The sequence below is a fragment of the Ursus americanus genome, chromosome 30 (genome assembly GCF_024610735.1).
Source record: "Ursus americanus isolate L20-20 chromosome 30, mUrsAme1.1.p, whole genome shotgun sequence".
Classification (NCBI taxonomy): domain Eukaryota; kingdom Metazoa; phylum Chordata; class Mammalia; order Carnivora; family Ursidae; genus Ursus; species Ursus americanus.
This window is the reverse complement of record NC_142156.1, coordinates 866,365-988,260: the sequence shown is the minus strand read 5'-3', so window position 1 is coordinate 988,260 and position 121,896 is coordinate 866,365. Positions and strand designations below refer to the sequence as shown.

General features: G+C 44.5%; 1 protein-coding gene across 1 annotated transcript; it reads left to right on the top strand.

Annotated features, from left to right (window-relative positions):
• The first annotated feature begins 2,195 nt into the window (after nucleotides 1–2,195).
• On the top strand, nucleotides 2,196–86,726 carry LOC148107425 (small G protein signaling modulator 1-like). The gene is given in 17 exon segments (XM_087857153.1): nucleotides 2,196–2,466; nucleotides 2,564–2,782; nucleotides 29,651–29,885; nucleotides 56,549–56,616; nucleotides 57,691–57,854; nucleotides 58,245–58,374; nucleotides 62,159–62,297; nucleotides 64,664–64,728; nucleotides 66,649–66,794; nucleotides 70,356–70,484; nucleotides 74,363–74,545; nucleotides 76,031–76,099; nucleotides 77,450–77,459; nucleotides 77,462–78,036; nucleotides 79,982–80,106; nucleotides 82,030–82,112; nucleotides 86,548–86,726. Coding segments are annotated over 17 exon segments (2,790 nt in total).
• The last annotated feature ends 35,170 nt before the right edge of the window (nucleotides 86,727–121,896 follow it).

The following is a 121,896-nucleotide window of genomic DNA, read 5'->3' as shown; positions in this document are numbered from 1 at the left end:
TGACTAACATGACATAATAAAAAATTATTATTAAAGAAAAAGACAGATGGGGCGCCTGGGTGGCACAGCAGTTAAGCATCTGCCTTCGGCTCAGGGCGTGATCCCGGGGTTCTGGGATCGAGCCCCACATCAGGCTCCTCCGCTGGGAGCCTGCTTCTTCCTCTCCCACTCCCCCTGCTTGTGTTCCCTCTCTCGCTGGCTGTCTATCTCTGTCAAATAAATAAATAAAATCTTTAAAAATAAATAAAAAATAAATAAATAATTTTTAAAAAGACAGAAATAACAAACCTTACCTAGGATGTGAAGGAAAGGGATCCCTGGCGCACTGTTGCTGGGTACCTAAGTAGGTGCACACGCTGTGGAAAACAGTATGCAGGCTCCGCAAACAAAAGAAAAATTAAAAAGAGAACTACCCCACCATACAGTAACTTCTCTTCTTAGCTTTTAGCCAAAGAAAATGAAAATACCTATTTGAAATATATTTAGACCTGCATTTTCATTGCAACAGTATTGTTTAGTAATATAACATATAAAGCATAATATTTAAATAAACAACATATACAACATCTATAATGCAAAGTATAATACAAGACTGTATATACATAACGTAACATAGAGGAGCCAAGAGAGAAGGATAACCTACAAGTCCATGTCCGTGGAGAAATGGTTCCATAACGAAGATTTGTTGTGCCCTTGCCACCGCAAGTGCCCTCCCCGACTCCACTGCCCTGGCTGCTCTTGACACCCGGACACTCACCGACCTCTCCCTCCCCCCCATCCTCACCGCCAATGCTGCCCACCATGCCAACCCACTTGATGTCACTGGTGCATGGAAGGGCCTGCGCTGCTGCCTCCACGGCCCTTGAGGTCACTGATGCACCACCACCGCCAGAAACGCCAGGGACCTCACTGCCAGCGTCCTGGCTGCTAGAAATGCCAGGGACCTCATCACCAGAGCTGTGGCTGCCACCGCCGCAGAACTCCCTGCCCACACCACCACTCCCATAGACAGGATGCCACTCCCGCCCTTACCGCTGAGGTTGCCCCGGAACACACCATTTTCGCCCATGCCAGGGCTGCCATTGAGGCTGCATCCATCCACTCCACTGCCCTGGCAGAACTAACAACCCTGACCTCTGATGTCGTCCACACGGCCTACGCCACCCACAACATTGCCGCCCCTGATGTCACTGACACACCGCTGCCAGCAATGCCAGGGACCTCACCACCATCGCCACCACGCCGCCCTTGCCACCGCAGAACTCACCGCCCTCGCCACGCTGCGTTCCCCAACCTCACCACCCTTTCCAACGCAGCCCATCTCCCTGCCACCCGAGCCGCAGCCCTTGCTGCTGTGGCCACCGCTGAACATTCCACCCATGCCCTCTTCCATCTTCGCCTACGACCATACCACTGCTGCCCTTGCCACCCGGTGACAACTCATATCCCTCGCCCTCACCGCCGCCTGGGACTCAGAGCCCTAACCAAGCACGCCATCCTCTTCCCCGCCAGGAAACCCACGACATCACGGCCCTTGACCTCACTGCGTACCTACAATGCACGCGCCGCTGCCACCGGGGCCCCTGACCTCACTGACGCGCCGCCACCGCCGGCAACACCACGGACATCCACACCCGCGACACCATCACCACCCTCACTGCCACTCGCATCGCAGCCCATGCCGCCTGGGAACTCACCATCGCCCTTGCTGCCACTGCCTCCACCGCCGCCGCCTCCAGCGCTGAAGCCGAATCTGTTGACGCCGCCCTGGCCTCCAGTGATGCTGCCTTCAATGCCAGAGTCCGGGCACCACTGATGTCAGAGGGAGGCGCCGCCGACGCTGGGGCTGCCTCCAGCACCGAGGCGTCCTCAGTCAACGCCCCTCCAGGAACACCACCACTGGCGCCGCCTCCAGCACGGCCTGCACGGCCTCCAACGCCTCCAGCAACGCCGCTGCTCCCGCTGACTCCCTTGAGGCCGAGGACGCCTTCAGCGCCACCGCTGCTGACTTCATCAACGCTGCTGAAGCCTCCAGCGCCGCCATCTGCATCCACGCCGGAGTCCCTGCCGCACTAAAGTGAGGAGGGCCGTCCAGCGCGCGGGGCTTCCACGGGTGCCCTTCGGCCTCCTGCGCACCGGGCCCCGCCTCCAGAAGGAGCGCGGTCCCAGAAGCCTTTGGCAGGGGCGCCGCATGCATGATTGCTCCTGCCGCCTCCAGTGAGGCGGGCGCTGCCTGCAAGAAAGGCACTGCTGCGGACGCCACCTCCAGCAAGGGGACCGCTGCCGCCGTCTCTGGCAGGGGTGCCGCTTCCGTGGACGCCCGCCGCCTCCTCCAGCTTGAGGCCCCGGGAGCGGCGGGCGCCGCCTGCGTCGTCTCTTGCAGGCCTGCAGTGCGCCGGTCGCGCTGGTGGTGCCTCCAGCAGGGCGCCGCGTCTGTGCACGTCCCTGCTTCCTTCACTGCTGCCGGTACCGCCTCCAGCAAGTCATCACCGCCTCCTGGAAGGGCGCTGCTTCTGTGTGGGCTTCGGCCACCTCCAGCTCGGTGGGTGCCGCCTCCTGGAAGGGCACCGATGCCGGCGCCTCCGGTTGAGGCGCGGCTTCCGTGAACCCCGTGCGGCCTTCACCGCGCCTGGTGCTGCCTCCAACAAGGGCGCCGCCGCCAGTGCTTCCCGCAGGGGCGCCGCTTCCCGTGGTCGCCCTTGCGGCCTCCAGCGCAGCGGGCCCCGCTTTCAAGGGTCACCCTTGCGGCCTCCAGCCTGGCGGGCGTTGCTTTTGTTGGAAGGTTGGATAGGCAAGTATTAACGAACATATTTTTTCAGACACTCCTCTTTACAAATTCTTTCTCCCCTTTCACATTCAGAGAAATTGGAGTGATGACAGAAGGAAACAAAACATTATGCAGTGTATAGAATAAATGATGGGTGGATGGATGAATGGATGATTTAATCTGGTTGTTTAAAATTATACACAAGTATTATGAATTCTTTCTTAAATGACTCAATTCTGTATATCTCCATTCAAAATACATAATATATAAAGACATATTTTCCATAATTTATTTATAACTATATATATGTAGATATATTTCATTCATATTAATGGCTTTCCATTATATACCATGTCAAATTTGAAGAGAAATTAAAATAAGATGGTTTTAACTCCTTATATAAATTATAAAGAAAATAATGATAATTTATATTAATATAAAAAAGCAGAACTGTATCTTGGAATTTAAAAATATCTTAAATATACATATTTGTAGTTTATGATTATTTACATTTTTTAAGCTATTGAGGGTGAATGGTTTAAGCAATAACCTTATTATATATTTTACCAGAATGTCACAGTATTGGATTAGACCGAGCACATTTCCTCTGAAATACAATAAATACTGAACAGTACTTTGCAAAATGAATAAATGGGCAAGTGCATGCTAACTCTACCTTTAGACAGTATTTTAGGCTAGTCCTCCAAGATAAATTAGATGAACTGTTTACAAGTGTATCATTAAGTAATCATATAAATGGGCTAGTGATTCATGCCTTTTAAACTGCATGGATAACTGCTAATTGAATCAGATATCAAACATGCAGTGAATGTTATGATAGATGAGCTAACCAGTTTGACATACAAACAATTAAACCAACAGCCACGTCATAACTATGTAATTATCTGTGTTCATAGCTATGTATTTATATGGTTTACAAAATGTTCACATCTATTATACCACTCTTTACAATTAGGAACCCAAAGTTAAGCAATTACGACTTGGGCTATTTCAGATACATAAGAATTAGCAGAATCAGAATTAGGAATTTAGGTTTGTGTCTTTAAATCTAATGCCCTTTTTACTACACGATAAATGATTAAATATAGTTATAGACATAGATAATAAAACCACACACGCATAAATATACAAACAGATATATATCAATATACTTACAGACACTATGATGATACTAAATTTGCCATATTTAAAATCATAATAATAAAAATTTTAAGTAAGTGTCAACACTACTATTTTCTACATTTTGCTTTTTACCTACGAAGTAATCTGGGTGGTCTGCTCTGAGAAATTTCCTAAGTTTTGGGTTGTCGGAATATAGTGCTAACAGCAAAGAGGAAACGACAAGTACAAGGAAAGTTAGAAAAAAAGTCATACTCTGCTTACAATGAAGGAAAATAGAAGAAACTGTGACAGCTGATCTCACACATTTTAAGAACATTCATGTGAAGAAAAGGAATTTGTTCTGTTATGGGATTGTGGCATCGAAATAAACAGACTTCGTGGAATACCATCGTTTTTGCCCGAGGAAAGGTTCATCTAGAGTTTCCGACATGGACGTGCTCCGGCCATGTAAGCAGATGCTGACGCCCTAAGGAAAGTTGAGTCTTCATTCCTGCACTCACGCTTGATGCACGTGCCGGCGCTGTACTTCGTTCTCTGTAGAGATTTGGACCAAGTGGGAAGATTTGATTTCTCAGATGAATTAATTTCCTAGGACAGCCTGTTCCCTGAAAATCTGAGAAGTCGTGTTGCAGACAGTGAGTTCGGAATGCGGAAGACTTGTCAGGGGTTACAGCTGTGAACGTTAAAGGGAGGAAACGTGATTCAGTTGGGGGAGTTACTAGACCAGGATGCTGCTCCGGCAGTGTCTACCAGCTCAGTGAGAAGCCCTGGAGCAAAGACTGCCCTTTTTAGAAGTATCTCATGTTGGACGAAAATGACTATGTCCCTGAATGACTTTCTCACGCCTTCTCCGGAAGTGGCACCATCACCTTCTTTAGCTCTTCTGCTGGATCTGTCCTGAAAAAAGCATGATGTTGGCTAGAGAGCTGAAGCAAACCCTGAAGGAGCTAGCAGTGAGCTGGCAGCGATCAGCTAGCCATTTTCTTCTGAGTTGGACGGATTTCCTCTCTTGAAGGGGTCCTGAGAGCATATCTGTATCCCTGCCACACCCTACCCTAACCTGCTTCTATGAAAACCTACTTTGCAGAAACTAGCAGTTACACAGGATAAAAAACTTGGAGTCATTACTCTCTCTTCTCTTTAATAACCCCTGTGTGATCTATCAGTCTTGTTGCTTCTCCTTTCAGACACTGTCCACGTCCCTGCCTCCATACCTGCTGCCCCAGTTCAACCCATCATAATCTTTTTTCTTGGATTACTGTGATAGTTTCCTCACTAGTCTTACTGATTTTAAGCTTGCCTCTGTAGTCTATTCTCTGCACAGTATATTATATCTCCTTTGTGTTCTCAAATCTTGCTGTCCATATCCTTGGGTCCTATCATATCTTTCATTTACTCAGACTCTCCAGTGATTACCCTTCTTACTCTTGAGAAGAAAACCACATTATCTAGTCCTCTCATTGTTATTATTAATCTTTATTCTGACCTCTAATTCTCTACTTACTCTGTTCCAACCTTAGTATTCCTTAAATATGCTAGGCACCTTTTAGCCTCAGGGCCTTGAACTTGCTATTCCCACTCCTTTCATACATATTCAGGTCTTTGATAAAGTGTCATCTTTTCAGAAAGACTTTCCCTGACAACTCTATTAAAAGTGCAATTCAAACCATAACTCCAGGTTGAAAGATGGCACTGCCATTTCTCCATCTATTATTTTTTTTCATAACACTTAACAACAAGTGTCAATTACTGTATCTCCAGGACCTAGACAGATTTTGGCATTTGTTATGTTTTCGAATGAGTATTTGTCGAATGTGCGAACTCTCAAAAACTATCATTTTCCTACCTTCACTCCGTGATGGTAATAGGAACTGTGTATTTGCACATTTTGTGTGGTTATCAGTGAGAGACTCGGTTGGGCCTGATCCAAAAATAACCAGAAGATTATTAGGAACAAGACAACAACATAAAAAGAGATCCATGATGGGGCGCCTGGGTAGCTCAGTCAGTTGAACCTCTGACTCTCAATTTCAGCTCAGGTCATGATCTCAGGGTTGTAAGATGGAGCCCGACATCAGGCTCTGCCCTGGGTGTGGAGCCTACTTGGAATTCTTTCTCTCCCGGTCCCCCTGCTCTTCCCCCTTTCCCCCTCGCTCACACAGGCACTCACTCTCTCTCTCTCTCTCTCAAACATAAATAAGCAAGTAAATAACAAAAGAGATCCATGACATAAGAAATGTAACGCCAAGTAACGTTAAATGCTTACTCTGTGACTGGCACATGCAAATTATGAATAATTAATTATTTAATTTGTCCTTAAATAGGTATTAATATCATCTGGTCTACTGATAGAAACAGGTTTAGAGAAGTAAAGTACTTAACCAAGTCTCTGTTTATATGGAGAAGTAAAGATTATCTTCCCCATCCCTTTATCATTTCTACTGCATTCTGAGAATTAAGTACAATAACCATTTGTCAGGAATCATGCAATAACTTCCTAAATTTCACCAAAAAAATTCTGCATTTCCTAGTCTTTTATGGACCTCCCTCAAATGCACATTATTTTTTTTATCCCAACCTTGATTTAAATATATAACTCAGTCTTTAGCATAGATTTGTAACTCTGTAAACTCAGATTTTTCACAAAGTAGCATTTACTCATTCATTGACAGTTCTGCCTATCCACCCACAATTGATTCAGTCACGCATCCGTTCACTTATTAGATTTTTCTTTAACTGTGCAATCTCCTGATGGTTTATTTGAAGATCACAAAGACAAAGTTTATACCTTCATGGGAATTAAATATATATAAGCATTTTGTATAAGCTAAGTGACACCGGTATTAAAAATAAGATTTTCTGTCAGTGGGTGCAGACATCATGAGGCTCTAATTTAGTTTGGAGATTAAAGCATTCACATAAACCCCACATACACCAAGATGAAATAACAACATCTTAAGAATGTGGTCTTGATGGAGCCAAGTGAAGAATAGCTCAGGACTGTTCCAACCCAAAGGAATTGCCAAAGTCAAAAAATGGGGGCATATGTGAAGAAATGAATTATGCTTAGCTGAGCTTTCTAAGCTAAGTGTATCTTATCTTGAGAGAAATTGGAATCCGTGAAAGTATTTTATTTATTTATTTATTTTAAAAAGATTTTATTTATTTATTTGACATGGAGACAGCCAGTGAGAGAGAGACAAGCAGGGGGAGTGGGAGAGGAAGAAGCAGGCTCCTAGCAGAGGAGCCTGATGTGGGGCTCGATCCCATAACGCCAGGATCACGCCCTGAGCCGAAGGCAGACGCTTAACGACTCCGCCACCCAGGCGCCCCCCGTGAAAGTATTTTAACTGAAAGACTGAAGTTGCCAGAACTGTATAATTGAGGAATTACTCTTACAATAATAGGGAAAAAGGATTGAAAGCGAGCATCTGCTGATACCTGGTTTCCCATGCCCTAATAGTTGAATGAAACTATTTTCACTAAATTTAACAATGACTGCCTGTTGCTAAATATTGTTTATATATGTCTTATACCTTCATCTTGTTTGACGTCCCATTATCACTTAGTACTTACATAGTAATAGAAAGTAAGCAGCAGGACAGAAAGGTTAAAAACTCAGATGAGATACAGAATGAAAAATAGAAAAGACCCTAAATGGGGCATACTGGGATAGACTCAGAACCCAATTAGCAAGACTTATCTTTAATGCAAGTAGGAATGTGAGTGTCATGGGGGAAAACAGCTTGAAAAATGTAGACTTGATTTGAATTTGGTCATTTTGGAGAATGGCATTGGAAGTTGATTACTGAACCATATGTAGATAAACCTAATGGGATTACTGGGCCATAAATTATACGGACACAAATCTTGGCTTTCATGCCTTTGTCTCCTATAGATCTCAGCTAACAGGTGCAAGAACAAATTCCTGACCCTTGGAGTCCATATCCTATTCTGGTTTTGACAGGCGCAAAGGAGGGAAGAAAAGGTAAGAGTTTGGGATGCGGGCAGCAGGGTGACTGAATTTGGGCCCCGACTTCTAGTAAAGTGAAGAGAGGTTAATTAGAGTTAAATGAATAATTATTAAATAAGTGTTGTTCTGAGTTGCCATGTACAATGAAGTAAAGGTGATATTTCGTCAATTATGTAAGTTTCAAATTTTTCTCTGAAAGCAAGGTTACTTAAATAAATTGCTGGACTTGTCCGGACCAAGCATGTGCTTAACCCATGTTATTCCAGAATTTTTCAGGCCTCATAAGCTGCATTTAAGTTGTTTTTGTTGAGCTACCAGAATGTTAAAAAAAAAAAAAGTGTTCCAATATCTCTAGTTTTAGAGCTTCACCGCAACTATTGGTTTATAAGAACCTTTTTAATCTATAAATGAAAATTGCTTAACCTTTAATGGCATTTGAATATAAATCAAAAGAAAACAAGCATATATGTACAACATGAGATATAAAGGCAAACTATAAAGATAAGGTATTTTCAATAATTAAAAATCATTATTCGTAGAGCTTATATTCTTGTGAGATTTTCAGATCCACATAAAGTATCTTTAAGCATGTCATTTTTTTTTAAAGATTTTATTTATTTATTCGACAGAGATAGAGACAGCCAGCGAGAGAGGGAACACAAGCAGGGGGAGTGGGAGAGGAAGAAGCAGGCTCCCAGCGGAGGAGCCTGATGTGGGGCTCGATCCCAGAACGCCGGGATCATGCCCTGAGCCGAAGGCAGACGCTTAACCGCTGTGTCACCCAGGCGCCCCTAAGCATGTCATTTTTAAAGAATTTTGGTATAAACTAAGAAATAATGCAAATGTAGCTAAGCTGTTCCTTAAGCAAATATAACCAATTCTTAGAGTGTGCTCTCAAAAATTTTAAGGTCTTTTAATGACAAAGAAGTGAGAAATTCAAATATCATAACTGCTTCGTTGTAAGTTTGCCTCCATGTTATAAATTTGTCTTCTCCACCCACTCCAAACTTCACACCTCATTTCACACAACCCTATATACTTGGAAGAGCATTCTGATTAATGTTTACTCTTTTCCCTCTGTCTGAAATCATTTTTTTTTCTCTTTCTTAAGCCCATCTGTTTTGTGGCAAACCCACCTGCTTCAATTGCTCCTTTGTCTTTTTCATTTTTCTTAGCACCGTCTATGGTTGCTGATAAAACCTCTCTTCGTGAGAATTGCGAACTCATTGAGTTAGAATTTGAATGTGCTTGACCTGTTTTCTTTCCTACACATTTCTGTATGAAAGCTAGGTACTGGGGCGCCTGGGTAGCGCAGTGGTTAAGCATCTGCCTTCGGCTCAGGACGTGATCCCAGCGTTCTGGGTTCAAGCCCCACATCAGGCTCCTCCACCAGGAGCCTGCTTCTTCCTCTCCCACTCCCCCTGCTTGTGTTCCCTCTCTCTCTGGCTGTCTCTCTCTGTCAAATAAATAAATAAAATCTTAAAAAAAAAAGCAAGCCAGGTACTCATAAATAATATTAGGAGTAATAATATAATTAAAAATACTAAACAAAAGATTTATCCTCTCAAATCAGTAAAGATGCATAAAATTCTGAGATGTACATTTCTGATTTATAGTTAAGTGCTGAAAAATATTTGAAGACATAGCACTGAAATATATTAAGTACTGCTTTTATATAGCTCACTAAAGGATAGGATAAAATTTCCACTTTCCTGTAACAACAACTTTAAAAGTATTTGAGAGTATAATTTCAAAAATCATATTTACGGTGTATGTTGCTGACATATATTTTATGCTATAAATGCCAGAGTATTGAATTACAGTATTTCCACCTTGTTTAATGCATGCTTTTTCTGTTAAAATTATGAAACATTGATCATTTTGAAGACTGTCCTTTTTTTTCTCTCAACATCATAGATAGGTTTGTTTTTTCTAAGATTTTATTTATTAGAGAGAGAAAGAGAGAGAGCGCAGGGGGAGGGGCAGAGGGGAAAGGAGAGGGAGAGAATCTCAAGCAAACTCTGTGCTGAGATCATGACCTGAGCCAAAACCAAGAGTCAGATACTTAACTGACTGAGCCACCCAGGCGCCCCTCTCAACATCATTTATACATTATTTTTTCCATAAAAAGCCAAAACAAAAAAAGGTTTGACGAGTACAGCTTCAACTTTTCAAAGACTAAGTCAGAATGTTTTTATTCGGAAGTACAGCTGGATTCATATATGACATAAATTTGCATAATAACTAAGCAAAGGCAAAACAGGGTTTATAAACCACTTTTTTGTTTGTTAAATAAATAAATAAATAAATAAATAAATAAATAAATAAATAAATAAAAATTTCCCTCAACATCATTTATAAAAATTTTTATAAAATTTTTAAAAAGTAGTTCTACCTCGGGGGCGCCTGGGTGGCACAGCGGTTAAGCGTCTGCCTTCAGCTCAGGGCGTGATCCCGGCGTTATGGGATCGAGCCCCACATCAGGCTCCTCCACCATGAGCCTGCTTCTTCCTCTCCCACTCCCCCTGCTTGTGTTCCCTCTCTTGCTGGCTGTCTCTATCTCTGTCGAATAAATAAATAAAATCTTTTAAAAAAAAAAAGTAGTTCTACCTTCCTGAACACATAAACACACCACACCCACATTCTATTGAATACCAAAAAGAACGGTGTCCTAGGTTTTATTTTTAAGATATTAGTAAAATTACCAGGGCCATTGATTGTTGAGACCTACCACTTTAGAAGACTGACGGTTCTCAATAATGACTTTGTGATTGATTATAGGGTTGCAGTTCCATTTAAGAGTGATTGTCATACTGTCTTGTCAGTTTGTGTTTCTTATATAGTAGAAGTCTCGTGGATCCTCTGCAATTTCTGTCTCTTAACCGTCAGGAGAAATATGGTTTTGGTTTTGTTTTGTTATTCCCATACAACTGTGTTCTCAGCGTGACCAGATAGAAAACACGTATTAATGCACAAGAAACATCACATATAGGGCGCCTGGGTGGCACAGCGGTTAAGCGTCTGCCTTCGGCTCAGGGCGTGATCCCAGCGATCTGGGATCGAGCCCCACATCAGGCTCTTCTGCTATGAGCCTGTTTCTTTCTCTTCCACTCCCCCTGCTGTGTTCCCTCTCTCGCTGGCTGTCTCCATCTCTGTTGAATAAATAAAAAAAAAAAAAGAAAGAAAGAAACATCACATATAGATAACTTCACATCTTTTTCATAGCAGCCTGTCAAAAGGGAGACTTGATGACAAGATCCATTCCACACAGATGTTATTTTTTCTATCCCCTGTGTTCAAATGGACTTTCGGGCTTCTATGACGGCGTTTATTCTATTTGTGTATTAGGGCTCTATGTGCATTGATCCCCATTTTAAAGTATATTTAAAGAACTTGCAGGTAAGGGATAATTTTATTTTTCATCTTTGCATATGCTGTAATACCGAACAAAAACTTTTTGCGCATCAATGCATATTTATTGAAGTAACTACTTAAGAATACATTAAGCATTCAGTTTTTTTTTAAACCTACCATGTGGATTTAAGAATTTAATTGTATTATATTTTATATTAAAGTGTTTTTTTCATATAGCAGTTGTAATAGTATGTATGGAACCTGTTGTTGTAACTCATTGCCTGGGTTCAAATGTTAGAATTCTTCAGTATAAGTGTGTTCTTCGAAGACAGGAAACTACTATTCACCTAGAATGTGAACAACAGGAAAATTGCAATGGCCATGTATTTTACTTAAGGTTCTGTGAGCCATTTGAAGTAGAAGCATACCAATAGAATGAATAGACCTGTAGTGAACACAGCCAAGAATCAAAGAAAAACAGGGGCGCCGGGGTGGCGCAGTCCGATTAAGTGATCGACTCTTAATTTCAGCTCAGGCCTTGATCTCTGGGTCCTGAACTCAAGCCCTGCATTGTGCTCCGCACTGGGCCCGGAGCCTACTTAAAAACAAAACGAAACATAAATATGAAACTAAAAATACCAAAGGACATAGGACCACAGAATTAGAGGAGCAAATTTACATAAGATTATGCATATAGTTCTCACTTAATAAATTGTCAACATCACAAACAGAATTCACTGGGAAAATGTAAATGACCAAAACTGAGCCAAGAAATAGACAACCTCAGGCGGCCAAACAGCAGAGAAGACATCGAAAATGTCGTCAAAATACTACGTCTAAGAAACGTGGCAGGCCTAGCCATAAAGGCGAATGCTTTTTGTATATTCCAAGAAGAGATCCGTTGAGGATGTAATATAAACTCTTCCATAGGAAAAGATGGCATGCTTGCTGGCTTATCGTATGAAACAACATAACCCTGGCAGAAAAACCTGTTAAAATGTGGGAGGAAAAAAAATATACATTGATATTTGTGCAAATATAATACAAATACAGCTATAAATAGAGATTCGGAATGAAATATTAGTGCATCTCTTCAAGGATTCAGTATGGATAAGCCATCGTGGGTGGATAGACAAAAGGCATTTGGTTAAAATTAGCATTCGCTCGCAATCCAAACTCTTAGTAAACTAAGAATAAGACATTCATCCTCAACTTGATGAGGAGCGTGTCCTGGAAACTGGCACACGGCATCACACTTCAGCGCTGTCACGTATTCCCATTCGCCAGAAATAAGAAGTGAGGTCCGGTAACACCGTGGTTAGAGCAGTATTCAGGGTTGCTCTATCCAATGCAAGGAAATGCGAGACATGCATTTGAGACCAAATTGTTATTGTGTGCTGATTATATAACTGGCTAACAGAATCAACAACGAATACTTTCAAACAATCAGAATTTTATCATATATTTATTTTTTTTAAGAAAATACATTTTTATTAGATTCTTTTTCTTATAAGTTTTCTTTTTTTTGGTGTATTTTTTTATAATAATATTTTTTATTATATTGTGTTAGTCACCATACAGTACATCCCTGGTTTTTGATGTAAAGTTCCATGATTCATTAGTTGCATATAACACCCAGTGCACCATGCAATACGTGCCCTCCTTACTACCCACCACCAGTCTATCCCATTCCCCCACCTCCCTCCCCTCTGAAGCCCTCAGTTTGTTTCCCAGAGTCCATAATCTCTCATGCTTCACTCCTCCTTCTGATTACTCCCACTTTCTTTATCCCTTTCTTCTCCTACCGATCTTCCTACTTCTTATGTTCCATAGATGAGAGAAACCATATGATAATTGTCTTTCTCTGCTTGACTTATTTCACTTAGCATTATCTCCTCCAGTGCCATCCATGTTGCAGCAAATGTTGAGAACTCGTTCTTTCTGATAGCTGAGTAATATTCCATTGTATATATGGACCACATCTTCTTTTTTTTTTTTTAAGATTTTATTTATTTATTTGACAGAGATAGAGACTGCCAGCGAGAGAGGGAACACAAGCAGGGGGAGTGGGAGAGGAAGAAGCAGGCTCATATCAGAAGCCTGATGTGGGGCTCGATCTCATAATGCCAGGATCACGCCCTGAGCCAAAGGCAGACGCTTAACTGCTGTGCCACCCAGGCGCCCCATTGCCACCCAGGCGCCCCATGGACCACATCTTCTTAATCCAGTCATCTGTTGAAGGGCATCTTGGCTCCTTCCACGATTTAGCTATTGTGGACACTGCTGCTATGAACATTGGGGTGCATATGGCTCTTCTCTTCACTACGTCTGTATCTTTGGGGTAGATACCCAGTAGTGCAATGGCTGGATCATAGGGTAGCTCAATTTTTAACTTTTTAAGGGACCTCCACACTGTTTTCCAGAGTGGCTGTACCAACTTGCATTCCCACCAACAATGTAGGAGGGATCCCCTTTCTCCACATCCTCTCCAACAATTGTTGTTTCCTGCCTTGTCTATTTTTGCCATTCTAACTGGCGTAAGGTGGTATCTTAGTGTGGTTTTGATTTGAATTTACCTGGTGGCTAATGATTTTGAACATTTTTTCATGTGTCTGTTAGCCATTTGTATGTCTTCATTGGAAAAGTGTCTGTTCATATCTTCTGCCCATTTTATGATTTATTTATTTGTTTCTTGTGTATTGAGTTTGAGAAGTTCTTTGTAGATCTTGGATACCAGTTTTTTATCTGTAGTGTCATTTGCAAATATATTCTCCCTCTTTTCCCTTGTTTTGATGTACATGTATGGGGACTCCATAGGCAAAACAAAACAAAACAAAACAAAAAACCCAAAACAAAACCCACTGAGGCTCTTTCACCAAATTTACTACCATATGGTATGTGTGATATTTCAGTTTCTGCAAAGTTGGGTTAAACTTGACCCATCTTCAAACACAGAAGAGAATTTAGCTTCAAAATTATTTCACCTGTCACGGAGAAGTTTAAACAGGTCACGCCGGTTGCTATTATTTTGTCAGTAGCGTGCTCTCTTGGGTAGAATGGGCCTTTCAGTGGGTTGTAGGATGTCATTCTGAATTCTGCAAGTCTGGTGGCTGCTGCTCCCCTAAGAGGCATTAGCGGGACCCTCAGAGTTCACCTCCCAAGCTGACAGCCGTGCCCCTGTTGTCGATCTCTGCTAACACCACCCTTTTTGCTCAGACCACAGAACTATGGCAGCAAACAAGACTTTGGGGTGTGGTTGCACAAATACATTTTGCACTGAGCCTGTGTTTGCCTACAGTTGGCTCTGAGGGAGCCTCTTACCCTTAGGGACTGAGTTAACTCTTAGAGAATCTCTAAACCCTGTGATGCGAAGGAGCCCTGAGCCATGTTACAGTTCAAGCCTGAGGCACCAAAGAAGGTCCAACCTGTAGCTTCTAGGCCAGCCTAGAGAATGACCTGAACTTAGTTGCAATGACAACAGCATAGGAAATAAAATTCATGAAGGTATTTGTGAGAGCAACACAAATTGAATTGGAAAATATAATTATAGGGGCGCCTGGGTGGCTCAGTCAGTTAAGCGTCCCACTCTTGGTATTGGCTCAGATCATGATCTTGTGGGATCGGGCCCTGAGTTGGGCTCACGCTCAGTGGGGAGTCTGCTTGAGATTCTTTCCCTCTATGCCCCCCCTGCCCTGCGTGCTCACTCTATTGCTTGCTCGCTCCTTCTCTCTCTCTCTAAAATAAATAAATAAATCTTTTAAAATTTTTTAAAAATTTAAAAATTAAAAAGAAGAAAAAAAACACATGTAATTATAATCATTGCTGAATTAACCATGAGCATATCCACCAAGCAACTGAGGGATGATTTCAGAACCATTGGTAGTTTTCCTGCTATGCTCAGTCTTTTCTTCAAACACTCCTTCTAATAAACATATCCTATGGTATCCTAGAAAAAGGGGCTTGAAACTTTCTTGGGATGAACGATGTTCACACATGTGAAATATTTGTTTCAATGCCCATAATAGAACAATACAGTTAAGTTTGGGGAATGAATTAGAAAGAGGGCAAAACTTCAAAATAAATTTTAAAATTTCATGAAATCAGCTCATGGCAATTTGTGTCTGCGTTTTAAAATAGAGATAATTTACTGTGCTACTGAAAATAGCCTATGAAATTATAAGGGGATAACAAAAATTAAAAGATCAAGGGGGAAATGTTGCTATTCCTGGAGAAGAAAGCTGAAAAGGAATGCTGTTTAAAAAAAAAAAAAAAATTGTCAGGGGCAAGGTCATGCTCCATAGCTATGGTACTAGCGCCACCCACTGTTCTAAGTATAAATTGCAGCTATGCCAGAGCCTATTCGTTCTGAATTTTCAGAATTCTTTTAAAACCTGCCCTTTCATGGCAGAAACAGGTGTGTTTTTGTTTTTGTTGTTTTGTATAATAATTTTTTATTATATTATGTTAGTCACCATACAGTACATCCCTAGTTTTCGATGTAAAGTTCCATGATTCATTACTTGCGTATAACACCCAGTGCACCATGCAATACGTGCCCTCCGTAATACCCATCACCGGCCTATCCCAATCCCTCACCCCCCTCCCCTCTGAAGCCCTCAGTTTGCTTCCCAGAGTCCATAGTCTCTCATGGTTCATTTCCCGTTCTGTTTACCCCCCCTTTCTTCTTCCCTTTCTTCTCTTACCGATCTTCCTACTTCTGTTCCATAAATGAGTGAAACCATATGAATATTGTCTTTCTCTGCTTGACTTATTTCGCTTAGCATTAGAAACTGGTGTTTTGTGTTGCTTTCACTATTTCCACTTACCTAAATCTTATTAAGGATTACTGTGCTAAGAGCTTTACATAGATCTTTGTACTTACTTGTCATAACCTTATCAGGCTGGTAGTATTTTTATCCCCATTGGATAGATGAACAGAACAGAACTTAAGAGTCCCTAAATAACTTAGCCAAGGTCCCATAGGTGGTGACGGACAGAGCCAGGGGTAGAACTTTCTGATCAGCAATCAACCTCAAGGCTGCTGTTCTGCCTTTGTCTGCTTTATGGCTATGTCTTGGTATCTCTCCTGTAGGAGATCTTCCAGAATGTATGTTTCCATCACTTCAGCCTTCGCTTATCATCTTTAGAAGAACTCACACAGAGGAACGAATTATTATAAAACACTATTAGGGCAAAAAAGAGCATCTGCAGGATATTTTGGGTGGTCCTTCCTATTTTAATTAAAAAAAAAACACGGGTATCGAGTTTCAGGCCTTTATGTGCCTTTGTACTAATTTGTGTGTCTGACAGTGATAACTTGTATTTGGATATTTTCAGATTACCGTAAGTGAGAGATAGGAAGATGGGTCAGATTTTCCCTGAAAGGCACCCCCTCTAAGACTAAGGATTCCACCACCAATGTATTTCTATCAGGGGGACAAGAATGGCTTATTGGTGCTTACTTTGTATAGAAGGCTTGTTATCAAACCTTCACTGGCTGTCATATGGAGATGCTAAAAACTCTTAGTACTATCTTCCAATGAATCCCCGGGTTGTGCTAAATGTAATGGTATTTTGTGTCCAAGGTTTGAAAACACAAAACGGAGAGAGGAGGAAGCAAATGGAAAAGTATAGACTGGATGAAGTCCAGGAGGGCAGAGGGCAAAAGTAGAGGGAGACACGGACAGGGTCGCAAATCCAACTGGAGGAGAGAAGCAAAATCAGGGAAGTGTACCCAGGAGCCAGGTCCTAGGAAAAGCAGAAGTTGGAGATCCAGTGTCAGCACGCAGCCACGAGCTGCACAAACGCCGAGTGATGTGGAGTTGAGACCAGTTGGAAGCCCACAGTGGGGACTCCATGACAGTGTGTTGGTTGTTAGGAGGACAGCTTTCAAATCAAGAGAGTCAACACCAGATGCTATTAGAGTCCCTTCAATTCAACGGCATAAATATTTATCCAGTGCCTTTGGAATGAAAAGCACTGTGGTAGTTGTGCACTGTGAGTAGTCAAAAAATCTGCCTCAACAGACCTCTTCCCCTGTTCTCTCTGCAGATTAGCACAGGTAGTATTTAACGCCATCTAGCGGTAAAGACCGGTAAAGCTCAATGGCTGAGTTCCAATCTGATTAAGCATGGTGAGCCCGAAAGCTACAGTTTTGTTACCTAGTTACAGCCTAGATTGGCATCTCCAAGCTGTGTAATGATTCCCGAGCCAGCATCCTACTTCTAGCCTGGAGAACCCTACTTCTTACGTGTGTGTATTAGTTGTAATTTTTTTTCTCTTTTTAAAAATTGTGGTTAAAAAACACATAACATTAAGTTTATTATCTGAATCATTTTTAAGTGTACAGCTCAGTTGCCTGAAGTATATTTACATTGTTGTGCAACAGATCTCTAGAACTTCCTCATCTTACAGAACTGAAACTCTGTACCCATTAAAACAAATTCCTCCTCCCTCCTCTCTCCAGCGCTTGGTCACCACCTTCCTATTTATTGATTACTTTAGAGACGTCATATGAGTTGAATCACACAGTATTTTTCCTTTTGTAACTGGCTTAGCATAATGTTCTCAAGGTTCCTCCAAGTCTTAGCATGTGACAGAATTTTTTTTCTTTTTTTTTTTTTTAAGGCTGCATAATATGTGCTTGTATATACCACATTTTCTTTATCCGTTCATCCATTGATCACATCTCTTGGCTGTTGTGAATGCTGCAATGGGCCTGGTGCTTATTTTTTAAAAACCCAAACTACCCCACCTAGAGGTTTAGCAGTCTACGGAGTGTTGATGGAAACAGAGGCAGAAAGGTGATGGGTTGCAGGCTAAGTGTCTCAGGAAGCAGAGCATGTAGCAGAATTGTTGGCTGCCATGCCTCACCGCCTGTACCTTTCACTTAGAAGAAAGTGTAACTGTTGGTATGACCCCTTGGGTTTACAGAAAGACAAACTTGCAACAAAGGGCTGGAACTTCTCTTCAGTGACTCATGCCGGTCACATAGCTCAGATCTCTAGTGTCCTTGTATGTCCCCCAGAGATTTCATGGGAGTCATCCTCATCTGCTTCCGACATGGACACATGTGTGCTTTGTCCAATTCCACAAAGGAAGGCATGCTAGAGGGGAAGAAAGAACACGGATTCTGAACTCTGGCCTCTGAGGATACTCGTTTTAGTCCATTGTTTTTAAACTTGGGAAAATCATTTAAATTCTTCGAATTTCAGCCTTCTCATTTATCAAATGAGGATGATAATGCAGACTACAAATTTTTGGTGAGGATTTAATGAGAGTAATTGTCAATTCTAAAAAAAAAGCCCAAGGAGGGTGAGCTAATTTAGGGGTTATCAACAGCTGCTACCACCACTGGGTCCAAGGGACAGAGGGAAATGATATAGATTATATCATTGTTCCCATTTATTCACTACGCTCCCAGGTTTGTATGTCTTGCCTCATGGATATGTGACTTGCTTGGCTAAGAAAGTGTGAGCAGAAGTGATAGACACTTACAAACAGCTGGCATCACAGTCTTTCTGACAGCTGGGCAGCTTGATAAGTAGGCAGCACTGGGCTTGGAGTCAGGACATCTGTATTAAATTCCTGGCTCGGCCACTTACCACCTAATAGATCTTGGGTCAATCACTGGGCTTCACCTGAAGGCAATTTCTTCACTGGGGAAGTGGGCTCTGTGATGGTTTTATACTGATCTGTCAGTGTCCTTTTATCCTGCTACCATATACCTTGGCTCAACCATACAACAACGGTCCCTTAAAGGAGGAATTCTTGTCCCTAGATTGAGTACTTTATTTTCCCTGTTCTTTGACTAAACATTGTCTTTGTCCTGGTACTTATGCACCAAGCAGGGTTTTTTTGTTTGTTTGTTTGTTTTCTGCTAAGAATGACTATTTCTTCTATCAACCAAAGCACTGCAAAGTCGACTCATTCCAATTTTTAATAGAACGATTCCATTGGCTGGGAAAAAGAGTGTCAGTTTCAGGAATGATTTGGCAGGTGCAGGAAAAACCTCAGCACTCTAGGGCCTCAGACAGATGCAGATCCTTTCAAGTGGCGCTGAGTGTTGTGATAAAGCAGTTTTCAAAAAGGAGCTGTAATGCAATCTTTTAGTCCCCCACCTCCCCCCAACTACACTTCCAAACTCCCAATTGGGCTTGTCACCTGCCCTGCCACCACCTTCTTTTCCTCCTTTTCATTGGAAGAAAGATTGTATTTCACTTGAGTTACTCCAACCAGATTTCCTGGACTGGCTACCAAGGACATCTCTGGTGGTTTTAAATCCTGCACACAGTTGTGATAAAAGTGAAGGGATAAGGGTGAAGAGTGCCATTTTAGGTGATCACCAGTAAGTCTGAGAGTTGTGGTGCTCTCCAAATCACTATATCAACATTCATTAACGATGTGCTTACAAGTCATCCTGCTAGGTACTTCTGAAGTGTAAAGTCCCAGCACTGGGGAAAACAGTCACCCCAAAGAATGGTAGAGAGAAGATGGGATGAAGGAAGGGAGGTCTCTTGCCTACCTGGCTGAGACAGAGCTATGCCCATCTTTCCTAGGCACTGTCCTGGGATCTCTTACCAATCCTACCTGACGGCCACACTGATTTCTCAATAAAAGGCCACGAGTGGGGCCATCACCCTCTCACAGGGCCTAGATTGCTCAGAGATATCCATATGCACAGGTGTCAGCTTGATCCCTAGGCCAACCTCCCTGGGCAGCACCACGGTGGGTGGGATGGCAGAAAGTTCTTCAGGTTGAAAGTCTTTCAAAACAGATTATCATGTCTGATAATCCCGTGTTTGGGTTTCCATGACAATGGATCTTCCTGCAGTTTTTCCAGCCTGGTTAAAACTTTTAAAATGAATACATGCAAAATCAAAATATGGCCTTGCCTGCCTTCACCAAGAAAGAGGGTGGGATTTCATCCCACTTCCCACCTTTCCTCCACCAACAGGCTTACATCTGTTTGTTTCTATTTCTTTAAATTTTTTTTTAAAGTAGTAAAAGTAATACACACGGAGTGTGTTCGTTTCCTGTTACTATTGTGCAAATGACCACGAACTGAGTGGCTTGAGGCAACACAAACTTACTATCTTCGGGTTCTGCAGGTCAGAAGTGCAAAATGAATCTCAGGGGCTAAAATCTAGGTGTCAGCAAACCTGTATTCCTTTTGGAGACTGTAAGGGAGAATCCTTTTTGCTATGTTTTCCAGCTTCTAGAAGGCTCCTCGGCTCCTGGCTGCTTCCTCCTCAAGATCTGTCGCTTAATCACATCTGCGAAGTCCCTTGTGCCATGTACATACAGTACCATAGTCCCAGGTTCCAAGGATGAGGAAATAGACATCCTTGGGGATCACGTTGTGTCTACCACACTTATTAAAAAGATAATAAGTAGTATAGAGAACATAAAATAAAAAGTCAAATCGTGCCCCAAGTAATTTTTAATTGCGTCTGTGTACATCCCTGAAACTGTACCTCTTGGAGGAAAAAATTCCAAGCATCAAGGCCAATGGAATCCCCCCACTCACCCCAGCAACTACTCAAAATTGGCTCACGTTTTAATTTGCCTCATAGAGACCTGTGACCTCCTTGGATAGAGGCCCTTCTGGCAAATTACAGGAGAAATCAAAACACAACTCCCAGGGCTAGAGCCCTCTGGGCACTTGAAGTGTGGGCCATGCCCAGTTAACAAGGACAGACATTAGCAGTCAGGCCATTTCTAACTGGAGTTTGTCTCCACAAAGAACATAAGCGAATTTACTTCTCCTAAAAGACTTTTTGCCTCTGTGGTATGAATGGTTCTGAGAAACGAACCCTGAGGCCTAATTTTATGGGAGGGAAGGGCTTGTTTAAATAAGAACATTCTGCCACAGTAACATGACTAAGAAACTATGTAAGTAGAAAGCCCTGGGGCGCCCTCCCCCGATGCAGCAGAGCCCGGTGATCTGGGCAAAGTGTGTAGACAGATCTTGTTATCTTGAAAGTGAGCTCGGGAATATTGCCCAAATAGGAGGCGAAACCATCTTGGGCTGAAGCCATACCCTGAGATTGCAGAGTATTACTTTAGAATGTTGACTGCATTTTAACGTGAAAAGTTTGTTAAGCTATCATTAATGGGCTTGGCAATCACAGATTTGCTTGATTCAAAGAATGGCTTTCGAACGATCCCAATTTAAAATCTTGTAATCCCAATGAACAATCCCTAAAACGTGGAGTTACTCGTACTGTGGCACGAACAATCCGAGGCTGAATGTAGGTTCTCTCAAGAGAATAAAAAGGCTGACGTTCAAAAAACATGAATTCTGAAACCAAGGACAGTTACAGACAGCAAACAGCGGTCTCAATTTTAGTGAGCTAATGAATGTGAAAGCATTTCAGAATATTACTTATCTGTGTGTCCAAACGAGATGAGAACAGGGTATTGAAGAGATATCTGCACTCCCATGTTCACTGCAGCATTATTCACAATGGTCGAGATATGGAAATATCCTATCAACGGATGAATGGGAAAAGGAAATGTGGTGTATTTATGCACAGTGTGATATTATTCAGCGTGGAAATAGAAGGAAATCCTCCCATTTGCAAGAACATGGATGGATCTTGAGGGTATTAGGCTGAGTGAAATAAATCAGACAGAAAAAGACCAATACTGTACGATCTTATGTATATGTGGAATCTAAAAAAAAAAAGTCGAACTTATAGAAATAGAGAGGAAATTGGTGGTTACCAGGGCCTGGGGGGAGGGGGAAAAGTTGGTCAAAGGGCACAGACTTCCAGTTATAAAGTAGATAGGTTCTGGAAATCCAATGTACAGCATGGTGATTATAGCTAACAATACTGTATTATGGGGCGCCTGCGTGGCACAGCGGTTAAGCATCTGCCTTCGGCTCAGGGCGTGATCCCGGCGTTATGGGATCGAGCCCCACATCAGGCTCCTCCGCTAGGAGCCTGCTTCTTCCTCTCCCACTCCCCCTGCTTGTGTTCCCTCTCTCGCTGGCTGGCTCTATCTCTGTCAAATAAATAAATAAAATCTTTAAAAAAAAAACAATACTGTATTATGTCCTTGAAACTTCCTAAGAGTAAATCTTAAATGTTTTTACCACACACACAAAGTGGTAGAAGTGACAGAAGGGGACCTTACTGTGGTCCTTATCTCACAATATAGAAGTGTATCAAAATCTTTAAAAAAAAAAAAAGGGGGGCGCCTGGGTGGCACAGCGGTTAAGCGTCTGCCTTCGGCTCAGGGCGTGATCCCGGCGATCTAGGATCGAGCCCCACATCAGGCTCCTCCGCTAGGAGCCTGCTTCTTCCTCTCCCACTCCCCCTGCTTGTGTTCCCTCTCTCGCTGACTGTCTCTATCTCTGTCGAATAAATAAATAAATAATCTTTAAAAAAAAAAAAAAGAAGTGTATCAAGTCATCCCATCGCACACCTTAACCACATGCAATTCGATATGTCATTATATTTCAGCAAAACTGAAAAAAAAAAAAAAAAGAACTCCTATCGGTCTCTGGTTCTACACTTTCAACACCCTCCTTTCCCTGCCAAGTCTCCCTTCTAGTATTTCTGGAAAAGCCCAGAGGGTGTAACTCAGAATTCACACCCATCTGCCCACGTTGCTTTCTTTTCTTCTGCTCTGACCTTTGCCAGGTGATATCATCAGTAGCTACCTGGCCGTGCAAACGTTTTCACAGAGGTTGTCACATCTCCTTCTGGCACCGTGATCTGAGATACTCAGGAGAATGCCCCCTCCACTCATTTCCCCCTCAGCTTTACTGAGATATAATTAACATATAACATTGTGTAAGTTTAAGGTGTATAACATGTTGATTTGATACCTTCATATATTGCAAAATAATTACCCCCGCGGCTATGGCTAACACCTTGATCACATCACGTAATTACCATATGCTTTCCTGTATAGTTCAGGTGAGAACATTTCAGATCTACTCTCTTAGCAGCTTTTAAGTATATAATACAGTATCATTAGCTATAATCACCGTACTGTACATTAGATCCTCAGAACTCATTCATCTTTGACCTGGAAGTTTGTGCCCTTTGACCAGCATCCCCTCACTTCTCTCAACCCCCAGACCTGGCAACCACCATTATACTCTCTATGAATTTGGCTTTTTTTAGACTTCACCGTTAAGTGAGATCATACAGTATTTATCTTTCTCTGTTTGACTTATTTCACTTAGCATACTGCCCTCGAGGTCCATCCATGTGCTATCACACATGCCTGTCTTTCTCATGACTGAACAGTAATCTGTTGTATGTACACACCACATCTTCTTTATCCATTCATCTTTGGATGGACACTTAGCTGTTTCCATATCTTGGCTGTTGTGAACAATGGTGTGATAAATGTTCCTCCCCCGTCCACCTGTAGATGTCTACTTGTTCAGCGGGTAGCAAAGCAGTTGCTTGTATGCTGTCTTACAGAGGTTTAGTTATGTTTATTTATAGTTCCTGTCATCCAGAATAGAGTTCAGAGGGCTAGGCCAGGAGACAATTCCCCCAAACATACTGTTTTCAGAAGTGCCCCAACCTCTAAGGTAACTTGTATTACTTGGAGTCCTTCTCTTCACTCAAACTCATACAGCGGACTTCTGGTGGAAAGTTCCTATACTGATGTCTCCCTTGTCACCCTGACCCTTCTCCTGGTGGCACCCTCAGCCTTTCCGCTCACTTCAAAATGTGGTAGTAATGGTTTTGAGCAGGAATTGGCCAACTATGGCCCCCGGGCCAACAACAACACACAACCTGTTTTTGTACAAGCTTCAAGTTAAGAATGTTTTCTACATTTTTAAAGGATTGAAAAAGTAAAAAACAAAGATTATTTCATGACACATGAAAATCATATGAGATTCAAATTTCACGTCTACAAATAAAGTTTTATTGGAAAACGGCCCCATTCATTTGTTCACGTATTGTCTATGGGTATTTTCCTGTTCTAATTACAGAGTGGAGTGGTTGCAACAGAGACCAGATGGCCTGAAAATCTAAAATATATATATGGGCCCCTTATAGCAACGGTTCACTGACTCCTGGTTCAGAGCATGGACCCTGGAGCCAGTCTGCTCAGGGTTTGAATTTCGTTCTGACACTAACTTATGATGTGGGCAATATCTTAGCATGTTCTGGGCCATGCTTTCCACATTTGTAAGGGGGGAGGATGAAAATAGTTTGATTTATCTCATTAGCTTGTGTGAGGATTAAACAAGTTGATTTAGAATAGTGCCAGGCACAGGCCGTGAATATTAATTATTATTGTTACACTACAGCTGGTAACCATGGAAAATCTATCTGGTGTTAAATAAAAATTCTAGATCGAATGTGTGTTTCTTAACTGACCATGAAGTAATAGGAAGACAAATCTGCTGACTATGACAGTCACTTAAACAATATAGTCACAGTGTCACTGTTACCAAGCGGCTGCAGAATGAAACTTCACTCTTGTCCCAAATAAAGGTCAAATTTAGGCATTTAATTTCCTGGTTTCCTACAGCATCCAGGAATCTCAGCAACCAAGTGGTTTTCTTTTGTTTATTTTATTTTGAAGAAGGTTGAATAAAACTTTCCATTTTTTAATGGTCCTCTATAGTAATTTTTCCATGTAAAATATAATTTTATATAGTTGTATTATGGCATATACAATTTAATTATTTTTTACTTAAGCTTACATTATAATTTTTTCACATTGCTTCTTAGTTCCCACCATCTCTTGTTTTAAAGAGTTTAAGGAAGACAGATTTTCAAGTTCATATAGGAACTTTTCAAGATACATCTATAAGCAAAGTTTTGAAAACTCAGGTGGTTTTCATTGCTTCTCACCTACGTATTGATCCAATTTTCATCAGACTGATGACTTTGAATTGCTCATGTCATTGGTTTCTCCCAAAGGTGATCTTGGAGCATATTTCGATATTTGCAGCAACGAGCATTCGTTTTAGAGGGTTTTTTTTTTTTTTTAGATTTTATTTATTTATTCGACAGAGATAGAGACAGCCAGCGAGAGAGGGAACACAAGCAGGGGGAGTGGGAGAGGAAGAAGCAGACTCCTAGCGGAGGAGCCTGATGTGGGGCTCGATCCCACAACGCCGGGATCACGCCCTGAGCCGAAGGCAGATGCTTAACCGCTGTGCCACCCAGGCGTCCCAGCAACGAGCATTCTAGAAACAAACTAAAGGCTTTTTGCTGTATTCATGAAGAGGGTTCCCAAGCATAAATCTTGCAGCGATGGGGATGAGGATATGACTGGCATTAGAACACCGACCATCATTTCTCACTCAGCAGAGAAACAGGACCTACAAAGCCACATGGCAGAGGCAAGAACAGACCCAAAGATGCTTACCAGACAAATCATTTGGGGGGCAAAGAGTAGATAGTGAGTTTGTAGGGTACAATTTTTAAAAAAATTGCTCCTAGGGGTGTGGAGGTCAGTTCCTTCGTCCCATTTGGCTCACAGGTCCCAAATAACCATGCATCGCCCTGCACCTGACCTACATACAACCACCTTGTCCTAAAGCATTTGCCCTTGAAAGACCTTAAAGTGGTGGTTAGAGCCAATTACGTTTTTCCTCTATTTTGGGGGGGGTGCATTCTAGCAGCTACATTCACTCATATGTAGGCTCAAAGAATGAGCCTCTTCTACCTAGAAAAAAAAAGAGACGCTTTTTAAGCAGAATCCATAACTTCCCTCAGAGAAGCAATCAAGTCAGCGCAAAATAAACCTGGTAATCAATGGAGGAAGTGAAGCTCTTGCCAGTTACCCTCACATGCATCTATTCTCTTAGGCATTGTAAGGGATAGCCACAATTTTCATGTCAAACTAGCCTCCAAATTCATGTATCCTCATTTCTTTCTCCAAGGCACCTTCAAGCAGAGTGTGCTGGTGCATAAATATGTTTGTATTTGTGTAGATTTTGGAGTCTGAATATCTCTGGTTGTGAGGTATGCTTACTGTTTCTTCTGAAAAGATATCAGAGGAAAGAGCAAGTGGTATTTCTGGGAATCCTGCTCTTATTCCACCCACCCATCTAGTTGACTCCCTAATTCTCAGCCTCATTTTAATAAAAGACATTGAGTAGCTCTGCGTTTATGATTTAAATGGACTTTCAAATTGGGATTTAACCATCTGATATAACAAAGTGGGCGGACTTCAGTCTTCAGAGGGAAAAGAATAAACATACCGAAAGCTGTAATTAAAATTTTGCCTTTGCCTCCAACCCTCTTCATGCAACTATTGTCAAACTTGAAATATCCAGTGCCCAAATTCCAACCTCAGGTTTTACAAAAAGTGGTAGGGGGTGGCAGCTGAAAACATTCCAGAAAAGGCAGCTGAAATGATTTTGGTAGAAATCCAGATCCGCCGGATGAGCATGAACACGCTGACGTGTATTAAATTCAGAATGTACCGGAGGTTAGAGACCATTGGTCAATTTCCTTGAACAGAGGGGGTTAAAATAACTTTGTGAAGCCCGCATTCTAGAACGCAAATGCTTCAGCTCCTAACGGTCCACGTGGAGGCATCACCGAGGAAGGTATGACCAAGTAGGCCCTAAAGAAATAAGAAAGAAAAACTTCAATACAGAACAATTGGGTATATTTACCAGTTACTCAAGCCCCCAACCTTAGAGTCATCCTTGACCCATCTTGTCTCTCACACCCAGGGATGAGATCCAAGGTCTCTGGGGCCTGAAGCATATATAGTAAAGATCTTAAGAAAAGACACACACACACACACACACACACACACACACACACACACACGCGGGTTTTTTTTTTCTTTGCAAACTTTCCAGAAACATAAGCTAATGAAAGTGTCCAGAAGCCTCACAGTAAATTCCCCTCTGTGCACACTGCGCTCCTGTTGGTTCTGCCTTCAGTATATGTAAGAATCCAGCCTCTTTTCCATCTCTCCCCTACCATCCTGGACCCAACTACTTTCATTTCTTGCTTGAACTACTGAAATATTACTATGTCTTCCCTTGGGCCTTTGTAGTCTGTTCGTCCCACAGGCAAGCAAATTAGATTGTGTCCTCGGTTGGCTTAAAACCCTCCAACTTCGTCTTCTGTTGTACTCTGTAAGTCCTTACAGTGCCTTTCAGGGTGCCACTCTATCTGGCCACCCTGTGCCTCTTGGACCAAGTTTGCTCCTCACTCACCTCTTACCGACCAGGATTCCTTGCAGTTTTGGGAACCTGCTAAACATGCCTCCAGGCTTCTGCATTTGTCATTCCTGTTATCCAGAATACTTTCCCCTGGAATCCGTACTTCTGTCTGGTCTTACACTTCAATGTCACCTTCGCAGACCACCCAGTATAAAACAGCAGCAGCCTGTCCCCCCAGACATCCTCTCTTCCCTGCTTTGCATTTGTCTCTACATGCTCAGTGTCATGTGGCATATCTTTGTTTGTTTTACTCTCCTCTTCCAGACTGCAGGCTCTATGACGGTAGGGATTTTACTGTATTCACTGCTGCGATCCATTCTTACAACAGTGCCTAACGTTTGTGGAAAGAAGAGATTATCTAGCCTGGGTCATTAGGTTAATCATGATGTCATTGGCAGGGAAAGAAAAAATATATTCAGGGAGATGGTGGAATGCCTTCATGCCTTCTGGATGTTAAGTCTAAAGTGACAGATTCTTAAATTATCACTATATGCTGTAAATAAATACCTATTTTTGATGGAGAAGAAAGTGAGTGCTAGGAGTAACCCGCCTAGAACAGGACCTTTTTTTTTTTTTACATTTTTTATTTTATTTTTTAAAATATTTTTTTATTATGTTAGTCACCATACAGTACATCCCTGGTTTTTGATGTAACGTTCGATGATTCATTAGTTGCGTATAACACCCAGTGCACCATGCAATACATGCCCTCCTTACTACCCATAACCAGCCTATCCCATTCTCCCACCCCCCTCCCCTCTGAAGCCCGCAGTTTGTTTCTCAGAAGTTGTGGTCCATACACACGTAGTAAAAGGGAGTGAAACTTGACTGGAGAATTCGTGCATTGTAACTTTAGTAACTTTTGTAAAACCAGATATGAAATTAAAAAAAAAAAAGCATGAGAGACTATGGACTCTGAGAAACCTTTTTTTTTTTTAATTTCATATCTGGTTTTACAAAAGTTACTAAAGTTACAGTGCACGAATTCTCCAATCAAGTTTCACTCCCTTTTACTACGTGTTTATCTTTCATGTTCCAAATAGGCAAGGAAAATTTCACAGACTGCAAGGACAAAACAATTTCTTTCAAGAGGTATTTTCTCAAACCGTGAACACAAATCGGCTGGTCATTTACTCTGAGATTTTACTTCTGTGGGTCAGGTAGCAAAACGTTCCTCCCCTTCACTCCTCAACTGGGGGTCTCTAATCCCATCTTCATTTCCCAGGTCTCTCCAGGAAGAAGTGAGTTCCAGGAGGGGTTTCAGAGGGCTCCAACAAGAGCCTTCTGCAGTTCAAAGGAGCAGTCCCTGGATTTGGCTGTTGGTCAAAGGATGCAATCAGTGAAGGAGAGAAGACTGGACGTGCCCTGTCCCCGTCTCCGCCTCCGCGGGGATGCTCTTTAGGCTGCTGGTCTCTTGGAAAAGGGGGGTCTTGGGGCGAACTTTCCCCTGGAGCATAAGGGTGTGCATTTCTCCAGCTGGGGAGGAGTCCCGGTGTTTGGGGGGTACAGGATGTCCAAGTTAAGGCTCTCTAAAGAATTTTTCCCAACGGATCTCCCCCAGGAAACTGACACTTCTGAGGAGCTTTTCTCCCTCGCATCAGGTCTCTATTTACCCGAAGAGTAAATGAGCCTGTTTTGAAAGCTATAAAAGGTGGCGCGGGGGGATCACGTCTGCCCTGGAGTCCGGCTTCCGGCTCTCTCAGTGTCAGTTAAAGCTCCAGGGGGTGAACGCAGTTGTCAACTGCTCATTCATTCAACAAATATTTATTGAGCGCCCGCTGAGTGCCAGGCACTGGGGGTGCCCGGGCCCCAGTAGCAACTTAAGAATTTATACTCGTTCCCCCAGAGGCGCGGCGCACAGTGGGAGCGACCCCGCACTCCTCGCCCACCCGCAGCTCCCCTGGGTGTGTCCCGCGCCTCCAGCGCTGCCCTCCCGACGCCCCCCGGGATCCAACCTCGAGGGTTTAACCCGGGGGAGGAAGGCGGGGGGGGGGGGGGCGGCGCCAAACACTCAAAGGAAAAAAACCTGAGCCCAGTCGGCCCTGGGAAACCGCTCCCGGGAAGCACGCGAGGCGAACCCAGGAGAGCGCAGCGCCCCGGGGCGGGCGGGAGAGGCCGGCGCCCGCGGGTCGGGGCGGGGAGGCGGCCCCGGCGGGAGGAGGGCGCGGCCCGCGGCAGGGGCTGGGGCCGCGCCGCAGGGAGGGGCGCGCGACGGCGGGGCTGCCCGGCCCAGCAGGTGACCGCGGGCCGGGGCGGAGCAGGAGCAAATCCGCGCGCGCGGCGCGGCGGGGAGACGGCTCGCGGGGTCGGCGAAGTTTGCCGGAACACGGCGGAGGAGCCCGAGCCGTGCAGGAGCGCGGCACGGCGGCTGCCGGGGACGCAGGAGCTGTAGCCGCCGCAGCCGCCGCTGCGGGGCGACGTCGCCGCCATGGCCAGCTGGATCCCGACCAAGAGGCAGAAGTACGGGGTTGGTGAGTGCTCGCCCCACCCCGCCCGCGCCCTGCTGCCGCGAAGTTCGCGGGAGCGGCCCTGCCTTGGGCAAAGTTGGGTGGCGGACGCCGGGCCGCTGGGTACCCGCGCTGCCCGGCACCGGTTTCGGCTCCCGCTGCCCTCGCGGGCTCAAGCAGAGCTCAACTCCCGCAGCGGCAGTTCCCGGTTGGGGACGTCCCTCCGGGTTTGGGGAATCCGAGTGCACTCGGGCTCCGGGACTGGTAATTGGGCTCCAGAACCCAGAGCTCCAGCGCTTTGCATGGTGGGAACGTCAAAAGATGAGCGCTCGCTTGCTATTCATTCATTTGGGGCACCGGGCCTGGGTGCTCGCCTTTCTCCTCCCCATCCTTGGGGTTTCATTGAGTAGTTGTAATCGGCCGCCGTCGGCGGATTGCGGGTTGCCGCTCGCGGACCCGGGGCTTTCTGCCTTCCCTCTTCCTGGGTTCTCTCTGATGTCCCAAAGTGAGGGTTTGGCGGGAGAAAGCCGCCCGCCCCCCTTTCCTCCCAGGGACTGGGACCCTGCTAACAGTTATAAACTGAATGGGAAACTGAAGTCGTGGGGTGGAGGTGATGGAAGAGACATGAAGTGTGTGACCAGGCAACGGGGGTGGTTGCGCTGGGGGCTGATTGTGCAAACACCCTCGTCGCTAACGGAGCGTGTATGAGACGGTGTAAGACTGCCTTCCGAGCCCCGAGTTTCGTCGTGGGATAACATGAGGATTTTTTTTTTTAAAGATTTTATTTATTTATTTGACAGAGATAGAGACAGCCACCGAGAGAGGGAACACAAGCAGGGGGAGTGGGAGAGGAAGAAGCAGGCTCCTAGCGGAGGAGCCTGATGTGGGGCTCGATCCCATAACACCGGGATCACGCCCTGAGCCGAAGGCAGACGCTTAACCGCTGTGCCACCCAGGCGCCCCAACATGAGGATATTTTGTTAAGAAAACTGTGACAGGTCCTGGCCAGGCCCTTGGCATTCCTAGCAGCCCTCCTGGAAGAACCCCCACCACCCGCGGAGGGATTGTTGTTGTGTTGTTTTGCATCGGAAACACTGGATGTGCCTGGTTTTGACCCGGGTGAAAAACCATGGCCCTTGCACCTTTTAACCAGGAGCGAGGTTGCAGAGGTCTCCTGGAAAGACTGCCTTAAGTCCGGCGATTACAAGGGCAAGTAGACTTCCTGGCGGTTCCCTAGAATAAACAACAGTTGTGTGTGTTGAGAATTTTATCACTTCCTCTCAGGTTCATTCACTGGGCCCATTTGTAATTTAATCTTTTACTTTCGTCCCTTTCCTGCCCCCATTTTCCCTCCGAGCTTCAGTTAGGAGTGGTCCCTGAACCTCTTCCGTGCTTCTGCGTTTTCTGTCAGTGGAGTTCTTTCAGAGATACTCTTAACATCCTCTGGGTGCTTTTTACCTCTGTAACCGCGAGTCAGTTAAACCAACAACCAGACCCTTTTACATTTACTATAGTATTCTTGATTGTGACCCTTTATGTATGTATGTATCTGTGTATATAATAATATATATTGTATATACATAATTCCTTGTTTTCCCTCTGCTCCAAAAAGCTTGTTTCCTCTTAAATTTTATTTAGAATCCTTGCACTCTCCTGTGGCTACAACTCAGAAATGAGTAGGCGTTTCTTCTGCCTCAGACTACCTGGTCCTGGGGCTTCAGGCAGGTGCCAGCACTAGCCAGTAGTTATGGAAGTGAAATGGTCTAAGATAGAGGGAATCCATTTCTTTATTTTTGAGCATTTCAGAGTACTACTAAATTAAAGCATATTTAGCAATGCCTAATCATTAATTACTACTTACAAAGTTTAATTTTATCAGTTTTAATTTTAACAGGATCCAAAACTATTATGACTTTTGTGTAGTTAATGCAAGCATACCCCCAATATGGTTTTAATTGCCATAGTCATAGGAGCAAGTATGACATGTTTTCTTTTTAATATACTTTTTTTTTTTCTATTCTGGGGTCAGGTTCCCCCGTTATTTATCATCAGTCGAGAAAGGTATTTGAATTACATTTCCAGGGCATAGGTGGTAGCAAAATGGCCCCAGGATGTAATTTGGCACACTTATTTTACTAGACACAATAGATTCTGATTAATCTTGGCTTGACAAAAGGACCCACTGTTAGGACAGATTAGCTGAGGAGATAAATCACCATTGTTTTTTTTTTTTTTAAGATTTTATTTATTTATTCGACAGAGATAGAGACAGCCAGTGAGAGAGGGAACACAAGCAGGGGGAGTGGGAGAGGAAGAAGCAGGCTCATAGCAGAGGAGCCTGATGTGGGGCTCGATCCCAGAACGCCGGGATCACGCCCTGAGCCGAAGGCAGACGCTTAACCGCTGTGCCACCCAGGCGCCCCAACCATTGTTTATCCCTAAAACTCACTGTTGTTCCTAACACCTCCCTGCTTGGAAGCCTTCATTGGCCTACAGGGTAAAGTCTAAATTGAGCCCAATTTTCAAGGTTAAGATAATCTGGTTCAACCTATCTCCACCAACCTTATCTCTCCTGGCTTCTTTCTTGAACTCACCAGTGCCGACACTGCCCTTCCTTGCTCTTGCGCCATGTGCAATGGCGAGTCTCTCCTTTGAGACTTTGCTCTCTTGTGCCTGTCCCCTGTCCAGAGTGCCCTCCCACTTCTCCATCCCCCCAATCCGGCCTTTTCCTCAGGGCTCAAATCCATTGCCATTACTTCCCCAGATTTGGTATGAACCAGACCTTCCCAAACCTTTACGCCTGTCCTCACAGTCACTACATTGTGCCATCCTTTGTTACTTACCCTTTTATCCTTGGGTTCACTGAATCAGGTTATGGTTCTGTATTCCTGTCACAGTACTAGGCATAGAGCGTGTCTTCAGTAACCGCTTGTCCTTGGTGTTGAGGTGACATTCTAAAGCCCTAACCTAATTTCTGTGATGATTTAATGCAGTTCCTCTCCCACCCCCCCAACCCTCCATTCACCACCATTTGAGTTTTATTTTGTTTAGTTAAGTGCAGAAAGTGAGAGCCTTCACTCTGTCTTCATGTTTGCAAGTAAAAAGAGACAGACAGAGAGAGAGAGAGAGAGAGAGAGAGAGATGTGCTGTTGAGAAAATAAGGAAGCATAGAGTAGAAAGACTCACTTAAACAGAATTAGGAAAATTGGCTTGTTGGACTTTTGGGAGGATAGTAATCACTTACGAGTGTCTGTTGGTCAGATTGCGTTTCTGGGTGAAGGAAGCCATATGGTAGCCATTTTGAAGCATTTCAATGACTCACAGCTACTCTGTGTGAGGGTAGGGCTTTGATCTCAATTTGAATTTTGCTAAGTGAAGCTAGCAGTCTCTACTCATATTATCTTGGTGCCACTATTGGTTGCTCCTGACGTAGCCCAGATTTTTCTATGGGGACTGAGATGCAATCTGTCTGGGCTTTCTTGGTTATTAAACATAGCTGTGTTGGCTCAATCTCTAGCATTTAGAAGGGCCTAAATGACCCATGTGTGTTTTCTGTGTTATCAAGGGAGAGAAGCAGTAGATTTGCTTCTTTAAAGTTCTAGTCCATTCATATCCCAGTGTGAAGTGCTCCCTGCCAAGTGCTTAGAATAAAGTGCTCTTCCTATAGCCATGGAAAATTCCCTTTCCTCCTTCCTTTTTCTTTTTTCTTTCTTTCTTTCTTTCTTTCTTTCTTTCTTTCTTTCTTTCTTTCTTTCTTTCTTTCTTTCTTTCTTTCTTTTTCTTTCTTTCTTTCTTTCTTTCTTTCTTCTTTACTTTCTCTCTTTCTCTCACTCTTTCTTTCTTTCTTGATTTTTTTCTGTTTGAGGATATGAGGGTACAATCACTTTTATTTAGATTTAAAGCAAATGTTAGTGGTATATATCCAGGTTACTCTTCTGATGATTGGAAACATTTATGTTTAAGTCTGCACCCAAACAAGCTATTTATATCAATAACAGCCCCAGACTATGTTGATGGTTGATTTTTTTTTTTTGCAAAATAGTTCATTATTGCTTATTTGTGATCTCTACTGTTATAATGTGATAAAAGATAGTGTGGGAGAATCTTTGCTTTCTGTTTGATTCTGCTAGGCCCCATTAATCTGAATGCATTTAGCTTGGTAGAGTAGATTCTCGAATGCTGGTGTAAAAATTGAAAGCAGACCCTTGTAGCTCTTTGTTAATGCATTCAGGTGTGCTGTGGGTTCCCGTCCAGCTCTTGGGGGGAGGATCTCAGAATAATCTCTAGTATTACTAGTCCAGTTTCCCTTTAAAGAGAAGAACTTAGTGTCTAAAGAGGTAAAGTGAATTGCTTAACACAAGGTAATCTTTTGACTACATGAACTCCCTTGGTCATCTGGTTAAGCCAGTGGATCCCTTCCTTAGAATAATGATTTTAAATACACAAAGTCAACTCTGAAGGATTGAAAATGAAACCCAGTTGTATTGAAATACAGCTGTCAAGATATTTTTCAAAATTTGTGATATTGTAATATACGTGCTTATCTGTGCACTAGATACCAAGATCTCCTGGCAGGTCTAATAACTACCGTACTTTTGAATTAGTGATGAGCATGTATGATTTTCTTAAGATATCTGCAGTAACTGTGAAATGATATGAAAATACCTATGATTTCAGTTTGGTACAAGTGGGGGGTCTATTGCCTGTTGTCATAATTAAGGTACATGCTGAGGGTTAGAAAATAGAGATGTATTTTTTTCCCTTTTCAAGTCCATGGATCTCTGAATTTGAGCACAGACTAAAAATCCTTGGCTGAAGATCACACGGCAGATTAATTACTGAACCAGAGTAAGCAGCAGTAGTAAGTAACCCTTGTTGATCAGCTGTCTACAGAGGCAGGGTGCTGCTAGATATTGTACAGCTGATGAAGAAGTCTTTGCCCTAATGTGTTCTTGTTCTAATAACATCGAGGCTAAGAACAAAGGGCAGAGAGAAGTAATATTTATTATGAATTTACTTTGTTTTACAAAACCCTTTAATTCAGTATGTTCCAGGTACATGTGGGGGTTGTGGAGACATTTTCAGTGAGCCCATGAGATTGAAAACTTTTTTGGCTATGATGCTAAGATGTTATCGGCCTGTTTCACTCTACCCTCTCTTGAGTATATGGTTTCCCAGAGCCTGCATGAAGTGTGATATCACAGCAGATTGAACGCCGAAGTCGATGGGAGAACCCAGTTGCCTTTCATGAAGGTAGACATTAAAGAGATTTACGAAGATGCAAAGCAGTGCCTCTCCTAAGTGGTTTTGTTTGGAGAAGTGTTTTTTTTTTTAATGATTTTTTATTAGATTATGTTAGTCACCATACAGTACATCCCCGGTTTCCGATGTAAGGCTCGATGATTCATTAGTTGTGTATAACACCCAGTGCTCCATGCAATACGTGCCCTCCTTACTACCCATCACCGGTCTATCCCATTCCCCCACCCCCCTCCCCTCTGAGGTCCTCAGTTTGTTTCTCATAGTCCATAGTCTCTCATGCTTCATTCCCCCTTGTGATTACCCCCCCTTTCTTTATCCCTTTCTTCCCCTACCGATCATCCTAGTTCTTATGTTCCATAGATGAGAGAAATCATATGATAGTTGTCTTTCTCTGCTTGACTTATTTCACTTAGCATTATTGGAGAAGTGTTTTTATTTGGAAAAATACATATTCACAAAAAACATGCATTGGGTTTATTATGATTATTTTATTATTTATTTAAATTTTTAAAAACTTTTATTATTTGAGAAAGAGTGTGCAAGAAGGGGGAGGAGCAGAGGGAGAAGAACGAGCAGACTCCACCCTGAGCATGGAGCCCAAGGTGGGGCCTGATCACAGGACCCGGAGATCATACCCTGAGCTGAAATCAAGAGTCGGTCACTCAACCAACTGAGCCACCCAGGTGCCCCATGATTATTTTATTTTTAAGATTTTATTTATTTATTTGAGAGAAAGAGAGCACAAGTGGAGGAGGAGGGGGGGAGGGGGGAGGGGGAGGCAGAAGCAGACTCCCTGCTGAGCAGGGAGCCCCCTATGAGGCTCCATCCCAGGACGCCAAGATCTTGACCTGAGCCAAAGTCAGCTGCTTAACTGACTGAGCCACCCAGGCGCCCCTATTATGATTATTTTAAATTAGTTAAGTAAAAAAGTATAAAATGTCTCGGTTTTACTTTCTAATATGGTAAATAGTGACAGATGGAACCCAGATAAACAAAATCTCTTTGAGAGTCTCGTAACTTTTAAGAGTATAAAGGGGTTCCAAGACCAAAAAGTTTCAGCTTTGCTTCTCTACCTGCTATTTCATTAAATTGAGATAATGCTGTAGTTCTCATCTATCGTCCCCTTTCCCAGATAAGACAACTGAGGCTCACAGAGGGTACGTTTTTCATCTATGGCTGTATAATCTTACTCTCAAGCCAAAACTCTACTCCATATGTTTCCCCAGACTTTAGTTGTTCGTTGTCACCTTGATCTCTGCCGTGTCCAGGTGACCTTGTGAAGCAGCTTCATGCCTGATTCCAACCCGTTTGCCTGGTCTGTTTCCTAGTTCATCTTCTATGTTGCGACCTTTTTTTTTTTTTGTCTTTACTGAAAACAATTATTGCAAAAGAAAATCCTACATTCCTACCACTAAAGGAGAACCAGTATCACATGTCATAGGAAAGAGCAACTATAAAAATAACACCAACAAAAATAAAACAGCAGTGTACTGGAGTCTGGCTAGAATCTGGTACCTGTCAAGCCATTTCTCTATTAAAGAGCAAGGATGATGCCCAACTCCAGCGTTCTCTCTGTTGTAATGTAGATCCCTGTGATTGGTGGAAGTTAATATTCTGTAAAGTAGCTGGGAACACTGACTTAGGGAATACTGAGCCATCGCTCCTAGGCGAAATTCAAGGTCAGGTTGCTGTGAGCCTCTGGTCACATTTTCATCAACTGGTCAGTACATAACCTTATTTTATGTGTCTTCCGTGTAAGGTTTAAAGACTTTATTTATTTATTTATTTATTTATTTATTTATTTATTTATTTATAAAGATTTTATTTATTTATTTATTTATTTATTTATTTATTTATTTATTTGACGGAGAGAGAGACAGCCAGTAAGAGAGAGGGAACACAGGCAGGGGGAGTGGGAGAGGAAGCAGCAGGCTCCCAGTGGAGGAGCCTGATGTGGGGCTCGATCCCAGGGCTCTGGGGTCACGCCCTGAGCCGAAGGCAGATGCTTAACCACTGAGCCACCCAGACACCTCTTTGGCAGTCCTTCGACATTGGTTTATAGGTAGCATCCAGCATACCTCAGGAATCATGGGCTTTTATTTTTAAGTTTAAAAATGTTATATGCAAGTAATGAATCATGGAACTTTACATCAAAAACTAGGGATGTATTGTATGGTGACTAACATAATAAAAAATATTATTTTTTAAAAAAAGTAAGAGGTTAAAAAAAATGTGCTTTGGACATCAGGCGAAGAAATGACTTTGAGGCAGAGATTTGGGTAAGCAAGGGAAAGCAGAGGATGGTTGTGTTAATTTTATTTTTGCAAGTGATGTCCAGGCCGTGTGCTCCGGCAGTCGGGACTCAAACGATTGTCTGAATTACTGGCAGCCAGTTCCCAAGCAAGAGACGAAAGTGGTCTTTGTCTTTCCCAAAGCTCTGTGCCATCGCAAAGCTGCTGTTGTTCCAGTGGCTTTATAGTCATGGATCCACGTTTCCAGATTGTGCCATTTTCTCCTACTTTCCCATACCCCATTAAACTCGGGGACTGCCCATGTCAGATACAGTAGTTGGACCCCTTGGAAGCCCTCTCTCTCTAAGAATCCTAGGCATCCATTCTTTATCTTGTCAAATAACTTGAGGAAAAGAGATCGGAGCAGAGATTCATTCCCTCTTGAAGATAGCTCTTGGCTGACTCAGCCAAGGTGCGTAAGAATGCATCCTGCTGACCGGTTTGTTACATGTGTACCTGGGACAGGATGTGCCGTACTTTGTCTGTACTTTCTCTGAGCCTGGAGTGATAGGGCTCTCCCTCCCCAGACTTTCCTGCTGGAGACTGGTTATAAGTCATAAATCTGAGTTACAGAATCTGACAGCTTTGCCTTTTTGTGTGTAGAATCAAAATATTAAGGGCTAGAGTCTATACGTATCCCTTCATAGCTAACATCCTTGTATATTGGAAAAATATGCCGCAGAGGCATAAAGTGATTAACCAGAGTCATGGGTCTACTAGCAGATTTGTTTCAGCCTATTGTCTTCTGGCTGCTTCCTCTCTCTTTATAACCAGACAGAGCAAGTTTCTTTATACGCCTACTTAGGGGTCTGACAAGTAATTGAACCCCACGCAGTCCTAACGGGAAAATGTCTGTCTTCCCTGGGTTTTTTCTAGGTGGAGGTTTGTTATAAAGAAGATCCAGCTATCAAATCATCTTCTCCCCCCCCCTTATTGAAATATCATTGACATATAACATGATGGCAAGTTCACTTGTACAGTGTCAAGTGTCTAGAATGTGAAATGATCACCACGTTAAGTCTAGTTAACATCCATAAGCACACATCGTTATAAAGTTTTCCTGGTGATGGAGACCTTTTTTTTTTTTTAAGATTTATTTATTTATTTTAGAGAGAAATAGCATGAGTAGGAGGGGCAGAGGGAAAGGCAGAGGGAGAGAGAGAGTCTCAAGCCGACTCCACACTAAGCATGGAGCCCGAGGTGGCTCGATCCCGTGATCCTGAGATCACAGCCTGAGCTGAAACCAAGAGTTGCACGGGTAACCAACTGCGGCACCCAAGCGCCCCGTGATGAGGACTTTTAAAGGCTAATTTCAACTTTCAAATAGACAGTACAGTATTATTAACTGTAGTCATTAGGCTGTACACTACATCCCCAGGACTTACTTATTTTAGAATTGGACTTTTAAAGGCTAATTTCAACTTTCAAATAGACAGTACAGTATTATTAACTGTAGTCACTAGGCTGTACATTACATCCCCAGGACTTACTTATTTTAGAATTGGAAATTTGTACCTTTCGATCGCCACCCATCCCCCACCTCTGGCAGCCACCAATCTGTTCTATCTATGAGTTCCATTTTTGGGTTTTTTTTTTTTTTGCTTACAATCCACATGTAAGTGATATCAGACAATATTTGTCTTTCTCTCTCTGTCTTCTTTCACTTAGCATAATCCTGCAAATGGCAGGATTTTCTTCTTTTTTATGGGTGAATAATATTCCGGTGTGTCTGTATCACATTTTCTTTATCCATTCATCCATCAGTGGACGCTTAGCTTGTTTCCAAATCTTGGCTATTTTAAATAATGATGCATGAAACATGGAGGTGCAGCTATCTTTTCAAGTTAGTGTTCCTTTGAATAAATACCCAGAAGGGGGATTGATGGATTAGATGGTAGTTCTATTTTTAATTTTTGAGGAAACTCCATACTGTTTTCCATACTAGCTGCACTAATTTACATTCCCATCAACTGACACAAGACTTTCCTTTGCTCCATATCCTCACTAATACTTGCTTCTTGTCTTTTTAATAATAACGTTCTAAAAGATTTGCGGTGATATCTCATTGTGGTTTTGATTTGTGTTTCCCTGATGATTCGTGACATTGGACATCTTTTCATGTGTCTCTGGGGCATGTGTCTTTGGAAAAATGTCTGTTCATATCTTCTTCCCATTTCTAATTTGGATTTTTTTTTTGCTACTGAGTTTATGATTTCTTTCTATATTGGATAACTCCTTATCAGATAGGTGATTTGCAGATATTTTCTTTCATTTGGTAGGCTGCCTTTCCGTTTTGTTGACGGTTTTCTTTGCTGTTCACCTTCCCCTTTTTAAGAGTTCTGGGAAGGAAGGATGTTTTGAAGGTTTGAGCCTGCAAAGTAGAAGTCACGCTGTGGGTTCCATGGTGGTCATGTTTCAGGCCTGCTATGGGCCCAGTGGTCTTTGGTCCATGGTATTGACATAATGTCAGTCGCCCAGCACCATGGTATTGAAATAATGTCAGTCGCAAAATTAATAAGTAGTGTGACAGTCTTACAACTTTACAGGCATGTTTGAGAATGAATATTACTATGGTTTACCGAGTGTTGATGGGTGAAGGAGAGGTCATGTATCGATCATAAAGGATTATAATATTGACCTGGAAGTGAGAGAACGTTGGTCTTTTTTTAGACCTGTATTTTGAGCAAAATAGTGATGCTTTATTCAGAACACTTAAGCTAGGAGAAGTCTGAGCAAGGCTCCCTGCTGTCGTGGGGGATGCCAGTCCTCCTGCACTGTTCTGATGGGAAGGGGCAGTGGGCAGTTCGATACTGGGAGGATATGCTCCCTCATCTCAGGCCGAGAGCTACTGTGGACTTCGTATTGGAACACACTCCTCCTAGAACAGGGCTGGCGTCCGTCTACCTGGTTTCTGAGCTCTCCAGCCAGGCTTTGAGCTCCCTTATGAACAGAAGCAAATAAACAGAGAAGGCTTGCCCCCCACATCATGACAGCGTGATTCATTTTAGTTTTTCCATCTCACAGGATTGTGAGGCATAGTTTCTATGAACTTCCATGCTTGTATATCTTTTCTCAATCAGTGGGTACTCGAAGCATAGTTACACATTTATTGTCTTTGAAAAAGGAATCCAAAGGCTCAGAAAATGTTGGGAACTTTGGTATAAGCGTAATTCTAATGTGCCGTGTCTTATAAGAATACTGTATGTGCCGTATCATTGTGGTCTGAAAGATCCAATTAAAATTGGTATAACCTTGGGGCGCCTGGGTGGCACAGTGGTTGGGCGTCTGCCTTCGGCTCAGGGCGTGATCCCGGCGTTACGGGATCGAGCCCCACATCAGGCTCCTCCACTGGGAGCCTGCTTCTTCCTCTCCCACTCCCCCTGCTTGTGTTCCCTCTCTCACTGGCAGTCTCTATCTCTGTCAAATAAATAAATAAAATCTTAAAAAAAAATCTTTAAAAAAAAAATAAAATAAAATAAAATTGGTATAACCTCTATCAAATATTGATTTAAAATGCATATACCTTTTGACTTACCAATTCCACTTCTGTGAGTTTATCCTGAAGATACAGTAACACATGTGGGGAATGATATATGGACAAGTGTATTCATTAGAGCATTTTCATAAAAAAATGTGAAAATGTATGTGAGTCAGTGGGGGATGGGTTTAGTAATTTATGGCACATGCATGTAAATATCAGGCTCAGACAGACAAAGTGTCTGCTAAAGATGATACTGATGATACTGGCATTTGGTGGTTTAAGGATGATCTCTTCAAAAAATGGTGCCGGGTCAATTGGTTGTGTATATTGAAAAAATGTGCTGGACCCTTGCCTCATGCCAAAAGAATTGATCACTGGACCCCTACTTCATGCCATAAAAAATGATTCCAAAGGTCTGAAAGGTGGAGACTTTCAAAAGAGAGCACAATAGGGGTGTCTGGGTGGCTTAGTCAAGCATCTGACTCTTGATTTTGGCTCAGGTCATGATCTCAGGGTTGTGAGATTGAGCCCTGTGCCCGGCTCTGTGCTAAGCGGGGACCCTGCTTGAGATTCTTTCTCTCCCTCTGCCCCTCCCCCGCTTTCTCTCTTTCTCTAAGAATAAATAAATACATCTTAAAAAAAAAAAAAAAGCAGAGAGCATAAGAGAACATCTTGACCTTGGAATAGGCAGAGATTCTAAAAAGGGACACAAAATACACTAACTTAGGAAAAAAAAATTATACCAAGTCTATTAAAATTAAGAACTTCTGTTCACAGAAAGACACCCTTGAGAGATTAAAATGGCAACCCACAGAAGGAAGAAGACATTCCCAGTACACGTGTCTGACCAACGGATCATATTGCCAACATGTAAAGAACTAGAAATCAGTAAGAGAAAAGAATAACCCAATAGAAAAATGGGCAAAAGACTTGAATAGATTATCATAAAAGATGATAATCCAAATGTCCAGTAAACCTTTGGAAGGTGGCTGCTTTCCATTTGTCATCGTGGAGTTGTAAACACAATGGCAGCCCCACCAGAAGAGCTAAACAGAACAAACAAAACCATGGAGGGCACCTGGCTGGCTCAGTCAGTTCAGCATCTGCCTGCGGCTCAGCTCATGATCCCAGGGTCCTGAATCGAGTGCTGCGTCGGGCTTCTTGCTCAGCAGGGAGTCTACTTCTCCCTCTCCCTCTACCCTTCCCTCCTGCTGGTGCTCTCTCTCTCTCTCTCTCTGACGAATAAATAACTAAAATCTCTAAACAAAACCAAACCATGGAATCATTCCGGCTATTGGTGAGGACATATGGCTGTAGGAAGTCTCACGTGTCGTGGAAGCGTACATCGATCGGTACAACCATTTTGGAAAGCAGTTCAGTAGTTCCTAGGAAAGTTAGGCGTGGACCTCCTCTGTGCCTCAGCAGTTTCACTGTTAGGGGAATGACAAGTTTGTGCAGAATGTTCAAGTACACTAAATAAAATAGCCCCAAATTGGGAACTACACACATACCCGTTGGCAGTTGAACATATGTATCAATGATGGTGTCTCCACTCAATGAAATACCATAGGGCAGTGAGAATGAAGGATTTACATGTCCTCACAAAAATACAGTTTAATCCGACAAAAGGCTATGGGAAAGAAGGTGAACAGAAAAGGGTACCCATTGTATTATTGAATTTCTATAAATACGAATACAGGAGAAACTAATTGGTTTTTAGAAGTCAGGGTAGCGGTTACTCTAGGTGTGTGCAGGGTGAAAGGTGTGCTGGCAGTGAGGATGAGCAGAGCATTTAGGCTGTTGGTAATGTCCTTTCTTGATCAGGGTGCCGCATAGCTAGGTGATTCAGTTTATGAAAACCTAGTGCACTGTGCATGTGTGGCACGTGCATTTCCTGTATGTATATTACACCAAAAGAAGAATTTTGGAAAGGAAAAGAGTGAGGCAGCTATTTCCAAGATATATCTGAATGCAAGGGCAAGATGCAAAAAGTACCTATAGTACTAATTCTGTTAAATGAATATTTGTGCCTTACCCACTGTGTCCAGCACTGTTCAAGGCACTGAATGCAGTAGGCAGAGAAAGGTATGTGTTTGCGTGCGCTTGTAAATGCCAGACCATTTCTGAAACTGTACGTAAGAAATTGTCCCATCAGTCGTTTCTTGGAAGGGGATGGTGGATTGGGTGTCAGAAGTAGAGAGCTTTTATTGAGTACTTTTGCGTCTTTTAAAGTTTGTCTGATGTGGATTCGTTACCAATTTGAACAAATAAATAAATTGGACTTAAGGATCCTATGATTATTCATGTAATGTGTGACCTAAAGGCAGTAGCTGTTGTCACCTCTGTGTTAGGGGTCTAGCAAATGAAACAGAGTATTTTGGTGGTTTGCCCCAAATCACACAGGATGTCTTGTCTGGGTTCAGCAGTTAGGTCTTCGACCCCATCTCTCAAACTTACACTGACTCTTGCATATTCTAGCAGAAATCTAACCTTATGTGTCCCTGTGTACTTGAGGACAGTCTGTAATTTTGTATACTTTGCTTTCTATGGTTGGGTGAATTACTTATGACACACTCTGTCTCTGTTCACAATCAAAAACCAATTCCAAGATTGTTCTTCACTTAAGGGCAAAATGGAATCTTCATGTTTACACCAGTCTCATCTCTTTATAACCCTAAAACTAAAAACTCGCAGAATCACATCTCACTAATTCTAACCTATCGGCTGTCCTAAGGCCCTAGATGACTATTTTATGGCTGATAAACCATTAGTCTCTGGCTTTGACCCCTCTATCTGTTCAGAGACAGTAGGTGTGAGGTCATGGTCTTTTTTTGTTAAGGTAATGGACAGTCCCGTGGAATACATAAGACTTGGTGTCGTTGGGGCACCTGGGTGGCACAGCGGTTAAGCGTCTGCCTTCGGCTTAGGGCGTGATCCCGGCGTTATGGGATCGAGCCCCACATCAGGCTCCTCCGGTGGGAGCCTGCTTCTTCCTCTCCCACTCCCCCTGCTTGTGTTCCCTCTCTCGCTGGCTGTCTCTATTTCTGTCGAATAAATAAATAAAATCTTTAAAAAAATCTAAAAAAAAAAAAAAAAGACTTGGTCTCACATTACATAAAATATTTGGCTAACAAAACAGAACAGTTACATACGATTATTTCTTAGTCTAACAGCTTCACTAATAGGGTATGCCTTTCAAAAAAATAAGTCCTGTTCTGCATGAGTGAAGAAGAACAAGGTACAGATGTTGATTTACTCAGTGCCACATGGTAAGCCGACATGGTAACTACTTCCAGTCCTGCAGACTGTGGTTAGTGCCAGTGGCCAAACCACGCTTAAAATCAGAATTGTCAAGGCAGACGCAAGAGTGAAGTTTTGGAGGGTAGCTTCTTGTGGCTTGGAACTTTGAAGTTCAGGTCTACTAACTTTTGTTACTCTTGGCCTTTATGAAGTCATACAAGGCTCTAAGCCAAGTGAGAAGTTGGGAATATGATTAGCACACTTCCTGGTACCGCGGGCAGTATGGCGATCATTACCTGAAATTTTGCTAGGCCGGAGCCTGCCTGAGAGTACGCTGGGCTGGCAATCAGGTGCCCTTGTTTGCAGAGCAGGGTAGATTATTAAGTAGTTAATGTTGGTTAGCTCTGAACCCATCTTCAAAGGTCCAGACTAAACTCTAGTATCAAAGTGTCAAAGTTCTTATGGCTGGAAATGGCCTGGTCTTGCAAAAATTGTCATAGAAAATATGTGAATTCCCAGGGGTCTCTGGGTGAGGGGACTTCTATTCTCTGTTTCTGTGCTCTTGAAGTAGCACTCGCTCACTGGCTCAGATCAGTCTGGGATCTGAAGAGGTAAAAATAAATAATAAACTCACACATAACTGACTGACTAACATGGGTGTTTTGAGTCAGGCCAACTGGAATTTTTTTTTTTTTTAAGATTTTATTTATTCGACAGAGAGAGAGACAGCCAGTGAGAGAGGGAACACAAGCAGGGGGAGTGGGAGAGGAAGAAGCAGGCTCCTAGCGGAGGAGCCTGATGTGGGGCTCGATCCCATAACGCCGGGATCACGCCCTGAGCCGAAGGCAGACGCTTAACCGCTGTGCCACCCAGGCGCCCCAGGCCAACTGGAATTTGAATCCCTACTCACTCTGACGAACTTACTGCTCTGAGGAAGTACACGTTCTCCGAGTACCTGCTACTTTCCAGTGGCTCATGTGCTGTGAGGATTATGTAAGATACAGAATGTGTGGAAAATACATAGAGAGAGTAGGCACTTCATAAAGGCTGGCTTCCTTCCCTCTGGCTTGATAGAATGCCACACAGTCCATCCTCTCCAGCCTCGTCTCCGGTCATGGACACACAGCCATTTGTGACCAGTAGCCCGCCATTTCTGGCCCTATCACACAGACTATCATAGAATCTGAAAACAGGAGTCCCCTGAGGACAGAATCCTGAATGACTATCTTGTGGGCCTGTGAGCCTCTCCTAAAGAAGACCGATGCCTGCTTGAGTCAAAGAGTTGACTGTGTATAGAATACTGCAGAGTATTTCAGAAGAACCGTAGACACCTTGGGAGAGGCCAGTACCCAGTTCACGTTGGGTGACGTGAGGATTGCAGCTCCAGCTTTTTTTCCATTTGCGCGATAGCTTCAGGGAGGTCTTTTTGGAAGCTCACAGATTCAGAAATGGTTTGACTCTGGAAGAATTCCTTTCATGTTTGAGTTCCGATCTAAGCCAAGAGCCTTGGAAATTTTGAATCCACCTCTTTGGTATAGTTGCTATAGAAAATATAATGATCACTATGGTAAACATATCATATATTAAAATATATAGCATATTGGGGCGCCTGGGTGGCTCAGTCGTTAAGCGTCTGCCTTTGGCTCAGGGCGTGATCCTGGTGTTATGGGATCGAGCCCCGCATCAGGCTCCTCCGCTGGGAGCCTGCTTCTTCCTCTCCCAGTCCCCCTGCTTGTGTTCCCTCTCTCGCTGGCTGTCTCTCTCTGTCAAATAAATAAATAAAATCTTAAAAATATATATATAACATATTAAAAGAATGTATAAATTATCATAGTTTTGTTTTAAGAATTATTTAGTGAACTATCCAACCCTTAGCTATTTGGGAATTTTTCCATTAAAAGAACCATTTCACGTTTCACAGGTCAAAGCTACCATTTAGAGAAACATGCATTTAGCTTACAGCAAAATTCTGAAGCTCTCCTGGTGAGAAGTACTTAGATATAGACCGCAATGAAAAGAAAACTACACTCATTTTCCTTAGCCCGTAACGTGAGAGTTCAGAAGGAAAGAAGCACTTCTCACTAAGAATAAACTGTGAAATGCGTGGGAAGTTGTTGGAGGCTGTGCCAGGGGGTTTGTAAGAGGAAGTACACAGAAGTTCGCAACTATTAGTGGTTAATTCGAAGGTACTTAAATCCGCAGTGACTAAATGGCATTAATGTTACATCAACAAATTGACCTGCAAAGGTAACCATCCTCAATGTCCCTGTGATCGTGAATGATTTGTACTTAAAAGTAAGTATATGAAAGTCCTCATTATAGTTGTCATTGCTCCAGAAATAAGTTAAAAGAAGCCTTGCTTATCTTTTCCCTGCTAAGACTACTGTAACGTTCGCCAGGTCATCTCTTCAAAAGACAGCTGGCCTGATTGTTAGAGTGTTCGATTAAGAAAACTAGATACTAAGGCAACATAAGGGTTCCAGCTTGCTCAAACTCTCGGTCAAGCCTAGAAACCTAATAACTGTGGATTATATTGACCATATTTGAATCAGTTATTGAAGCTGAAAAAATCGATCAACTTCTATTTCTGGAATTCAAAACAATACTCCTAAGACTAGAAGCAATCCTTCGTAGCCACAGATTATCAATGAAGATATTTGGAATTTCCATGTTTTTGTTTAAAAATGGTCACATGTATACAGGTCCTTAGGGTTGACCCTAATGCTTTACAGCATTTCAGTTGCAGTCATCCAAGTAGAAGTGTGTGAAGAAAAATACCCCACCGTTAAGCTTACTGATACATGAAAATGTTATCTGCAAAATAAACCACAGGTGAAATGCTGTAAATATGTGTTGGAGCTCTTCAGTGAAGGAAGTGGGTTACGTTTTAAAGTTGAATGAAATAATCATAACTCATCAGTAAAATGTGTGACCCTTGATAAAATGTGTCACTTTTAGTCTAATTCAGTGTGGTGATTTCTAAGGTATTTTTGCTCATTCCTCAGTATGAAAATCCGCATCGTTGAGTTACTCATTGGGGCTCATACGTCACTTTTTCAGAACCTTATCCAAAATGTCAGTTGAATCCTCGACGTCAGTATATTCTTGAAAACCTGGCAAGTTTTACTTTTTTCTACTTTCTTTAAATTGTCATTAATGTAGTTTAATACACTTTATTAGTAAATCCAAAGAAGAAATCAAGAATAGATGTAGAAAAGAAAAGTTTTTGGTTCTTTGTGTATTTAGGAGTCTAGTTTAGTATTTGAGTGATTTATTCAATAATAATTGTTGAATGCCACTTAAAACAAAATGAAAATCATCATCTTTTACCTATAAAAAAATCCCTTACATAGATGAATTCACAAATGGAAATTGGTGGTATGCTTTCTTAAGACGAAATTGTTGGGATTTAAAATATGATATTTTTATATGATTTGATATCTCTCAAATCTGAGAAATAAAAATCCATTCTGCAGATAGTTTTAAATTTGCATTTTCAAGTTAATATTTTCAGTGGGATGTTAGACCTACCACGCGAGCAGATTTGTCCTGAGAGTATTTCCATATCTCTGCCGTGAAGTGCATCCTTAGTCTGGAACTGAATGAAGCAAAGTTGCTCACATTACCTCGAGATACAGACTCAGGGACTGCTCTCTGTTACGGGGTATTAAATGGCTCTCTCTGGTAAGCAGTGTACAGAATAATCCTGTGCAGTCTGAAAAATCCCTAGAGATGTTTACATTTAAATTGCCTGTTTTCCACTGAAAAGCAAAATAATTCCAGTGGAGAAATATTACCATTTATGTTCAGGAAAAAAGGATGGGCAGACCCGTAGCTGCAGAACTTCAGTACCAACTAAATATTTAGTAAATAAAGCAAAAGAAGAGCTGAAAATGAGTTTGAAATCCATATGTAATGTGCAGTAGGCTTACATGATATTAATTGATGGCATAAATATATACAATGTTAAACTTACTAAAAATTCACTGTGAGGGGCGCCTGGGTGGCACAGCGGTTAAGTGTCTGCCTTCGGCTCAGGGCGTGATCCCGGCGTTGTGGGATCGAGCCCCACGTCAGGCTCCTCCGCTATGAGCCTGCTTCTTCCTCTCCCACTCCCCCTGCTTGTGTTCCCTCTCTCACTGGCTGTCTCTATCTCTGTCAAATAAATAAATAAATAAATAAATAAATAAATAAATAAATAAATAAATGAAGTCTTAAAAAAAAAATTCACTGTGAGACTAGAGCAATGCTCTTAACTTCCCAGTCGTTGCTGGCAGTTTTGAACGAAAGGAAGTTTTGGTTTGGGTTTACGCCCCTTATCATCATTTAACAATAATGTCGTCTTCATCATTATTAACATACTCGTTCTCATCCTTATTTTCATTGTTAAACAAAACGTGTCACAAAGCATTGTTTTCATAACCATATGTATATTAACTCTGGTTTCACAAACGAGAAATTGGATTCTTATAGAAGAGTTTTAAATACCTTGCCTGAGGTCATGAAGTTATTTTAAACGACAGTTGGGATTTGAACCTGTGTCATCTGGTCCCATAGGTCACTTCTCACATTGCAAAAATCGTATCATAACTTTAAACATAATTTGGGAAAGAACATGTTTTCTAGGTTTCTCATATATGGGGGAGCGATTAGAAAGTGACTCAGAATACTAAATTTTCACGTAACTGGGTTACGTTGCAGATGCTATTTTAGAAGCAAAGGTTCAAAGACAAAGGTGCCTTTAAACATGGAGACACAATTAATTAGATTTTGATTGTTTGAGTGAGGTGGTACCACGGTGAAAATAGTGTTGTTACTATTAACTGTTCCCCAGTGAACCACTCCCTGTATTTATGTCTTGTGCGGTCCCCTCATACATTGACTCTACGCCTGACCTTGTGACTTTCTTTAGACAATTTAACGATTGTAAGCACCACACAAATAGAAATTTTATAAACACTTGCAAATTGTGCTGTTCTCTTGTATTATAGTTACAGTGTAAAGAAGTCCAAGCTGTCTATAGGCAGGCAGCGCGTGTAGACAGAGAGAAGTGTACAGGATTTATCTGGACTTTCTAGCCTAGCCAAACCACCATCTGAAAGCAACCTAGTAAGCTCAGTCATCTCCATATAAGCGGAATGGCCAAGATGGACTCATTCAACCCACAAAATCAGGAGAAATAATAAATCGTTGCTGTTATAAGCCATTAATTATTGGAGCAGTTTGTTACACAGCAATAGTCAATCAAAATGCAGAGAGTCTTATTAAATAACTTTGTCAAGAATCTTATTTCAGTGGAAAAGAATAATTTATATGAATGAACTGGAATCTCATCCACATATTTAGTAGGGTCTATGAATATCTTATACACATATTTAATAAGATCTGTAGCATGAATAAATATCCCATACACATATTTAGCAGGGTCTGGGACAAAATGTATAATCAAGGAATTTTGTAATTATAAGCTATTTTATTGATAGAAATGTCATTTATTGGATTCTTACTGCCACATTTTTGATGCTACAGTCAGGGAAATGATGGTTTCATTTCAAATACCTTTCATATGTATATAGTATATATGTGTATACAAACATATGTATGTATATGCACATAATATACATACATACATATGTATATACATGCATGTATATATATTATTGCCTAGAATATATGTAAAATGTGGTTTTAATCAGTTTAAGTAATAATGAATTAATATAATTAATATAAAGAAATTTATTTTTTTAAATTTTTATTCCAAATTGATGTCTGTGTTTTAATTGATTAGTTCAACTCATTTGTATTGATTATGTTGAAACTAAAATTTAATCTTGTTTTTTATTTTCAAATTACTTTTAATTTTTTCTTTTTTGCTATCCATTTTTTTATTTTATTTTTTTTATTATGTTAGTCACCATACAGTACATCCCTAGTTTTCGATGTAAAGTTCCATGATTCATTACTTGCGAACAACACCCAGTGCACCATGCAATATGTGCCCTCCTTACTACCCATCACCAGTCTATCCCATTCCCGGACCCCCCTCCCCTCTGAAGTCCTCAGTTTGCTTCCCAGAGTCCATAGTCTCTCATGGTTCATTCCCCCTTCTGTTTACCCCCCCTTTCTTCTTCCCCTTCTTTTCCTACCAATCTTCCTATTTCTTATGTTCCATAAATGAGTGAAACCATATGATAATTGTCTTTCTCTGCTTGACTTATTTCGCTTAGCATTATCGCCTCCAGTCCAATCCATATTGTAGCAAATGTTGAGAAATCGTTCTTTTTAATGGCTGAGCAATATTCCATTGTATATATGGACCACATCTTCTTAATCCAGTCATCTGTTGAAGGGCATCTTGGCTCCTTCCACGATTTAGCTATTGTGGACAATGCTGCTATGAACATTGGGGTGCTTAATGGCCCTTCTCTTCACTACGTCTGTATCTTTGGGGTAAATACCCAGTAGTGCAATGGCTGGGTCATAGGGTAGCTCAATTTTTAACTTTTTAAGGGACCTCCACACTGTTTTCCAGAGTGGCTGTACCAACTTGCATTCCCACCAACAACGTAGGAGGGATCCCCTTTCTCCACATCCTCTCCAACGATTGTTGTTTCCTGCCTTGTCAATTTTTGCCATTCCAACTGGCGGAAGGTGCTATCTCAGTGTGGTTTTGATTTGAATTTCTCTGATGGCTAATGATTTTGAACATTTTTTCATGTGTCTGTTAGCCATTTGTATGTCTTCATTGGAAAAGTGTCTGTTCATATCTTCTGCCCATTTTTTGATTTGTTTATTTGTTTCTCGTGTATTGAGTTTGAGCAGTTCTTTGTAGATCTTGGGTACCAGTCTTTTATCTGTAGTGTCATTTGCAAATATCTTCTCCCATTCCGTGGGCTGCCTCTTAGTTTTTTTGACTGTTTCCTTGGCTGTGCAGAAGCTTTTTATCTTGATGAAGCCCCACAAGTTCATTTTTTCTTTTGTTTCTCTTGCCTTTGGAGATGTATCATGAAAAATGTTGCTGTGGCCGATGTCCTACAGGTTGCTGCCTATGTTCTCCTCTAGGATTTTGATGGAATCCTGTCTCACATCGAGGTCTTTCATCCATTTGGAGTTTATCTTTTTGTATGGTGTGAGAGAGTGGTCAAGTTTCATTCTTTTGCCTGTAGCTGTCCAATTTTCCCAGCACCATTTATTGAAGAGACTGTCTTTTTTCCACTGGATGTTTTTTCCTGCTTTGTCAAAGATTAGTTGCCCAAAGAGCCGAGGGTCCATTTCTGGGTTCTCTATCCTGTTCCATTGGTCTGTGTGTCTGTTTTTGTGCCAGTACCATATTGTCTTTGTGATCACAGCTTTGTAGTACAGCTCGAAATCTGGCCTTGTGATTCCCCCAGCTTTGTTTTTCCTTTTCAACAGTTCCTTGGCGATTCTGGGCCTTTTCTGGTTCCACACAAATTTAAGGGCTGTTTGTTCCAGTTCTTTGTAAAATGTCATTGGTATTTTGATCAGGATGGCATTGAAAGTGTAGATTGTTCTGGGTAGCATAGACATTTTGACTATGTTAATTCTTCCGATCCACGAGCATGGAATGTTTTTCCATCTTTTTGTGTCTTCTTCAATGTCTTTCAAGAGTGATTTGTAGTTTCTAGAATACAGATCCTTTACTTCTCTGGTTAAGTTAATTCCGAGATAATGTATGGTTTTTGGTGCTATCGTAAGTGGAATGGATTCCCTGATTTCTCTTTCTTCAGTCTCATTGTTCGTGTATAGAAATGCAACTGGTTTCTGAGCATTGATTTTGTATCCCACCACATTACTGAATTGCTCTATAACTTCTAGTAGTTTGGGGGTGAATTCTTTGGGTTTTCCATATATAGAGTATCATGTCATCTGCGAAGAGAGACAGTTTGACTTCTTCTTTGCCGATTTGGATATCTTTGATCCCTTTTTGTTGTCTGATTGCTGTTGCAAGGACTTCTAGTACTATGTTGAATAATAGTAGCGAGAGTGGGCATCCTTGTCGTGTTCCTGATCTTAAGGGAAAGGCTTCCAGCTTTTCCCCATTGCGAATGATATTTGCTGTAGGCTTTTCATAGATGGTTTTTATGAAATTGAGGAATGTACCCTCTATCTCTACACTCTGAAGTGTTTTAATCAGGAAACGATGCTGTATTTTGTCAAATGCTTTTTCTGCATCTATTGAGAGGATTGTATGGTTCTTGACTCTTGTTGATATGATCTGTTACACTGATCGATTTGCGAATGTTGAACCACCCTTGCATCCCAGGGATGAATCCCACTTGGTCATGATGGATAATCCTTTTAATGTACTGTTGGATCCTATTAGCTAGGATCTTGTTGAGAATTTTGGCATCCATATTCATCAGGGAAATCGGTCTGTAATTCTCCTTTTTGAGGGGGTCTTTGCCTGGTTTGGGGATCAGGCAAAGTAATACTGGCCTCATAGAATGAGTTTGCTAGTTTTCCTTCTGTATCTAGTTTTTTGAAACAGCTTCAGGAGAATAGGTATTATTTCTTCTTTGAATGTTTGGTAGAATTGCCTGGGGAATCCATCAGGCCCTGGAGTCTTGTTTTTCGGGAGATTTTTGATCACTGCTTCAATCTCTTATAATTAATTGGTCTGTTTAAAAAATCAATTTCTTCCAGTTTCAGTTTTGGTAGTTTATAGGTTTCCAGGAAGGCATCCATTTCTGCCAGGTTGTTTAATTTATTGGCATAAAGCTGTTGATAAAAGTTTCTAATGATCCTTCCTATTTCATTGGTGTTAGTTGTGACCTCTCCCTTTTCATTCATAATTTTATTAATTTGGGTCCTTTCTCTATTCTTTTGAATAAGTCTTGCCAGTGGCTTATTGATCTTATTTATTCTTTCAAAGAACCAGCTTCTAATTCTGTTGATCTGAACTACTGTGCTCTTTGTTTCTAATTCATTGATCTCTGCTCTAATCTTGAACTGCTTTCTCGTGCATGGGTTAGGCCTGTTCTTCTGTTCCTGTTCCAGCTTCTTGAGGTCAGAATATAAAAACTGCATTTTAGATTTTTCTATTCTTTTGAGTGAGGCCGGGATGGCTATGTATTTCCCCCTTAAGGCTGCCTTTGCAGTGTCCCGTAGGTTTTGGACCATTGTGTTTTCATTTTTGTTATTCTCCATAAATTGTTTAAATTGATTTTTGATTTCCTGGTTTATCGAATCATTCTTGAGCAGGATGGTTCTTAGTTTCCAAGTATTTGAGTTTCTTCCAAATTTTTCCTTTTGATTGAGTTCCAATTTCAAAGCATGTGGTCTGAGAATATGCAGGGAATAATTTCAGTCTTTTGGTATCGGTTGAGACCTGTTTTGTGACCCAGTATATGGTCTATTCTGGAGAAAGTTCCATGTGCATTCGAAAAGAATGAGTATTCTTTTGTTCTGGGGTGTAGTGTTCTATATATATATATATATCTATGAGGTCCATCTGGTCTAGTATCTCATTCAAAGCCTTGTTTCTTTGTTGATTTTCTGCTTAGGTGATCTGTCTGTGAGCAGAGTGTTGAGGTCCCCTACTATTAACATATTTTTATCTATATGTCTCTTTATTCTGGTTAAGAGTTGGCTTGTGTATCTTGCTGCTCCCCTGTTGGGGGTATAGACATTTATAATTGTCATATCCACTTGTTGGATACATCCTTTCAGAATAATATAGTGTCCTACTGTGTCTCTAACTACAGTCTTTAGTAAAATCCAATCTGTCTGATCTGAGAATTGCTACCCCAGCTTTCTTTTGAGGTCCACTGGCATGAAAAATGGTTTTCCATCCCTTCACTTTCAGTCTGGATGTATCTTTAGGTTCAAAATGAGTCTCTTGTAGACAGCAAATGGATGGGTCATGTCTTTTTATCCAATCGGCAACCCTGTGGCACTTATGGGAGCATTTAGGCCATTCACATTGAGAATGATTACTGAGAAATATGATTTTAATGAGGTCATGTTGCCTGTAAAGTCTTTGTTTCTATAGATTGTAGCTTTCTGTTCTGTATCACTCTTGGGCCTTTTTACTTTTATAGAACCCCCCCTTAATATCTCCTGTAGGGCTGGTTTCATGGTTATGAAATTGGTCAGTGTCTGGCGATTCTGGAAGGTCCTTATCTGTCCATCAATTCTGAATGACAGCCTTGCTGGATAAAGGATCCTTGGCTGCATGTTTTTCTCTGAAAGAGCTTTAAAAATGCCCCCCCCAACCCTTTCTCTCATTCCAGGTCTGTGTAGACAAGTCTGACGTAATCCTGTTATTTTTGCCTTTGTATGTGAGAAATTTCTTTGCCCTGGCCGCTTTCAATACTGCATCCTTCAATCTAATAGTTACGAAATGCACTATGACATGACGGGCGTGGCGTAGGTTTGTCGTGGTTGAATTTGGGACGGGTCCTCTCTGCCTCTTGAACACGAATGCTTGAATCCTTTGCTAGATTAGGGAAGTTTTCAGCTACAATTTGTTCAAATATCTCTTCTAGACCTCTCTCTTTTTCCACCCCTTCGGGGATGCTGATGATTCTGACATTGGAACGTTTCATTGAGTCAGTAATCTCCCGTAACCTACATTCTTGAGATTGGATTTTTTTGAGCCAAGTTTCATTTTAACTTTCCCTTCTACCATCCCATCCTCCATTTCACTAATTCCTTCTTCTGCCTCATTCACCCTAGCCGTCAGAGCCTCTAGTTTAGACTGCATTTGATTCATAGCATTTTTAATTTCTGCCAGATTCGCTCTCATTTCCGCCCTTAGAGATTCTATATTCTCGTTAATATTTTCTTCAAGTCTACACATCATCTTGACCATTGTTACTCTGAACTCCATTTCTCACAATTTGGTTATATCCATAAATATCAGTTCTGTGGCAGAGGCCACAGACTCATGGTCTTTTCTTTGCTGGGGGGTATTTCTCCTTCTCGTCATTCTGATGAGGAGAGGTAGCCGGGATGCCCAGAGCCCAAATTATTGACCAGGACCCAGGCAGCGTGCTTTTGTTTTATAGGGACCTTAGGAATGTGGGCTTCTTGATTTTTCAGCCTGCCTTCTGGGGGAGGGGCCTGCCGCACTGATACTCAGGCACCCCTGTTTGGGTAGAGTTGCCCCGTCCCCTGCGAGGGGGGATGGGGATGGGCACAATGTGAGCTGGTAATTCCGGGCTTTTGTTCTCTGGCAGCTTTCCCTGATGGTTTTCTGTGCCTCTTCTGAGAGTCAGAGCAGCAGTGGCTGAATCCTAGCCTCTGTCTCAGAACAGAGAGATCACAGTCCGCTCTCCACTGAACTCTCCTGGCCACTTTACCTCTGTTTCTGTTGGTGCTGCTAAAAACCCTGAAGTGTCCCGGGTTGTGCGCCCCACAGCCACTCTCCCAGTCCTCGCTTCCAGGGCTGGCAAGTCCCTATCCTTTGTGCTTCGAACACCGCCAGCCGCCCCGGTTCCCGCGTGCGCTCCCGAGCTCTCGGTTTCAGTGTGGTCCGGGGTGCTCCGGAGCACCGGTTTTCAGTCTGGTCGCGCACGCGCACTCCCAAACTGTTGGTTTCAGCCTAGTTTGAGTGTGCACTCCAGAGCTCTGGTTTTCAGTTTGGACGCGCGCACACTCCCGAGCTCCCGGTATCAGTCCGGTTCCAGTGAGCACTCCGGGGCGTTGGTTTTCACTCTGGTCGGGCGCGTTCCCAGGCTTACGGTCTCAGTCTGCTCTCTCTCTTGCGGGTGCCAGTCCGGGAGCCCGCCCGCTCCCCCGTGCAGGTGGCTCCTGCTTCCCGGTCGGTGCCCGAGCACGGTGGCTCCCTCCCCCTTCTGTTTATCTTCCAATATCTGTGCGGGGATTCACGGCTCCCCCACTTCGTACCTCAATGCTCAGTGCTAGAGATGTTCATTTGTAGAGATCCAGATGTATCTTCCTGCGTCTCAGGCTGATTCCGTGGGTGTTTAGGCTGGTCTGGTACCTATCCAGCTCGACTCAGGGGACCGGCTGAAAAAGGGGACCCCCTACTCCTCTGCCATCTTAACTCTCTCTCCGAGCCTCATTATTTCTGCTTGGGTTGCAGGGCCATCCCTAAACCAGTCACTTGGCTGGAACAGTGGAAAATGCTGACCGGCCAGGCTGGGGTCAGATGGCCATTCCTGGAATCCTGGCATAGAGGGTGGGTGGACTCCGCCTCAGCCACATGGACTGGGGTTAAGAGAGGAGTGGTCCTTAGAAAACTGGGGTGCTGGGACCAAAGAAGGGGAGATGGATTCTGGGAAGCCTGGAATACAGATGTTGGAGACAGGTGGGTCCTAGTGAGAAGGGTGCAGGAGCCCATGGGTGTGGTTTCGTGGCCTCCTGGGCCCTTTGCCACGAATCGGTGAGCAGGCATCCTGCGGACCTAACCATCCCTCCCCTTCCAGCGTCTACTGGGACTATGCCATGACCATCTGCCTGGAGGAGATTGTGTACCTGCACTGCCATCAGCAAGGTAGGGACCATGGGGGAGCACGGGGCTGGGGTGTTCCTCCTGGCTCCCCTGCCTGGCCCCACCTCCTTAGTACCTGTGCAGCCTCAAACAAGTGACCTCTCGCTGAGCCTCAGTTTCCCCATCTGTAAAACGGAATCACAACAGCACCTACTCCTGGCGTTGTTGTGAACATCCTGTGACATATGATAAGGGCTCAGCACCAAACCCATGGTATTAGCTGCTCACGCCTATTGAGCGCTTACGATGTGCCAAGCAGGGCTCTAAACAGCTTGGCACGAGGTCACACACCCCGGGAACTCCTGAGTTTGGACTCGAAATCAGGTCTTTATCATTCCAAAGCCTGTGCTCTCAAGATCTGGGATTAATAACTAGAGTTCTCCTTTAAGGCTCAGAGAAGGCACATTCAGAACAAGCAAAAGGCCATCCTGCTGTAGAAAGCAAGTGATCCATGCCCCACCAAGGCACAAAACATGAAGCTTAGTTAGTGAGACAGATCTGGGTTCAGATCCAGGCCCTACTGTGCAGCCCTGGGCAAATTACATCGCCTCTCTGAGCCTTGGTTTCATCACTTGTAAAACACACAATAAGAGATATACCTCATAGGTCTATTTTGAGTATTCCAGTAAGACACTGCCTTTAACATGCTGTGCTATATACAGTAAGCGCTCAATACGTGCTAGCAAGTCAACTACTGCCCTGAGAAGGGATAGGTCTGCAAGCCTCCATGAAGAAATAGGTCAGGCTGATTCGTAGAGGGTGATTGAGGGTGTAGAGGGACATCACATGTTTAGGGGCATCATTTCCTTTGGGGGGTGACTTCATCGGGGCCAAACATAGTCTTCTGGATCATGTCCTCTACTTCCTGGTCAGTGACCGTGGCAGGTGGGGTGGAAGAGGCTTGGCGGGGGCTAAAAACTGGCCCTGACCTTCTGCCCAGGCCTTTCTCAGAGCCTTGGAGCAGGTCTGTGGGTCTGGTTTGACATGCCTGGGGGGATGTGTATGCCGGGAGGGCCCCATACCCATGCCTCATACTGACTTCCCGCTGGATCTCCTCTGGCTGGGTCGTGGTGGCAGTGGACAGCGGCGGGACAGTGGTGCTGGTCAGCCAGGACGGGATCCAGAGGCCGCCTTTCTGCTTCCCCAAGGGAGGGCACCTCCTGCAGTTCCTCTCGTGCCTGGAAAATGGGCTGCTCCCTCATGGGCAGCTGGACCCTCCACTCTGGTCTCAGCGGGGAAAGGTGAGTGATCACAGGGGACCCAGGGAGGCTGGGGTGGGGGTCAGCTACGGGGAGTGGTCATTCTTTATTTTTTGAAAGAGAGGTGCATGCGTGTGTGTGCAAGCAGGGTGGGGGAGGGGTGGGGGAGAGGGAGAATCCCAAGTAGGCTCCGCACCCAACCCAAGACTTGGGGCCGGATCTCACGACCCTGAGATCATGACTTGAGCCGAAATCAAGAGTCAGATGCTTAACCGACTGAGCCACCCAGGCACCCGGAGGAGTGGTCATTCTTGCCCATGGATCCTTAAGTGGCTTTGTGGGCACATACACACCCCACTGAAACCCTCAGGCTGTGCAGATTGTGGGGACAGGTGTATCCCAAGGACTGTGCAATAGGACACCTTCTTTCAGGGCAAAGTATTTCCCAAACTGCGCAAGCGAAGCCCTCAGGGTTCCGAGTCCACGTCTTCAGACAAGGAAGACGACGAGGCCACAGATTACGTGTTCAGGACCATCTGCCCCGGCATGCGGTCTGAATTCGGTAAGCTGCCCCGTCTCTGGGCCCCCTGGATCCAGATGTTAGCTGATCATGAAAATGATTCCAGGTGTTTGGAACTAGAGGACAAGTGGTTTTTTTCCCAGGGGCCTGAGCCTCACAGAGCTAACACAAGCAGTCATGTATGGTTTTCAGAATCTTTGAGAACAAGGACGTCCTTTCTGAAGAAGTGCCTACATCAGAAATGGGCAGACTCCTTCCTGTGGTCCAAATTCGGCCCCCTGCCTACTTTTGTAAATAAAGTTTTATTGGAACACAGTCCCGCCCATTCATATCCATATTGTGTGTGGCTGCTCTCACACCGCAGCAGCGGAGTGGGAGTGTTGTGACAGAGACCGTATGGTCCACAAAGCCAAAAATAGTTACTATCTGGCCCTTTATAGAAAAAGTTTGCAGATGCCTGCCTCAAGTAATAAGAGAGAAGAGTTTGGCCCTGTGGGAGGGATGAGGGGCCATAAATGGTTCTAAACCCCCTCTCAGTGTCTTCCTGCCTCTGTCTCCACCACCCGGTCTGTGTGCACAGAGGAGGCAAAGACAAGTTCTGAACCGTGCAGACAGGCTCAGAGTCAGAGGAGGGCATTTTCAGACTCCTGTGTTGCTGAGACTGTCTGTACCATCTGGCGTGGTAGGCGTGAGCCACGTGTGGCTCCCGAGCACTTGAAATGCAACGAGTTCGAAGAGAGATGTGCCTTAAGTGTAAAAGACACCCTGCATTCTGGAGACTTTGGAGCAACAATAGGAAAGAATGTAAAATATCTCATCAGCAATGTTATATTGACTCTATGTTAAAATGGTAACATTAGGGATACACTAGGTCAAACAGAATATACTGTTGAAATTGATTTCATCTGTTTCTTTCCCCCCTTTTAGTGTGGCTACTAGAAACTTCTAAAATAAGCTGGTGGCTCAGGGAAGATTCCTATTGAACAGAGCTGGCCTAGGGCGGGGTTGACACATTGGATGAATAACTGTGTGTTTGGGAGGGGGGGTCTTGTCCATTATAGGATGGCAAGCAGCATCCCTGGTCTCTACCCACTGGATAGATGCCAATAGCATCTAGCAAATTCTCAGGTTGCGACAACAAAAAATGTCGCCAGACATCGCCAAATGTCCTTGAGGGGCCAGAATTGCCCCAGTTGAGAACTGCTGGTCTGGACAGAGGATGGATGAGGTTGAGGGGGGATATCGGTCAGGAGAGTGTGAATAGGGTCTTGGGGTCTGATGCCCTGGGTCAGAATCCCAGCTGCACTATTTGTTCACTGGGTGGTCTTGGGCATGATGCTTCCATCTGTGCCTCAGTTCCCAAATCTGTAAAAGGGGATAATAATAATAATAATATTTGCTCTCAGTAAGTGATAGCTGTCGTTAGCAGAAAGAGAAAGGGGACCTCGGTCGGAAAGAGCTGTTATGCCAGTTACCACCTGCTGGGGCCGTGGATGGTTCAGTAGTGTTGCCATTCTGAGCCTCAGTTTCCACTCTGCAGAATGGGAGGAGAGATGCGTCTCCCACAGGGGCATTAAGGCTGATAAAGCAATCCCTGCACAGCAGCCGGCACACAGTAGGGCATTTTATAAACATCAGCGTTCTTTCTTCCTCAAAGCCAACACAATACATGGGAGCTGTGCAGAGCCGGGCAGGGGGGAGATCAAGCCCCGAGGAGTGGGTTCTTTGGCTGTTTCAGGGTTCTGCCCACCTCAGACATTTCATTTCACTAGTGCTTTTTGTTTTGTGTCTCAAGTTGCTCCTGACCCCCTGGGCAGCCCTGCCCCCGGCTCCGCGAGCCCCGCCAGGACGGTGGTTCCTACCAGCCGGTCCGTGCTGGTGGTGGCCAGGGGCGGTCAGTGGGCGCGAGCCAGATGGGACACCACCTTCCCCGTGTCGGGCCGGAAGCAGCAGCCCCCCAGTAATGTCTGGGCTCCTCCCATGCCTGGGGCTGGGTGCTGGCCACCTCTGCCATGCTGTCTTTTGAGTCTTGGTCCCCAGGACGAGGGAAGCCGGAGACAAATGGATGCCCTCACGCTGTCCAGCCTCCACGTGGCAGAATGCAGCTTGGAGTGTTGTGGGGTCCATAGGGAAGGGGTCCACTGGTGATGCTGGTGGAGTGTGAGATGCTGGGGCCGGGGCCAAGGCATACTGGCCACAGCTTGCTGAAGCTGATCAATGCTTCCCTCAGACTGGCGGAGAACTGGGGATGCTTTTCTAGAACATTTTACAGGGGCTCACTGGTCTTTCTTGGCCAGCTCATCAGTGAGTCAGCTTGGGGAGGAGCTTTCTGCACTAACAGTGGCTAGGGCTGGGCCCTGTCAGCTACTGAGCTCTGATGACAAGTGGCCCTGGGTCCATAACTTCCCAGCCTCGCAGCCCAAGGGAAGAGGCCAGGGATTACCAGTCATCCTTGAGGGGGCAGGGCCTGTGGGACAGATGTGCACCCTTCTCAATCTCCTAGGTCAGGACTTGGCAAACCAGGGCCCAGGGGCCGGAGCCAACCTCATTCAGTGCGACCCATGAGCTAAGAATGGTTTTTACATTTTTTTAATGATTGAAAAAAATCAAAAGAAGAGTAATATTTGTGACCTGTAAAAATACGAAACTCAGATTTCAGTGTCCATAAATAAAGTGTTATTGGAACATAGCCACGCTCACGTGTTTGCAGCTTGTGGATGGCTGTGTTTGCATGATGATGACAAAGTTGAGTGGCTATGATCGCGGCCAAATGGTTCACGAACCCTAAAAATGTTTACTGCCTGGCCCTTGACGGAAAATGTTTCCCGAGCCCTGTCCTAGAGAAAATAAAATGTTTGCACCTGTCTGGAACTGCCAGGAGGCCAGGAAGTTAGTGATAGAAATTGTAATGTGTGAGTCACCGTTGTGTCTGTCATGCGGCTCTGCAGACGGGGCGGTTTCCATGGAGCTGGCAGGGAAGGCGGTGAGGGACACTCCAAGTGCTGCATCCTGGGACCATGTGATCACAAGTCACCAGTGTCCGTGTTAGGATATCAGTCATGCTCTCTTGGTTCTCGAACGTGGCTGCTGTTATCAAAATTTTTTTGGATATACGGATTTAAGGGCTGTATCTCCAGGAGGTTTAAATTCAGTAGGTCAGGGGTAGGATACAGGCATGGCTTTTTAAGAAGCCCCCCGCCACGTGATTCTGGGTGGGGGTAACCCACCTGTTTGAGACCTGTTGATGGAAGAGCCCTATGGCTCAGGATGATGGACAGTGCAGGTGGCCTCATCAGCAGGAGCTCCATTGGGTCCCTCGTCCTTGGCACCCTGCCTCATCTGTTGAGTTAGGCTCCCTTCTGTCTCCCCGGTAGACTCTGTCTTCCAGAGAGTCTGTCTCTGGCGACTCGGGACTATGAGCCGTCCCCAGAAGCCCCCAGCAGGCTCCTCTTCCTTCTTGTCAGCCTCCTGTGAGGACGCTTGAATGACAACATGGTGAGGCTCGGCCTCCTGCTCTGGGACTGGGTCTGTCCCTCTTGTCTGTCTCTCTTCCCCCCATGCCCCACTTCTTCCTCTCTCTTCAGCTCTCATCAGCTCTGCCTGTCTGCTGAGGGCCCCAAATCTTGGTGGTGGTTTTCCCTGGATCAGGTGGGCTCACAGGTCTGGGTCAGATAATGATTGGGGTCGCTGTCTCTGACTGTCACATTCAGGGTCTTTCCCTGTCCCTGTGCTGGCCTAGGGGCAAGCTGGTTGCTTTGGGATGAGCTTTCTGTGACCCACATAGGCTTAACCGGGGCTCTTGCTCCGACCCTCCTGTCCACCACAGTCCCCCAGGACCTGATGGATGTCTCCGTGAGCAACCTACCGCCCCTTTGGCAACCCAGCCCCCAGAAATCCTCCTGCTCACCCTGTTCACAGAGTGGCCTGGCCGATGGTGGCTCGTCCAATGGCTGCAACCATGAGAGGTATGAGGGGCTTAATCTGTGGGTGGAGGGTGTGGAAGGATTTGCCAAAGATTTGTAGATACCCATGTCTTGCCCAGCACTGAATTCAGAGGAGGAACATAAGCTATGAGATCATCGAGGTCTGGGTTAAATCCTAGCCTCATGAAGTCCTAGCTTCCTTACACGTATCAGTCAGGATAACCAAGGTTATGTTGCAGTAACAAACAGTCCTGGAATCTCAATGGCTTAGTACAACAGAGGTTGATTTATCATGCGTACTGTGTGTCTCTCGTGGGTCAGCTGGGGGCTCTGCTTGCACCACATTAAAGGGCCTGGCTGATGGAACGACACCTTCTGGAATATTCCCAGTCGCAGTGACAGAGGGAAAGGTAGGTCTGGGGCTCCTGAAGGACAATGAAATGCTCCACCCTGAGAGCAGCACATACTCTTTCTGCTCACGCCTCATTGACCTCATCCACAACATTCCAGGAAGCGCAGCCCTATCATGCTCTTGGAAGGCGGAAACTAGCAATACTACTCACTGCAAACCACATGTGCCTCCATTTGCTTCTCCACCGAATGGGGATACGAATGCTTGCTTTGCATAGCTATTGTAAGGACAAATCAGATACTGGTCTAATGTGGCCAGCACGTGGTACCCAGCCCCTGGAAATGTTCAATTAAGTGACGCTTCTTATTTTATTGGATAAAGTTAGACCCCCCCAGATCATCTATCTCCTGGCCGACAGATCTCATGTGTCTTCAGGGCTGCTCAGTGCAATAATGAGACTGGTCTTGTTTCCCACCAAACCCACCTGGCCTGGCTGGGGAGAGTGGAACCCCTTTTTCCATGCCAGGCCCCTGGCCCCATGGGTGGTCCTGTCTTCAGCCATAGGAGCTTAAGGGGTGGGAGCTGGCATCACACTCTTGCAGTCGTCCAGGGCCTGCTTTCGGCACGTGGTCCACAGACCTGCAGCAGCATCCTGGGGCAGATCTCAGTCCATCTTGCCAGACCTACTGAAGCAGAATCTGCATTTCACTGGATCCTAAGATCGTGTGTGCACGTTTCAGTTTGAGAAGCTTTCCTGTAATCAGAGAGTCTCCCACGTTTGTGTGCATCAGAATCACCAGCGGGAGGTGATACTGGTTCCCAGACAACTTCCTTAGGGGCCCCGATTGAGTCGGTCTGTGCGGGGCCCAGGAATCCGCATATTGGAGAAATCCCAAGTGATTCTTGGGCTGTGGTCCAGGGGCCATTGAAAAATGCTGTTGTAACCTAGTGTCCCCTCTCGTGGCATCTGCTTCCACACCTGGAGTGACGGGGAGTTCATCACCTTTCACAAGCCAAGTCCCCTGTGGGACAGCTGTCCGTGTGGTGCTCTTCTTAGGTAAACTGAGCAAGCCTGAGCCCCACCAACTTGAGGCCATGACGAGGGTGATTTTCATGTTTAATGCCTCCATGTGTGTAACTGGAACACCTTAGCCATGCCCCTGTTCCTGTCTTGTTGAGTTTTCCTGAGTGTCCCCAGGATGTCCTGAGAAAAAAAGATGCAGATATTCCTCCACTCTGTTCTCTGTGAGAATGCAGTCCCATCAGCAGTCCTTGATTTCCCCAACAGTGCTAGGGCCTTACTCCCCTCTCCTCTTTCAGCCAAAACAGCCCCCCCCCCAAATTCCCATGCAAGGAGAAGCTCTGAGGCGTCACCTCCTTTGCAACAGCCAGACTCTGAGTCCCAGTTCGGCTCAGTTTGGTTTAGCTGGGTCACTTCAGAAGTCAGAACTCTTTCTACAAGTGACAGAAACCCACTGCAGACTGGTTCAAATACAGAAGAAAATCTCAGCAGAACTGAGGAGTCTAGAGGTGCAGTGACTTCAGGCATGGTTGGTTCCAGACGCTCAGAACACAAATGTCTCTGTTTCTTCACCTCTTGTCTCTGGCTGCCTCCGTGATGGTTTCATTCTCAGGCAGGCCCTTCCTATGCAGCGGCAGAAATGGATCCCAGCAGCCACTGCCCTACATCCCTCTGGCTTAGGAACTCGAGCAGAGAAAAGAGTGTGTATCTCCCCGTAGTTCCAACGAAAGTCCCAGGGCTCGTTCTCATTGGCTCAGGTCGGATCACATGACCACGTCTTACCCAATGCCTGTGCCTCCAGCCTGAATCCTGCACGGGGTCGAATCAGCCCCATGCAAACCACAGAGAGTTGGGGAGAAAGTGACCCCAGAGCTGATAGGTGAAGTGGACGAATGGGTAGAAACAGTAGTCCCCCCAGAGTCCCCTTGGCTGGTTGGTTTTAATCTGCCCCCTCCGGGTAACGGGCTCCACTCCTCCAGGAAACGTGGGCTCTGTGTGGTCTTTTCTAAGTGTCCCCTCTTCCTCCACCTGCAGGGCACCGCTGAAGCTCCTCTGTGACAACATGAAGTACCAGATCCTTTCCAGAGCCTTCTATGGATGTGCGTACTGGCCTTTTTTGCCACTGTGGTCTACGGGCACGTTGATCGAATGCCTGTTGTATGGCATCAGTATTGGGGGAAGGAGCCCGGCTCTGGCACGTGAACCTCGGCTCCCCTAGTTCCCGGATGTGTCTAGTTTTAGTGAAGTTAGGCAGACTTCTCGGAGCCTGAACTCCCTCCACCAGGGACTGGGCATAAGTTTTATCTCTAGTTCTTAGAGAGGGCAGCCAACGATGGGGCTCCTCGTGGCAGGGGTTTGGTTGGTCACCATCGCATCCCCAGTGCCTGCCTTAGAGGGTTTGTTCTCAGAATTAAAAGAGAAGCCTGTATAAAACCCCTAGCACCCAGCATTCCATGTCATGGGTGCTCAGCGAAAGTCCGTTCCCCTCACCTGTGGGCAGAAGCAGAAGAGTAAGGAGAAGTTAAAAATTAAAGCTTAAATACAGGTATTCTGATTATTTCCAGTTAGCATATGAGGAAGCTAAGGCACAAGGAGGCAGAGTGACTTGTCCAAGGTCACACCGCTAATGCAGGACAGAGCTGGGACTCAAACCTAGGCCTGTCTGACCTCAAAGGCTGTTTTGTTTGTTTTCCTTCACTCGCTGTGTTGATTCTTAGCACGTTTTATTTTCCCAGCCTCCCAGCCTAGATGAGGGAGATAAATCGTGTGTATTATCAGGGATTCTAGAAAAGTGTTAATATATCCTGCGTAGGCCTGGGGAATAGCAGGGCCAGCCGTGTGCCCGAGTGCCTGGAGGGGCAGGGAGAGCATGAGCTCCCAAGAGCAAGGATTTTTGCCTGTTCTGTTATCACCCATCCCCAGTGCCTAATGCAGGGCCTGGCGTGGAGCAGGCCCTGGACGAGTATTTATGGGACCCAAATGGAAGAGCTTCCTGGAGGAAGGGTTGGGGGTCAAGAGGGATCTCAAACAATGTTATCGCATTCAGTGGCTTGTCCCTGGTGGTGGTTAAGAGCCCAGGTTCTGGTGCTGTGCAGCTTGTGATCAAATCCCAACTCTGCACTTCCTAGCAGTGTGACCTGGGCAGGAGACAGAAGCAGTCTGTGCCTCGGTTTCCCCGTCTATAATGTGGAGAAGATAGGAGTACCTGTTTCATATGGTTGTATGAGAATTTAGTGAGTTAAGTATGTGAGGTACGGGCAGCTCCCTGGCACGTAGTGCGTGCTTGTGTAAGTGTTAGTCACTCCCTCCTCCTCCCCCTCCTTTCCCCTCCCCCTCCTCCTCCTCATTGCTGGTAGGGGCCTGTCCTCAGGCCCCAGAAGGGTCCTCTCTGGGCCTTGGTAAGGGAGAGTCAGAGGGCGGGGGCACAGGCAGAGCAAACACACTCTGGCATTTGCTGATTGCCTCTTGTGTACCAGGCACTGTGCCCTCCAGGTGCCCAGGGCAGAGCAAGTAAGGGGCAGCAGGTTAGTGGGAAACCCTTTAAGAGTGCAGAGCCATCTCTGAAAGCAAACTAGGTACATCTCCCAGGGCCTTCTTTATCCAGCTGCACTTTGCACAAGATTCGTCCACCTCTGCCATTCTCCTCCCTTGGGACAGATTGGAGGCACCCAGAGGCACAGCGAGCCTGTGGGGTCACTTACCACCTCCTTCCTGCCGCCCCTTCCCGGCCTCTGCCCATGGATTAAATACCTTGGCTTCTGGCAGAAATAATGTCACCCTGGCCCAGGCTAAGAAAGGTGATCGGACGTCTCCAGGCTCACCCAACTATTAAGCAGTCAGGCCAGCAAGGGATTTTGCCCCTCAGAGCCCCTTCCTCGCCTGGAAGAAAGGGATGGTGGGACTTTCTAGGTCATGAGGGTTCACTGGGATTGCGGGCGGGGCAGTGCTTTGAGATCCATGAGACAAGGCAAGGTGGGTTGGGTGGTGGATGATGGCCCTTTCCCTCCCTCCCTATCCAGGGCTTGCCTACTGCAGACACCTGTCCACCGTGAGGACCCACCTGTCAGCCCTGGTCAATCACATGATCGTGTCTCCAGACTCGCCCTGTGATGCTGGGCACGGGCTGACGGCCAGGATCTGGGAGCAGTACCTTCAGGACAGCACAGTAAGGCTTGGCCTGGCTCGGTCTGCAGTGGGGCAGACAGAGCCTGTGGGGGGACCGTCTGGTTATCTGAGCAGTAGACCCACCTGCTTGTGAGGACTTGAGGCTGTTATGACACCTTTGGGTTCTGCATACCCAACGCAAAGGCCCTTCCCTTCTTGAGAGTTCCAAGACCCACAGCCCACTTCTGCCTGTAAGGGTGAGGATCAAGGAGGATGGAAAGTACATATTCTCATCTAGAAGGAGTAAGAATGAATCCATCACCAAGCATTTATTAAGCACCAGCTGTATGCTCAGTGGTGCAAGAAGTGCTTTAAGTCCCCAGCAGGAAGGAACTTACAGCACAGTTGAACTACTTAGAGTGACGGAGGTAGTGAAGTCAGAGGAGGCAGCTGGGTGGAGGAAAGCCCGCCACGTGCCCCTCTGCCTCAGGGCCAGAGAATCCTCCCATTAGATATTTCACCCGGAGACAGATTTCTAAGATTTTCTTATCAGAAGGCAAATGTCCCCACAAGGAAGGTGTTTACGGTGGAAAAAAGCTTCACGGTCGGAGAGTTTGGGAAACAAGATGAGTCAACTTTTCTGTACCCTGCAGCACTTCCTAGAACCTTGGCTAGGCTGATACACTTGCCGGTCTCAAGAAACGGGGGTGGGTGGGATGGGGGGGGGAGCATATGGAACAATCCCTCAAATGTGTGGGGCCACAGGGACCTTTGTTGGAAAAGTGCCTCCATGGCTGGTGTGGAAGGCAGAATCGATTTCGATAGACACTAGTCTCACTGCCGCCAGCAGCAGGCTTTCAGAAGAGAGACCTGATTTCTCCACGCGGGACGAACGCGGTGGCTCAGTCCGCCGGGTGCCTTCCCACCCGGGCCCTGGGGAGGGCCTGGCTTCGCCACGCTGGGGAAAGGTGCTATCCTGTGTATTGATTTGGGAATGCTGGGGGACTCTGGGAGAAACAAACTGGTTCCCAAACCTGGACAAACAGAAGGGTTATTTGACATTTTTTTTTGGCCAAAATTAGCTGTTTTTCTGAACAACAGGAGGAATGCCTGCTTACTGGGACAACTCAAACAAGGAAGAATGCAGGTGTATAAAACAAAAATTGTTTAGTTACCTTCTTTCTGCCACAATGCGTTCGTTCTGATCGCCTGAGTTAATGAATAGTGTCAGTTATGTAGAGACCCTAATGTATATTTCTGGTGCTTATACATTCATAGATATGTCTACATAGATATGTCTGTAATTCTTATTTTTTTAAAATGAGGTGATGTTATATTTGTATTTTAAGCAACAATTTCAGTTTATATCAAAGACGTCTTTCAGGGGCGCCTGGGTGGCACAGCGGTTAAGCGTCTGCCTTCGGCTCAGGGCGTGATCCCGGTGTTCTGGGATCGAGCCCCACATCGGCTCCTCCGCTATGAGCCTGCTTCTTCCTCTCCCACTTCCCCTGCTTGTGTTCCCTCTCTCGCTGGCTGTCTCTCTCTCTCTGTCGAATAAACAAAATCTTTAAAAAAAAAAAAAGACGTCTTTCAGATCTGTAGGTGAAGTCCTAAATGCTAGCACCTTAACACCTCACAGATGAGTAGCCCATAATTTATTCAAATCTTCCCCTAATGATAGACAACGGGGCTCTTTCTCTTTTTAAAAACTATTTCAAACAGTGCTCCAGTCAACATCTTCATAAGCACATACCATTCTGCCTAGTGCTTTTATTTCAGGGGTAGATTCCTAGAAATTGATTGATACGCATTTAAAATTTAAATAGATATGCCAGCTTACTTTCTCAAAAAAGTCACAGTGTTCATAATCCCCGGGGGCCTGGGAGAGTGCACATTTCCTGAGGAATTCGAAAGATATAGACTTCTGGGCTCCACTCCAGTGTTACTGATTTAGCATCTCTGGGAGTGGAGCCCAAGAATTTATATTTTTTGGAAGTTCCCCAAACGCTTCAGTGATCCCCCCAGTTTGGAAGGTACTAGTCTAAGTACAAGTTGGTTGATCAAATAAATTAGTCAAAAATGAAAAATTTTCGTCTAACACTTTTGCAGTCCTTTCACAAATGGGCCGTATTTTTACCCTTCTTGGTTGCATTGTTGTATTAGGGTGGACTGAGCAGCAGTATAACAAATGTCCCCACTTTTTCAGTTGCTTGACATCATGGGGTATGTTTCTTGCTCCGTGAGGAGTCCTAGGTGGGCATTCCTGGTGAGTGGGCATTTGTCCTCCCTCCAGAGGTTCAGGGGCCTTTCATTCTCATGGCCCCACCATCCTCCAGGGTTAATGGGGGGATGCAGAGTCTGAAGGGAGTACACTTGCTCCTTTAAAGCCCTGGCCTGGAAATGGCTTATAGCACATCCTGCCAGATCCCATTGGCCAGCGCCTCATCACGTGGCCACACCTAACTGCAAGGGAGGCTGGGAAATGGAGTCCAGCTGTGGGCTCCAGGACCCAAGCAGGTGGCTTTTTAATGAAGCGTTTACAGCCTCGGACACAAATAGTTCTCGGATTTTAAGCAGCTTTGACAAGGCTGTCTGCAGAATACAAGTTAAAATTTCCAACAAAGACAAAAGAATGGCTGGTTTTGCCATTGTGGTTGGGTACATCTAAGACGTGCATTAAGATGTAAAATCAGTGGGATGCCTGGCTGGCTCAGTCAGTAGAGCATGTGACTCTTGATCTCAGGGTTGTGAGTTTGAGCCCCATGCTGGGCATTGAGCTTACTTTTAAAAAATGTCACATATGCTTGTAATTTTGGAATGTAAAGAGATAGGAGGAAACAGAACCCTACTACCCTTCAGAGTAGCTTTCTAGTAGTCATTGGTACTTTCCATACACACACACACACACACACACACACACACACACACACACACACACAAACATGAACAGATTGGGCCTGCTGGGTGCCCAGCATGACTAATTATAACTGCAAAGTCTTTGCCTGAAAGTGAATTTTTGAAAAGAGAGTAAATCTATTGGACAATACAGCAAACAGTTGTTAAAGTCGTCTTAGTGTGCACAGGAGTCATAGTGCATGAAGAACCAGCTGGAAATGTTCATTTGGGATTGATTTGCTTTTAAGCAATTTTCTTTGAGCTGAATCAAGGTTAATAACTTTGAACTCATGCTGCCATATCGACACAATGCACAACATCGACTAAAAATTCAGTAGAAATGTTCGTTCATTCTATACTGACCTTTTGGGATTTTTTGCAAAAAAATGGGTTCACACTAGATATGTTCCGCCTCTTGGGATTTTTTTCCACCTAATAATACACTTTGAACATCTTTTTGTGTAAGTTCTCACGGATGCGCGTCCTGCCCTTTCTCCTCCTGCCCTTTCGATGTGGTGTTCCCATGTAGGGATCCGTTGTTCCTCCGTCAGCGGGCAGTTGGGGGTTTTCCCATATGATGCCAGGATGGCTGTCCCGGTACACACAGCTTTGCTTATTCACAGCATGATCTCTAAAGGCCAGGTCTGAGAAGTAGGGCTGCCAGGTCACGGAGCCCTCCTTCTGGTTTTCTGTTGACCAACCCTTTACTTCCTGCCACCTACCACAGAGCTACGAGGAACGGGAGCTGCTACATCTCATCTCCTATGGCGGCATCCAGCCAGAGATCCGCAAGGCTGTGTGGCCCTTCCTCCAGGGCCACTACCAGTTCGGGATGACAGAGGCAGAAAGGAAGGAGGTTGGTTGCCCCTGATGGGCAGTGGGGTCTTTGGCAGCAAAAGGTGGGGCTGGGGGTGCTCTGGTTTCATGCTGGACCAAGATGGGGCAGGGGAACGTGGGGGAGCCAGGAAACCCCAGGGCGGGGCTGTCCGGTAGAAATACAATGCAAGCCACAGATGCCATTGCTTAAAATTTTATTTTGGGAGATAATTATAGATTCACATAGTTACAAGAAATAATGCAGAAGGGTCTCGCATATCCTTTATCCAATTTCTCCCAATGGTAGCATCTTACAAAACTATAATACAGTATCACAACCAGGGCATTGACGTGTGTGTGTGTGTGTGTGTGTGTGTGTGTGTGTGTGTGTGTGTGTGTACCACCCCAGTCAACATACTGAACACTTCCGGTGCTACCAGGGTCCTCGTGTTACCCTTTTTGAGCCCCACCTCCCGGCCTAACATTTGGCAACCACCAGTCTGTTCCTCCTTCCTGCAACTTTGTCATTTGGACGATGTTGTAGAAATGGGATCATGTCGTATCTAACCTTTTGGGATTGACCTTTTCACTCAGCATAATCCCCTGGCAGTCTGTCCTTTCTATGGCCAAGAGTTCCATGGTGTCCCACGGCCTGGGTGAATCACAGTTTGACTATCCATCTGTCGGCGGATAGGTGGGTTTTGTCCTGGTTTGGGCTATTACAAAGAAAGCTGCAGTGAACATTCGTGTTTTCGTGGGAGTGTAAGTCATCATTAAACGCTCAAGGGTACAATGCTGGGACGCACACTATGCATGCTTAGTTTTGGGAGAAACTGTCCAGCTTCTGCAGCGGCTGAGCTGTGTTCTCTTCCCACCCGCAATATCCAAGTGAGCCACACCTGCACCCTCCCTGGAGTTTTGGTCTCGTTGCTGTTTTTTACGTTAGTCACTCAGACAGGTGTCAAGGAGGTTTCATTGTGGTTTTAATTTGCATTTCCCAAATGGCCAGTGACAGTGAACATCTTTGCACACGCTTACTTGGCATCTGGGTATCTTTGGTGAGGTGTCTGCTCACGTCGTTTGTCCATTCTCTAGCTGAATTGTTCGGGTTTTTACTGTTGCATTCGGGAGTTCTTAATACACTCCAGATATTCCTTCTCTGTTGGATAAATGGTTTGCAAGTATTTTCTCCCAGTCTGTGTCTTGTCTTTTCATCCTCTTAATGGGGCTTTTGCAGAACAAATGTCTAAATTTTTTATGAGGTTTAGTTTACCAATTTTTCCTCATGTACATTGAGCTTTTGGTGTCGAGTCTAAGAACGTTTTGCTTAGTTAGCCCTAGATTCCGAAGATTTTCTCTTATGTTTCTTTTCTCAAAGTTTTATAGTTGCACGTGTTACACTTATGTCTGTGATCCATTTTGAGTTCCTTTGTGTATACAGGGAGTGGTTGAGGTCGGGGTTCATTGTTTGCCTTTGACGTCCAGCGGCTTCAGCCCCATTCGACAAAATGGCCATCCTTCTTGCACTGAACTGCTTTTGTGTCCCTGTCAGCAATCAGTTGGGCCCGTTAGTGTGGATTCCCGTTCCGTTGCATTGGTCTAATGCTACCCTGCTGTGAGTCGTCTCCAGCCGATAGCACACCGGGGCACCTACGTTGATCCTGAGTGTTCGGTTAATGCTTTAGTAGTCCTGTTTCAGAAAGTAGAAAGGAACAGATGCCCATAAATATTTTTACAAATGATAAGTTCACAAGAAGTTGCAAAAACTGTGACAAAGAGGTCCTGCCGTACCCAATGGAAGCATCGCCTAGAACAGTAGCTCATTATCAAAACCGGTACGTTAGCGTGGGCACCATAGAGCTCCCTTGACTACAGGCCTCACTAGGACTTCACCAGCTTCTGCAGTATCTCGTGTGTGTGCACACGCGTGTGTGTGCGTGTGTGTGTGTGTGTGTATGGGTAGGTCTGTATCATTTTATCAAGGTGAAAGTAATTTTAATAATACATTTTATTTAACCCAACATACCCAGTATATTACCATTTCAGCCTGTAGTCAATATAAAAATTATCGAGAGATTCTGCATTCTTTTATTCATACTAAGTTCTTAAAACCTGGTGGTATTAACATTCCATATCCGAGTACCACCTGTGCTATTATACATTTGTCAGTAAGTTGACTCACTATGTATATAGCTTATTTAAAAAGATATTTGGTATCCCTGCCATCAATGGAAAACTGACATGACTTGCGTAATAGAAGGAAACCATAAAAACAAATAGGATATGACAAAAGGACATAATTCAGTTCCACGCAGATGCCGTAGCCTGCCTGAGGCCAGCTCTCTCTTTGTCAGGAGGGGGTTTCTGAAGTGTGATAGGAGGTGTTCAAGACACTGTAGCACCAGACTGACCTTCCCCGTAATCTGAAAAGTTAAAGGGGAGCTGAAAATAGAAATCACACCGTGATTCTGTATGATAAGACCCCATGCCAGTGAACTGTCTGAAATCGTCTCGGAAATAGCGGGAGGCCCCTGCCACACCTCACCCCCTTGCCTGCTGGGCTCCCGGTGAACAGGAACAGCGTTCTGGTGTGCCAGGCCCTGTGCTTGGGACCGGGGACCCAGCGGTGTGTTAGACGAGGTCCTTGCCAGGTTAGTGGGGGTCGTGCAGAGTCCGATGGAGGCAAACCCAGGGTTGTAAGAGCGCATAGGAGGCACCTCTACCAGGCAGAAGGCTTACCTGCTCTCTTTCCAGGCCATGGGGGTGAGGCAGGGCCTCTAGGAACAGGGGCCAGCCAGAGCTAAGCCCAAGGGGAGACTCGTGCATAATGCAGTGTGTGTGTGTATCTGTGTGGGGAGGGGCGGGAAGGGCATGGTGGACATGGTGGCTGGCACATAAAGGACAGGAGGGTGGGGGTGACAGTGAGAGGTGGGGCTGGGGAGGAAAAAAGAGGAGGCTGCTGAGGGGTAAACTCATAGGAGGGGCCAGGCTGGGACAAGCAGGCACCGGGAAGGAGGCTGCTGGGGTCGTCCTGGTGCAGGGTCATGGAAACCTAGCCTAGAAAGGCAGTGGGAATGGGGAGGTATGCTGGGATGAATCTTCTGGAAGTCCGTGGGAGGGAGGACAGGCCTTGGGCAGGGTGGACCCTGAGTCTCTCTCTGGAAGCCCTGAATAGCTAAAGGATTCCCCACCCCTCCCAACCTGGACACGGAGCAAGCTCCCTGCCTTCTGTCTTCATGCCTGTCCACACCCTTACTTAGATCAGCCTGTCTGTCCCGACTTGTGCCCAGAGGCCGGGCTGATTCAGAGCCTCGGTTACCCAGGCCGTGTATCAGGAACAAGGCCAGCTACCCTCCCATCCGCTGACATGCCACAAGGGAAATGCTTGAAATCTGTAGTCCTCCTGTAAGTAAAGGGAGGGGTCAGTTTTGTTCATCTTTGTATCCTCGGCACCTGGCCCTGCACAGGGCACGTGGGAGGCCCTCAGTAAATGTGGGGGGGGGGGTGGACGGGTGGTGGAGTGGGTACCTGGCACATTGTAGGTGCCTCCCGAATTAGGGGTGAATGAGTGAATGAGGAAGGAGAGAAGGTAATAAGAAAGGAAAGAAACAGTCCTCTCACTTCAGTACGCCCTGGGCTTAGTATGCTCCCTGGCTCCACGGATATTTGAATGTGTGAATGAATGAATGAATGAATGAATGAATAGGAGGGAGGAAGGGAACATTGAAAGAAAGATGCAGCCTCGCGCACGTTTGTGTACCCTCAGGGCCCAGCCGGTGCCCTGCACATAGTGGGTGTCCGTTGGATGTCCATGACATCTGGGGTGTCTCTGGGGCTCAGGCTCCCAGGTCGGAGCTGGCGTCCTCGTCTGGCTTGGGCTGGCTCTCCCCAGGGCTGACCTTGTCTCTGCCCCGGCAGGTGGACGAGCAGATTCACGCGTGCTATGCGCAGACCATGGCCGAATGGCTGGGCTGTGAGGCGATCGTGCGGCAGAGGGAGCGGGAGTCCCACGCGGCTGCCTTGGCCAAATGCTCGTCAGGGGCCAGCCTGGACGGCCACCTGCACCAGATGAGGCACAGGGACGCTACCATCAGCAACGAGGTGATGGGCGGCACCCATCTGGGAGCACGGGGGTGGGGGAGGGGCAGTAAAGGCAGGGATCTGCTCCGTGTAGCTCTTGTAGGGACGGTGACGGCTGTCTGGAGCTGTCACCCCTAGCATGTGGGTGGGAGGTGACCTTGGAGTTCGAGAGACCTGCATTGGAATCCAGCCTCACCATTTTCTGGCTGCGGGGCCTCCAGCAAGCACCTTTACTTCCGGGCCTCAATTTCCACCTCTGTTAAAGGGAACACCCACTGGCATAGGGGAAGTTTGTGTGCAGCTCACGTGAGATCGTGCATACAAAGCGCCTGGCACAGTGCTCGACTTTCACATATTCGGCACATGCGTGCTGAGCACCGCGTTCTGGAATGTCGGGAACGCTCCCGTGGCCACATCACACCTCTCCACCCTCACCGAAGCGCCGGCTTGGCAGCCCAAAGAAGGAGCTGAGAACAAGGTTAATTCTCTTCCCCAGCGAGGCACACTCATCGGGTTGCCAGCAGTCACGCTGCACAGCATAGCAAGCGACCACCAAAAGTCAGTGACTTCTGACAATGAGCCCTGAATGTGTCCTCGTGGGTCTGGCTCAGCGGAGCACTTCTTTTTTTTTTTTTTTTTTTAAAGATTTTATTTATTTATTTAACAGAGATAGAGACAGCCAGCAAGAGAGGGAACACAGCAGGGGGAGTGGGAGAGGAAGAAGCAGGCTCATAGTGGAGGAGCCTGATGTGGGGCTCGATCCCATAACGCCGGGATCACGCCCTGAGCCGAAGGCAGACGCTTAACCGCTGTGCCACCCAGGCGCCCCAGCGGAGCACTTCTGAGTGGGGCTGGCAGGGCTCACTCTTGCCCGCTGTCAGCGCCTGGTCCGCTAAAAGGTTTCTTGATCTTCGCTGGGCTCTCTGCCATGTCTGGGGTGACCGGGATGTGCCCCACATGTCCCATCGTCCAGCAGGCAGAGCTGGGCATGTTCTCATAGTGAACGCAGATCATAGACAAAGTGGAGATACACGAGTGCTGGTTAAACGTCTGCCCTGGCAAGGTTGCTCACATCCCCGGGCTGCCGCAGGTCCCAGGGCCAAGCCTCGCAGCCGAGTAGGCAGGAATGAGAAGTTCTAAGGGCAAAAGCATGTAGACAAAGGAATAAAAAAATCAGGCCATTAGTGCCAACCAGTCACTGGGAGTTGAACTTAAATAGTAGGCGGAAGTCTCAAGTACAGGGCAATTAAAGGTAGGGTTTTGCGGTTGCAGGAGTGGGAACTGGGGTCCCCTGGCTGCTGTGTGGCCCTGAGGCTCCAGGGAGCAGAGGGATACCCCCCCCCCCACTCTCATTGTACAGATAGGAGGCTGAGGCCCTGAAGGGACCTGCCCAAGTCAGGAATAGAGATGAGGCCGCACTTACAGAATCCCTGCCTGAGCTGAGAGCAGGGCCCCAAAGCCGGGATACAGCCTCACCCCTGCTCTCTCGGCCCCTTTTTCTATCAGTCCTCCCAGAGCTGCAGTTCAGGCCGCCAGCATGTCCGCCTGCAGAGTGACTCCAGCAGCAGCACACAGGTGACCTTCCAGAGGCCCCGCCCCTTCCCCATCCTCCCCTTCCCCCACCCACCCTCTCCCTCCAACCTGGAGTAAAGGGATGGGAGGTCCATCATCTATAGGTCACCTAGGGTTTATTTGTTTTAGCTTTTCATGCTAGCATTAAAAATGGAGTTTTTAGGCACACAAGTAATATATGAATCTCTTCTCCCTGTAAAAAATTAAAGTATTGCAGAAAAAGCTAAATTTGGCTTTGATCATTCCTAATACCCACTTGCCCTCCCTAGAAATAGCATCATTTTGCTGTGTGTGCTGTCAGACCCTACTGATTGCCTGTACGTACACAGAAATATGTACACGGTATATAGAGGACATATTGCAATGTTTGGTAATTTTTGAAAATTTCTACATAAATGCCATCATGTGTGTTGGTCCACAGCTTTCCATTTTATTCAGTGAAATGTTAACTCGTCTCATGTGATATTAAATAAAAAAGCAAAGCCCCCAAAATAGGTGTACTATGTCACCTCTTGCATAACAAGAGGGAATATTAATATTAATATACCTATTTTCAAAAACAATGGATGAATAAGCCAGAAATGAATCAGAATGGTCGCCTGCAGGAGTCAAGGGAGGGCTCAGGAAAAGAAGCTACATTTCCCTGAATAGCCCTTGTTTCCTAGTTCCAACTTTGGAGTTAGGGACTTTTTTTTTTTTTTGCATAATTTAAAACAGTTGAATCTAGAAGAAATTTTGAAAAACCAAAAACGTGATTTTAACAGCAAATCAGATTGGTGACATAAACACACAGAGAAGAAATACTTCGTGTTCCCTTGGAACATGGTCTTACATCCTTGATAGGATCTGACCTCAGGACACAAAGAACCACAGAACAATCTTTGAGATGTATCCTGGAGGCTTTTCCATGGTAGTTCATACATTATCAAAGTACTTTTGAAAATTAACCCGTAACAGCCAAGCACGTGGATATACTATGCTGTTTCTAGCCTGTTCCTTCTGTTTTTAACCAATTTTTTGCTTTAAAAACTATGTGCCTATCATTTTGTGTGATGAAAGTTACGCTCCTTGCCACTTGAATTCCCTAGTACTCTCTCCTCAGGCAATTTCAGTGCTTCCTTATTTCTGGATTATTCTATGCATTTCCATGCAATAGGTCACTTTTTTTATTTTTCACAGCGGGAGCTTGTATCATACCTGGTTCCACCCCATCCTTTTCCCCAACTGTATAGTATTCCACGTGCATGTTCCATATTTGAACCAGTCCCCTGCTGATGGATATTTAGGCGGCTGCTGGAACCAGGCCACAGGGGACATTCTCTGTCTGTCTGTTTTTGTGCACCTCGTCTTCAGGTGTTTGAGTCTGTGACAAAGTGGAGCAAGTCGAGGCAGAAGGCAGGTTGGAGGAGAAACAGCCCAAGATCCCCAATGGGAACCTGGTGAATGGCACCTGTTTCCCAGACTCTGGCCATCCCTCCTCCCACAACGTCTCCTCGGGCCTCTCGGAGCACTCGGAGCCCAGACTGAGCACAGAAGACAGTGTCATGGACACCCAACAGAATGCCCCCCTGGCACTTCGGCCTGGGGACAGCAGCGTGGAGAACGGGCAGAGCAGTGAGGCCACCACCTCCTGGGATGAGGCCCCCCATGAGGAGCTGGACATGCAGGACAGCCTGGAGAGCGACCTCCTCGCCAACAAGAGCATGGACGAGTTCATGTCCTTCACCGGCAGCATGGACGTGGCCCTGCCCGTGGAGGGGGCTGCCATGGAGGGCTGGGGGGGCGGTGAGGTGGAGAAGCACAGCCAGGTGGACAGTGAGGACAAGCTCTCAGAAGAACCCGAGATGGAAAGTCTCTTCCCCGCCCTGGCTTCTCTGGCCGTGGCCGTTTCTGCCAACAACGAGGCATCACCCGTGTCCTCCAGCGGCGTCACTTACTCTGTAAGTCACCAGGATTCTCCTCCACTCCGTGTTCTCACCTAACAGCTGCGGGAGGGTGGGCGTGTCCCACAAGCCTCAGTTTCCCAGCACGACCTCTGCTCTGTTACATTTTCCCAGGCACAGAGGCTGCACTGGAAAAGCCCCTTTGGGAGGGAGGACAATATCATACCAGGCTCTGCTGTTCAAACCACCCCAGGTTCAATCCCAGCTGAGGCACGCCACTTCATGTCTCTGAGCCTCAGTTTCCCTATCAGTCGAGTACCTTCTCTCTTGAGCTGTTCTCAGAATTAGTGAGTCCGGTCCTCCATGCCTGACATGCGGTGACCTCTCAGTCAATAGCAGCCTTGAGGATGAGTATCTTGGCGTACGATCAGGTCCAACGTCCTTTAAATCCTCAAGTTTGCTTTCTTGCCAGAAGGTCCAAGCCAAAGGATGTCAACTGAACGGGAGGTTTTCGGAGCCAGGAGTTGTGTTTCCATTTTCCTTTGAAGAACTTGTTATTTCTATCTAAGATACACATGCCCATAGTTTGTAGAGTCAAACAGACAAGGCTGAATAGGAAATCAGAAGTGCCCCCCACCTGCCCCCGTGGAGCCCTCCCCAGAGGTCATAGTGGTTACTTACTCTGCCCAAGTTATCTGGTGTTTACCCCTGTGTCCGTAAATAACATACTTGTATTGCTACTTCTTGATCTTTTTTTTCCCCTTTTTTTCTGCAATTCCAGACATTCCACACCCACACCCTCGCCCCATAAGTGACACCTTCCCATCCCCATCCATCCACTACAGTTACAATGATTTCAGTTAAATGGCTCTTGTTCACACTCGTATAACAACAGAATGTATACACCACGTAGGAAGCACTATTTCTTTTTCTTTCCTACAAAAACAATTTTGTTTTCCCCGGATGCATTTTGATTTCCTTATCTCTGTTGTCTTTTCCTACGTTTGCTACGTATGGGTCATCACTCCATGCCCCCAGCCTCCGCACTCTGCCAGTTTTCTAAATCTCTCCTGGAACACTGCGGACACATGAGGTTTTCTGTTCATTTGTATGTCTCGCGAAGTCTCTCCAGTGGCCTTCCCCGGTCCACTGCTCCCAATGGATAGCTGTCATCTTAGATTTTTCTCCACCTGTACATGGAGATTACTTTTGCTTTTGAATTATGCACCTGTGTATGTTGTAAATCTGATTCAAAGCTGTTAATTATCCAGAGAGATCTATTTTACAGTTCATCTGACACCTTGATTCAAAACAGGCAGCTGTCCTTGAGAACCCAAATGTTAGTTTTTCTTCCGGGGTTCCCTTACCAGGGATGGGGCTTTTGAGGGGGTCCCACCTTCATGCAGGAAAGTCTCTTATTAGATTCCTTACCTTAGGGGAGAAAGACCCCAAAACCATTCAACCCAAGCTTATGTTTTGCCAATTTGGAAGCTTCCTTCAAGGCAGAAGCCAGATTTGGTATTTTCTTGCCTTTCTGGGTTAAATTTTGGCCTTGGAATGTTCCGTATTTTTCTTGCCATATCATTGGACCTTTTCATCAGGTGGGGTCAAGGCAGTAAGTCCAGCATATGGTGGGAACCAGACTCCCGCTCGCTTCCTCCCTTCTTCCTGTCCGGTGTTCAGTGGGGGAGGGTCGCTGCCCCTCCAGCTGGTTATAACCCTCGTCCACTCAACGGGGACCATTCGTCTGTGCACCTTAGAGAATTGTTCTGTTTTATAGAAGGGAGAAAAGCTAAAAGAACTTCCATCCCACAAAGTGAAAAGAGGCTTTCGGGGGAAACAACAGAAACGAAATCGAACACCCACCCGGGCCAGGGAGAGGACATGCTTTTCAGTGGCAGCAGGAGAGGGCGAGGAGGGAGGAGGGAGAACCCTTGGAATCCCACCTCTGGGAGGAGTTGGGGTGTAACTGTTCCTTCCTCCCCGTCCCCTGGGTCTGCAGCCGGAGCTCCTGGACCTGTACACGGTGAACCTGCACCGCATCGAGAAGGACGTGCAGAGGTGTGACCGCAACTAGTGGTACTTCACGCCCGCCAACCTGGAGAAGCTGTGCAACATCATGTGCAGGTGGGGGGATGGGGAGGTCTGCGGGGGGGGGGGCGGGAGGGGTGGCAGAGACGGGGCTCACAGGGAGCCCAGCCGGACGGCAGCCTCTGCCCCTGGCACCTTGCCCACCTGGCGTTTACACCAGCCCACGCTGACAATAAGATAACAATCCGAGCAATGATCACAACAGGGAGCATTTATTAAGCACTTACTGTATACAGGCACTCTCCTGAGCCCTTCACTAAACACTGTTTCATCTCGTCCTCACAGCAAGCCCGTGGGGTGAAGTGTTACCCCCGTCCACAGGGGAGGAGATGGAGGTTGAAGGCCAGCGCTTTGCTCCCGTCCCCCAGCGGGCAGTTGGCTGAGCAGGAGCTCGTACTCACGTCTCTCGGGCTCCAGAGTCTTGTGCTTTGTTTCCTTAAGCCAAGACCTGGAGCCTCTCATTACTTTTCACTACATACTGAATATTTTCTTTCTTAAAATAAGAAGGTAACTCAGGCTTATTAAAAACCTCAATCACCCAGCGAAACCACAAGTTCCTAAGGTCTAAAGAGAAGCTGCTTCCCTCTCCAGTCATAATGCCCCCTCGCCTAGAAGAAACTACTGCTAACAATTGAGTAAACATCCTCCCAAGCCATGTGTATATTTATGTGTAAATAACATAATATAGTGTGTATTATATAATATCACATGAGTACATATGTGTTTTAATGTTTTTTTATTTTATCTATATGGGATTAATACTCTGTCTTCTACGAATTGCTTTATACACTTAATCATGCATCGTGGGCATCTCTCCAGGCTGCTCTAACTCAGGGTTAGGGCTATACTAGTGTAGCCCACAGGCCAAATCCGGCCCACCACTCGTTTTTGTAAATAAAGCTTTATTAGAACCCAGCCATGCCCATTCGTTCGCATAGTCTCTATGATTGCTTCTGCAGAGTTGAGTAGTTGAGACAGAGAACGCACGGCGTGCAAAGCTGAAAATAATTATTATCCGGACCTCTCAGGAAAGGTGTGCCAATCCCTGCTCTAACTCATTTTTATTAATAAGTACTATCCCTTAACTATTCTATTTTACAGTCTCCTAAGCAATCATTGCCTCTCAAAATTGAGTTGAGGAGATACAAATATAATGAACTTTAATATAGTATGTTACATTAAAATGAAAAGGTGCTGGGGAAGAAGGAAGGATAAACCAACCTTTTCTGGGTTATGGCCTTGGAAGAAATCATGGAAGGCCTCACAGAGGAGGTGACATTCAAGATGGCCTTTGACAAAATTAGGAGAGACTCAAGAAACCACTTGGCATATATGTACTCTGTGGTGAGGCCACCTGGGTTCAGATCCTGCCTCTGCCATTTATTATTAGGTGTATGACTCTATGCATGTCACTTGTGTCTCTGGCCTCAGTCTCCTCATCTGTAAAACGGGATATGATAATACCTTTCTCATATGATTATTTTGAGAATTTCATGGTGTAATACATTTTTAGTGGCTGAGTATACAGTAAATGCTCAGTAGATATTAGTTATTATTAAGGGGGCAGATGGGAACTCCAGGCACAGAACTGCTAGGGCAAAGCACAGGGGCATGAATGTGTGCCTGAGAGGAGGAAGTACCAGGAGGTGGTGGGGCTGTGATGGGGAGGAGACAGTGAATGCCGTGTACCCCCAGCGAAGGGGTTTGCATGTTGTCTTGTCATAGTGGGGGGCCTGTGAACATGTGGTGCTTTGAGTTGGGCTTTAGGAAGGCCATCGTGGTGCCTGAGAATAGGATATTTGAAGCGTGTCAGATGGGGGAAGGGAACGAAGGTGGGAGCTGAAGGAATGAGTGGTCCAGGTGAGGGGTGGGGAACTGCGTCAGGGAGGAGGGAGAGGACGAGCGGGTTGGAGAGACAGGTCGTGAGTGCCATCCTTGGGCCCCTTGTCTCTCTTGAAGCTACATCTGGCAGCACATTGAGATCGGCTATGTCCAGGGCATACGTGACCTCCTGGCTCCACTGTTGGTCATCCTGGATGACGGTGAGTATGTCCTCCCCACTCAGGGCCAGGGGTGCAATTTTCTCCCTACTGCAGAGGAGGGGATGTGAACCTCATTTTGTGACTCCATGGAATGGGTCAGTGCAGGTGCTCAGAGGACCTGTTGGTGACCACACCAAGGTCCTAGTAAAATAAAAAGTTCGTTCCACATTAGCCAACACTTATCGCCAGGTGCCCAACACCCCGCCAGGCCTTCGCTAGCCACTGATTGTACAAACGTGAATGGGAACAAAGAAAAACCCAGGCCCAGATGTCTTCACTGATGAATTAATACCAGTTCTTCACAAACTCTTCCAAAAGGTAGAATAGGAGGGAATACGTTCCGACTCACTCTATAAGACCATTCCTTATATGAGGACCCATTGGTACCTTGATACCTATACCAGACAAAGATGTCACAAGAAAAGAAAACTACAGACTGATGTCCTCTATGAATATAAAGACAAAAATCCTTAGCAAAACACTTGCAAACTGAATCCAGCAAGATATAGTAGGACTATATACCATGGCCAAATGGGATTTATCCCAGAAACGCAGGCTGGTTCAACGAATGAAAATGAATCCATGTAATTCACTATACTAATAGAATTAAGGACAAAAATGACATGGTCATCTTAATTGACGAGGAAATGGCATTTGACCAAATCCGACACCCTTTCATGTTAAAAACACTCTACAAACTAGAAATAGAAGGAAACTTTCTAAACACGATAAAAGGCACCTAAGAAAAACCTACGGCTATTTCATACTCAATGGTGAATGACTGAATGCTTTCCTCCTAAGATTAGGAAAAAGATAAGGATGTCCACTTTTGCTACAGAAGATTCTAGCCAGGACAATTAGGGAAGCAAAAGAAATAAAAGGTAGCATACTGGAAAGGAAGTAAAACTATCTATTTGCAGATGATGTGATTTTTGCATATAGTAATCCCAAGAAATAAGAAAAAAAGTATTGGAGGGGTGCCTGGGTGGCTTAGTAGGTTAAACATCTGACTCTTGATTTCGACTCTGGTCGTGATCTCCAGGTTGTGAGATCGAGCCCTGTGTCAGGCTCCACACTGGGCATGGAGTCTGCTTAAAATTCTCTCTTCCTCTCCTGCTTCCCTCCCCCCCCCCAAAAAAAAAATATTGGCGCTAATAAAAAAGTTCAGCAAGGTTGCAAGATACAAGATATATATACAAAAGTCAGTGGTACTTCTATACACGTGCGTTGAACAATCCGAAAGCGAAATTAGGAAGGCAATTCCAATTGTAATAGCATCTTAGAAGATATTTATGAATAAACTTAACAGAAGAAGTGAAAGACTCGCAGGTTCAATTCCAGACTGCTGTGATACAGCGAATATTGCAATAAAGCGAGTCAAATGAATTGTTTGATTTCCCAGCGCATATACAAGTTGTGTTTACACCACACTGTAGTCTGTTAAGTGTGCAGTGGCATTATGTCTAGAAAAATAATGTACTTACCTTATTTTAAAAATACTTTATTGCTAAAAGAAAAAAAAAATACTAACCATCATCTGCGCTCCCGGCGAGTCATAATCACTGATTACAGATCACTGTAACAAACATGATAATAATGAAAACATTTGAAACAGTGCAGGTATTACCCAAATGTGACACAGAGACACAAAGTGAGCAAATGCCGTTGGAAAAATGGTGCTGATAGACTTGCTCGATGCTACAAACCTTTAATTTGTAAAAAAAAAAAAAAAAAAAAAAGCAGTATCAGAGAAGTGCAATAAAACAAGTATGCCTATATACCAAACCTGTAAAACACTGTTAACAAAATTAAAGATCTAGGGACCCCTGGGTGGCTCGGTCAGGTGAGCGTCTGCCTTCGGCTCAAGTCATGATCTCAGGGTCCTAGGATTGAGCCCCATGTCGGGCTCCCTGCTCATTGGGGAGCCTGCTTCTCCCTCTCCCTCTACTCCTCCTCCCTGCTCACGTACTCTGTCTCTCTCAAATAAACAAAAGCTTTAAAAAAATTAAAAGATCTAAGTAAATGGAAAGACATGTCATGTTTGTGAATTAGAAGACTTGGTAGTGTTAAGACGGCAGTACTCTCCAAATTGACTAGAGTCAGTGTGATCCCTATCGATATCCCAGCTGCATTTTTTGTACAAATGGACAAGCTGACTCTAATGCGGATAGCATTTCGGTGGAAACCTGGCGGTGAACTCCAGGTAGTGCATTCACCTCTCCGGTTCTCCCCCACCCCCGCCCCCACCCTGAACAGGGCCCCAGAGCTGAGTGCCTTTGCACTTGCCCTCCTCACCTTTTGGAAGGCTGTTCCTCTTCTTCCCAAAGGAGCAATCTCTCCCGTGTGCTACCACCTCTAACAAAAAGTGAAAATAATTATTCTGCCTGTATATTTAGCTCCTGTATGCAAAATTGACTCGGGATCATAAAAAGCTGCCTTTCTCTGCCGAGGCCTGTAATAAACACGTGTTGTACATTTCAGAAATCAGACGGGCCTGCGCTTTACTTCTGACACTTTTGGCTCTGCTCCCTTGGGCAGGAATCTCGGCCCCCTCACCAGTTTCTTTCACCTCCACGCAGTCCCTCCCCTGGACGTGGCATGAGTCTTTGTGGCAGTACATATGCCGATTCCTATTCAGTCAGCTTTGTGCCTGGAAGGTCAGAGGACGCCCTTCTCCTACACCAAATCCCAATTCCCCACCTGCGCTTAAGGGCTCTGCGTGGTCTGCTTTGTGCCTGACTTTTTGAGCTCAATTCGGACTCTTCTTCTCCTGGGTTACCTGCTCCTTTGGCCTTCGTCCTGTATGTGGGGCATGTCAACCTGTGCCTCCTTGTCCCTCTGCTTGGGAAGGCTCTTCCTTTGGACCATTTCCCTTGTGGTTACGAGATGCATCAACTCACACATCACACCTCAGAGAAGAGATGGTATCCAGCCCCCCGCCCCCCAGTCTTTGAGAGTGGTGCAGACACTGTCCACCACACCACCCTTCATGAGCTCCGCTTTGACTCCTCTTACTTACTTGTCTGCTTTTTGCCCTGTCTCCCCCATTGGGTGGGAAGCTCAGTGAGGTCTAGTTTAGTTCACGCCAGTGGTGCCTGGCACATGGCCACTCAGTAAACTCTAGTGGACAAATGTCTTGTTTCTCCAACTAGATTGTAAGCTCTTGAGCAGTGGGACAGCTTGTCCTTCCTTTGACTCCTTCTCCATAGTGCCTGGTACATAGGAAGTGCCCGGTGAGCGCCGCTTCATAGCTTGTTGAATGTGGTTGACTGTCATTTAGGGGACAGCGACTGAAGAGGAAGGCATCTAGAGTCACAAGTTTCCAAGTGCCGCTGTAAATGTGCTCTCACATGCTATGTAAACATGGGGAGCCCGTGACATGGGACAAGCTTTGATCTGGATTCTAGTTCCACTGCTACCACTAACCAGCGGGCATCCTTGGGCAAGTTTTTTTACGTATTCTTCAAGGGAGCAAGTCCCCTAGACCCCCTCAGCTCTCACCCCTGTGAGTATGGGAGTAAAGTGAGGGGCCACCTAAGGCTTCCTCTCAGCTCTAAATTCTGACCGCCATCCTTTGAGGCCAGGACCATCCCCAGCATCAGGTGGTTTCCGCTTGGTTTTTTGAACATTTACTAATATCCATAGCTTAATCCTATGCAATAAGAGGCGTCGTTCTTTCCAGGACAGACAACAGGTGCAAAGGTCAGCGGCATAGAGATGTCACTGAGAAGTTGGGTCGGAGGTGTAGGCAAGAGGAGGGCCCCGTAGCTGGAGAACGGAGGTGGAAGGCTGGGTCCTGCCCTGCGGTTTCTTGCGGGTTGCTCCCGTGAATGCTTGAAACGCGAAATGCGCGTGGTTCATTTGTGAGAACTGGCCTTGAAAAGCAATCTGGTGACGGAGGTGAGGAGGGCAATGAGTGGGCAAAAGTTGAATTTTGCAATCAAGTTAAATTCCAGGCCTCGTCGTGTACAGCTTCAACACACCCTCCACAGAGGGAAAGGAAAAGCTGATTCGCGAAATTGTTCCAGTGAGCGCTTGGGCTGATGCCCGCCGCCCCCGCCTCCCCTCGCTGCGCACGAATTGTGGGGGCTTTCTAGATGGCTTTAGGACATATCCCTTGTGAATGGCAAATGTGTATATGAATAAAAAATGAGTCGGGCACATGCCCAAAGCTCGTGGGGGGACGGCGGTGCCTGTGCACCTTCCTCAGCTGCTCGCACTGGCGCCTCTGCTGGGTCCCACCTACACATTTCTCTTCCCTGGGCTCCGGGGCTAATCTGAGCCGGGGCCCCGCCGGGGACCGTGGTCGCAGGCCACAGTGGGGGGCTCTGAAAGGGTTCTTGTGAGCCTTCTATCCAGGGTGCTGGGTGCCCCGTGTGTCCACCGAAGGCACCGAGGCGCGCATTGCCCCCCCCCTTTCTTTTTCCCTGTCAAGTCACTGCAGCTCTTTTGAGTGCTGTGCGCCTCGCCTTCCCCACGGAGCACCCCAGGCCCCCGCACTGGCACTGGAGCTTGTGTGCCGAGGGTCCCGACCCCCGGCCTAACTTCTTGGTCCCCTTGGCAGGAATGTGCTGGCCCTTCTTCCGGCTGTGGTCAGAGTCCGGTCACGCCTAGATGGTTTCTGTGAATCCTGGGCGGCCGCCTACACCGCCTCCCAAAGCCGGGTTCCTCCCCCGACCGCTGCAGCCGACGACTTCCACGTTCACAAGCCCCGAGTGGCCAGAACGGCTGCGCCTCTTTTTGTAGACTTACCGGGGGGATGCGTGTGCTCGCCTGGGCCGGCAGCTTTGGTCGCTGCCAGGGCGCCATCAGGACTGGCTTCCTTTCCCTTCCTCGACACGTTCAAGGTGCTGAAGCCACGTGGCATTTTTGCTGGCGTCCACACTGTGCTTAGTGAAGCGTCCCTGAGAAGGGAAGTTACCTCCCGTTTGAAAACCATCCCAAACTATAGCTTGAGAGTATGGGAGGTTGATATGAACTTTATCTAAGAATGTTCGGAGCTTTTAAACAAATTAACTTAAAAATAAAATTGACTTTCTTTAGAATTGTTAAGTTGAGAAAAAAGTTTAAGCGTGTTACTACGTGTCAGCCAATGAGATCTTCAAGATCAAATTTTTTAGATGGATTGTGCCTGCTCATTATGCCAGGTATGAATGTTTGGGGAGTTATCTGTGTTTCTCATCATTTTTAAGCCTTGATCTTTTGGCCATTATACCTTTATTTGGGCACATGACGAGCCAGAACTTTTGTGGAAAAGAGCTCTCTGGAGAAGGTTTCTGAACCAAAGAGCCGTTTACCCACGTGTCAATTGCTTTCTCTATTCACAATAGTACTTGAGATTGGTTACCTTTCCCCCAAGAGGGCGCCTGGGAGCCTCAGGCAGAAAGGTGGTTAGAAGTCTGCTGAGGTGGGTCTGGTCCGGACGCACCTTCATGGTGTTCTGTTTGACAGTGTATAGCCTCTATGCCCACACTTCTGATGACAGGGAACTCATGACCTCTGAAGAGGGACAAGCACGTACTTGGTGCTGGCAGGTGTTTTCCTGAGCCCAAGTGCGTCTTCTCATACTTACTCTCTCCCACTCTCCAGATTTACTTCTTCCCTTTGGGGCCCCGTGGAAGTCAGTCCTGGTTTTTAGCCTGGGTTCTCTAGAAATCAAGGCTGGAGGCAGAAGGAAGAGGGAGCAGGGATAAAAAGGAGGGCGGCAGGGGAGTCCATAGCAGGGAACTTGCCGCTGTTAATCACGACTGATGCCCCAGTCCACGGGACCGTGCCTCTGAGGGGCCGCCCCAGCCAAACCCTGAGATGTCCCCTCGGCAGTGAGAAAGGGGAAGAATCCAGGTATTGGGTCTGGTCTCACGCTGGGGGTCCAGCTCCCTTACACGCCAGGCTCCACCCACTCATGTGACCTCCCCAGGGTTGGGGACAAGAGGCACGTGGGCAGCACCACTCTTAAAGTTCAAACCAGGACCCCTTTGAGAGTGAAAGGGACACGTGAATTATGTCTAAACAACAGGCGTAAACTGGGGCTGGTCTGGGCAAACTGGGATGCATGACCATCATCCTCAGAGCCCATGAAGAGCAGGATCCGGGACTCATGAGGCCTCGAGGCTCTGCAAAGGTGCCTAAGGGGCTCTGCTACAACTCTCATCCACATGGCAGTCTGAGTTGAGGGTTCATTCATTCCACAAATATTTATTGAGTGTCTGCTAATACCAGCACTGCCCTGGGCCCTAGGGAGGCAGCGGCAGTGTGCAAAGCCAGGCACAGGTTTCTGCTTTCTGGGAGTCTATAGTTTAGGAGAGCAGATATCCACTTAACAATAACTAAACAACTCTTTAATTACCAGTGTGGTGCTGTGGAGAAATGCTGTAAATACACAGAAGGGTATAACCTCTTCTGGGGCAGGTGGCAATCAGCAAAATGTCCCCGTGGGAGTAAAGTGAAAGGTGAGATTCTAAAGTGTGAGTGGAATTAGCCAGGCTGGGCTGGGCAGAGGAGGAAAGCCTGAGGGAGGGAGAAGGGGAGAGGCAGGGGAGGAGAGAAGATTGTCTCAGTCAGGGGGGATCTCATGGCAGAAGATTCCCGGCCGGGAGGACTTTGGTGCCCAAGATGGTATGAAATGCCCCCATGGGTCTGGGACCCAGGATCCAGGGGGAAGACTGGGTGGTGGTGAGACCACATGGGAGGGCCATGTTGCTCCAGCCTGACACCAGGCTAAGGATCACATCTTCAGTGATTTAAGTTGAAGCTGTGTCCTCACTACCAAGTGCGGTGTGGCAGCATGTGCAAAGGGGAAAATCTTTAACATGCTTTTGGGAGTGTCCTACAGTGAAAGTTACAGGTGCTTTGGGTAGGACGGAGGGAGTGGAGATGGAGAAAAGTAGATGGGTTGGGGATATACTTAGGAGACAGGATAGGCAGAGCTCAACAACCCATTGGGTGCAAGTGGGGAGGTACAGGGAAGCAGGGAAGGGTCAAGGATGAGCTCTGGTTTTAGCACGAAGAGCTTCAGCATGGAGGTGCCCTTTCACGAGGGGAGAGGGATGGAGAGGGAGGGAGGAGCTGTTTGTGTGGGAGGAAGAGACCCAGCCATTCCTTTTGGATTTGTAGAGGCTGGGGGCAAGTGAGACCTCCCCATGGAGATGGGAAGTAGGTAGCTGGGGTGGAGGTCTGCCACCTGGAGCAGATATTTGGCCTGGAGTTAGGGACTGGGGCTTTATGAATCTGTGAAGCCACGGGAGAGGTTAGACCTGCGAGGGAGAACTAGAAAGGAGTGTCCAGGATGGAGTCTTGGTTTAACTCTACTGTTTAAAGATCTGGAGGCGAAGAGAGAGCTCTCAAAGCAAATTTAGAAAAAGGGGCCAATCAGAAGGTGAACAGAGAGAGCGGTCACTTGGGAAGCTGAGGGAAGAGTGTTTCAAGAAGGAACAAAATAGTTAACTGCGCTCAAGGCTTCTGAAAGGTCCAAAAGATTTAAACCAAGAGGCTGCAGGTTTATCAACGTGCAAAGCCATTGCTGACCGGAAGGAAAAAAGAGAGTTTTAGCAGAGGGCAGTTCGATCGGAGCGGCTTGAGGAGTACGGGAGCCAAAGAAAAGCAAACAGTGGAGTGTGGATGAATTGGAGCGAGGCTGGGACAAGAAGAGATGAGGCGCGTTTGGTGGGGGCCACCGGGGAGGGCTCACTTCGGGAAGGTGAGAGAAGGTCCAAAGGCTGCTGGCAAGGAAGCTTGTAAGGAGAGGCTGAGGTTATATGGGAAAGAGGGGAAAGTGAAGTCAAGTGCCTGAGAGGACGGGGCAGGGAGGGGACTATGAAGCAGCCAGAGATGTGAAGGCCGAGTGAATGCGAAAGGGCTGCCCATAGGTTCAGATAAGATGGTGGCAGGATAGGACAGAATTCCTGGCTGTAGGCTTCGTATTTTCTTTGAAACTTTGAGAGAAGTTCACCTGCTACATGGTAGCAAGAAAAGCTGGAGGTTGGAGGGAACAGTTGAAGTATTAAGTTCCATGATGCGAAGACGAACCAGACGGGTCCACCGGCTTCTCGATACCGGCTGGCCGGGACGCTGGCCGGCCGAACTGGCCGCACAGGTGGTGGCCACTTTCTTGAGAGTTTGAGGCACGATGTTCCTGCCTTCTCATTAAAAGGCGTTCTGGACTCAGTCTATTAATGAGCATCTGAGATGCTGTTCTCACTTTTTTAGCTCCTCCATTCATTTCACAAACTACTATTCTCTGCTACCTGTCTCAAGATCTGAAATTTGGCTTAAAAAAAAAATCACTTTCTGGGAATGGCTTTGACATCATAGCTGAAGCGACAAAGCCTTTAGAACAGAGTACATTTTGTTCTTGCTTTTGCAGTTGTTCATTGGGATGGGGGTCATTTCATCAGGACAGGAAGGCCCCAAATGCACACAGATCAGAGGTGGCAACGGTCCTCATCTCTCGTCTGTGCTCCTTTGTTGTAGAAACGATGGTCCTGTTCGAGGGCCACATCTGGAGGCTTGAGTTTGCTAAATGTGCTCTACACCTGGACAAGTCACAGAGACTTTTTTTCCCTCCAAATTTTTATTTAAATCAGTTAACACACAGTGTAATATTGGTTTTAGGTGTAAAATTTAGGGATTCAACATTCCATACGTCACCCGGTGCCGCTCATAGCAAGGGCACTCCTTAATCGCCGTCACCTGTTTCACCCACCCCCTCTCACCCGCCTCCCCTCCAGTAACCATCAGTTTGGTCTCTATAGTCAGGAGTCAGTTTCTTGGTTTGTCTCTCTCTTCCCCCCTCCCCCACCATGTTCATTTGTTTCTTCGATTCGAAGGTCAGGTGGCAAATACATATACACTGGAATATTACTCAGCCATAAATATGAAGCCTTGCCACTCACAGACAATTTTTATGAGAAGCTGTTTAAGGGACACTATCCCTCCTGGGAATGCCAGAGATCCAGGGGATTTAAAAGTCTGGAATAAAATCTGTTGCAAACCACTATATTGGTGAGTGGCCTAATTCTAAGTTCTGTTCGGCTAAGATGCCCCAATAATGGGCCTATGCCCCTTGTGGGAGAGAGCAGTGTTGATCTGAAAGCTGTGGTTTAGTGCTATGGGACTTCCGGTGAATTCCTTTAGGAGGAGTATAAACTTTGTGCCCTGGAGTTAAGATTATGGTGTAGAAGAATAACAGGCCTTCATAAACGTGAACACTGCTGCATGCCCTCTCTTGACTTCTGACTCATAACCTGGCCAGGCTAACCTCTGATTCCTGGCAGGAACCTTCCACTCTAGCTATGCAGATTAGATGAGGTTGAATCCGCTCGAACTGCCCGCAGAGCACTCGGGGCTCTGTACCTTCTTTCACCTCGGCACCCTCAGTTCCTTGAAGACCAGGACGATGCCTCCTACGTGTTTGTATTCCTAGAGTTTCGCACTCCTCCTTTCTTGATGTACTTACCTTCTCGAGTTTTCAGAAGAGTTGCTCGGTTGTAACGACTAGACTTTGAAGTTGCTAATTTCTAAAGCTGGGCCTTTTCCCTTTTGTTGTGATATCAGCAAATTCTATTTTCTCTCTGCTTTTAGTAGACAAATAGCAGCATTCTCATGATGCTCCCATTGTCTGGACCCAGCTCTCCCATTCTCCTCCTCTCCCCTCCTATACCTCTCTACTGCTGAATTAATAAGAGATGAGCCAAGAAGTGTGAGCCGCTTGTGTGGTTAAAGGTGACTGATGCCACGTGAATTTCAGCCCTAAAATAACAGGCACAGGCAATGTAATGCATGGTGGTGTAGACTGCCCTCTGCTGGTATCATTCAGAACTGCAGAAAGCCTTGTTCTAACCCACTCTGTGTCACATTAACGGAAGAAGAAACAGCTTTTCACAAGTCAAGAAGCTTAGCCCCTTGGAAATCCGAAGACATGGAATGTTAATGTCCCTTGGATCCCCTCGGATCCCCTCTCCAGAGCCATACACTTGATTTTAGTAAATCACTTAGCATCACTGGGAGAGGTTGTATTGCTTTAGAAACCGAATGGTCTTTCTACTTTACAATTTTACCAAGTCCTGGCACTGGGTAAAGCCGTCCTTTGAAAAGTCACACTTACCCTAGAAGCCAAAGCGGTGGCTGTGTGCACTGAGGGAGACAGGGGTGGCCCGTGCTGGAGAAAGGGTGCTGGGCTAAGCTGGGGAAGGACAGCCTTGGATTCCTGGCTCCTTCCCCAACCTGAGTTTTAACTTGTGAAAAATAGGGTGGTTTGACTAGATGATTTCTAAGGACCCTTCCAGCTTTGTGTCTACTGTAGACAGCACCATCCCGGCCCTCCAGGAGCGTATAATCCAGGTAGCATGTTTCCCGGAGCCCCCAGGGGTCACTGTGGTAAAGCACGTGCGTGGCCTGCAGTGGCTGGTTGCATGAAGTGATCTGACATGACAGATGGCTGGCCATCTCTGTGACTGGACCTGAGTGTTGGCACGTGCGCGCGCGCACACACACACACAAAATCACACTCATGCTTCCCTCCGGCTTGCTGCCCCTATCGAGTCATGTTTGCTGAGGTCATGTGGGCATCCAACACTCCATGGCAATTCCTGTGTACGTTCCCACATGGCTTTCGCTTCCATTGAGCACAAAAGCTCTTTCAAAGCTTCCCTCCCCCAGTCCTTTGGTCCTGCCACCTGTCACCAAACTCCTAGTGGGTGATTTTGCCTCCCTCCCGCTTCACAGAGGAAGACAGAAGCTATTGGTAAAGAGCTCCCCTGCCCTGCCAGCCTCTCTCTCACGGCTGGCCGACTCCTGTCAGTATTTAACTCACTCATGCTGCCCCGTCCAAAAAACCAAAACACAAAACACAAAGCCAGCCTCTCCGAGGATGCCACATCCCCATCCTGTATCTTCTGTCTCCTCCCTTTCACAGCCAAATTTCTTGAAAGCAGTGTCTACATTCACTCTCTCCCTCTCCTTCCCCCCACTCATCCCTTGCGCCACTCCGTTGGGCTTCCTTGCTCCTCTCCACTCCCCTGAAACTCTCACCACTGACCTCCATGTTGCTAAAGGCAGTGGACACTTGGGCATTTCCTGTCTTCTCATGCCTAGGTGGTTCCCCTCTCCCTCTGTGAGCCTCTCTCTTCCCATGACTACTGTTACCCTAGATGCTTCTGGTTTCTCTCCTCCCTCTTTGGCTGCTTATTTCCAATGTGTGGGGTCCTGCCACCCTTGTTTTTCCTTTTGGGTTCTGTCCTAGATACTTTTCTGTTTTGCTCCACACACTCTCTTGTCAAAAGGAGAAGGAAACAGAGTGGTGGGGGTGGGATCAAGAACAGAGAGGGAGGTGTCCTGGATAGGTTGGTTATAAAAAGCAAAAGGGGAGGGAACTTGGTCCTGTTTCCAGTTCAGAACTGTTGGTGGGGCAGTGGTGGTGGTGATCAGGTTGGATGGAACAGTGTAGGAAAAGAGAACAGCACCAGGTGGCAGGCCTGAGCCCCATCAGCCCCTGTGGGACATTGGGGGCTGGGGCCCGGACATGCGTGCACATCCTCAGGGGCCAGCAGGCCGAACCCTCTAGATGGCTGCCAAGGTGGGGGTGGTGATGGGACCCCGTAGATGAACGTGGCTAGGGTGAGCTGCCTGGAGAAGGAATGGGGTGGAGACTGTATTGTAATTGTGACAAGGGGACCCCAAGGGGCCCATAGCACCAGCAAGGGCTGAGCTGGGGTGTATCAGCCAGAGCAGGTCGACAGGCCCTTTGGGAAAAATGCCAAAGGAGAAGCCTCATTTTCCAGCTGGATACAAGGGGCAGGACCAGACCACCTCGCTAAGTGAAACCAGCTTATGCATTCCTAGTGCCCAGTCCAAGGTGGAGGTCAGCAGAAGGCAAGGCCTCCATGCCCTCTAGGGGTGCTTGCATGTTTTCATGGCATGGTCATTGGTTTCCCCCAGAATGAGTGATCCAGGAGAGCTCAAGGGAAATCCCAAATGTCTTTGATGGCCTAGTCTTGGAAGGAATACGCTGTGATTTCTGTTGGTTACACACACAGGCCCTGCTCGCTGTGAAATAGGAATACACCAGGGCACCAGCACCTCTAAGCCCTGACGACCTCGTGGATAGGGGCATGGGAGTGAGAGAACATAGGACATCTTATCCACCCCCAGAAGTCATCCAAAAGAACTCCTTTAATTATTTGGGCAGAGACTGTAGCAACATAAACTGTCAAGTTGAAAGTTTACTGGTCCTTATTCTTAAGGAGGTGTGGGATCATGAGAATATCCAAGTAGTTAACAGAGGATAAAGAACCCATGTTTTCTTTGCACACTTGGGTATGAAGTGAGAAATTTATAAATTTTACAAGAAATTTGAAGGGGCCTTAAAATGCTTGAAAATATACTAGGAAGATCGGTAGGGGAAGAAAGGGATAAAGAAAGGGGGGGTAATCAGAAGGGGGAATGAAGCATGAGAGACTATGGACTCTGAGAAACAAACTGAGGGCTTCAGAGGGGAGGCGGGTGGGGGAATGGGATAGGCTGGTGATGGGTAGTAAGGAGGGCACGTATTGCATGGTGCACTGGGTGTTATACGCAACCAATGAATCATCGAAGTTTACATCAAAAACCAGGGATGTACTGTATGATGACTAACATAATAAAAAAAAACATTAAAAAAATAAAGGTTTATAATTTTTTCCACAGGGAAAAAAAAATACACTCGTAATAATGATAAACATAGTCTATGGGTCAACACAAAAACCCCTGTAAGACAATGTAATGTTAAGTGAGCAAAGAATACACCTTGTGTGTTTGCTTTTAACCACTGAAAACTATATGCAGTTGGGTAGAAACTAGGAAAAAAGCACAGGGAGCTGAAACTATCTCTTTGACAGGCACCTGGATAGATTTTTACAAAGTTTGTATTAATAAAATGAAAGTATTATAAATTCATTTTATTAATTATGGTTTGTTTTAAAGTGATGAGTAAAAATCATATTTTTGCTTTGTTTTCTGGTGGGGCAGCCCACTGCACACTTCTTTTTTCTTTCACTGGAATGAGTGTTTCCATTTGAAAACCACCCAGAATATAATTTTCACTGGCCATTGCTTTAAAAATCTTTCTTAAAAAACATACAACTGACATACCATTTCCTTCTGCTCTGAAACATTGTAGAAGTTTTAGGGTGCACCACAGACTACAGAATAGAAAGTATAGGATGATCTCATTTGTGCACAATAGTCAGATGTTTCCACCCCACCTGCCCCCTCTGTGTTACTGATTCCTGACTATGGTCTACGCTTCCCTTGAGTTTCAGTAAATTTATTTCTTTTGTGAAATATATTTACTATGAAATGTATTATTTATCTATTGCTGCATAAAAAATTACCCCAATGCTCAGTGGCTTTAAACAGTGGGCATGTATGTATTGTCTGACATTGATTTGGGGGGGTCAGGGATTTGGGAGTGGCTTAGCTTGAAATTGCTCACGAGGTTGTATTCAAGGCCTGGTCTAGCCCTGTAGTTGTCAGAAAGCTTGTGCAGGGGGTGGAGGACCCAGCTTCTGCCCACTGCTAAATCTACAGCTTCTCCCACATTTTAGATTTTGGTTATAGTAGCATCCCATTACCAAGTTCCCAAGTCTATTAGTTATCTCTGGCTGCATGACTGCATAACAAGTTACCCCAAAACTTAGATGCTTGAAACAACAATTTCAAGGTCTCTTTTGAATGGCCAGTAAGTGAGGGCTGACTGTTGCTTGCTGTGTGGACCTTCTTCAAAGTACAGCTGCCTGTATTTTTCCATGGCATGGTCATTGGCTTTCGGCTGAGTGAGTGATCCAGGAGAGCTCAAAGGAAGTCCCAAACGTCTTTGATGACCTAGTCTTGGAAGTCATATGCTGTGATTTCTATTGGTTACACACACAGGCCCTGCTCGCTGTGAAATAGAAGTACACTAGGGCATAAATACCAGGAGGTGAGGAGCATTGGGGGCCATCTTGGAGACTGGCCACCATAGTTCACCCTCTGGCCTCCAATGACTCATGTCCTTCCCACATCCAAAATATACTCATCTCTTCTCAAGGTCCCTTGTTAAGGGTTTCATCCCATTAAAGTATCTCCTCAAAAAAAAAGAAAGAAAGAAAGAAAGAAAGAAAACCAAACCTAGGATCTCATTATTTACATTAGGGCCAACTGTGGGGCTACTCAGGCCCAGTTGCTCACAGTCTGAAGATCTGTGAGTTAAAGAGACAAGTTATTTGCCTCTCACACACCCAATATTCAATGGTGGGGCAGCGGGCACGGGATAACTGTTATAGACATTCCTGCCAAAAAGCAGGGAGAAGGGGGCCACATAGGAGTCACTGGTCCATAGCAATTCTGAAATCCATTGGGATACATTTAAAAAATCACTTTAAAAGGACTCAGTCCTACTGCTGCCTTGGAATGAGTCTCTTTGCCTTTTGGCTTTGCCATCTGGCTCTTATTTCTACCCTAATCATCTTTCCTTTCCCATGAGAGGCAGCCTATGCTTGCAACCAAGTAGTTTCCCAGTCTTCCTGTCTGTAGATGTTTGAGGTCCAAAGTCTACTTTTCATTTTGAACTGTCTCTGCCCTTTCAGTCCAAGCTGGTGGTGTTTCTGCCACAGCGATTCTCTTATTAAAGTTTTTGTGGGTCTCCTGCCATAGTGTGTTTTATTCCTTGGACGAAAGCCACACCCACAAATCTCTTCCAGATAAGACTTTATCTCTACCTTAGGCTGCTACTGACTGAGAAATCGAAAGGCAATGCCTTCAAAGTCCTTAGAAGTCCCAGACAGTATGGGGCTGAACAGTTCTTTGAGGTCATAACAAAGGATTTTTCAGTTCCACTCTCAGCTTCACCTTTAGACCACGTTTTCTTGAGAGGGCCCTGGATTTGTTCTTTGCCCAGAAGCCATTTCTTAATTTTAGCATCCTTTCCATTTGGGGAGACTGGGGGTTTTCAAATGCAACCATTCCTGGATCCTTCCTGTGTAATTGTCCCTCCTCTGGCTTATCTCTGCCCTGTTGCATTTTGGTCTGAGCAGTAAGACAAACACCAGCACACCTTCAGAATTCAGTTCCGTCACCAGCTCGGGAGGTACATTATATGCTCCACGTTCTGTAGATGACAGTGTTGATCATCAACTTTCTGCCACTACACAACCTCTTGTTTCCAATAATAGTCTCCTCTGCTTCCTTGAAGCCCTCACAGGCAGCCTCCTCAAATGCCACCAGCTTTTGCTAACAGTTTGTTCCAAGTCCTCTAGGCTCTCGTTAGCCCTCTTCAAAGTACCCTCCCCCCGCTGCTGCCCGCTGCCAAGCACACAGCTTCTCCCACCTTGTAGGTTTGTGTTTTAGTAGCACTTTACTTCCATGGTCCCCGATTTATTAGTTACCCACTGCTGCATAACAAACCACCCCAATACTTAGATGTTTAAGGCAATAATGACCATTGATTATCTCTACCCATTTTCTGTGGGTTGGGAACTAGGGGACGACTCAGCTGGTGGTCCTGCTTCAGGGTGTCTCATCTCCTGGAGTAGCAGTTCAAATGTCAGCTGGAGCTGCGGTCATTTGAAGGCTTTCCCAGGACCAGCAGATCCAGTTGCAAGATGTCTCACTCACCTGGCTGGCCAGTTGTTGCTGGCTGTACACAGGAGGCCTCAATTCCTTACTGCGTGGATCCCGGGCTATTTGAGATTCCTCACAACATGACCGCTGGCTTCTCTCAGAATGGGTGAGAATTTACTTTTTGTGACCAAAACTTGGAAACCACACACTGTCATTTCTGTAGTGACAGCCAGGTGTTCTTACTGTGGGAGGGGACATGCAGGGGGGCACTGATGCCAGATAGCAAGACCAGGATGGGGGCGCTGAGGAGGGATCTTGGACACGGGCTGCCACTTGAACTATGTGAACAAAACAATGTAGACACACACATACATTTATTGAGGTGGAGAAAAAAAACACCCCCAAGGAAAGAGTACACATGTGTGTGCACACACACGTACATGTGCACACACACACACCCACACACAAATGTGTCTAGAATAAAAGAATAATAAAATGAGAAATAGGTACTCTCAGACAAGTACAAGAAATAAAACATTATCAATAACTTTAACTTTCAAGCCTTTGTTCCCCACATCTCATTCCTTTCCCAAAATGGGAAGGTATTGAACATTGTGGTTACATGACCTCTGCTTTCTTCATAGATTTTTGGAGGGGTAATGTTCTAAATATTTAACAACCAGTATGATGTGGGCCTGATGACTGGGATGAGGCCCTAAGTGTTCAGCACAGCTGTGCCAGTGCATACTGGCTAATACCAAGCTTGGTGGTGGTATCTCTAACCAACAGGTTTCATTGAGAATGTTTTTAGAGTTTGCTTTTTTCATTTACTGTTTTATTTCTGGGATTCATTCATGTGGAAACATGCAGCTATAGTTCACTGCTGTGTAGTGTTCCACCGTGTGACCATCCCTTACTTTGTTTAGTCTCTCTCCGAATGATGGCCATTAGGTTCTTTCCAGTTTTGTTTTCTTTCCTCCTATTAAGACAATGCTGGTATGAGATTATCTATACATTTCTTCCAATATACTTGTGTAAGAATTGCTCTAGGTATATAGCTAGCAGTGCAGTTCCTGGATCTCGGAATATATATGTGTTCAACTTTAGAAGGTAATGTCAAACCGTTTTTCCAAATGGATGTAGGAATTTGTATCCTGATTACCATTTAAAGAGTTTTCTTTGCTTGACACTTTGGAATCGTTAATTTTATTATTATTACTTTTTTGTCTGATGGATGTTAAATGGTAAGTTAGGTTTCCTTTAGTTTCTGTTTCTTGATTAGTAATGAAGATGATGATCTTTTCGTATTCTGGGTTTTTAATCATTCCTGTTTCTCCTTTTTTGGATGTCAGTTCCTGCCTTTTGTCTACTTTTCTACTGGGTTATTTCTGTTTCCCACTCTCCCCCCCCCCCCACAAGTCCCACACTTTATATGTTTTATTGAATCAGATAATTGATATTCAAATTCAGTGACTTAGTCATGTCATTAAAGACATCAAGGGCTGTTCTGGCCTGTCCTGCCTGCCTTCTGGGCCTCCCTTAGGGTGAGTGGTTGCAGCAATCCTGAGCCTCACGTTCTCTGCACTGCACCTCCAGAGGCAGCAGAATATAATTGACCATGGACATGTCAGAGAGCTCAGGGATTGAGGCCAGGGATTATCCCCTGTCTGGTCAAAGATGTGTTTCCTATACTTAACATTCCTGGTACTTTGTGGGCTCCCACAAAGTATGTGTTGCAGGAATGAGCAGAAATTGCTTCCTTCCTAGGAGATCCTGCCAATCCTCTCCACCTGCCTCACTGACCACAGGTGGGTCCTGTGCAGCTTCCTGAGCAGTCTCGAGCCAGGAAACACCTTGCATGGACAGGTGCGGGCTTGATGAGTTGGGCGGATATAATTTCGCCTTAGAGCTATTGGGATTTTCAGTCTCCAGATTCCACAAAAGAAGGAGACGGGTCACTGTGGAATCTGTTCCAGGGAAAGGGCCATAATATCCTCTGGGAGCGGTCTTGCATTCCATTTACAACAGGAAATACGATGAGAACTTCTCCAAGGGGACCTCACCTACCCCATCTTCTTCTCTTTGTACTGATGGGTCTACAGCTCTCTGACTGTTGGTAGGAGCCAATGCTGATGCTGGGTGCGGTCAATGGCAGCAGAGCAGAAGGAGGATGGAGTGGTGGGAGGTTTTGCTTGATACCCTATACAGCTCTCTGGACTGATCAGTGTTTTCAGCAGAATGTTTTCCTGCTCTATCTAGTAGTTTCCATTTTTCAGCTCTTTTCTCTTTGTGAGGATCCACTTCCTTTCCAATTGTGGAAGTCAAATATCTTTTCACCAGATCCACAGTTTGCCTCAATCTATCTCCAGTACTTCCCTTCACACTAGAGAGGATTGCAAGCTCTAAGTGTTGTGAGTAGCAAGTCCTCCCCACACACAAGATGAGTCTCAGGGCCAAGACAATGGAAGTTCCTGTCTTACACAAAGAGATCCTTCAAGTGTGCCTGTTTGGATAGTCTCTGTTTTTGGCTTTTGTCACTTCTGAAGATGGATAAAAATTTCATTGAAAAACATGGAGAAGGAATTGGAAAAAGGAACATTTTCCCTGAAGGAAACACACATTTCTTCTGAATGTGACCTGACATGATCAAGGAAATAGTTTATGGTGATGGCACACCTACTTAGAGATGACCTATAGTCTTTTATGCTCATTTTCCAGAGTTTTACTGAGATGCAATTATATAAAATAAATGGCATCTACCTTAAGTGTATAGTTTTATGAGTTTTAACATATGGATATACCCATGATACCATCACCACAATCAGAATAAGGAACATATTTGTCACCACCAAAAGTTTCTTCATATCTCTTTGTAATCCATTCTCAGGTAACCAGTGAACTGGTTTCTGTCACTATAGATTACTTTGCATTGTCCAGAATTTTATATAAATGGAATTGTACAGTAGGACTTTATTTTTGTCTTCCTTCTTTCACTCAGCATAATTATTTTGAGATTCATCCACCATTGCATGTATCAATAGTTTTATTTTTTATCACTGAGTAGTAATCCTTCTCATGAATATACCATAATTTATTGATTCACCTGGTAATGGACATTTCGTTATTTTCCAGACTTTGGCAATTGCAAAGAAAGCTGCCATAGTTTTACTGTATGGTGACTAACATAATATAATAAAAAATATTATTATTAAAAAAAAGAAGGCTGCCATAAATATTCATGTCCTACTCTTTATTTGGATACACACTTTGATTTTTCTTGGTTAAATACTTAGGAGTGGAATAGCTGGGTCATAGGGTAGATGTTATGTTTAACCTTTTAAGAAACTGCCCAACTGTTTTCCAAACTGGTTGTACTATTTTGCACTCCCACAAGCAGTGGAAGAGTGTTGCAACTGATCCAAATTCTTGGCATCATTTAATGTCTTCCGTCTTCTTAATTTTAACCATGCTAGTAGGTACGTCATGGTATCTCGTTGGAGTTTTAGTTTCTATTTCCTTAATGACTAATAATGTTGAGAGTTTTCCCATGTGCTGTTATGTTATTCATATATTTTCTTTGGGAAAGTGTCTGTTGAAATATTTTGGCAGTTTAAAAATTAAGCTATTTGTCTTTGAGCTGTAAGTGTTTTTTATATGTTCTAGATACAAGTCCTTTGTTGCATTTATATTTTGGAAATACTTTCTCCCAGTCCTTGGTTTGTCTTTTCATTTTCTTAACATTGTATTTTGAAGGTCAAAAGGTTGGAATTCTGATGAAGTCCATTTTATAAATTTTCCTGTGTTACAGTTTCTGCTTATGATGCTCTGTTTAAGAAATATATGTTAAGGGGCGCCTGGGTGGCACAGCGGTTAAGCGTCTGCCTTCAGCTCAGGGCGTGATCCCAGTGTTCTGGGATCAAGTCCCACATCAGGCTCCTCTGTTATGAGCCTGCTTCTTCCTCTCCCACTCCCCCTGCTTGTGTTCCCTCTCTCGCTGGCTGTCTCTATCTCTGTCGAATAAATAAATAAAATCTTTAAAAAAAAAAAAAGAAATATATGTTAAGCACAGTTTACTAGGTATTTCTTTTCTGTTTTCTCCTGAAAGTTCTACTTTTATAGTTAGGTCTTTGATCGATTTTGAGGTTAAATTTTGTGTATGGTGTTAAGGGTCAAGATTTATTTATTTATTTATTTATTTTATATTTTAATAATATTTTTTATTATGTTAGTCACCATACAGTACATCCTTGGTTTTTGATGTAAAGTTCGATGATTCATTAGTTGTGTATAACACCCAGTGCACCATGCAATACGTGCCCTCCTTACTACCCATCACCGGCCTATCCCATTCCCCCACCCCCTCCCCTCTGAAGCCCTTAGTTTGTTACTCATTTTATTTATTTTTGTACATGACTTTCCTATCAGTTCAGCATTTTTTAGAAAGATTGTTGTTTCTCCCATTGCCATGTCCCACAGTTCTGTTTCTGGAGTCTCCGTTATGTTTGATTGATCTATGTGTTTATCTTCATGCCAATAGTACTCTATCTTTTCACGGATTTCTGCCCTTTATTATTTTTCTCTTGATCGTTCGGATTTAATTTGCTCTTATTTCTTCTGATGGATGCTTAGCCCATTGACTTGATATCTTTATTTTTTTCCCCTAATAGGGGTGTTTAGTGCTGTTCATTTCCCACTGAGCACTGCTTTAGCTGAATTACAAAATTTTTCATATGTTGCATTTTTATTTTCATGCAGCTCAGAGTACTTTTAAAATTTCCTTTTGATTTCTTCTTTAGTCCAAGGGTTATAAAGAGTGTGTTTATTTTTTTTAAATATTTGGGGATTTTCCACATACCTTTCTGTTACAGATTTTCAGTTAATTTCACTGTGGTTAGAAAACATTCTTTGCTTGATTTGATTTCTTCAAAATTGACACTTATTGTATGGCCCAAAATATGATTTTTCTTGGTAAATGTTCCCTACACTCTTGAAAAAAAGATATTTCTTTTTCTATAGTCTCCATTATGTTTAATTGATCTTTATGTTTATCTTCATGCTATTACTATGCTGTCTTTTCATTGATTTCCACTCTTGTCTTTATTATTGATTTTCTTACTATGTTTGGATCTAATTTGCTCTTGATTCTTCTGATTTAGTTTGCTCTTATTTCTACAGTTGTTTGATGGATTGTTCTACAAATGTCAATTAGTTCAAGTTGTTTGAGAGTGTTCAGTCTTTATGTACTTATTTTCTTCCTACTTGTCCTTTTCAGTTATTGAGAATAGAATGGTAAGTCTCCAACTGTAATAGTGGATTTGTCTATTTCTCTTTTTCAAGGCTCCATGTATTTGGAAACTTATTGCATTTAGAATTATTCCATCCTTCTGATGAACTGATACATTTATCATTATGAAACATCGCTCTTTCTCCTTGGTAATAGTCTCTGATATAAAATCTACTTGTCTGATAGTAATAAAGCCTTTACAGCTTTCTTTTCATTAACATAAGCAGAGTAGTACATATTTTTTATCCTTTTACTTTTAACTTATTTATATTTTATATTTAAATCGAGTTTCTTGTAGATAGCACATAGTTAGATCATGCTTCCCTCCCCCATTTTGACAATATGTGAATTTAATTGGGGTGTTGAGACCTTCTGCATTTAATGTGATGAAAGACTTAATTGAGTTGAAATCTTTTGTTTTTTTTTCTGTTTGTCCCATCTATTCATCATCTCCTTTCTTCTCATTTCTTGTCTTCTTTTGGTTTACCTGAGTAATTTTTTTTGTGATTCTGTTTTATTTCCAATATTGTCTTATTAATAATACCCTGTATAGTGTTTGCTTAGGGTTTAATGTGTACATCTTTAACACAGTCTCCCTTCAAATAATATAAAAATAATTATTATGTATGGAATGTTTGAGTCTCGCCCCAGATTCATATGTTGAAGCCCTAATACCCAGAGTAATGGGAAGTAACCAGGGTTAGATGATGATCTTAGTGCCCTTATAAGAAGAGGCACCAGGACCTCTCTACATGCACACACATGTACACGCACCAAGGAAAGGCCATGTGAGCACATAGTGAGAAGGCGGCCATCTGTAAGCCAGAAAGAGTCCTCACCAGAACTCAACCACTCTGGCACCCTGATCTCAGACTTCCAGTCTCCAAGACTGTGAGAAAATAAATCCTGTTTTGTTTAAGCCACCCAGTATGCAATATTTTCTTAGGGTAGCTCAAGCAGATTAAGGCAATGATCTTACAATTGTATATCTTCATTTCCCTCTCCTAGTCTTTGTACTAGTGTATATAATTTTACTTCCAGATATGTTATAAGCTCCACAATGCATTATGTTTTCCTTGAAGCATTCAATTATTTAAGGAAATTTAAAAACCTAAAACGACATCCTATTTGCTCACGTTTTTGTAGTGTAGTGTGGTTTTCATTCTCTGTGTAGATTCAGGTTTCCATCTGGTATCATTTCCCTCCTGCCTGAGGGGAAGTGATATTGTTGTTTTCCTATAATGTTGTTCTGGTGATGGTGAATTCTTTTAGTTTTTATATGTATGAAAAAATATTAAATTTTCTTTGGTTTTGAAAGGCTTTTTCCTTAGAGTGGAATTCTAGGTGAATAATTTTGTCCCTATCATGTTTTAAGGATGTTGCTCTATTACATTCTGGCTTACATATTTTCTGCTGAGAAGTCTTCTGTCATTCAAATTTTTATTCCCCTATACAGTTTTTGGTCTGGCTGGTTTTAATATTTTCTCTTTACTATTGATTTTAAACAATTTGATTTTGATGTGTTATGGTGCATGGGGAAGTCAGGGTTTATTGAGCTTATTGGAACTGTGGGCTAGTGAAAATTTATAGCCATTAGTTCCTAACATACTGTTTTCTGTCCTCAATAATTTCTGTTCTTTTTTGGGGACCACAATTATGTTCCTTAAAGTTGATCTATAGATAACTGTTACTCTGTTTAATTGTTTAAAGTCTTTTTTCTTTCTGTTTTCCATTTTGGATAGTTTCTAATTGTTGGCATATTCAAATTCACTAACCTTATTTTCTGTAGTGCTTTATCTTCTGTTATTCCCAGGCTGTGTATACTTTTTGTTGAAAATTTTATTGAGCTAATTGTTGATTCATATGCAGTTGTATATTTGCCTATTTTTCACCAAAGTTTGCACTTTGCAGAATTATAGTACAATATCACAACCAGGATATTGACATAGATACAATCTACCAGTATTATTTAGATATCCCCAGTCTTACTGATATGTGTGTGTGTATCAATGTGTAATGTCTTTCAATAAAGCTTTAAAATCTTCCCCATAAAGTGATTGCATATTTTTATTAGATTTATTTGTAATTACCTTATACTTTTGGTTGCTAATATAAAATTAGGTTTTCTAATTGTTTCTTTCACAAAGTAATTTTTAATTGAGTTTTAATCTGCTCACTTGCAGATAAAAATCTATTCTAATAATTGCTTTGTAGACTTTTTGATATTATATGCAGACAATCGTCTCAGTGAGAAATGATTTTGTTCCTACATTTCTAGTTCTTTCATTTTAGATTTATTTACGTCATTTTAATTTATTTTCCTGGTTTTATTATTTTGGCTATGACTTCCAGTAAATGGATGTGGTGATAGCAGGCATCCTTGTGTTATTTCTAATCTTTGAAAACAACTTTATTGAGGCATATTTTACATACCATAATATTGCCCAATTGTCAATTTGATGATTTCCATACATTTACAGGGTTGTGCTGATTTGCAATTAATCCCCACTTCCACCCTCTGTCTTAGGCAACCACTGATCTATTTTGTCTTATAAATATAGAGATGCTCAAAATCAATGGTTATAAGAGAAATTCAGATTAAGGGGAAATCACAATTTAACCATTAGATTGGCAAAAGCTAGAGAACTGCAAATGCTAAGAATTGGTGGGGATATGTGGACAGAGGAGTCCTTGCAGGCTGCTGGATGGACTGTTGATTGATGTAGTCATTTTAGAAAGCAATCTGCTAGTACATCGTCAAGTACTCACATACTCTATGACTCAGTTCAACTGCTTCTGGTATTCATCCCAGGGTAATTTCTGCACAGATCTATAAGAGGTCATCCTTTGGAATGTTTATTGCAGCATTTTTATGGGAGCGGGGAGTTAAAAGCTACTTCAGTGTCTGTGCTAACAAAGTGGATAGGTAATGTGTGGTGTCTGCATTAGACACAACAAACGAGAGGTACATGTTATATGTGTGTATCTTAAAATGTTATAGCTTAGTGGAAAAAGTAGGAAAAAATGAGATGCAATGCAAAAATGCAATATAATACCTTTTATGTAAATAAAGATATATGTTCTCAAGTTAAAAAAACATTAAAATACAAACAAAAATAATAATATGCTATTAATGAAGGAGTATAGCTGACTCACCCTGCTGAAGTACTTGAGATATGAAACAAAGCCCAGAAATCTAGCTTGTTAGCAAGCTTTGTAGGGATAACTGGGTAACTGACTCTGGTGGGCCAGGAGGGTGCAATCCAGAGAGTCTGAAGTGACCTGCCCTCAGAAGGTTTCACCACAATTCTCTATGTCCTGGTCATGTGATCTGAAAACTTTTATCCTCCTGTCTTCATTTGTTCCTAATGCTTTTTTAAAAATAGTTTCTGCTTGTAGACTGTCTTCTCTGTCTTCCTTCTTTTATTTAGGTGAGAAAATTCTGTTTGACTTAACTGATGTGGTGTCTGCTACTGTACTTTCTGACAATCTAATCCTGTTATTCACAATTGTCGGAGTAATGATTGCGAGCACTGTAGAGTCCCATTTCTTGGTTTACTTTTTCATTTTTCTGATGCATATCCTGTAGTAGTCCTCTCAAAGAAGGGTACATGGAAAGTAAATTGAGACTTTACATAGTTGAATTCATTTATATTCTGGTGTAGTTTATAATTCTAAGACAGAAGTCACTTTCCAACAGAATTTTGAAAGCACCACTGAGTTCTAGTAGCCAGTGTTGTTTTTGAGAAGGTTGGGTACCATTATGGTTCCCATGTGTGTGTGTGTGTGTGTGTGTGTGTGTGTGTGTGTGTGTGTGTGTTTTAATCCTTATTCTGAAATCATTTTAGACTGACATAAAATTTGAAAAGGTAGTACAGTTTCGGTATATCCTCTACCCAGTTTTCCTCATTGTTAACATCTTACATTACTGTGATACATTTCCCAAAAGGAAGAAGCTGATATTAATACTATTACCTCCAGGCTTTATCCAGATTTCACCAGTTTTCTATTAATGTCCTTTTTATGTTCCAGGATCCAATCCATGGTAGCACATTGCATTTTAGTTGTCAGATATCTCCAGTCTCCTTTGGACTTTGGCAGTTTCTCATGACATTGGCAGTCTTGAGGAGTACTAGCCAGGCATCCTGTAGATGATTTCCCAGTCTAGGTCTTTCTCACAATTAAAATGTGGTTGTGGATTTTTGGAAAGAATACGATAGAGGTGAAGTGCTTTTTTTTGGTTACATCATATCAGAGGTACATGCTATTTATGTCTGCCTGCACTAAGTATGTTAACCCTGACTTGGTTAAGGATTTATTTACCAAGTTTTTCTTGTCTGTCAGATGATGGACATTTGGGTTGTTTCTGGTTTTGGCTATTGTGAATAATGCTGCTATTTGTATACAAGCTTTCATGTGGAGAATGTTTTTTTTTATTTCTCTTGGGTCTATACCTAAGAATGGTATTGCTGGGTCATACGGTAACTCTATCATTTTGAGGAATTGCCAAACTGTTTTCTGCAGCACTCGTACCACTTTACATTCCCACCCTTCAATGTATGAGGATTCCAATTTCTCCACTTTCTTGATAACACTTGTGTTTCCCTCTATTATTTTGATCATAGCCATCTGAGCGGGTGTGACAATGGAATCATTTTGTGGTTTTATTTCCCTGATTGCTAATGATGTTGAGCATCGTTTCATGTGCTTATTGACCATTTGCTTTATTTGACCATATCCTCTTTGGGGAATGAAATGCCTATTCAGATCCTTTACCCATTTTTAAACTGGGTTAATTATCTTTTTACTATCAAGTTGTATAAATTCTTTATGTATTCAGGATACAAGTACCTTATTTGACATAAAATTTCTCCCTTACTTTCTGGGTTATCTTTTTACTTTCTTGAGGGTGTCCTTTTATGCACAATGGTTTTTAATTTTGATGAAAACCAATTTATCTTTTTTGTCACTTGTGCTTTGGATATTGTATCCAATAAGGCTTTGCCTAACCCAAGTTCACAAAGATTTACTCCTATGTTTTCTTTAAAGAGTTTAATACTTTTGACTGTTACATTTAGGTGGATTTTTTTTTGTTATGTCCATTTTATGTTAGTTTTCTGTGTATTATGTGAAGCAGGGGTTCAAATAATTTTTTTTAGTGTGTATGTATGTAATTGTCTCAGTACATTTTGTTGAAAAGTTTATTTCTTTTTCATTGGATTTTCTGGATGTCTTTGTCAAAAATCAATTGATTATAAATATAAGACCTTATTTCTGGATTCTGGATTCCATTCCATTGATTTATATGCTTATCCTTATGCCATTACCACACTGTCTTGATTCTTGTGGCTCTGTAATAAGTGTTGAACTCAGAAAGTGTGAATTTTTCAATTTTGTCCTTAATTTTCAAGATTGTTTTTTCTGTGTTGGGTCCTTTGAAGTTCCATGCAGATTTTAGAATCAGGTTGTCCAGAAAGTCTGTTGGGATTTTGATGGGGATTACACTGAATCCATAAATAAACTTAGGAAAGATTGCTTTCCAAATAATATTCAGTCTTGCATTCCATTAGTTTATATTGGATGTCTTTCCAATTATTTTGATCTTTTATTTATTCAACAATGCTTTATATTTTTCAGTGTACTTATACTTCTTTTGTCAAATTTCACTGTATTCTTTTCGAAGTATTTTATTTTGTTGCAAACGTCATTGTTAAAGTCATTTTCTTGCCTTGTCTAGCTAGAACTTCAAGTACAATATTCAGTAGAAGTGGTCGGAATGGGCTTCTTAGTCTTGTTTCTGATTTTAGGAGGAAGGCCCCCAGTCTTTCACCACTGAGTATGACATTAGTTGTGAATTTTTAGTTAATGCCTTCATTAGGTTGAAGAAATTCCTTTTTAGTCCTAGTTTGTTGAGTGTCCTAATCATGAAAGGGTGTTTGGATTTTTTCAAATGGTTTTTCTGTATCTAATGACGTGATCAGGAGTCTTTTCTTTATATTAATATGGTGTATTACATTGATTTTTGTGTGTTGAACCAACTTTACATTCCTGGGATAAATACCACTTGTTCATGGTGTATAATCCTTTCTATAAGTTACTGGATTTGGTTTGATAATATTTAGCTGAGGATTTTTATATCTGTATTCATAAGGAACATTGGTCTGTAGTTTTCTTCTTTTTTCTCTTTTTAAAAAATGATTTATTGCTGGTGATGGGTATTAAGGAGGGCACATATTGCATGGAGCACTGGGTGTTATATGCAAACAATGAATTATGGAACATTACATCAAAAATTAAGGATGTACTGTATGGTGTCTAACATAGCATAATAAAAAATTTTTTAAAAGAGAAAAAAGATTTATTTATTTATTTTAGAGAGGGGGAGGGGCAGATGGAGAAAGATAGAGACCCCCAAGCAGACTCCATGCTGAGCACAAAGCCCGACATGGGGCTTGATCCCATGAGCCTGAGATCATGACCTGAGCTGAAACCAAGAGTTGGTTGCCTAACCAACTGCACCATCCAGGCATCCCTGTAGTTTTTCCTTATGATGCTTTTATCAGGTCTTTCAGGATGATACTGGCATTATCTAGGTTATGCAATTTGTTGGCATTCCCTTATAAACCTCTTCATTCCTGTAAGGACTATAGTAATGTCTCCTCTTCTGTTGCTGAGTTTAGTAATTTGAGGGTTTTTGTTGTTGTTGTTGTCATTCATTCTGCTAAAGATTTGTTAAATGTTTATCATTTCAAAAAAGTACTTTAGGTTCCATTGATTTTTCTCTATTGTTTTCTATTTTCTGTTTCGTTTATTTCTCTTTTAATCATTATTATTTTTTTTCCTTCTCCTTACTTGGGTTTAGTTTGGGTTTTAGTTTCTTTTTCTACTTTCTTAAGGTGACAGGTCAAGTTATTGATTTGGGTCCTTCTTTTTTATATAGGCATTTACAACTATACATTTTCCTCTGAGCTCTAATTTTATTGTATCCCACAAGTTTTGGTATGTTGTGTTTTCCTTTCATTCATATCAAACATTTTCTAATTTCTTCGGTAATTTTTTGACTCATTGGTTAGAATGTTTAATTCCCACATATCTGTAAAGTCTCCAATTTCCTCTTATCATTGATTTATTATTTCATTATCATCAGAGAATATACTTTGTGTGATTTTGATTTTAAAAAAAAATTGGAGATTTGTTTTGTGGATAACCTGGCATATAGTTTATTCTTCAGAATGTTCCATGGGAACTTGAGAAGAATGTGTATTTTGCTCTTGATGGGTGGAGTGTTTTGTAGAGGTCTGTTAAATCTGATTGGTTTGTTGTGTTGTTCATGTCTTCTATTTCTTTACTAACCTTCTGCCTAGTTGTTCTACCCATTACTGAAAGTGGAATATGGAAGTCTCCAACTATTATGTTGAATTGCCATTTCTCCCTCTATCCTTTCAGTTTTGCCAAAATATGTATTTTGGGCTCAGCTGTTAGCTGTATATATGTTTATAATAGTCATATCTTCCTAGTGGAATTGACCCTTGTATCATAAAATATCTTTCTGGTAATATTTTTTTACTTAATTTTTTCCTTGATATTAATTTAGCCACTCCAGTTCTCTTTTGGTTGACATTTGCATGGTATATCTTTACCCATTCTTTTATTTTCCCCCATGCCTTTGGATTTAAAGTGAATCTCTTATAGACAGCATATAGTTGGATCATTAAAAAAAAAAACCATTCTATCAATCTCTGCCTTTTAATTGGAGAGTTTAATACATTTATACTTAATGTAATAAGTATTAAAATAGGATTTATGTGACCATTTTGCTATTTATTTTCTTTTTTTTCTAAAGATTTTATTTATTTATTCGACAGAGATAGAGACAGCCAGCAAGAGAGGGAACACAAGCAGAGGGAGTGGGAGAGGAAGAAGCAGGCTCCCAGTGGAGGAGCCCGATGTGGGACTCAATCCCAGAACACCGGGATCACGCCCTGAGCTGAAGGCAGACACTTAACCGCTGCGCTACCCAGGTGCCCCTGCTATTTATTTTCTATATGTCTTTTTTGTTCGTTAGTTCTTCCATTATTGCCTTCTTTTGTATCAAATAGAAATTTCCTAGTATATCTTTTAAATTCATTTTTAATTTCTTTAAAAATATTTTTTAAAATATCTTATTGATTGCCCTGGGAGTTACTGTTAGTGTCTTAATTTATAACAATACAATTTAGATTAATACCAACTGAATTTCAATAGTATGCAAAAACTACTCTTATATAGCTGTTTCTCCCTCCTTTATACTATTATTGTCACAAATTACATTTTTAAACATTGTGTGCTCATTAACATAAATTTTAATTACTTATTTTTGCAGTTGTCTTTTTAAAATCAAATAGGAAAAGGAGCTGCATATAATAGCTACATTTATACTATTCTAAAATGTTATATTTACCTTTAGTGGTGCAGTTTCTTTGTGATTTTGTATTACTGTCCAATGACTTTTTTTTTTTTTGCAACCTGAAATATTTTCTTTAGTATTGTTGGACAGCTTTGCTAGTAATGAATAACTCTCCCAGTTTTTTTTCTTTTGTTTATAGAAGAATGTTTTAATTTCTTTTTCACTTTTGAATGAGAGCTTTGCTGGATATAGAATTCTTAGTTGGCAGTTTTTTCTCATTGCTTAGAGATCTTCATGTTAATTGATTTCTAATTTGCTTCCATGGTAGTTGGATAATGCATTTTGTGACTTGTGTACTTTTTTTTTTTTAAAGATTTTATTTATTTATTTGACAGAGATAGAGACAGCCAGCGAGAGAGGGAAAACAAGCAGGGGGAGTGGGAGAGGAAGAAGCAGGCTCATAGCGGAGGAGCCTGATGTGGGGCTCGATCCCATATCGCCGGGATCACACCCTGAGCCAAAGGCAGACGCTTAACCGCTGTGCCACACAGGCGCCCCATGACTTGTGTACTTTTAAATTTATGTAGACTTGTTTCATAGTCTTGAATATGGTCCATCTTAGTATATGCTCTGTATGCATTTGAATGAAAAATTTATTCTACTCTTGTTGGGTGGATATCTATAAATGTTAATTAACTCAAGTTGGTAGGTAGGGTTATGCAACTTTTCTATATCCCCACTTACTTTTTGTCCCCTTGTTTTTGTCAATTACTGAGGATTGTTGAAATCTCTGACTATAATGGTGGATTTATATGTTTCACCTTATTTTTAACAAGTTTTGCTGCTGTGTTTTGAACCTCTGTTATTAGGTACATAAACCTTTGATATTTGTACATCTTCTTAGTGAACTGATTCATTATTATGAAAATATCCTCTTTATCCTGGCTAATAGTCTTTGCTCTAAAATATGTCTTGTCTGAAATTAATATAGCTACTCCACCTTTCTTATGATCTGTGGGAGCATTACATCTCATTTTTCGTCCTTTCATTTTGATTTAATTGTCTGTATATTTAAAGTGTTTTTTTGGTAAGCTGCATGCACTTGTGTCTTGCTATGTTTAAATCCCATTTGACATCCTCTGCCTTTTCTTATATTTCAGTGTACTTTATATATTAATATGTGAATATTATTATGATTGAATATAAATCTATCATTTTGCTATTTGCATCATCTTGGTATTTGTGTCATCTACTTCTTTTATTTTATTTTATTTTTTTGTTGTTATTGTTTTTATTTTTTATTTTTTTTAATGATTTTTTTATTATATTATGTTAGTCACCATACAGTACATCCCCGGTTTCCGATGTAAGGCTCGATGATTCATTAGTTGTGTATAACACCCAGTGCACCATGCAATACATGCCCTCCTTACTACCCATCACCAGCCTATCCCATTCCCCCACCCCTCTCCCCTCTGAGGCCCTCAGTTTGTTTCTCATAGTCCATAGTCTCTCATGTTTCATTCCCCCTTCTGATTACCCCCCCTTTCTTTTTTTTTTTTTAAGATTTTATTTATTTATTTGACAGAGACAGCCAGTGAGAGAGGGAACACAAGCAGGGGGAGTGGGAGAGGAAGAAGCAGGCTCCCAGCGGAGGAGCCCGATGTGGGACTCAATCCCGGAACGCCAGGATCACGCCCTGAGCCGAAGGCAGACGCTTTAACGACTGCGCTACCCAGGCGCCCCTACCCCCCCTTTCTTTATCCCTTTCTTCCCCTACCGATCATCCTAGTTCTTATGTTCCATAGATGAGAGAAATCATATGATAGTTGTCTTTCTCTGCTTGACTTATTTCACTTAGCATTATCTCCTCCAGTGCCATCCTTGTTGTAGCAAATGTTGAGAACTCGTTCTTTCTGATAGCTGAGTAATATTCCATTGTATATATGGACCACAACTTCTTTTTTTTTTTTTTTAAGATTTTATTTATTTATTCGGCAGAGATAGAGACAGCCAGCGAGAGAGGGAACACAAGCAGGGGGAGTGGGAGAGGAAGAAGCAGGCTCCTAGCGGAGGAGCCTGATGTGGGGCTCGATCCCATAACGCCGGGATCACGCCCTGAGCCGAAGGCAGACGCTTAACCGCTGTGCCACCCAGGCGCCCCTGGACCACAACTTCTTAATCCAGTCATCTGTTGAAGGGCGTCTCGGCTCCTTCCACGATTTAGCTATTGTGGACAATGCTGCTATGAACATTGGGGTGCATATGGCCCTTCTGTTCACTACATCTGTATCTTTGGGGTAAACACCCAGTAGTGCAATTGCTGGATCATAGGGTAGCTCAATTTTTAACTTTTTAAGGGACCTCCACACTGTTTTCCAGAGTGGCTGTACCAACTTGCATTCCCACCAACAATGTAGGAGGGATCCCCTTTCTCCACATCCTCTCCAACAATTGTTGTTTCTTGCCTTGTCAAATTTTGCCATTCTAACTGGCGTAAGGTGGTATCTCAGTGTGGTTTTGATTTGAATTTCTCTGATGGCTAATGATTTTGAACATTTTTTCATGTGTCTGTTAGCCACTTGTATGTCTTCATTAGAAAAGTGTCTGTTCATATCTTTTGCCGATTTTATGATTTGTTTGTTTATCATGTATTGAGTTTGAGAAGTTCTTTGTAGATCTTGGATACCAGTCTTTTATCTGTAATGTCATTTGCAAATATCTTCTCCCATTCCGTGGGCTGCCTCTTAGTTTTTTTTGACTGTTTCCTTGGCTGTGCAGAAGCTTTTTATCTTGATGAAGTCCCATAAGTTCATTTTTTCTTTTGTTTCTCTTGAATTGGAGATGTGTCATGAAAAAGGTTGCTGTGGCCAATGTCGTAGAAGTTGCTGCTTATGTTCTCCTCTAGGATTCTGATGGATTCCTGTCTTACACCAAGGTCTTTCATCCAGTTGGAGTTTATCGTTGTGTATGGTGTGAGAGAGTGGTCAAGTTTCATTCTTTTGCATGTAGCTATCCAATTTTCCCAGCACCATTTATTGAAGAGACTGTCTTTTTTCCACTGGATGTTTTTTCCTGCTTTGTCAAAGATTAGTTGCCCAAAGAGCCGAGGGTCCATTTCTGGGTTCTCTATTCTGTTCCATTGGTCTATGTGTCGGTTTTTGTGCCAGTACCATGCTGTCTTGGTGATCACAGCTTTGTAGTATAGCTTGAAATGTGGCAACATGATGCCCCCAGCTTTGTTTTTCCTTTTCAACAATTCCTTGGCGATTTGGGGCCTTTTCTGTTTCTGCACAAATTTAAGGGCTGTTTGTTCCTGTTCTTTGAAAAATGTCATTGGTATTTTGATCAGGATGGCATTGAAAGTGTAGGTTGCTCTGGATAGCATAGACATTTTAACTATGTTAATTCTTCCGATACATGAGCATGAAATATTTTTCCATCTTTTTGTGTCTTCCTCAATGTCTTTCAAGAGTGATTTGTAGTGTCTAGAATATACATCCTTTACTTCTCTGGTTAAGTTAATTCCAAGATAACGTATGATTTTTGGTGCTATTGTAAATGGAATGGATTCCCTAATTTCTCTTTCTTCAATCTCATTGTTCATGTATAGAAATACAACTGATTTCTGAGCATTGATTTTGTACCCCGCCACATTACTGAATTGCTCTATAACTTCTAGTAGGGATGTACTGTATGGTGACTAACAATGCAATAAAAAATATTTAAAAAAAGAATAGAGTTATGAAAGAAGGAAGGAAGACTGACAGAGTCACTCACGTAGAGTGGAAAAGACATGGAGGAGGTAGGGTTTATGCACGTCTCCTGTTTCAGTTCCATATAATCGAAGATCCAGTGGTCGATGAATGAGAACACATTTCAAATGTGAAAGATTACTCCAGGAGGAGTAAGCATTGCTAAGACAGTCCTGCAAAATGCAGTTGAAATAGGGTTGATGCACATCTTCTGTTTTGGTTCTGGGAGCTGTACGAACTTTGGACTTTTGTCAGTGTTGCAAATGATCACTGACCTCTGGGCCACCTCCAGGACCACATCCTCCTGCTTTGGTCTGAAATAGACATCAGGGAACACCTGGTAGCCAAACCGCCAACCATGTATTAGTTTAAGGTCTGCTAGCAGCAATCCTAATTCTTTCACAGCTTGTGTGACCTGGTGGTTTTGGCCTCTTTGAGCCTGCACTCCCTGCTGGCAGTGCGGAGCACACTTTCAGTTTGGGGGTGACTCTGTGTCTCCCAGAGTGCCATCCCTAAGACCCCCAACTCAATGCTGTACTTGTTTTACAGATGGTTCTTCTTGGCTCACATTCCTTGGCCTCGTGGGTAGGATGCAACACGTCTGACCTCTGCGTCTTCACAGCAGATTCCAGTGCGATACGTACAAGAGTGGTACACCCTGTCATCTCCCCGGTGGTTCTGCATCACAGTGGTTAAGTTGTCTTGGTTCTGAACCTCCCAAATAAGTTCACGCTGACTTGTCCTCAGGGCCACTACCGAAGCTGTATATAGATCCCCAGTGCCATGCTGGCTCACTTTCTCAGAGCAGCTTTGGAGAACCTGGGTCATCTGTCTTGTTATGCAGCTGTGGGAAACAGCGGGGGGAGTTGTATGAGTTCATGAGAGGCGCGTGGTTTTCCGCAGCTCTTACAAGAGGTCTACAGGTTAGTGTTGGGTGTGTCTTCTGAGGTCTTGAGGTGATTTCCCTGCAGGACCCATGTGTGTCCTGAAGAATGTGAAGCTCCCCACAGACCCCCTGGGGCAGAGTGAAGGCTACATTCTGAGGGTCAGACAGCCCCTCCCCTGACTGTCCTCCTCTGGGACTGCTGAGTCCCCGTCCTGCTTGCCTGTCCCATTCCCAGCCTCTCTGAGAGCCCTCAGCATGCCCTTCTCTGTGGAGGAGCCTTTGCACTCGTGAGTGTTGCAGGTGGCATGGCAGAGACTATGTGTTCCTGTGGAGACAGGAGGGGAAGTGACTTTGCACAGTCCACACTGTGGGTGGGGCATGAGCGAGTTGGGAGCAGAATTGATAGAACCTCAAACTCACATGAAGAAATGGGGCCATGAGGTGACCCCCTACCTCCTACAAGGCTTTTTGGAGGTTCAGGGGACCCAAGGAGTTGGGCAGCTCCCAACTGACTGGCAATCATCCATATCTCAGCTTGATACCTGGACCTACTAGTGTCCACAGGGGTCCTCCCCTGGGCGAGGGGAGCTATGTTGCTTGCACGAGACCAGGGGACTGTCCTGTTCGCTCCTTTCTCAGCTCCCTGAGGGGAGAGATAAGGCCACTCCATCAATATCTCATGCCTACTAGCGATGTTCTGGACGAAGCTCTCTGCTGACTTCTGCAGGTTGGGAGGGCAGGACTGGGTCCTGCAAAGTGAGGGGTCAACAGCTCCTGGGGCCCTTTTCCAGAAGAGCCCAGTGCACTCACCTTCTGGGGTCCAGTCCCTAGAGGTACCCACTGCCCTCCGTCCCAGTTCAGCAGCTGCTGGAGGACACAGCCCGACCACCACGGGGAGTTGTACGGCTCAGGCGGAGGTTCCTCGTGGGATGTGCTCGGGGCACCCAAGTGCCTGCAGGGACTAGTCTGACCTTCCTCTCGTCTCCTGTTTGTGCTCAGGCACCGGGGCAGCACCCCAGGTTTTGTGTGCCTTCCTGAGGTGCTAACAAGTAAGTCAGGGAAGCGACGGAGAACATATGTGCAAGTTTGCCTTCCCCCTTTCCTGCCCAAATCATCACTTTCCTAAGTCCTTCTCTTCTGAAGGACAGACTGCTTCTCTTGTTTTAGCTCTCAAGTCTCTGGAAGGAGAGATTCTCGAGAGCTGAAAGGAAGAAAAGAATCAGGCATGTCCACAGACTCCCAGACTCCCTCCCTTCCTGAGGCCCCTCAGCAGGGTGGGCTCTGCCCTGCTGCTGTCAGGGCTGCTCCCCAGGCTCAGTGGTGAGGGGTCAGGCTGATGCGAAGAAAGGGGTGGGGACGGCTGCAGAGTGATTTCATGAACAATGCAGACGCAAAGCCTCAGTGCCTGCAGGAGACCAGGTCCACCAGGGTGGGCCCTCGTGAAACCAGGGAACAAGGAAGAGCTAGGAAGAGGTGCTTATGGACAGACAGCAGTGAGAGGAAGTGCAAGAGATGGAGGAGGAATTGAATTATAGGCACAATGTTGTTCCTTCCCTGGGAATCCTCTTCATCCTTGAAGTTATCTGTCAGTGCACAGTGGATCGAGGATGCTGTGTGTCCTTGGGAGAGGACAGAGGACAGGAGGTGAGAACCTCTGGCTCCTGCTCTTAGCATGATGGGCTCTGGCCTCAGTTTGATGGGTCCTCAGCTCTGAGTCCTCCCTGGCCTTGGTCCCTTTATCTCCATAGGGTGGAAGTGGGTCTCTGGTCTCTCACTTGCTTTTCCCACCTCGGCTTCTCTCCTTGACCAGGAATGAAGTCTGTTTCATCTTGTCCCCCCGTAAGCCATCACTGTCCCCATGACTGTCTATGCAGGACTTTGCCTTCCTCCCGCCTTGCTCCTCTCCTCCCTGCTCCCCTTCCTCCTCCTCTCCTCATGATGCCCCATTCCCTTCCCCCTGCCAAGCTCTACCAATCATATTGTTCTCAAATAGGGGACAACCAAGGAAGGAGAGGAGATATGCTGGCTCCCACAGAATCAATTCCCTGATCCCTCTGTGTCGGGAGCAGCTGTCCTGGGTCTGGGATTGCTGGGGAACTCGAGGGAGAGAGTGCCAACCGCCTCCACATATCCAGTGTCTCAGTGACTGAGATGACCTTCCCAGGGAAATGCTTCAGGCTGAAACAATGTCACCTGTTTGCACAAGTGGTACAGAGGTTGAATGCAAAGGAGAGCACAGTAACTTGTCCATTTCCCCTGAATGTTTGAGTGCCGCACTGGAAAATGGCTACAGTGTGTCCACTGAAACACATGGTGCCTGCCGGTGCTCCGCTGAGCCTTACAGGGCAAGGACCTCGGCAGGGCGGGCAGAGCCCTGGGCAGGCCTGAGGAAAGTTCCCAGGGTGGGCATCACTGGAGAGTGGGGAGCATGGCCAGTGCTGTGAGCCTGGACTGGCGGTTGTGAGATGAGTAGTGACTCCCTGGCCCTGCTGCCAAGAGGCTCTGTCCTATGCCTAGACGACCCCTGGTGACAGGTCAGTGGGGCTGTGACAGCAAGTGTGTGGAACAGGCCCAGCGGCACGTTCGCACAGGACTCTAGAACCCCGGCCCGCCCCAGAGGGTCTCCGGGGTGGTAGCTGCACAGGGGCCTCTCTCCCCTGGAAGCACATTCAGGGGTCAGACTCGGGTGGGGTGTGAAGGCTGCCATAAGCTAAGGGACATGGGAGCCTATGTAGTGATGCCGGAGGAAATATTCTTTAGCCCCCCCAGCTCTGGGAGTCCTCTTGAAGGTGCAGCAAACAGGACAGAACCACAAAGGTTTGGTCCAAGTCCTGGCAGTTATGAGGGAGAGGGTTTACTCTCTTCCACCTCCTGGCTCACAGCAGAACTTAGCGTCCAGGTTCTCGTGTGTGGGAGAGGGTTGTTGTGGCCCACAAGTCATGCCATTGTAGGTCAATGGCAAGAACGACATAGAATGTCTCGTGCACAATTCCCGAGAGGCACTGACCAGAGAAACCAGGCTTCGACATCTGGCAGAGGCAGAGGGAGGAAGTGCAGGTGTTATGGGAAAGATCATGAAAATAGCAAACCAAGGAGTGCTGATGACAGAGCAGAGCACACCAAAGACCCATGGACACAATTTCTGCTCTTTTCAGTTAGAAAATATGAAATGAACAAATCATACCTGTCTCCAATGTTTCCCTTTTCCTTTCTGATTTCTTACCCACCTTCTTCATTCTCCCGAGTGGCAGGTGCAACCCCATGTTCCCAGAGCCCTCTCCCCCACTGTTCTCTACGTCAGTGCTGTTCCCTACCTGAAAAGTCTTCCTCTTCCTCACTGCTGGAGTCGTGTACACTTTCCACTTCCAAATCTGTAGGAACAGAAACAGGAGAAATCCTGTTATTAGAAAGAAAGGCTCACCCGTTCATCCCACTTTAGCTGAGAGGTCTATGGGTCATGCAGCACTACCTGACCTTTCTCGTACATTGTCAGATGTTCACGGGGCTGCTGGAGACAGAGCCCTTCAACGAGACTAGGATCCCAGTTGCAAACCTTCTGGTGAGACCAAGATGCTGTAGGAATATCCTCAGAGTGTCAGGTCTACACGCCCCTTCTAGCTCTCCCCTCCAAACGTCAGAATCTGAAATTCCAACAGCTATGGGCTGCTTGGCATGTGGCTGGTGTGAGGGAGCAATTGGAGGTTTTATTTTATGATTTGAGTGTAGTTCATTGAGTTAATGAATAATTGTGTGAAATGGATTGCAGACAGACTCCTTCAGGGATAGCACAGCACTAGAATCCAACGATGAGCTAGATAAAACCCCCGCTCCCCTGCTTGCTTCTCTCCTATGAATTGCTGGCCTGATTCGACCACTTACATGGAGGTAGTTCCTGGGCTAACCCACACCTGCCAGGCACTACTGGAGGCCTGTCGACACTAAGAGACCAAGGGGAACACCCAGTTCCTGGAATAAATGCATGGATTCAATGCAGCAGCTACCAAGATGACAATGTCATGGTATAAAAATAGAAAAACTGCTAAAATATCTATGGCACCGCCAAGGAACACAGACAGCCAAAACATTCCTGAGAATGAAGAACAAGGTGGTGGCTCCAAAGACGCCAACTCTAAAAGACAGTGGACAGCGTCACTATGCAGACAGGATGGTGCCATCACAAGAATAGGCAGGGACACGTTGGAGCAAAATAGAGAGCCCCCAAACAAAAGCACTCATTCGTGGCATAAGGAACCTTGACAAGACTACACGTTAGGAAAAGCATACTCTCTGAAACATCTAATGAGAAGGAGAATGAGAAGCCAACCTACATGTTGGAGAAAATATTTGTAATTCTTTTATCAGAAAAGGATGCTCATTTAAAAAATGGGAAAAAATAAGAATGGCATTTAACCCAATTAGGGAATAGGGAAGAGACTTAAATAGACTTTGCTGCAAAGGAAACAAATGAGTGGTCAACAGACATATAAAAAGATATTCAACATAACGCATCACGAAGGCAGTGGAAATCGAAAGGACGATATCCGTTCATCTGTTAGGGTAGCGGGGATCCAAACCAGAAATTCAACCCCGGAACGGATGTTGGAAGGATGCAGAGAACGAGAGCCTTTGTATGCTACTAGTGGAATGCAGAATGGTGCAACTATCCTGGAAAAGTGTGTCGAGGGTCCTCCAACTGTTGTTGCAAAAGGAACTCGCATAGATCCAGCACCGACAGGGTTCGGCGGGTGGGAGAGAGGGGAAGGGGCACACAGGTAGGTGGAGAGGATGATGGGAAGCTGCTCTGTCCAGGTGCTGAAGAAGATGTCTGCACAGGGGCACCCCAGCAAGGTGGCCACATGCTTTCTCGTCCCCCACGAAGGAGCTCCTATTAGGCTAAGTGTGGCCATGTGGGCGCAGGTAAGACTGCTGCTCCTGAACTTGAATCTTTGCAGTCAAGCTCCAGCAATGAGAAACTATGATGTGCAGATGGAGGATTTCTAGGACAACCTTCTTTCGATGGGACGGTTTTTGGAGCCAATGAATGACATTTTAAAACCAAGCAGTCTGTTTGTCCTTGTTTCTTTGAGGAAAATAGGTGTATGATAATCACATTCTATTAAAATACATGTTTCTCACAAGATTTAGGCACCAAAGGAAAACGGAAACCCAAATTTGGCTCTGTGTACATTCATAGTGACTGAAAATAATTTGTTTACCTGCAAAATCCTTCAGAATAAAACAAGCCCCTCTTTCACGGGCACATGGACAGGGAAGCAAGTGGTGATGCTCCCATCGCACTGTCAAGGTTTGAGGTTCTCTTTCCCCGCCTTCCAATGCACAAAGCGCCCTTCCTTCCTCCTTGGAAGAGGCCCAGGTACCCACAATGACGCTCAGTCCCTGAGGCAGACCTCATCTCTCCTTTCCTATTACACTTGCTTTGCCCACCTCAGAGAGCCACGCCTAGGATCAGTGGTGGGCGTGTGATTTTCCACGTGAGAATGACAGTTTTATTCTTAGACCCAGTACCTGAAGGTAAATGGTCGATCTCAATGGAGAAAGACAGAGGGAACTGGCCCCAACTAGTCCTGGCAGCTGGTCCTTTCTCAGGTTCCTCCCAGAACTGAGTGTGGCACGAGGCGGCCACAGAAGCCACGTGCAGAAGGAAGGAGTCTGTCCCAGCACGGAGTGCTTCGGATTGAGGCTTGGGAGGGCCTCATTGCGGGGCCTCTGATGAAGAGAGTTGTGTGTGAGTGAAGGGGCAAGAGCGGCGTACCGTGCCACGAGACCTACCACGAGGGAAGAGTCATAGCGTCACTGACTCAGTAACAGGGATTATGAAACGCGAATTTGTGTCTTCTGTGCACAATTATCCTCTTCCTAGGGAGTGATGAGATTTGCTT